Genomic DNA, 144,179 nt, shown 5'->3' with positions numbered 1-144,179 from the left:
GTTTAGAGTGCTTCCTAGGTCAGCTAAATCTCAAGAGGACTGGCAGTTTGACTGTAATGCTATCAGTAGAATATAAACAGAGACTGATCTGGGAATGGGGAAAAAAATAGAAAGCATAGTAACAAAAATCCAAGCAAATATGGAGTGGAAATGAAGACTTTTTAGTGCATTCTTTTAATGGCTTTTACTAATTTATCCCACAATTTGAGTAGCAAATGTCTGTGACATAATATTATGCCAAGATGTTTATTAAATTAAGCATAACAACAAACTGACATTTTAAAAATGCACAGTTATACTGCTTGAAGCTAGTAAAACAAAAACAAAATGTAACGATATATAATAAATGCTCAGATGAACTTGATTTGGCCTCATATACAGTATGTTTGTAATTTCTTTTTGTTTTACATTTTCTGGTTAATTTAATGCCAGTGGGGATGAAGAAATGATAAGATGCATGTAACAGAGGCAGGTGCTGTGCAAACTGCAGGGCATCATACAGCTCTTCATTGCACCTAACTGCATACCTATGAGAGCATCACAAATGCCTGAGCATCACAGGCACAGATGTGGTTATCTGTTCAATTGCCTGACATTTGGCAGAGGAACACAGGATAACAGTGGGAAGAGATCTGGTTCATACTTTCATGCTATTTAATGCAAGGTCTGTGGTTAGTTACATTTATGCCATCTATGATTTGATAAAAAGGTGATGCCTCTGGCTTTGCATGTATAACAAAACCTGGTTGGGTAATGCTGCAGGGCCATTGGTGGCTTAGTTGTCTCGGGCTTGTTACAAAGTTCAGCATGAGGCAAAAGAGGATCAAGGAAACAGTGTAGCAGCATTATTTGTATCTGACCTCAAATTTTCCCAGCACGGGATTTGATTATTTGTAATTGGTAAGCCATGCAATGAAGGTAAAGTACGGGTTGGTAATGGAGTACAAGTAGCCTTTCTATATTACAGAAACTTCAAGTAGTCTCATTGAGACACAGAACACATTAAAGTAGTCAAACACCTGCAGATTAGACTACTTTAATGTGTTCAGCATCGGGGCTAGATGTGTTGAGATGATTTGGCAACTGAAGTTAGAGCAGAATATGGAAGCCCACTTATTATTAATAGAATTATATTCTAATTAAAATCCTCCTCCAAAGGGAGTAGTACAGACATGGGCACACAATCTGATATCCACTGGAGACAAGGAAAAGTCTCTCCATGACTTAACTGGGCTTTTGCTCAAGGGTGGGGAAGAATACGAAGGCACTGAATGAGAGTTTCTGGCCTCTGTGTGTCCCAAAGTACCAAAGGATCATGTTTAGACATGAGCAACATATGCAAAGTGAGGAACCAGGCTGAATCGTCCCAAAAATCAGTTTTGTTAGGATCTGAGGTTTTGCTTTGTGATAACTTCTAATGAAGCCATTGAGACTTTACCATTTTCCCCAAGTATTCTGTGGTATGTTTAGTAGTACAATATGAAATATTGTAATAAATATTGAAAATTGAACTGAAATTGTCAAATAAATGAACAAGGCACATTTTATGATGCACTGTCTTTTTATCATCATACTGGTCCCTTCATGCATTCATTTGCAAAATTCAATCATTCTAAATGGGTCTCCCAGGCATTAGCGTGAAGTAGTGAGTTTCTACAGTATCTCACTAGGCAACATGTGACATTCCAGTAGCTTAAATAAGAATTACATCTGAAGTTCCTTTTCAAAGCATCTTAAAAAATGAAGGCATTATATGAAAAAGTATATTGCCAGATATAGCTATTATTTATTATTATTATTTACTTATTTATATTTTGGTTTTATACACACTCCACATCCGAATGGAATTTTCTTAGGGGAGTTCTATGGCCTGTGTTATACAGGTCAGACTAGATGATCACAACTGGCCCTTCTGAATCTGTGAAAGAACTCTGTGCATTTGATCATCCCTCCATTTCAAAACCCAAGAACATAGGAAATATAACTTTAGCATTGACCAAAAGGAGCATCATTTCTTCCTCCTATACCACCATACATCATTTGATCACAAATCATCTGACCAATACAGCTTAAAACCACCACTATATTTTCCAACAGAAATATCCCACCTTCTGCTTCCTCAGCTCTGCACCAATGCCTGCTCAGGTGATGTGCTTTGCAGCATTGCTACTCTTAATGACATTATTACTCTTATGTTCTTTAATTGACACATACTTATTATCCAGTTCTAAAAATGCATCTATTAGTGTTTATAATTTTCAGTCACAAACCAAATCATACAGCCAGGGTTAAGCTGCATCCTTCACTCAGAACATCAACCCACAGTCAGAACGGAATCTCATTACAATGAAGTGTAAACTGTATTTTTCAGCAACAAGATATAAGCATTAAATTTTACTTTTAATCTTATTCCATTTATTGTAAAATATGCCAATTAATTTTAAATGTTTGTTATAATGTGCTATTTAGAATGGTTTACACAGTGATGGCAATGAAGTCAAAGATATAGTAGTGGAGTGAATGTTTTAAGTCTGCAGAATTCAGCAGAAAACATGGCTCAATAGCGATTGGTCCAAAGGAAAATACGTTAAGAAATCCATAACCTTAACAATTATGTCAACAAAGTTCAGAGTAACAAAATCTGCTAAACAAATCTGAGGTAGAACTTACAGTAATCAAAGTGATTGGCACATTCACAACACATTTTTCTTAGGGGTAGCAGATTGGTTCCTTGACAATGGTTTACTAGCAGCTTTTAAGACACAAACAGCTGTGAGTGACAACAGTCTGTCTCAAAACTTGTCCAGGTTCATGGCAGAGAGATGCAAACTCTGACACCTACTGAAAGAGTTATCATATTTGCAGGCAGCCAAAACTGATTGAAAACTAGCTGAATCTGTTAGAATACACCATGCCATTGAACACTTGAGGCTTACTAAAGGTTCTTCATAATCTACAGTCCATTATCTGCTATCCCTGATGCTCTAAGGTAGCATTGTTAAGTGTTATTAATATGCAGAGACCTGTGCTGAAATAATAACTCATACTCTATCAGTCAATTAGATTCAGAGGATTGACCAACTTTTCTACAGGTGAAACATTTAGCATTTCCTCTCCTCTTTGTTATGGCATTTTGTATGCTTTCTAACAAAATGTAGAAAAAATAAACAGCAAGATTGCACCCAAGTGGCAATACACTGTCTAATCTACCAGAATTAATACTGAAGAATTATGATCTGATAACCACACTTGTAATTACTTTACATGGTCAGGCACTGTGATTGCAAACCATGATGGGCTACAAATTTAGTGGTATTGTTTCTGTTACCTAATGATTGGGGTTGGCCTGGAAGTTTTCTTCCTTAATTATACTTAGTTTAATCAAATATGACTAGAGCATTTAATCCGGCACAAACACTGCTGAAATCCTCTGAAATGACAAGACAGAAACTACTCTCTCATACTTTTAAATCGTAAGTTTGGCTGTTTCTGGAAAGACCAAGCAACCATGACAATTGCCAGGAATGCTCAAGCAATCTGTGAACTCTTCTCATGAGCAGTATCATGAGTACAGCTTGAGGGCTTGTCTAGAAGAGGGAAATTTGTGTCAATGTAATTAAGTACATAGATGTAGTTACACTGATGAACATTTCCCCTCTCTAGACAAGTCCTGTGTATGCCAACAGCTTGAAGCAATACCTCTGAGAGAGGTGAACTGCCTCTTGCATCTCCATGGGGTTGGTGTTAACATCAAACTCCACTAATCTGAGGACTCCCCAAATCCCTCCCACAACAGAGGACTGTGTGTGTAAGGTGAAGCTATGACTGTAGAGGACCTTGACATAGCCACCCACCCAAGCAACTACACTGTGGCTGCTCGAGTAAGTGCTGGCACCCCCTACTGCCACTCCTTCCTCCACTGGGGGAAGTAGAGGGGCCTCCTGCTGCTGATCCAGGGGGAGAAAAGGAGGACCCCATGCCATTGCCCCTGGCTCTTTTGGGGAGGGACTTGTGGGACCTTCTGCTAAAGTCCCAAGAGGGTGCCACTGTTGCCTCTCTGAAATGTGAAGGGTCTCCTCTTCTCCAGTGTGGAGTTGGGGCCATGGAGTACCACTCCGTCACAATGTGCCTATAGCTCCAGATGCCTTAATCCATCCCCCTCCAGAGGACTCAGCCAAAATTACAGTCCCTGCCCACTCCTTAATGCAGGAACTCCTCCATTCCAGTCACTCCTGAACACCAGATACTCTGAGGGCCTGATCCAACTCCAACTGAAGTGAATGGGAGCTAGATGGCCATAATGGTGGCATGGAGAAATTGGACAAGCAGTTCTATTGTCTCAGTACCCTACACTAGTCAACAAGGCAGATGCAGAGGAGACCATGTGCTGCATCCTGCTCAGTTGTGGCATAGAAGCAGCATTCTCTAGAAAGTCTGGAAGGGTTTTTGTCTCCCTCTAGCACAATAAATCATGGATCTGCCTCTGGACACCGTGGCTACTGATCGCCCCAAATGCAGGCCTGTTTCTCAGTGATGCAACCTGTCTTTATATACACATAAAATGTAAATAATGTATATTGTACAATATTACAGTAGCCATGCTGACAGCATCCTCTACAGTGAAGGTTATAAAACAGTTGCAATTACATGCTATCTTCACATGTTTCTAACATTCTGAAACAGTCATCTTTGGGGCTGAAATTTTCCATGCTAGGTTTCTGCTAAAAGGATAAGATTTCTTTTTTCAAAGTTTGAGACCATCAATTAAACTATTTTTGATTTACAAGAGCAATAAAAAAAATCCCCTTCCCCATTTCTCAGACTCCCTTTTTTCTGTTCACTGATTGTTCACAAATCAGTCTTGATTTCTACTAATAAAGTCATTATTCAGATGTTTTATTACTCATTATTGTTATTATTATTTGTATTATGTAGCAACTAGGAATTTCAGTTATAGTCAGGCCCCTGTTGTGCTGAGCACTGTACAAAAGAATAGGAGCCTGTCTTTTTTCAGGCTGAAAAAGACAAAAACAGATAATAAGAGATGGGGCAAAATATGTCTCACAGCCAAAATGGTCAGAATGGAAACTGGTATGCATCTTCTTAGTTCCACAAGAACTTATTCCCTCCCTCCCACCCAAATAAGCCATTTACAATAGGGCAGGGGAGACAGTTACAAACAAAATGTGTATTTGCTGAATACTTTGAACAATTTTTCAATCTATGTGTTATTTTCGGACTGTTCATGTCCTCTATTCACAATTGGTTATTATTTAGTACTGTTAGCTAAGTCATTTGGTATTGTTTCTGCTCTCTGATTCAATGATTGAAACTTTGTCGACTGGAGGATAATGAATAATGAAGAAGGCTAAAATTTGGGAATCTTTTGGAGTTTACCAACATTTTCAATAAATATTTCCGTAAATAAATCATAATACAATCCTGGTTTTATTCATATGTTGCCTGATATCCCAGGAACTTCTTTCTGGACAACTGACGTCTTCATTTTCCATATGACATCCAGTTTATTTATAATCTTAACATTTGAATTATATATAGTTGCAAAATGTTTGTTCAAGATGTATTATAATATCACATAAAATTTGCTTGGTGTTTACCAGGAACAAGCAGTCCAATGGAATGAGCGTTCAGTGAGATGAACAATGTATGGAGTAAAGACAACGAGAGTTCTGTGGCACTTTAAAGACTAACAAATTTAATATTTGTATACAGACTAACACGGCTACCCCTCTGAAAATGTATGGAGTGAAGAGAAAAGTCCAATGAGCGTAGACACAATCAGAGCTGTTCTTTGGCTCAGAGTGAATGAAAAGGTCATTTGCTCAGTGTTTCATGATAGTATTCTGAATGTGTTAGAATTGGTCCTCAACTCCAGGAAACATGTGCATCTGGCTCTTAGTCAAAACCTGGGAATAGCATTCCCAGCACAGTTTATTTTTGTTTTGTTTTTGAAGTAATTTTGCCTTTTTTATTGTATTTTGCCACCTTCATTTTCTCACCACACTCGTCCCTTTTGTATTCTGAAAATATGCTCCCTTTACCCAAATACCTGGTTGACAATCCCAATAAGCAACATTTTGAAATGGAAAACCTGATTGTATTTTAACAATTCCTACTTCCAGACTAGGTTAGCCAGGCTCTAAAGGTATTTTTCTGGCAGCACCATAGACATTTCAGAGACACTTCAATAAATAGTTCTTCTAATTATGTACGTTCTTCTTGATTTACGATCGCTTTCTGGGATATAAAATTTCAAAGCTTTGAAGAAGCTTTATTGACCACAGCCATTCTTTTGCACCTCTGAGCATCTTACTAAGTGTTGTGGTTCTATATTTCTGTGAAGAACAGCTTGCTGAAACTGTTGTCAAGACAGAAATGAGTATTCATAATAGATTAAAATTTTATCGGAGAAAACAGCTATATAAAAATTAGGCTTCTGTCTTTTGAATCTTAAGGGGTTATTAAAGTGAGGCTCCCAGCTATTTAATTTAATTTGTAGAAACAGTGGCCTGAGTTCTTTACTGCCTTTCAGCAGTTATCTGTTTCTGGGTTCCTCATCACTTCCTATCTACTTGCTCTGTCTACAGATCAAACTCAGTTTCGCTGCAGAGTGAATGCTTCAAAAGCTAAATGATTAACTCCCAAGCCCCTCATTTTTTCATAATAAAGGCTTTATTCACCAATATTTTACTTGCACACACGCATCTTCCTTTATACTGCAAGGGCACTGCATTGCTGGAAAGATTTAGTCTATGCACATTATTTATTGGCAAGAATAAGAAGTTGTGAACCCACACTGATTCAGGGATTATCCCACTTCATATTTTAAATAAGACCATAGGAATACAATATTTTTGACTACATAGGGTAACTGCAAAACGTCTTTTTATGGATTCATTATTGTACACCATGCCAATACATTTATTAATATGACATCATGGAATTAGTGAAAAGGCATTTTCATTCTCAGTCACTAACAGATTGGCTTGAGGGCTGCAATTCCTGATATTTGATTTCATCCCATGACTTTTTCTTTTTAAAGTTTGTAAAAATTCAGTTTGGTTTTATTTTTCAATTGCATTGTTATTATTTATTTATTTTAGTTATTGACAATACTGCAGTAGTACCCTGTCATCCCAGTCAAGATCAGGGCCCACTGTACTGCAGTACAAAACCTATATGAAGAGAGTTTACAGCTTAAAATGGGGTAAAAAAGCTTTTTTCAGGTAAGACAGCTTTAATATGCTTTAAAATGTATTAAATACCTTTTAGATAGCTCAAAAATGCTTTTCTTTTAAATCCTTTGCCTTAACAGCCATATAGTATTGAGTGCAGAGTGTGCACTTTGCCTTGTTTGAAGTAACTGGATTTAAATGATTAAAACTAGGGATATTGAAATCAACCAAAATCAAAACCTTGCTATAACCGACGCTGCAGTAAGAGAGGTAGAGAGTTAGAATCCATGGCACTGTTCTTAGAATCAGGTTTAGGCAGACTCATACACCTATCAGGCTCTGCATTGGCTCAGGAAGTCCACCTATCTGTTTCTGATTACAGATGTTGGGTTAAATCTGATTATAAATGTCACACGTTGTTCCTTTCTCTATAATGAGGAAAACCTAAACTCCATCCCAAAACATCCCTGATATTTTAAGTATTTTAAAATCAGTCAATGTTGCTATTTCACTGGAGATGTTTGAAAAATAATACTCTGAGTATATGCAGGACATTGATTTCCTTAATTTTGGATCTTGCATTTGTGATATTTGTGGTCTGAGGAATGAGGACCTGCAGCCCTTCTTATTTGTCATATGAGCTGATCCTCTAAATAATATAGAACTGTACTAAGCTCATGGTGAATACCGCCTAATATTCTTTTCCTGCAACAGTCATCTCCCTTTGCTTAATAAACTTGACACCTGCACAGCAGTTTATAAAATGTTTAAGCTAATGCTACAGTATAACAAACTCAAATAATGATACTGCAAATGCATAATGATAAGTGCATTTTGGTATGAATAAATTATGGGAGTCACGGTGAGCACCGAATGAAGGCCCTGTTGAAAGAAAATGGCCTATTCGTATCTGAGCGAAAAAGGTTCGTGTCTTTTTACTACTTGGATGACCATGTGAAAATACTTTGTTGATTCCCTATGATAGCAATGCTGGCCCTGAATTATACAGGGCCAGGTTGTGATGCCCTTACCTATGTTGCACATACCACAACAAATTCCACTAAAGTCAATCTGACACTCAATGTGAGTAACAGCAACACAATCTGACCCTTAATTCAGTACATGAGATACTTTCTTTCTAACCTTTGGCAGACAGGTTAAATGACTGAGAACAGCCTCTCCTTCAGTTTTACTTAGCCCAACTTTTTTTGGATGGAAAGGTCTCATTTACAATTCTTTTCCAGAATGGGCACCTCATAAATACAAATAACCCAGCATGCCTTAAAATCTATGAAACTTCTCTGCATTTTCTCTTTGTTCACCTGCCTGCTTGTATATAGCAAAGTACTCATCAGACTGCAATTTTTGTGCACGTCTGCATTTACTCTTGGCCTATAGTAATGGGTACAGCTGCACTGCCTCAGGAGCAGAAGTGACTGAGAGTCACTGGTCCCTCTCAGGTTTCATTCTTGGTGCAAGGGGGAAATAAGATGCTAATGGTCTTGGCTCCACCAGCTGGCGTGTTGGAGGGCTTTTCTCCTGCCTGCTCCTTCCCTGATCATCTTGCAAAGGACAGAAGTAGTGAGTCAGTGGAGGCTGCTTTCTCTCGCCCTGTGCTATTATCCACAGTGTAGTAATTAAAAACAGGGAGTAAGCATCACCATATTTCACATATGGGTCACCATCCTGCCCTTTAGTGAATTCTGGTGGACGGAGCTACATTCTATGCCTCTAAGAAACCCCTGGAGATCCTTTGCTCTTCTGTGATATTTTTCCTATGATGCCTTTCTTGACTGGCTGCATGGAGGATGGGGACATATGACAATCCTTCCGGACAAGCTAGAACTCCCTTTAGAGCCCATCAGTGCTCTTCTTTAATTGGCCAGAGAAGTAACGGTTTAAAAATATGATCCCTCAGGGGTTAATTGTGCTTGGACTTCAGTACCCACAGATGGGTTTTTGCTTTAATTTTTCCCCCCAAATCATTTTTAATTGTACCAGCTACAATTAAAACCTTGAAAAATCGACTATACTTTATATACTTCATAGAATATTGATATTTCATTTCTAATAATACCCCCCGCCCCCGCAAATGAATTTCCAAGCTTATGAATAAACTCAGCAAACTCTTTCACAGCTAAACACAACCAATGAACCGAGCAGTAGGAAATGAAAAAGACATCATGAAAATTACTCTGACTCCTTGGGATGAAAAGGGGCCGGCACTAATCATTGTCCAGTTAGTTTACACACGTTTCTTGCTACGTTGTTATTACTTCTGTCCCTTTTTAATGAAGCAAACATTAAAGTAATATTATTTCAGCTGAGGGTTGGTATCTATAGCTTATACCTTGTGATGTTAATTAAAAACATAATTTTTATGTACTTATCACAAAGGAAATATCATTTCATTAAAATCCAATTAGATTCAGACAATATCTGTAAAGACTACTGAATAACTGCTGTTTGAACATAGTCTGCTTTGTTCTATTTTCATCATCTGAATAAAAGCAACCACAACAAACAAACCAAAAGAAAGGGAATTTTTTTTTATTAATCTCTGAGGTTACAGATCCACTCGCATTTAGAATTGTGTTTTATGTGAAAAACATACCAAAGATTTCATGTTTCACAAACTACAGCATGAGTGACCTTATTTCAGACAGTTCTTACATTTCCCTACCATTTTTATATAATAAAAATTAAAATACATTTATTTTAGTTGGACAGAAATCTTTTGCAGACATTTTGTTTCTGCTACAACAGTTCAACACTCTTGCTAATAATATAGGGGTACTGTGAAGTTTAGTGAATTAAAACCTATAACATAGTGAAATCTGTGGTGAAAGGTGCTCTGTAGAAAGGATCACAATATCTTTAATTGTCCTCCACTTTGTCTCATTATAATAGCCTCCTTCTATTTGCCACATTGGTCAGCATCCTGCCATTTATTTGCTTGTAGAATTTCCATGGAAATCAATGTGAGTTTTGAATGTAAGTTGATGCAGGAGATGGTGTAGACTCTTGTTTCTGTGCAGATAGTATTTGATGGGTATAGCCCTGATTATAGGAGGGTTACTAATGCTCATATGGGGCCTGTCGCACATCTTGCCAATGAACCAGAATGAATGAGCAACCCATAGAGGGAAGTCACTGCAGGTCCTTGAAATTGGGGTTTGAGTGTGGAAGTCTTGGGCTCGCCTTAAGTTGGAAAAATTAAGTTCTTCAGCTCCAGCCATCTTAGTCTGTTTTATTTAACCCAGATTGTCTTCTGTATGTGTAAGATTCTTTTGCTTCTAGTATCAAAAGGAGCAGTCTTAAGGGAGGGCAGAAGCATAGTGATGAGGTCAGAACTGTCTATGTCAAAAGGCTATTTCCTCTGATTCAGCACTTAGAAATGAGTGGCACAGGAAATAAGATGCACACATAGGAATAGCAGTCACAGCATTTCCTATCAAGAGTACGTGTAATCACTCAGGCAGGAATGCTGATTCAAGAGGTTTGCAAAGAGAGACACTGATGTTGATAAGAACTAAAACAAAACGGTTTTGTTTGTGCTAAACAACTGAAATTACATCCAAATAAAAACTGGAAGAAAATCTATAGAGATCAGTACTGGTGTGTTAAGGTTTGCAGACAGCTAATAAAATACTTGTTTGATACCTACCTTATCTGCCCTCTAGAAAAATATAATAATTTTGTTAGGGAATGAATTGTATTTCTATGATCAGAGTCATTGGGGAAAAAGAAGAGACTACAGCTAACCTGTCGCAGCAGCACTGTATACTTGGACTTCCAAGTTCCAAAGGCACCAGTTGAAGTTGATGAGCAACATACTAACATAGTTGTGGACTATGTCCCAGTGGACAGTGACCATCTACTCTAGGACAGGGATTGTATGCTGAAACTGCAGATGGAGAGAGAATGGCTGGGGGAAAGGAAGTCACTAAAATAATTTAAATAAGAGTTGTTGAAAGCCCAAAGTTCATCCAGACAAATAGCAGAAAGGGGATAATTGAAGAAGAGTATATGATTTAATTCATATCGGGGTCTCTTGAGCCAAAAGAAAAAAAACAAAAAACAAATCAGCCTATAAATCTTACTATGCTATATTTGTGTGTGTGTTTATTTTGACCTCGATGATATTACAATGCATGAAGAAAAAAAGTTAGGCCTTCCACTCTGTGATAATCTGTATCCCTATGTTCACCCCTTTCAGAAGATTATGGTAAATCTTGTACAAAGTATGCCTTGTTAAGTATCATTTGAAAACTCTTGATTTGCTGGTCACCATTGTCCTGGTAAAATATGTGTGGCAATACAGATATTGTATATAAAGTTATAAGATTCTACATAGTGATATTACTGGGACATGTTCTGGAGGGCAGTCACAAACCAGTTCCCCAGAGGAAAAAGGTTAGCCAACGCCTCAGCCTGGTGTCAATGAGATCAAATGGACCATCTTCTGATTAAGTGGCCACTCTTTGGCAGGAGAGAGAGTGTGGGCAAAAAATCTACATTTTCTTTGTATTCATTTAGCTTGTTAAGGTAGGTGATAGTTGTGTTTTACCTTTTATTTTTTACCTTTTTACCTTTTATTTCCTTGTAACCAGTTCTGACTTGTATACCTCATTACTTGTAATCACTAAAAATCTATCTTTCTGTAGTTAATAATTTTTTTCATTGTTTTATTTAAACCAGTGCGTTTGGATTGAAGTGCTTGGGAAACTTCATTTGGGATAACAGGATTTGTGCATATCATTCTCTATTAATACATTGACAGACTTTATATGAGCTTGTATTGTCCAGGAGGGTGCTGGGCTGTACAAGATGCACATTTTGTGGAGGAACGTCTGGGACTGGGAGTTTGCTGAAGTTACCTTCAATGTAATTCAGTAGTCGCTGTCAATAGCACTCTTACAATATAGCAGGGAGTCATTTACATGCTGGAGGCTGTGTGTAATCAGACCAGGAGTGGCTGTTATCACAGCGAAGTGGCATAAAAGGCATCCCAGGTTGGAGAGTTGAGGGGACACAGCTGTCCATCAGTCCAGATTGTGCCCTGGGTAATGTCAAATATGCTTGCTGATGATGAGCCAGATTTAAATACCCAGATCAAAACTCCCCCAAACTTGGGAAGAATTCACATCTGAGCCTGGATTCAAAATGTGAAATTGAGCTGAAGTTGGTGAGATCCAGGGGTGATATCAAAAACAGAATGTGATGCAGCTATGGCACAACCTGCTTGTTTCTGTTCTGACATCATGTGCAAAGAGGCATCTTCAAGGAATGAACACAATAAACAGTGTTTCACAGAAAAGAAAATCTATAAAGAAATAAACTCTCTAATTTTCCAGTCCAGCTTAGGGCAAAGGTCAACCACATGTCTGATGCAACCACCACATGAGATGGGCAGTGAAAGGAAGCTGCTCACTGTATCACATATCATCATAGTAACTCTTGGTTGCTAGAAGTCAGCATGGAATTGGAAAGCCACTGCACAGTTTCTAAATAAATAAAGGTTAATAGATGGGCCTAACCAATCATGTGCGGCAAGAAAAGCCTCTTTAAGCTCCATGCATTCTTTGTTTTCATTTAGTGGAGTGTGGCTTTTGTTTCCCTTGTAAAACTACAAATTTAGACAAAAGCCAGGTTGCAATGGTTATTTAATGGGAACGTAACCTGCTAGAAATGGCTGTTGTATATTGTCTTGATGGAAACAAAGCCCGGCAATACCAACACAGAGTCTGATTATTCTCATATACCAATTTACTTTTTAAAAATTTTTAAGTCAATGGGACATCCGGTTGCACACGGAATGAAGGATATGTCCATGTTTTGAAATGTGCACCCCATTAGTAATATTCATACGAAATTCTTTGATCAGTAACACATTATACTGAGAGCTGTGTGAAAGTGATATTTTCATAAGTGCAGGAGTCAAAAATGTGATCCAGTGTGGAATGATACATTTGTGCCTTCAAAACTGTCTTATATTAAGGAGAAAGATTCAAAGAAATAACTATTTTATTCTTGGGGCCATCTTTTAAAACATCAAGTTTTGCCAGTAGGTGAGGAGATGTCACCAAGTAGGGGATTATTTTGGCCCTTCACAACTCAAGTCTTGTTCCTCTGGATGTAGGATTTAAAAGGAAGGAAAATAATGTTTCACAGAAGGACCACTTTTGCATACAAATTATGATGTTTATGCAATGGTGCTGCAAACCAAGAGGTACTGACTGTACCAAATTCTCTGTTCATGTAACTCCATTGATTTTGATGGAGTTATATCAGCAGAGAATTTCTCCCATAAAGTTTATTCCTTCTAATTTAAAAAATATAGGTTCAGGATCTCACCCTCCAAGGAGCTAAAAAGCCTCCAAGGACTGAGCTCTAAGGGTATGTCTACACTGCAATTAAATACCCTTAGCTGGCCTGTGTCAGCTGGCTTGGGCTCATGGGGCTCAGGCTATAGTGCTGTTTAACTGTGGTGTAGATGTTCTAGCTTGGACTAAAGCCTGGGCTCTGAGACTGTCCAAATTTGATGTAAGGGAGTCTTCCAGTACCCTTTGATAAGGTCAATTGTAGATATATATTCAGCTGCCCCTAACTGCTCCAGTAACTCATTTACCTTCGGCATGAGATAGGCATCAAATTTAGTTATTGCATTGACATAGCAGAAATCTATATAGAAGCGTATTATGGGGTCTGATTCAGGGGCCAGAAGAATGTGGATCTTTCACTAACTGGAGGACACTTCTACCACTCCCAGGTCTAACATTGCTTGAAGCTCCTGATGGACTACATCCCATGTTTTCTGGGGAAGGAAGAGAGGGTTTCCCCTTACGTTGTGTCCTGGCACTGTTTCAGTATGATGAGAGATCAAGTGGGTCTTTCCTAGAGAGTAGATGAAAAGACCCCATGAAAAAGTCCACTAGTGGCTGGACTTCTATCCTTTTTTCAGGTTGTTAGGTTTCCCCCATCTTTACAAACTTGCAGATTTTTTCTGTCAGAGCCTGGGCTCCTCATTCATGTTCAGAGGGCAGGGGAGAAAGGTTTATTGAAAAGCCTCTCCTTGGCAATCAAGGCCTTTAGAAGGTTTATATCACAAAATTTGTGTTTCTTTCTTTTTCCCTGGGTGTCAGATTTTGTAATCGATGGGGCCTGGTTTTCTAACCATTTTGAATGGCCCTTGCCTGTAGACTAATAGTTTAGACTCTGAGATGGGTAACATAATAGTACCTGATCACTTGGCTTAAACTCTCTCACCTGAGTTCTGCAGTTATAGAACGTCTGTTGTTTGTGATGATGCTGCAGAAGGTTTACTCTGGCAAATAATCCCAGTTCTTTAAGTTGTCTCCATAACTGGTGGATATATTGGATAAAGTCAGATCCCTGAGCGCCCTGTTCTTTCCAGGACTCTCACAACAACAGGTCAAGCTCACCGTGCAGTTTTCTTCCATATAAGCGCTCAAAAGATGAAAAGCCTGAGGAGGATCCAGGGACTTCCTGGATGGCAAATAGGAGAGGCAAGAGTAGTTGGTCCCAATGTTTGGGATCTGCAATCACAAATTTCCTTAACAATTATTTTAAATGTTTATTACAATGTTCTACCGGGCTGTCTTTTGGCAGATGATAAACTGATGTTCATAGTATCTTAACTTTCAATAGGTTGCATGGTTCCTTCATCAATCAGGATATGAAATTACAGCCTTTGTCCATAAAGATATCTTTAGGGAGTCTCACATGAGAAAATGGTTTCATGAACTTGGTTGCTATGGTGGCTGCATTGGTCAATCATAGTGGAATGGCCTCAGGGTAGTGCATGGCATAATTTAAGATGACCAAGATGTGCTGGAAGCTGGCAGCTCTCTTTTCCAGGGACCCCACAAAATCTATTTCCATCCTTTCAAAGGGTCCATCCAAAAGGGGCATTGGAATTAGAAGTGCCTTGAAGATGTCCCTGGGGCCTGCCAACTGACACTCTGGGCAGGATCCACAGTAGCCATTCACATCTTTATGGATACCGGCCAATAAAAACAGGCTGTGATTCTGTTAAGAGTTTTTTCCCTCCCCAGGTGTCCTGCATGTAGTATCATGGGCTAGCTTCATCACTTCCTTCCTATATATGACAGAGACCAGAAGTTGAAGCCTGACTTTGTTTGTCTGTTTATCTTGCTCAACGCAGTATATCCGCTCACCCAAATTCAAACCAAGACCACTGACCCATTAGCTGGGGTTCCAGTGGTTTGCCATTTACCATGGTGAGCTGATCAGAGATTCAGCTAAGTGTGGAGTCAGCTTGCTATTCCCATACAGAGTCAGTGTTTTGGGTGAGAATGTCAGTGCTGGGGTCAGCAGTCCCTATAAGGTCATTGAGACCTGGGTTGTTCACCTATCCCAACCAATTCACCTTGGCCAGCCCTTATCTCCAACTGCCAAAAATGGTTGTTCTTTTTTCAGTGCTGTCTCCCACACTTGGCTAGGGTTTCTTGGAAATAGTGTCAATTCCTTCTTAGTATAACTGGATATGCAAAGACGGGGCAACCCAACAAGAAGGTTGGCTATACAGCGCCCCACTATTAGTTGTATATTTCATGTTGGGTAGGACTTCACGTCTCCATGTATACACAGGAATGTCACTGTCTCCTCAGACTTGCCATCCTATCCAACTAATTATTCCTGTACCAGGGTCTGTCCACAGTTGTAGTCTACTAGGTTGTTTACTGTTTTTCCAATGACTCATACTGGCACCATTAGCTTGGTTAGTCTCTTCTTCTGAGATTTAGTCTTGGCTGACCAAATTTTCCCATAATTACATTCCATGTAGGGGTAATCTTGGCAGAAGTGTCTCATCTGCACACATGAAAAGCATACACCTGGGGCTGCAGAGGCACTGGGTTTTGTTTTAGAGGCTATAGTTCTCACTGGAGATGCCCTCTGGGAGTCCCAAATTGATCTTTCCACTACATTTGATGGGTGTCTGATTTCACATGAGAAAAATCCCTCTTTAGATGACCATAGCTTTCCATGGACCCCAGGAAATGCCCCTACTCCTTTGCTTGTGCTCCTTGCCATCACAAAATCTGCTTCTAAGTACTTTGTTCCCATGGCTGGTCCCAGGTTCTGTTCAGTCAGACTCTCTCAGCCCCTGAAACACCACTGGTAGGCTATCAGTAGCCATATAATTTTCCATGTGGTAGACTGCCAACATCAGCTTCTTTGGGCAATATTTCAACACGCAGGCCCTCCCCCCAGGTAGGATGTGCAAACTATTCCATAACACAATTTTAGCTACTTATACACTGTCCTGACTTCTGGCTTTAGCCTGTACCAGAAATGGCCCCTTAAATGCTGAGCTACCACTCCAGGTCATGCTCCTAGAGGAGGTACTTCACTTCTCGGAAGTTCCAGCTGTGGATGTTCTCCATAACATCTAAGTAGTCAAGGATGGGCATTTTGACTTTTTGATAGTCCTATGTGGCCATTAGCTTCAGTTGTGTGTGCTACCTGGGTTGGTAAGGAAAGGGACCAGTTCAAATGTTATGAGGAAGGACATGAGATCATTGTCTGGGCCCATTTTTGCCTAGTTCATTGGTATGGGTGAGGATTCCATTGTCAAATTTATTGGCGCCCTGGTCGGCTTGAAATAAGACAACATTTGTTGGACCAACTGTTGTTGCTGGTCTTGCTGTCATGCCATTATTTCCCTTAGCAGCTGTTGTTGCTGCGCCGTTTGTTGCTGTTGGCTTTCTGTCAGTCATTTCAGCAGGCTGTTCAAGTCCATCTTCATAGACAGCCTGAGAGTGGGAGTAACTATTCTTGTCTCTCCTCTGCGGTCCCCTACCTCGGAGGCGATCTTTTGCCTGTATTCTCCACCACTTGACACATTTCTTGGACTGCTCCCGGGCACTTGCTACTATCTGGATACTGAAAAATCCTCAGGGAACTCCATCTTCCTAAACAGGGGAGTCTGTGATACAAAATTGAGTGAACTAGCCCAACTTCATTTGAAGAGGGTGGGCCTCATGGCTCACATTCCTCTAGCCCCTTTAGTATAGGCCCAGATTCTCTAAGCCCAAAAGGGGTAGAGAGTAGTAGCAGCAACTGTCTAATAGCTTACCTTGGGGCTTGCTGAACCTATTCTACGTGGATGGTATAACAGAGTCCGTTGTATCCTTGTAGGCCTGGGAGGTTTGTGGGATGGAGGTATCGGTGGATGGCCTTCTTGAGGGCAGTTCTCCTGACGGCTTCCAGGAGTCTCTCTTGGGAGCTATAGAGTCACTGTCTGCTCCCTCCCAGAACTGCTCAGCAGTTGTCTCCAACTTCCTGCTTTTTAAGCCTTTATTCCACTCCTGACATGGTTGACAGGATCAGAGGGGCACAGCCAGCTTTTCCCACCACTGCTTTTTAACTCCATCACTGCCACAAGGTTTATACAGCCCTTCACACTGAGAGACTATAAAAATGAATGCATCATGCATGAAAACAGTATCCAAGAGACTAAAAAACAAGGTCCTTTCCCAACAGTCCATTTTTTCTCCTATAAATTATTTGTCCTCTCTGCACTGCAGAGGTACAGAATGGATCTTTAAAAAGAAGTGGGCACATTTTTTATTTATAAATATGGCTCAGTACCATGTGACCCGAGGGATCAGATCAAGGTCAGAGACACTGTACAGGTAGACAGGAATAAACTTTGTCAGTTTATTGACCACTGCATCAATCAAAATAGTGAATGTATAGTACAGCCTAACACCTGTGTGGTGTTGAACTCTGGTCTTTAAAACAATTTCTAGGGGAGCTTTTCTTTCTATTTCTGGAGGAAGAGAAGGCACCCCTCAAGGAAAATGGGGCTATTTTAAAAAGTTGACACCTGGTGTAACATTGTGTCAATAAAGGCAAAGACTAGATGACATGGAAGATTACTTAAATGCTTTGACTAGACAGCACTCATTGCGTCATAGACAAATAAACTGTTAAATAACACAGATGGCCAGGAAAGCTGATACTAGGAGAGGGATAGGATCTGATAACGCTATCCTTTTGGGGGATATCTTTAGGGAAATATAATACCATAATGAGCTACCTACCAGCTTGTAACTGAGCATGCTCACAGGACCTCAACCAGAAATTCCAAACAAGTTGCTGGACCCAGACCTTTCTTAATAAAGGCCCAAATTATGCCCCCAAGATCTGCATGTGCAGGGGACCTTCCATATAGGAAACAACACTTTGACAGGGAAAAAGGGGGTACATCAACTGGCTCTTTGGAAGTGTTCTTCCCTTCCCAACACCTTGTGGAGATCTGCAAAGAGAGAAGGATGGAAAATGGAGTGGGCAGTCCTGTACTGGGTATGGCAGAGAGACATACATCATCCTACCAACATCCTCACAAAGTTTACCTGGGAAATGTAATACAGTCCGTTGCACTGCTTCATTTCCTTTCCTGTGGAGCCTCCTCCCAGATGGGGAATCCTGCTTCTTTAAAGACAGTGCTGGGGGTCCCAATAGCCAGGGACCACGGAGTGCTGGGAGCTGAAAGCTAACATGGAAGCACATGAGAATGGTTGTTACCTCCTGCTAACTCTCTAGATCCATGTGGCTTGGAGTCAGGCCCTGCGACTAATTCTGTGAGAGGCAAACTCCACATCCAATCTGATCATTTTTACTGTAGGCAGGACAATCCCAATATTGCTTTCAAAAAGCACGACAGTACCCCCACAAAAATCATGAGACTGGCTTAAAAATCACAAGATTTCATAAAATAATATATGTTGAGTTATTTTTATTTGCCTTCTGATATGAGCCATTAGGGTTCAGGTTTTCAAGCTTTTCTCCACAGCACTCAGGGCTAGAAACTTTTGTTGGAGCGGGCGGGCGGGCGGAAAGGGGATGGGCAATGGAGATTCTAGTATAACAAAATGATTACAGAAGCTGGGTCTCTAAGAAAAACACCAAATATTGTGAGACTTGTCATAAAATCATGAGAGATGGCAACGCTGCTTTAATCTGGCACAAAATTCTTACGTGTTAAAGAAAAAAGAGTGACTCATTGAGCTTTGCCTGGAGCCTTAAAGATTGGGGGCAAGTAGAAAGGCCTACGGGTGGTAGTCTTCCATTTCAGCACTTCAGAGTAAAATCTGTGAGACCCAGATCAACTGTCTTGCCAAAATAGGAGCTGCTTTCTGTTCAAAGGATGCAGCTTTCTAATCACTTCTACTGAAAGAGCGGGACCCTCACAGCAACCACCTTTCTGAAAACACGGGCGGCAACACTGCAATCCATGATCCGAATGGTGTTGGAAAAAAGGTGGTGGTCAATTCATGGGTGAGACAGCCAGGACGCACCTTATTTTATTCAGTATTAAAAAATCCTATATAACAAATTCCTCCCTGACAACTTTTCTTTCCAGAATAAAATGGAATACAGAACTTGATGCTACCTTGTCTAAAGAGAATTGACCATATATTTGGCATAGTGTTTAATATCAGAAACTAGCCCTAGTTTATTAAGTTATACATACACAAAGTATATAAAATATTTAGACATAAAAGCAAGGAAACTCAAGATTAATGATAATACTTGCTTCTGTAGGTTTTACAGTACATTGTTGGTATGTTAAATCACCCATTTCTGCAAACTCCTAAACTACACAGGCACAATAGAATGCGATAAACTGGAGTCTCAACCTTAGCTCTGAATGTCCTGTTTTTCTAGATTTCAGTTACATTTTTTACTTTTAAAACGTCTTTTCCGGTTTTCTAACTGCAATTTGGGAATGCCTGAATCAATATGTTAGTTGGTAACAGCTCATGCTTGCAGAAATAACTGTTAAGATAATTTTTGAAATATATCGTCTCTCTGTTGTAATTGTTTCAAAGGAGCTTGAATAATTTAACTGAGTAAATAAGTTTTCGACGTTTAAAACACACACTCTCTGTGTAATGGAGCCAAATAGCATGAAATCAATATTTAGGCATCCTTTTTAATAAAATCAATGTTTTAGTCAAATGGTTTCTTTAGTATCATAACACAAAGAAGACAGTTGACACTAGCACTTTTGGAGACTTTCTGCATTAGCATATTGATATGTAGTATTGAGATGTACTGTAGAAAATGTTAGTATGGATTTGCAAATTAAGGCCTCAATTGTGCCTATTAGCTAAAACTCCTCACTGGGGAGTAGAAAGGAGCTAGCTGCACCACACTAGAGTGGACACAGGGAGGAAGAATACCTGAGAAGTTCCCAGGCACACAGAGTTTGGACACCCACTACAACATTTTGTATAGAAACTTATTATTCCCTGTATGGCAGGCCATCTCCACGGTCATGACAGAGGGTAACAGAGCCATGACCTTGCCTTTGCCCTGGCCATCCCTGCCTTGCTAAGGGGAACCATGCATTATTATTATACATTACTGATATTGCAGGAGTGCCTAGAGCTCTCCTAGAGATTTGGAAAGGAGCAATCCCTTCACTCTCACAGCACAAAGGCTTCAGTCTGTCTGGTTGCTCTTACAACCCTCCTGCACTGCAGATCTGTTTGCCTGGCCTTTGCAGTCTGGTCCTCCGACAATTAGGATGGAAAGTTTCTCTGCATGTGCAGTAACTAATGTTCATATACAACATTAAAGAATATTGACCTGATTTTGGAGGGGCTGAGCAACCACTGCATCCAATGAAGTGATCTTATGTCTGTATCAGTCTGGCTGCAAACAAACAAGGTGTTCACTCCACACTACGGACTAATGGCCTGCAAATTGTCAAGTTAAATAATGATACTATGTTTGAGTTACAGCAATCCACAAAGAAACACCTAAAAGTAAGGGTAACCGCTACTTTTTGCATTCATAAATTTAAAATGTCCAAGCCAATTTGTGTGTGTCAAGATTTATAGATCATTTGTTTACAGTCTGAGACCTTATATGTTAAAGTTTCAGCCCCGCATGATTTTTTATGACCAAGTTTTAAACCTGGAAACTAGGAAGATACAATAAAAATGCTGACAGTCCGCTTATCACGGAGGCAGTGGCAGGTGCTGCTATAATAATCCATGCTCCTATATTCATAGTCTGTTTTTTTTTATACCCTATAGAAGTGGTAAATAATATTGGGACAAAATGAGTTGGGATACTTAGGATTCACTGTAGCAAAGAGAATCAGAACAACAAAAGCACTCTCACTGATGAAATTGGAAATGTTTTTTTTTAATTAACACTTCTAATTAGAATTTAACATCTCACTAGCTTCGTATGGGATTTTTCGCTTCCTTAACCTCACGGAAACCTATCTATTGGCTCTAAATAGGCAGTCACTTACCATGCACCACTTGAGGATTTCAATTAATCCCAAATCCTCTAACTTTGGTGTGTGAACTTGCATTTTTCTTTGCATGCCATTCCTTACTGCTTCAATTTTCTTACCAAGAACCTTCTCAACATGTTTTTTTTCCCCCTTCTTCTTCTTTTCTTCCTGATTCTCTCTCATTTGTTTTTAAAGACAGTGCAATTTTTATTTGAAAACTATGGGACAATGCAACATACATGCAGTAGCTGATAAGATCTGCTTAGCGTATCTCTGGGGAGACATCTGGCTATAGACACCCAACCAGCCCTGTGTTAAACTAAAGCCCCTGGTGGAAGAGGAAAAATGCAATATGGCTGAAAGTGGCTTGATTAGATCAATAAAAAAACAATTTTAAAAATAAATTAAATGTTCTACTGTCTGTATGTTAAACCATTTAAAATGAAATGTTTGATTAAAGTCATCCTTACCAGGTGCTACTGAGACCCAGAACCACCAGAAAGAATGTAGTGTTAGATATAATTGCTTTTGTGATTCCTGTAGTGGTTTATCCACAGCCTCAATCCATTTTAACATCTAGCACAGAACAATCAAACTTTTTTCCACTGAAATGGAAACCCTAAACAGCTCCTGACTTTTTTTTTTTTTAAATAGATGTAATATTGAAAATGTAAGTTGTTCAGGATAGAATTTACTGAATATTGGCAGCTGTGCTCATGATGAAAAAAGGGTTTTGAAGTTGTGGGATAGGTTCTAGTTCTGGAGGTCCAAGGTGGAGTGGGGGGTTTTTAATCCATAAGAGTTGGAGAAATAATAATCCACTAACATTAATAATTTCTCTTCCCAACAGATTCATTGCTTGTGTTCAAATCTCTCATTAGTTTTTCCCATATCTGAGTTACTGATAGATTCTCCTCTGCTTTTCACAGCTGTAACCAAAGCAATCTCTTCCAGAGGGTTTAAACTGGAAAGCTTTGTGATACTACTACTGTATACTTAAGCTTGGAAGGATTAGATTTTTATCAGTAAATGTCAATAAACATCAATTTCATCATACACACACAAACCAACAACAAATATTTCAATTGATAATAATCAAAATGTACAGATAGGCAAAATACGAATAATACTACTTGAGAACATCTTAGAGTTTGATTTAAGGGTATTTTGTATATTTTGACAAATGATGTTGACATTTGGTGTTTTAATAGTTCTAAAGCTTTACCTTTTTGAATCTCAATGTCTCCTGTCCTTAGATAATTACTGTCTAACTCCCTCATCGTCTGATTCCCTCATAAATTGCCACAACTGGGAAAATCTAATATCAATACAATATGAAAAAAGCTTAAAACTCATAATTGTACACAACTATGAAAATATAAACCAGTAAAATAAAAAAATGCTTAAAATAAACTGCTATTATCTGTCAAAATTATTTAAAAAGTCTAGTTCTGCAAAGCCTATGTGTACTACACGTTCTACACTTCTACAAGTTCAACAATAGTTTTGAACACGGCTTTACAATGAATTCAGTTGATAAGAGTAGTGGTATTAATTAATACTATTGCTAGTTTTATTAGGCTGAGAACTGTGGTTCTTTTGCATTTATACTTTTTAGATAAAAATTTGCTGTTGTGTAATATGTTTCCTATGTCTTTATTTGCAAACAAATGTGAAAAACATCTTCAGCAAATGATAGGCATATAGATTGCCAATATACAAGTTAGAAATTATCCACAAAAATATTTACAAAGTGAATTACACATATTCTGCATGGTCTCTTGCAGAATATATTCTGAAAATTCAGAAGGGAAATAAATTGCAGATACCTTGCATATGTGCTGTAAATTACCTATATAAATGCCTTGCAAGCATGTGTTTCGGGATGAAATTTTCCCAGTGGTGTGCAGTTATTTCAGACAGCTTGCATGTGCTGTATGCAGCAAAACGATGTGGAAGAGTTTCTGCAATTAGGGCTGACTAGAAAACAAGAATTCAATTTTGTGAAAAATGTTGAGGATTCAAAATTTGGATTTGTTCTATGTCACACTGAAAATGAGACATTGTGAATGTTTTAATGAAAAAACATGAGAACATGGGTATGTCCAACAAAAAAACCAAACATGGCACCACGTCTTAGTGCTTGGGTCAATTGACTCTGGCTCAGACTTTTGGGCTCAGTCTGGAGCCCAGGCTCTGAGATTCTCCCCATTACACTGCAATTTTTAGCCCTGAAAGCCAGAATCATCTAACCCAAGCCAGCCATGGCTGTGCTGTTGGTCTTTTATGCAGAGTAGATTTATGCAGAGTCCCCAGAATAGCCAATAGCCCTAACTCATTTGGTGGTTAAGGAACTCAGCTGGAATGTAGAAGAACCAGGTGAATTCCTTACTTACTTGACTGAAGAGTTAGTCTCTTACTCAGTCTCTTTTTGGAGCTGTTCTACTTTGTATCAATAGATAAATATTAATTGGAATATCGAGTAAGATTGACTTGAGTTGTAGCCCAGTAGTTAAAGGACTCATTTTGGACATGGGAGAACCAGGTTCCCATCCCTGCTCTAAATCACACAGTGGGTCTCCCATGTGAATGCCCTAACCACTGGGCTGTTCTGGGAAATTCCATCCTGGACCTGAGAACCTTCTTGATGAATTGGTGTTTTCCAATTAGGTTTTTGTTTTGTTTTGTTTTTTACTATAAATTAACTCAAATTTGGAAATGCCAAGGCATTTTGAACTGAAAAACAGAATATTTTGTTTAAAGGATGTCAAAACAAACTGTTTTGACAATTTTTCAACTTTTTTTCCTTCCATTTTTTAAAATGTTTAATTTATCATAACAAATTTCCCAAGACCAGTTTCATTTCTGAAGACTTGGCATGTTTCACTGAAAAAACATTTTGTAAAAAAATTCCTGACCAGCTCTACCGCATACACTTTTGATACCTAGCTTTGGACTCTCTAAAAAATCATTTGGTCCTTACAACTAGTTCTGCTGTAGAAAACAAAAATAAATGTTAGAGTATAAACTCTTTAAAGTTCTGTGCCATGTTTATATTAGGTTTACTAAAGTTTTTCATTAGTACCTTGGGGGACCAGATACCATAATAAATTACACATTAAATCTCTTATAGTAGCTAATTCTGCCATTCACTTCTTGCACAGGCTTCCCAACAACTTCCTATTCATTCCAAGCCACAGAGGGAACATCTACACAGCTTGCGGCCATGAGCCTCCCAGCCTAGGTCAACAGACTTGAGCTGACGGGGCTTGCTCTACCGCTCTAAAAATAGCTATGTAGACCTTGTGGCTTGGGCTGGAGCTCCACTTCTGAAGCCTTTGAACGAGAGTGGGCTTCAGAGCCCAAGCCACAACTTAAAAGAGCTGTCCACATAGCTATTTTTAGCACGGTTGCACAAGCACTGCAAACCAGAGTCTGTCAACCAGAGCCTAGAGACTTGCTGCCAGTGACTGTGTAGTTGTACCCGGAGGTAATTTTGCCAAAGTGGTTCCTAAGGCTGTAACTATAATGGTCCTCTCCAGGTTCTTATGTAAGTACAGAAACTTGAGTACAACCAGTTGCAAGTATCACTCTAGAAGCCAGATTGAGACCTTTGGAAATTTGACCCATTCTGATACCCATCTTGCTCCTTCTACCATTGTCCTCCCATTCACACCTCCTTGATGCAGTATTGTCAACCCCAAGCCTTTACAATTTGTGAGATCAGTATAATCATTTTGATCATTATTTGGAAAAATAATAAGTGTTGGGTGCTTTTTATCTGCCCTTGGCTTCTGAGCCATCACGTCACATTGTCAAGCTTTTTTCTCACGATACTGAAGGCTAGAAACTTTTCTTTTTGACGAAAGCTGAGATTTTCATGTATTCATATAACTCCAGAAAGAGAAAAGTTCCAAATATCTGGAGACTTGGCAACACTGCTGATCAACACATCAACACTACTGATGTTTTTCAGAGTACCTCTGCTATTTTCACCCATTCACAAATTCCTTGGTGACTTCTCCCCCTCCCATGCATTTACTAACAGTTTATCTAATCCATATTTTTTCTCTTTGTTGCTTCCTTGGTTGGTCACACACTAATAGCTCCTCCTCTTCAAAGATTCCCTTATTGCTTTCCTGTCATTTTCATGGGATATATAGACTATATATTCTCTCCCTGAACAGTTCAGATTCCATTCTTTCTGCTACCTTTCCTTAATAAAGGACTCATTTCCACTTGGCCTGAAGTCCCTGTAACTATTAAGTGCTGCACTGAGGAAGTCATCTCTAGGGCACAGCAACAGCAACTTCATTGGACCTACAAACTTATGAACAATGCTAGATATTCTATGCTCAGGTGAAGCTCTTTGAATTAACCATCTACATACACACATGGATATAGAGAAACACACTGATCTTTTGCATATAACTCTTCTATCAGTAACTACTTATATTCCTAGCAGTCTGCTGGCAAGAACAGACCTTATTTTATCCTCCCAGAGGCTGGTGTCTGCACCCAAAAGCTGGGTATACAAGGAATGACTGATTGGATGAGGAGATGGCAAGTGTTAATTGACTCAAAATCACAGACTACAAAATAACAGTTCGGAACTTTTATGTTTAACCTGAAGATGCTTGTTCTGTTTTCTAGTTCAACATTTCAAGCTAAAGTCAGCCCTGCGGTGAGTGGATGCAATTCCACTGACTTTGCATGAAGGCTGAACCTGGGTTTTCTTGCTTGAACAGTGCCAATAATTACTGCTTTTTTGTGTATGTTTTAAAAGGACTTCATTTTCTTAAGAGAAGGGGAAGATCAACAGAGTGAGCAGTCAAAAGTCACCATATACAAGTAGCATTCAACATAGGAAAAAAAGACTTTGTTGCATGGTCAGATACACGGAATTAACACAAAAGGTGGACTGTGAGTGTTTCCTGCCTGGCCACACAGGAGTGGAGGGGGTGCAGAATAATCTCTCTCATGAGCAATAGTAGTCCCTATGTTCTGGGGAGAGCAAGGACTGCCATCGCTGGAAACCCCTACAGGGATCCAAAATGGGAGCAGGGAGGAGAAGGGGTCATGGGGCCAAACCCTGGCTCATAATATAGGATGGATGGTGCAGATTGCTTTCACAAGAAAGGATGAGCAGCAAACCCAGCAGAGATTTCTGCTGCTTAATCTTTTACATGTTTCCCTTGTAGAGGCTCTGCCCTGCCCCCTGCTCAGGACTGTGGTTTAAAAGCCAGAATGAATCCAGAGTGAATTACTGCACTAGAAATAGTCCAGTAGTAAACAATCCTGCATGGCAAGAAATGGGTAAATGTCCTAATTAGGTACTCTCCAGCTCTAACTACCTCTAACTTCTTCTAACTACCTAATGGATACTACTCCACTGTGGTAGCCTGTTGATGAAGGTTTCCTTTCCTCTCATCTCTTCAGAGCTGACTTAGACCATTATACTATATCCCTGAGCCCCTTCTCTATAAAAACATTGACATTGCTATTTGAAGTTCCTCCTGTCTAAATCTGAATGCTTTATAGTAAAAAGAAAATTATGGCACCGTTCCGCAATACTCTGCCTCTCTACAAATATTTTAAATTGCTATTTTTGTTCATCATCCCATGCTCTGTCATCCGCTCTCATGTCAGTCCGAGTACAGACTTGGCTTACACTCTGCACATTAAAATCACATTAACAGAAAACTCATTATATTTCAGCAGCTACATTGACTCATGAGTCATATGCTGGAAAGGCCTATACTGGATTAGCTCAGTGAATTAGTGAACTGACCCTCCTTCCCCATCTTTATCCCCTCCATACATTTCCATCCCTACCCCGACATACCCTCCCACATACATGCTGGTTTGACTTAGGTCGGTTTCATCAAGAAAACTAAATGAGGATGGAGCTGTGCATGTCTCATGAGCTTTGGTCCTCTAGTTTCCCAGAGTTCATAACTCTGGAGAACAATTTGCTGCAGCATTAGTTAGCAGGTGATTTACAGAACTGCAGTTTTCTCAGTGACTTTGCTGAAACACCCAGGGCAAAGTGCTATTTATCACAAACAGTGATGCATAATAGCAGAGACTGACCAAGCTGTAATTATGTCACAAAAAATCTCACAGATTTATCAGACCTTTAGTGAAGGGATACATTTATCTGTTGTGTATATTCTGCTGCCACCAAAGTTATATTTATAGGATTGCTCTTTAAAAGGGAACATAAAGAATGTCCAGGAAACCTGCACTTGGATGAAAAACAGCATGATTGCTTGAATTGTTGCCAGCTTCCACATAGTGGACATTACAGGTTTTCACTTACATCTTAGCTTGGAGCAAAGTCAGATTTTAAGGAAGGTTAGAGAGTGGGACACAATGTAAAATCATTCCTTTAGGAGCAAATGGTCAACACCTTTATATAGCACAGCTTTCTCAGTAGCAAGCCCAAACCCTTGTATTTGCTCCCTTGCTCATGCATGAACCTGGCTTCTATTACAAAGAGTCACAAATTGCTCCTCTTTGCTCAGGTCTTCTCAACAGATTAACTCTTACCTGTCTGGTAAAGCTGTATACATTAGGGGAGTCTCCAGTTTGGTCAGTCTTAATTAGATGTCTCAACTGCAATGTGCTCCTAGGTGCAACAGTGATTAGGCAAAATAGAATCAAAGAATCATAGAAGATTAGGGTTGGAAGGGACCTCAGAAGGTCATCTAGTCCAACCCTTTGCTCAAAGCAGGACCAACCCCAACTAAATCATCCCAGCCAGGGCTTTGTCAAGCTGTACTTTAAAAACCTCTAATGATGGAGATTCCACCACCTCCCTAGGTAAACCATTCCAGTGCTTCATCACCCTCCTAGTGAAAAACTTTTTCCTAATATCCAACCTAGACCTCCCCCACTACAACTTGAAACCATTGCTCCTAGTTCTGTCATCTGCCACCACTGAGAACAGCCTAGCTCCCTGAAATCCCGTTCAGGTAGTTGAAGGCAGCTATCGAATCCCCCCTCATTCTTCTCTTTTGCAGACTAAACAAGCCCGGTTCCCTCAGCCTCTCCTCATAAGTCATGTGCCCCAACCCCCTAATCATTTTTGTTGCCCTCTGCTGGACTCTCTCCAATTTGTCCACATCCTTTCTATAGTGTAAATAAACCTTCTAAGAATGAGCTTCTAAGAAATGTTATTGATAATTATTAATCAACCAGTATCAGAATTATAAACAAAATGTACATATTAATGTAAAAAAATGAGCAGTGGGCTGACACCTCAGCATATTGCCTCCAGCATATCACAAACATTCAGGGGCCCATTACAAAGCTACGCTTTTTCAAGTTTAGTCATGCTTAATTGACAAGGAAAAAAACATCTGCATAACAAAAATTGTTTTTTCTGAAACTGCTCTCTGGGGTTAATTGTATGTTAGATTGGATAGTCTTGATTATACTTTTCTGTATCATGGTGAAATACACTCAGGTAACACATATATTATATGACATATATAATATATAATATAATATATAATATATATATATAACATATATATATATATATATATATATATATATATATATATATATAAAACACATATATTACTCTGTCCCCTCACAAATTCCAATATGTATTTTATGAGACCAATCCAATGCATAAAATGTAACAAATACAAAATAAACACTTAGCATTGTGATATACATATGATTATCTCAATATGCAACCAGATTAGTTGGCTTGTGTTTCCTTTCTTATGTACTGGGTTGCACTATGGAATATGATCCAATAGAAAACAAAGCTATCTAATATGTACATAGGATTATAATATATTCCTACTTCTAGAGAAAGCTTTGTATATACTGTACCTGTCTATATGTGTATTATTTTGCTTTTTACAATTTCTTGTGAATGTTCCTTATACATTCCAACTTCTCTCCAGCCAGAGACATTGGAAAGCCACCCCTTCAATTATAGTCCATGGCTCTTATTTCTATTTACAGGTTTAAGAAAAAAATCAACGCCATTTTTCTAACAATGCGCTTTCAGAGAAATGGAAAGTATATTAAAGGAGAAACTTTCCATCAAGGAAGAAAGAAAGATACCTAAACAGGAGTGACCTTGATGTTAACAATGAGAGACTGAGCATAATCGGATACTGTATGAATGAATTTAGAATTCAAGTACAGTACGTTATATTTAGAAAATTAACAATTTGACTGTACAATTATTCTATATTGTACCAATCTGTTAGTGTCATTTTGAAAAGGATCTTTACAATGTTCCAAGTGATAATGACAAAATTGTATTTCCTCATCTGATATAAAATCAATTTTTCATGGAGGATAAATGATGTAACATTGAAAGAGTTTTCCAAACATGTCTCCATTAATTGCAGATTTATGAAGAAATTTTCACAGTGGCCCAGAATTGCATGACACAAAAATAAATTCTCAAAAAAGTACAAGTTTAGAAAAAAAATATGTGTTAAGAAAACAGACTATAAATTCCTAAACACTTGCAAATTCAGAGTACAAAACACAAATTCTATAACACATGCCGCAAGGTCTCATTATTACAGAAGGTTCTGCTGATCATAGGAATAAGATTGAGACAGAGATGGACTGATGTTGTTTTTGAGCTTTGACCTTCTGCTTCTCTACAGTAATGCATTAATTGCATTATTTTCTGTTTCACTGGTCAGAAGCTGCTCCACCTTCACCCCCACAGAAAATTGTAAAATTGCGTGCAGTGATTAGTTAGTTTTTTGCTTTTCCATAACGCTTGATGAAATAGCAGATGTAATCAGTTTTACTTCACATGTAGAAACTGTTTGGACTGTTTCAGTAGAGGTTTGTGACCAGATCATACAACAATTACTGATGTCATTGGGACTATTTGCATGAGTTTTACCTGTTAATATTAGCTTAAATATGTTTGCATATGTGTTATAGGGTAGCTGGCCCCTGTGAATAGACCAGACCCAGCTCCTCTGTGTCAGAGCAGGTAGGTCCAGCTGAGCCAATTAAAGGGCGCAGGGCTACATCTGGGGCTATAAAAGCCTGTCAGAGGGCAGGATGATGAGGGGTCATGGGGCAGGCTGTGCCTGTGGAAAGGATCGACAGAGGAGTTGGAGCCAACTCTGGTAGTGGGTCCCTGGAACAAAGGGGCGAGGTGCTCCAGAAGGGGAGCAGAGCTGCTTGCATGAGAGCTGTATGTGAGAAAAGAGCTGCCTGAGAAGGGAAGCTGGTTGTGACTGGGAAGCCAAAAGAAGCAGGATTACCAGAGACCCTGGAAGAGGAGGCCGTGAAACTCTAGAGCAAAGAGTGAGCTGAAGAACTGTTTTGTCTGTTATGTACTTGTTAGAACAAATAAACCTACTTAAAGGAGACTGGGCATGACAGTGAGTGCTTGCTAAGCTGGGGAGAAGCCCTGCTGAGTCACAATATACATACAAAACACATCAGACTGTGATATGATATGAGTTTTCCTGCTGCCAAAATCCCAGCATTTTCTATGTCTGAAAACAACACCTATGAAAAGTTCCAAGAAGGCCTTGCCATTTATTAAGAACACTAAAGAGATTTTCTTCAGAGTGATCCCTAAAAACATATCTAAAGACACTTGGAGGAGCAAATAAATGGTCAAATTGGAGTCACTGAACTCACCAAAAATTTAGATTTCTTCTCAAGTTCAGAAAATAGCTTCAAGTTAGATATGAGATGCAAATTAACATGGCCTAAATTGTCAAAAGTGGCAAGTGCTTTGGATGCCTCAGAGTTCTGGCACTGAAGATACTTTAAAGGGCCTTGAGAATCCAGTCTCTAAAATCACAATCCTTTAAGGTGTCTCAACTTGGGTGCTTAATTAAAAAAAAATAGGCTGATATATTTAATGATTCCACATTTATGAAAACTCCATTCTCTTACTTCAACTAGTAAATTCTATAAATTAGATATATAGTCAAGTCAAAATAAGTAAGAACAGCCATACTGCATCAGACCAATGGTCCATCTAACCCAGAATCCGGTTTTCTAACAGTGGCCAATGCCAGGTGCTTCAGAAGGAATGAACAGAACAGGCAATCACAGAGTGATCCAACTCCTGTTGCCCATTTTCAGCTTTTGGCAGTCAGAGGGCTAGAGACACCCAGACCATGGGGTTGCATCTCTGACTATCTTGGCTAATTGCCATTGATGGCACTATCCACCATGAACTTACCTAGTTCTTTATTGAACCCTGTTATAGTTTTGGTCTTCACAACATCCCCTGGCAATGAGTTCCACAGGTTGATTCTTCATTGTGTGAAGAAGTACTTCCTTTTGTTTGTTTTAAACCTGCTGCCTATTATTTCATTGGGTGACCCTGGTTCTTGTATTATGTGAAGGAGTAAATAACACTTCCTTATCCATTTTCTCCACACTAATCACGGTTTTTTAGACCTCTATCATATCCCCTCTTAGTTTTCTCTTTTTGGAGCAGAAAAGTCCCAATATTTTTAATCTCTGCTCATAAAGAAAGCTACTCCATGACCTTACTCATTTTTGTTGCCCTTCTCTGTCCCTTTTCCAATTCTAATATATTTTTTTTGAGATGGGATGACCCATGGGTGGAGTCATTGCCCCCACACCAGGCATCCCAGCCTATGGCGTACTGAGGGCGGGGGCCATGTCCGTGTCCTCAGGTGGAGCACCGGCCAGGCCCTCCTTGGAGGAGCTTCCCCACGCTGACAACCCCATGCACTGACTCAGGCTGCGGCTCCCTAGTCAACTCCAGTGCAGGACAGGAAGTGGAAGGGTCGTGTTGCATGGCCACTGGGGATGTCAGCATGGAGGCAGTTCCTCCAAGGGAGGGACTGCCCAGTGCCCCATTCAGGCTGGTACCTGGGGGCATGGCCCCCTTCCTCAGTACACCAGTGTTCCTCCGGCTGCCCAGTTGCGAGCGCCTGCTCCCCAGCCCAAGACACAGTGGTGTACCGAGGGGGGGACGATGCCCCCGGCTCTGGCCGAGGGGGGTGCCAGCCAGGCCCTCCTCAAAGGAACTGACCCCACCAGGCCGACTGATATGCCCGCCGTGCCAACATGGCCCCTCCTCCTCCAGCCCCGTGCTGGGATCAACTAGGGACAGGAGCCATGAGCCGGGAATGTCAATGGGGGGAGGTTCCTCTGAGGAGGGCCCGGCTGGCGACCCCGCCCCAGGCCAGCGCCTAAGGGCATGGACCCCTTGGTACGCCACTGCCGCCGCACTCACCAGCCCCATGGGAGAGCAGGAGAAAGCAGGAAATGGGCCCGTAGACCTCCCCCCACAGGGTGCTGCCACCAATGGTGGGGTGGTCATGCTCCCAACATAGGATGCCCTAACCTCCCTACTGCTTCCCCCCCAAATTAAATATTCAAATTCCGTCTACGGGATGACCAGAACTGCATGCAGTATTCAAGGTGTGGTCACATCATGGATTTATATAGTGGCATTATGATATTTTCTGTGTTATTATCTATCCCTTTCCTAACCATTCCTAGCATTCTGTTAGCTTTTTTTTTTTTTTTTTTTTTTGACTGCCACTGCACATTGAGTGGGTGTTTTCAGAGAACTATCCACAATGACTCCAAGATCTTTCTTGATTGTTAACAGCTAATTTTGACCCCATTTTGTATGTATAGTGGGATTATATTTTCCAATATGCAACATTGAATTTCATCAGCCACTTTGTTGCCCAGTCACCCAGTTTTCTGAGATCCCTTTGAAACTGTCTGCTTTGGATTTAACTATTTTGCGTAATTTTGTGTTGTCTGCAAAATTTGCCACTGCCATTGTTTACTCCTCTTTCCAGATCATTATGAATACGATGAACAGAACGGGCCCCAGTACAGATCTCTGGGGGACACCACTATTTACCTCTCTCCATTATGAAAACTGATAACTTATTCCTATGGTTTGTTTTCTGCCTTTTGAACCAGTTCCTGGTACATGAGGGGACCTTGCCTCTTCTCCATTACTAATGTGGCTAGAGATATGGAATGAGTCTTTACAGATATGTGATCTTTTAAAAAGCATTCTGCAAATATTCTCTGTCTTTAGGAGGAGATAACAATTCACTCTGTTCTTGGCCAGACTCTCTGAAGCAGAGGCCCCTGTCATCAGTTCTGGGCAGTTTATATGGAGTTACAGCTCCTCCTTGGACCATTTCTCCCTATATGAAAAATTGCCACAGTGAGCTCCCCAACCTGCCAAGTTGGCAGGCTCTATTCTGAAATCTGTAGAGGAGCCAAAAACCACTACAGCATTCTGAACCTCCACTCTCTGTCAGTCATCAACTTGGATCAGCACTCTTGCTTATATTGACAGAGGAACTTCCTGATCATAATTTGGACTCAGTCAAAATCTCTCTGCCTTGATGTCTAGAAACTGCTGAGCAGGGTCCTATTAAAATATTTGGATTGATCCGTAAAGTAGATCTAGCCTCTTGATCGATTTCTTAGAGAACTGGAAAGGCTTCATAAAAATTCTGCAGTTTTCTTTCTCACATCTGCCCAGCGCAGAGATACAGTCTTAATGGTAATAGAGAAAGGACTGAGAAATTGCCTGTCACATAGACTATAATCTGTTTGTTTACAATAAAGTTAATTGGTGATTCTGTTAATTCCAGCAGGTGAAAGCTTGTCTGAAGCTTCCCTCAGGGAGTGTTTCCTAATTGTTTATATAGAATGGTTCATGGAGAGCTATTGGGAACTCCAAGCAATATAGGGTCACAGGCAGGAACTGACAATCTCTCTCTTCTCTCAGACAAAGAAACTCGGAGATGAGAACAGACAAAAATTCAAGAAAAAGGAGAATATGGGAATGATGGGGATATCCAGAAAATGTAAAATTGTCTGCTCTGTACCGAGAGTTATAAGATTATTTAGTTTCCCTACTGTTTCTCCACCTGATTCTGATGTTGGCCCTGGAACTACATTAATAAAGCCTGGGGAAGGAAATTTATGACGGAAGATACTCTTCCCCTTTCCCAGGGTCTCTGACAAACTTTTCGTGTCTGCTTGTCAAGGTAGGGTGATATGTAGGGCAGAGGTTGCTTCAGGAGTTCTAAATGTGTCAGACTAAGCTAGTTCCAAATCAGGGGTGAAATCCTGTTCTTGCTAAAGTCAATGGCAAAATTCCTATTGACGTCAATTGAGGTGGGGCTTCACCTCAGATATGTAACTTAAAGCAGCTTCTACTGGTGAGCAATGTTATACTAGCCAGAATATTGTGTCCTGGAAAACGATTATTATTAAAGAGTATTTGTTTGGTGGTTTTTGTCTGAGGGGACATTCAACTTCTTTTGTCGTATATTCATAGCATACATACAGAGCAGTTAGATAAAACCATAAAATATTCTTGATGGAGGGGCAACATAACACATCTTAAAACCCAGAACCTTAACACAACAATAAAAGAGAGAAAACAAGCTGCTCCCTAATGCAGAGAGGCACAACTAATTCCACTTTGCTGTGGGCTGACTCATTACAGACTGGACACATTATATATTTCCCTACAGAGCCCCATACTCTGCAAGCCAGACCAGGAAACCCTTTAAGATTTAAGTTGCATCCTGTAATTTTTTACACAGTTTCCAGTACTCCATACTTTGCTTATGGAATACCAGAGGAACTGTAAAGGGCAGCTGAATGCCCTGAGAGAAACACTTCTAAATTGTACATGCTTTTGAAGAATTGCTTAACTTCTTATAAACTTTTCAGAAATAATATACCACTACTCTAAAGCATAAACAGTTTGAGACACTGACTCTCTTATGATCTACTCCTTTTACACAGGTCCACTGGTGTAAAGGGAGCAAGTAGCTGGTGGAGACAACCACAGACCTACCATAAAGTCTGTACATCAGTAAGCAATGCCTCGTTTGGCACTGGGGCACTTTGGAAGCATTGCCTTGCGTTGGAGGTGTTCTTCTGGGTGTGGACGGGAGTAGGGCTAGAGCACAATACATTCTGGCTGCTCTGTATAGGGGCTTATAGACTAGCTGATAAAAATGCATGTAAGTTTTGCCATGGGCTTAGCTGGCCCCAACCCAAGCCAATCTTAGAAATGGAGATATAAGGGGACTTAAACTAAACTTTGCCCCTCCTTCGGCCATGGGCACAGCCCAGGAGCTGACTCTCATTAACTTCTTTTCTGAGCTACCTGTGTACAAGTGCCATGTTTTGATATCCAACATAAGTCTTTCCCTATAATAAAAAAGGAAGCTGCTAAGGACAAGCTTGGGGAATAAAATGTAATGCAAAACAGTCAGGGCCTGTTAGGGTCCGTAAACATAGTTGTCTGTCATCGCAGTTAGAGCAAGGAGTAAAGTCGGGGTTGTGGTCATGCCAAGGGTCAAAGCTGGAGTCAGAGGCAGAAGTTACGCCAAGGGTCAAAGCAGAGGTCAGGGCAAGGAAGCGGGGACAAGGAACCAGGCATGGGAGGAAGAAAGAACTTGGTCTCAGAGTTCTGGGAAACAACAGGCCTAGCAACTAGTTGCTCAGACGAGGGAGGGGACATGAACAGGAAGCTTTATAGCTGGTGGTGTTCAATCAGCAGTCTGCTTTAGGTCACCTGACCCTGTTGAATCAGTGGGTGTGGCTTCTGGTGGTGTCATATTAGCAGAAGTTCCCTTATCAGCCTTTGAAGGTTGGTGGTGCTGAAGAAAAGGCTCCTGATTAGCATGCCCGGGTTTGTGATCTCTGTGGCATCTGATAGGGCCATACTTTCAGCAGCTGGAATATAAAGACAATATGTAAAAAATCTGTGCATTTGGCAATCTGTCATTTGTGCACCCACCCGTGCCCTTGTATGTCTGAGGGATGGTGCACATATGTGTGCTTTTTTTCACTCCAGCTACAGCCTCTACATGTAAAATTTTGTTCCTAAAAGTAATGGAAAATTTACTTGCTGATAAGCACTTTGTCCTTCACAAGTCTGTCTTTCAAATCACCTGGACACCAATTATCTTTTTTTCTGTTTTTTACCAACCTAAATAAAAAATATAACCTCAATTTATTGTGTGTTTTTATACCTCGTTACTTGCCATTTTCAATAGAAGACAAGTATTCTGCTTTTAATCTCACACTGGTGTAAAATCGGTATATTTCCATTGATTGACATTGGCGTTCATCAGCAATTTTAGCAGGATGAGAATCAGACCCAAGGTTGCAATGTTCACCAGAGCATCTCACTTACTTAGATTCAGGGAATGTATAGCCCTGATTCCACATTTGAGCTATTGAGATGTATAGAAGCATGGTTTTTATTTGCATTGCATTGGCCTCTGAGATTTTCTTAATCAGGCACAGAGAATTTTTTTTTGTCAGACAGCATGACAATTTTCACAGTAGTTTCAACGGAAATGAAATATCTATTCCCTCCCTCTGGAACTCTTTCATTTCAGTTAACTACCATCCCCTACCCTTTGTCTTCAGGCTCAGGACAGGGCAGTTTAGAATTGTGCCACCTTTAAATTTCTAGCATGACTACCCCTCTGGAACTTTAAATTTCTGTTACTCAAACCACAATCATGATCTCATATTATATGATAGTTACTTAAAATGTCATCTCCAAGTCTGATGCATTAGTAACTGCACTCCTAGAAGATAGGCTTGCTTTCATATTTATCATAGTTTTGTAGTTACCAAAACTGTTCTGCATATTTGATAAGGTCATATGGCATTTTCTCTGCTAAAATCGTATTTGTGTATACTTTGCACACATAGAGGACATTCCATCTGATGCTCTGAAAGAACCTTACAAAAATTAGTAAGTTAAAACCCGCAGTTGTGATGTATCATACAAAGTTATAGATGGGGAAAGAGATGTGAGAAGAGCTGGAGTGTCTTCTCCAAAAACACATAGGAAGTCTATTGCAGAATCCATGATAGAACCAAGAAGTCTTGCTACTGGTTTTGCTCACATGCTCAGGGTCTAACTGATCACCGTATATAGCGTCAGGAAGGAATTTTCACCAGGTAAGATTGGTAGTCATTTTGGGGAATTTTCACTTTTCTCTGCAGCATGGAATGTGGGTCACTTGCCCGGATTAACTGATATCATTGTCACTCATCTGGTTTTCAGGCTGTTTCAGTCTTCTTTCTATTAATTGTATTAACTACTTCAATAGTTTTAAAGAATAACTGCTGATTTTCCCCCCCATCCTTACCTCTTTTTTCCAATTGACTCTAGCCATTTATGTCTATGACCTACCGATGTGATTTTTTTTTTTTTTAAATTTAACCCAAGAGAGATTCATGTTTTGTCTTCTAAGGCAGACATTATGTTTTGGAATTGTTCACTTAATGACAAGGTTTCCTTTATCATTTCTCTGACATTTCCATCTGCATTTGGGAGACATCCAAGTTCATGCCAGTTGTGTTTATTGCACATGGATCTTGGCATCAGGACCACTGATGACACAGATTGAACTTTGGGAGAAAAATATCCTAACTTCTCAATATGCTTTTTTTCTTATTTTCCGTTTTGGCTGTCATCCCATAATATCATCAAAGTAGCAAGGTCTGTTGAGGTCAAGAAAAGAGAGAGTGGAAATCAGGAGAAAGAAGCATTGGGGGAAGGAAAAAAATAGGACAGATGAGTAGGAGAATAGCAATCCAAGAGTCTCAGCTAAAGGTCAGAAGAACCAAAAGCTCATTTTATTCAAAGGGAGAAGACAGTACAGGGCTGTGCTGTAGGAGATGGGGTAATTAACAAATGATACCAGGGAAGGATTGGCTAAAAGATCTAGCTGTCTCAATTTATCTATAATGCATCTAAACCATAGAGCTTATCTATGCCAAATCTTCAAATAATGTTGGTTGAACTATTTGCTATGAATAATTCATGCATCAGAATTTGCCTTTTGTGTCTGGGAACTATACACCAACTGATCATATTTTTATAAATTCCATTTTTGTGCAAATAATTTGAGAAATAATTTTTATCAACATATTTGGGTCCATGGGTTTCTGTGTTTTGCTCCACATGACTGCTCCTTGGAGTAGTCATTATATGTCTGTGCAGTGCCTGACCCACATTGGAGTCTCAATAAATAAGAACACTAATAGGAGTGAGAACACAAAACAGTCACAAACACCCAGCTTCCAGTCGAAGAGCCAGATTCTCAGCTGGTGTAAATTGATATAGTGCATGGACTTCAAGATGCATTCATTTACACCAACTGAGGGTCTGGCCTAAAGAGAGCAGGTATTTGCATAGATCTGAGTTCTCTCTCTGGTTAGATAGTAGGCTGCCCCGATGAGGAGAGAGTGGAGCTGACATCAAGTTCTGCTCTTGGCAGTAATTAGAGTAGTGAAATGTCCAACTGTATTCCAAAGTCCCACAGAATCAATCTCTCCTCTAGGCCCTGAGCTCAGCCCCTTCCTGAAGTTTTATTTCCTTGCACTGGCTCTGGTATTGAGTAATATTCTGCCCACCCTAAATTTTCCTGAGGCTTTTCGCCTCCTATAGTCTTTGGTGGGTGGGCATGTGTGCCTGCCTGTCTATCTACATACCTGAATTCTCTCAACCTATCTATAGGGCCCAGATATTTGAGTTATTACCTGATCTTTCTTTAGTCCCATCTTCTCTGCCTAACAAGTAACTACCTAATTACTGCTCAGGTGAAGTGAATGTGACTAACTGGGCCTTTAACAACATCACAGTCACCTTGACCCAGGTCATATTACTGGGGCCAGGAAACAGACTGCTGATAAGAAACCAGATTTGTACTTGTTGGACCCATATTATGGACGTAATACAACCTGGGTCCCAGACAAAAACCAGCTAATAATGAAGAAAAAGGCTTGTTTAAACATCTACACATAGCAATCAATACTTTTTCTAAAGGGAAAAGGAAGAGGCAAAGAGAAGTCCATATTGCACTGTTATCAAGTTGTCATAAAAGATAAGCAACTTTGTTGTGCTTAGCTCAAAGGGAGGGCAGCAGTAGAATGTACTGTTTGTGTAAAAATAAAGTCAGTAGAAAAAAGGGGGGGCACACATCTGAGAACATTTGCTTAAGCAAGCAATTCAATGGTGTAGGAGAGATAACTTTGAGGCACACAGTAACTTACCAGGAATGCACTAGAGAAGAGGACAAAGGACAGAGAAGACATATATGGATTAACAGGTGTCTGTTTGGGGTGTCATGTCACCATTGCTCATTGCTACTCCCACATTTGGGTATTAGAGATAGATAGAGTGTAACAAGCAGGGTAGCATGCATTCAAACGACCCCTGAAATAGTGGAAAGTAGTTTAGAATAGCATTTACAAGGGAATCAAATTAAAGCAGAAACCATCTGTACACTAAATGCAAAATTGCCATCATTGTGGCCAATGTGTTTGCAGGTAATTTTGTTGTAAAAAGGGTTTGAAATTCATAAATATACCAATGCAAAACTACTCAGGTGAAAACCTATCCACCTTTATATAACAATGGGAGTCCAAGGATTTACCAAACTCTTTGGACAGATGTGTCCAAAGATCTGAGGACGCCAATGATTAACAAAATAGATTCTTATGAGTACTAGTTTGAAGGCCATTTGACAGATCACAGAGTATAGGTGCTCATTGATCCAATTTCTTAAAAAAGCAGCACCTATTCTACACTCTATGCACATATAGAAGCACTTATAAAATCACATCAGTCAGTGTAATGTCAAATAATAATAATTCAAAGTATTTCCCACTTTGCCACAAAAAACCTCAAGGTCCTCCCCCAAAACTACCTTCTAACGAAAAGCCTGAATAAACAAAGACATTTAGGATATAATGCAAGGATTATAAAATTGGGATCTGTCTCACTGAGTGAGTCGCAGAGTAAAAGGCCCTCAACTGAGAAGGCCCAGCCCCTGGACCCAGGTGTACCAAGTCTAGAATTCCGTATCCCAGCTGATCTCAAATGCTGAGCTGGAGAATGACAAGAAAGACAGGTTAGCATTTTCAAAAGCAGCTAAGCAACTTAGGAACCTACGTCCCACTGAAAGTTATTTTTTAAGTATACAAGACCCAAACCATAAGTGAATTTATGAATGAAAACCAAGACTTTGAATTACAGCCAGAAATCTAATGAAAGCCGGTCCAGTCTATGGATCATTGAGGTAATAAGCTCCAAGCTGAATATTACTAAGTGAGTGAATAGTAACGTTCTGCACTTATTTATTATTTTATTGTTTTTGCACCTGTGGGCTTCAGTCAGAGATCAGGGGTCCTTTGTGATAGCCACTGTACACACACACAACAAAAAGCAGGACCCTGCCTAAGGAGCTTACCCTCCAAGTATAAGAAAAGAGACACTGGGTGGATGCAACAGACAGAGCGATCACAAGATAACAACGAGACACTTGAGAACAGCATAAAGAGAGGTCATAGTACACCAACTGTCTGACCATTGCTGAGTTTTTTGTGTTAACTATAGCAAAAGGTCCTAAGTAGTCTTCAAGAGTAACCCAGACTGTGTAAAGTGTTTTTTAGTAATACAGTGGAGCGAGAACTGTGCTGAGGACCATGTGTGAAAGAAAAGGTCTCATATTCCTTGTCTAGGAGGAAAAGTGCCTATTGGATACTGCTGCTACTTTGGACATCTGGAAGCAGCTATGGATACAAAAGGACCCTCAGATTGTGAAATGTTTTCACAAATGGCAGGCATACTTTTTCAGTCAAAGCAGCAGGCATCTCCTCCAGTTACTTCTCCAAATCAACCAGCATTACCACTGTATTATTACTACTGTTACCCTTCTGACAGATAGCTAGCTCTGAGCTAAGTCCCAGTCTCAAACAGATACGAAGAGATTGCACTATCCAGATCTATGAAAAACGAGACATAAAACTGAGTGTTACTAATATACTGGTGGCTCAGCAAGCCACACCGTGGGTAGCTTGCTCTTTTCAATCCAGCTTAATGAGAGGCAGACAGCTTTTCCACCTGCTGCCCCGGTGTCTGTTGAAGGCAACACTCAACATGTGCAGATCTGAAAATGAATGTGTTGCAGCTGTGTCATAATTTGAATCTATCACATAATAGGGCAAAAGTGATACGTGCCATCAAGAATGGGAATTTGCACACTGCATTAATTCAACTAATTGAATGTTCAGAGTTTTCCTAAGCTAGCAGAAGAATATGGAAACCACATTGCCTAATGAACAGAAAGATTGCACACATTTTAGCAACTCATTTACTTTTACAATTCATATCAAATTTATTGCAAATGTTAAACAAAAAGTTATTTTAAGTTGTTATAATTTTTATTAAAGCAATTTTAACTATGGAAGCAAAGTTAATAAGAATTTCTAAGTTTGGCTTCTTATATTTTGTATAACAGAAAACAAGAAGATGAATGACCTAGATTAGTTAGCCATTTCTGAGGAAGTAAAAAAGGAATGGAGAGTGGGAGGAATAGGGAGAATGAAAAAAGAAAAGGAAAGAGAGGATAAAACAAATGAAGGAATGAATGGAGGACCAGCACATTATGTTCTATATATCAGCTCTGCTCTCTTTTTTTACATAACATCTTATATTTTTTATCTAGTTTACCACCATCTGAGGCACTATAGTCTAAAAATTGTTTTCAGATGTCATTAACTTTGTCTGTTTATTATCTTAAAATCTGAATGCTAGCATGTCACATGAAGTGGATTCTGTCTGTGTGACAGTCTAATCTTTGGCTGTGGGCAGGTTTTGTCTTCCTAATTCAAAAGTATGATTTCTTTTTCCCATATCATGAAACATTCCACCATAACCTGTTCTTATGGTTAAAGTTGTCATTCCCCTTCAAATCAGATAAGTGAGAAAACAAAGCACTTCCTGCTTTGACATCAGGGCTAGACAGAAGAGAGGATGATAATAAAGAAAGGGTAACCAAATTATAATTGATAGGTAACATTCATGCAAGGAGCTGTCATGAAATATATAACTGAAAAAAAGAGAAAGCAGGACCTGCAATAGAGTTGGCTGAATAATTCATTGTGAATAAATTATCCAACAAATATACCTTCCCACACACACACTTTTTTTAGTGAAAAGAGCCTTATTTCTACTAATGTATCCCTTCTTTATAAGTGCATGTCAAAAAGTTTGTGTACACTGTGGATAGCCTGTGGACATGGGTTTATTCACTTAAATTACCAGGTATTGTTCACATGACACGGCTGTGTAATCTGTTGTTGGCCTTGGTCATGATGATGTCTCCCTCTAGGGGCTAACCTCAGCTGCAGCCCAACACTGTTGCACAGTTTAAGGAGTTCTCCTTTGGCTCAAGTAGTAGAGACATGCATTTTTGGTGGGAAGACCCGAGATTCCCACAGGTATGCATATGTTGTCATAGTCTGTTACAATTGAATTAATGAAACTTATTAAAAAGGAGAATAGTTAATGACAAATGGGTACCAGCTACTAATGAATATGTTTGCCTATAAATATAGGTCTTCATATGAAGAAAAGATTCTCCAAATATTTATTGTTCAGGACAGTCAGGAATGGGACATTCTAGGGGATGTGCACATGGTCAAACTAAATGCCTGCTTGGAAATTGAATAAATATTTGTGGATTCTGTTTTTTATAGCATTAGCCAGTTCTGACCTGCAAGTTCTGTATATATGTAGGCACATGTATGGGAAAGGAGGTCAAGGTGTGTCCATAAATAAATGTAACGTACATATGGTAAAAGATTTCAGCTATTCAACATACTTTAAAACTTAATATTGATAGAACACAGAAAGTATTTTATATATACCATATAAAATAATATTCTCTCTATGTAACCATAGAGAGAATATTCATGAAGTAAAAATAAGACAAATTGTAAAGGTTGGCTGACAGAAAAACTGCATTATTGTTCAACAGCTGGGGCTGAGTTGCAATATTGAGGGCAGTCTGGTACATATAGCTAAATTATGGACAGCAGAGAATGTGCTAAATTTACAAGTATTAAATTAACGTGGGAATGATCATGGCATGGAGTTTACTGTAGGTAATTAAGAAGAATAGCACGGACACTTAGCCTGATGTGGAATAGAGTAAAATGTCTGAGTGTGTACAACTTTTCCAAATTTTCTGTACGTGTTTGGAAAAGTTATTGTACATTTTTCCAAATGTATATAGTATCTAAGGTTCTTTACTATACAGCTTATCAAAGCAAGAGATAAAGATACAACACATTTTTGTATCTTTATCTCTTGCTCTTGTAAGTTGCAGAGTAAAGAAACTTAGAAACTTCTCTCCAGCTTGAGTGAGTGGGTGTATAACTTATTTTACAGCTAATAGCAAGTTTAAAATTAGAGACACAGGGTAAAAATGTTTTGTTCAATCAACAAGCTGTTAGAAGAGGAAAAAAAGGCTTCCTATCTTCTTTTTTTCAATGCCTCCCTCTCTTCCTTGACAACTTTTTATATATTGTATGTGGGGAAATCAATACACCCCATTTATTGCCAAAACAGTGAGTTCACTTTTACCCCCAAATAAATGTTAGAAAAGTGTGTTGTGTGACCCACAGCTTGTCTCTCTCACCAACAGAAGTAGGTCCGTTGAAAGATATTACCACACCCACGTTCTCTCTCAGAGCCAGTATGCCATTTCTCTACTTTGCTGTTTTTCTGTTTCTCAGATTCCATGTTCAACAATTCTTGCTTCTCCAGGAAGGACCTCTTGGTGGTGTGTCCTGAAAGGAACTGTCAGTATTGTGGAACTCCCACTGTCAGTATCAAACAATGTACCAGGTATCTCAAAGGTCTTCATTCGCATTGATACCTTGCAATATAATGGCTAAAGTTTTGGCCTCTTCTGTAAATATGATTTTGCCACTCCTTATAGAGTGTGATGCAGCTCTTTTCTGTTCTATGATCTCTCTCTCTCTCTGTCTCTCTTTGTTGACTGTGAGGATTAACACGTTAGGAATGCACTATGATATGCTCAGATGAAAAATGCAAAGCATATTATACAGTGATAGTATAAAGTTCACTATTCTGCTTGCATTCCTAATTGCTGCCAAATATGGAGTCAGTGGATTTAATTTCCTATCTATGATCACTCTTAGATCCTTTTTATGATCAATAACTTGTAGCATAAGGCCATTGATCTACTCCACATTATTTTACATTTGTCCATGTTAAATTGTAGAATATGGTGTTTACCTTTGTCTGTGTTTTCTTCCAGTTCCTGTGGATCTACCTTTCCTGTACAGTTTTGACTGGTCATCTCACTTTCACATCTACAAATAAAAGGCCAGATTCTGCCATCCACACATTCATTAATGCTTTGGTCCTCAGTTCAGGAATGCATCCCTATTGAGAATAACACTTAGCCAAATGCTTACCTTTGAGCATATGATTACATTCCATTGAAATCAATGTTTAGATTACATGCTTTAAAGTTAAGCGTGTACTCAAGTGTTGTCCTGAACTGGAACCTTGCTCTGTAAGTAGTCATCAGTGGGTCTACTTACCAAATAAGGTATTATGAAGCCTGAGCAAATCTGACATGAACATGTGTGACATTAGCAGTGGGATGCAACTGAAGCAATCATCATATCCAGAGTGAAAATCCAGTTTCTCATGAGAACAGGGTGTACAAATCTTGGTTTTTAATCAGAAAAATAGCAGAAGTGAAATTATAATATCAGAAATTGTGTACTGAATATCATTAGATTTTAAAAACTGACTGCAAAGTGTAAACATCAGCAAAAAGAATCTAATGATCAAAAATGTCTTGATGTGAAACACAGATAATCTTAAAGTTGGTCTCATTTCAAACTAAATTATACCAGCACACCTTTATTGATTTACAAAGGAGAGTTTATTAGGTGTAGAAGATGTTATATCAGGGTTTAGCCACGTTTATTACTTTTAGGTTGACTAATTTCATTTTAGAAAATAAATGTAATGATTGTACTCTGCCTTATTTGTATATACCTTATTTGTAATGATTTCTATGTCATGTGACTCCATATATTTCATTAAAGTGTTTGCTTGTGCCTAATAATCCACAGAAGTCCCCAAACAATAAGTGGCTTTAATTTAAATGTGATCTTATTAAAATCATAATTGTTATTGCCTTTAAAAGAAAGTGTAAATGTAAAAACTGGAAGACTGCTTATTGAGCTCTAACAGTAGCATAGTGCATTCACATTAAGAACTTCCACCACACAGCTACCTCCCATACAAGGCTATTGTACAACATCTTCTCACTTCATTGACGTTGGTTATAAATGCCCTCTGTATAAGAAACAGAATAACATTTTTGAAATAACATTTTTAATCAGTACATTTCAAGAATTATTGACTACAACTGCACCTGGTGATGAAGTTCTAGGTAACTGTTTGCCAGAATTTCCATTACAAAAGATTACTTTCAAGGATTCATAACTTGGCTATACACATTTGAAAATAATTTGGCCAATTTTAGCAAAGAAAATCAAAATCAGTTAGAATTTAGTGGTTGTTGATGCTTTCTGTACTCCTGTGATTCAAGATCATTCATGGATCTCCCTCCTGCCCTAGATTCTGCTTTGAGCTAGTCCCATTATGGGACTAATTACAGATTGAGATATTGTTCAGTGTGAATAAGGGCAGCATAAGAGAGACCTAATTTTGCAGGCCATTATCCAAGATGTAAACTAGCTAAACTGGAAAAAATTAAAAGCACAGATTTTTGTACTAAATTTATTTTCAAGAAAAGCATATGTACCAAGGGTCTGATTCAATTCTAATTGAAAGAAATGGGAGTCTTAACACTGAGTTTAATAGGAGTAGGATCAGATTCCATTTTTTTAATTAAAACATCCAAAGCCATTAACAGTTATCATGCTAATAGTCATCTGTGCAGAGTCCTTCCTGTATGTATGGTGTTGATAGATTTGACAGAACCTAAAAGCTCCAAGGTTCTTATCATCTTCCCAACCTACAGTGGAACTATTACATTCTATTAAGACAAAGAACTACATTTGAAAATGCTCCTAAATACATGCGTACATAAAACATTGACAGTACCTATCTTGGTTGATTTTCAAAAATTCCAAAACATTGTGAATTTTTAGAAGCTCATGCTCCAAAGGAGCCTTACATGTCTATCATCAGGTAAAAGACTTTAACTTCCAAATAAAAATAAGGAAATGTAATGTACAAGAAACTTTGTTCGAGTATATGTAGGAGATTGACTTTAGATTTCACATCAAAGATACTCTACATTTGTCATCCTATCCTTAGCAACTGCTTCCTTGCTTCCCCACATCAGGCAAAATTTCAAAACATTCCACTGTGATTTTAAGAAAAAGTCAGAACATCAGAACAATTCTCCCCAAGCACAGATGCTGAAAAAGAGGACCTTCCGTGAAGTGGTTAAATCACACTTTCATAACTATGTAGTTCAGGGATTTCACAATTGCTTGAAATCTTAGACATGTCATATAGGGGCAGATTTTTAAAGTATTTAGATGTCTACAGGTGCAGATAGATGCTTAGTGAAGTTTTCAAAAGTTCCTAGGCTCCTAACACCTGCTGATAGCATGCCTATCTACATCTGTACGTATCTAAATACCTTTAAAAATCCGGTGCCTTGTATTCATGCTTCTATGTCTAGGCATAATGACATAATCCAATGATAGAATGACAGCTTTCATTTTTAATTTCCAGGCCTTTACTGGTTATAAAGCTACTCATAGTTTCTTTGTGCTAGCTATCTATATCTTCATTTATATAAATAGATATGAATACAGCTCTTAAAGTACAGATCCCTATGGTGTGAAGTGGGGACTGTATATTAGTGAATCAAACAAAAGCTTTTTAATCAGACTTCTCCTCTTGCCATGGAAGTGATTGTGATGTCATCAGCAATGAATTGGGACATCAATGAAGGAGTCAAGCAGACAAGGAGGTTATTTAAAAACATCTGTTTTCACAAAAACACCCAAGTAATCAGCCATGATGGGAAATCAATTATAAAGTTTTTAGTTTATCTGCATGTGACAGGGAGTACTTTAAATTTTAAAAATCTAGCTCAAGAAACAATAGAGAAATAAATCAAATCCACATTGGTCTACTTTAAAACATAATATGCTTACTTATTCTATGATGTGCTCCTATGAACTACAAATAATATACGTTGACACAACAAGTAATCTCAGTGGTAACATGTTTATTTACTATTCCCTTTTAGTAGAAAATCCCCAGATGCAAACAAATTTGTGACATTATCCAGTTGATGCAGATGAAAAATCTTCCTATGGTGTCATATTCCATAAGGCTCTGGTATTAAATCCAGTCTGTTGTCTGCAGTTTTATGGAAATGCAGCATAACTGGTTTTCAGAGCATAACTAAACTATATTTTACTTTGAATCTTAAATATCATTGTGTAAATATATTAACAGGAATGTTTTGTAGTTGATAATTGAGCAATCACAAAATTGAATAAATGGTGTGTCCAGCTAGGCACATTATTTCTTTGTTTTCTAATCCTTTTGTTGTGCTTCGTTTTGTGAGTCCCCTGTACAGCTGAATAGAAAATGTTATCAATAAAGGAAAGCCATTAATCCACCCATGACAAAAATTAAGATATATTTGTCCTTTAAGGCTGACTGCCTCAGTTCTGTTCAGCTATAGAGGTCAATAACCTGTAAGTGTTTAATGAATATTGCTATAATGTTGCTTTCATTATTGAATTAGAGAAGACTTTGAAGAAGACATAATGGTTTGATGTATTTTGTTTTATATTTATTAAACATCACAAAATGTATATAAATTATATTACCACCAATTAATATTTTGAAAGAAGATGCACATTTATATAAGATTTACTTAAGAAAAAGTCATTTGAAATTAGTAATAAATAATAGGCATATAGTTTACTAATGAAGACATTTTCCAGTTTTGTGAATTCTTAGCGAATCTGAAATACATTTATTACTGTAGGCTATTTCACAATTCCTAGGGCTATTTTATTATAGTGTAATTTTGTATGAAAATTATATCTATACGTTATTTAATGTTTATTATTCTTTTTATCAGCTGTAATTCAGAAAATGGCAGGGCCAGTTAAATACACCAGGGTAGGAACTTGGTACCAAGATCAGAAAAAAGGGAAGCTTCATGTTTAAGGTGCCAATTCAGCTAAGCACTTAAGCACGTGCTTAAATCCATTCCTATTCGAAGTGCTGACATCTGTGGAATTTAAGTAAATATTTAAAGTTAAACACATACTTAAGTGTATGGCTGAATTAGGGTCCAAGTCATATTGAAAAAGTCATATTGAAGAACCTCAGTGAGTTACTAAACAGAAGAACAAATGAGAGTTAGAGAGATCAACCACTTACTAGTATTGATGCCACAGGAAATCTGTCTTTTTTCCACTCAGTAAAGATGGACCAGTAGCCAAATTTCTTAAGAACAGCTGCTATACAATTCAACCCCCTCAAAAGCCTTCTCATCTACTGAAAGAGCTAAGTGGTCTGAGAACAATTCAGTGGTCAATACTTAAACTCATAAACAGAGGTGGTTGGAAATTTTTGATGAAACAGGATGGTTTTTTTTTTTTTTTTGGTTGGAATGTATCAATTGTACAAATAATTAAATATTTATTGAAGCAGGCAACTGAACCTAGGTCATCCATCTCTCAGCTAAGTAGCCTAACCACCAGGCTATTGTGGGGTGGATTGCTCGCTGGAACAGGAATATCATTTGCTACCCAGCTCTATTCCCAACTGAGACAAATGGAAATGTTTTGTAAAAAATTACCTGTGCCTTAATTATTATTTGTATTGTGATAGTGCCTACAGGCGAAGGCTTCATTGTGCTAGGCACTGTACTATATATATATACATAAAGATGCTCTGAAGAACTTATATCTCTCTTTTTGACTGCTGGATGTTGCCCCTTGTATTTTGTTGTTCTAGGCCTTGACCCATGTGCCCCATAGGTAAATAAATTGATCCACACCCTCCTCTGTGTTCCTGAGATCCATCCTCTTCACATTTTTTCTCACTGTACCCCCAATTGTGTTTGTGCTACACCATGGAAATGGACAAACATATCTTCCAGAGATCCACCATTGTTTTCTACGCTTGTGCGTTCACATTTTTAATTTGGCTACATCTGAGTTTCATTGTCATTTCTATTTTTTTAAATTTTTCTTTGAATTAAGCAGTTAAGCACAGATAGAAGCAGATGCACGTGTCCATGTACCAGCACACAATCAGCCTATCCGAAGTTACGCATACACTAAAACAATAAGCATTACATATTTTAATTAATGTTAAATTATGAAATAAGGTTGGTTGAATCCAGGTCACCATGTGGCCTGCAATTCCACAGCTATGGAATTTGCCTAACAATCCAACCCTTTTTGCAGAATTGTCTTCCAGAATTTAAGATTGTATTTAGCAAAATGTTTCCTAGCCCTTACGGTTGTGAATAAAACCTTGAAAATGTGAACATAGTATAAACTGATGTAGCTTCCAAGTCCAAGATGGCTTGAAACAATAGCTCTCAGTAGGGTTAACTGCCCCATTAATCTAAGTAGGGTATTAACTTTTAAACCTAAATGTGGCTATAAGGGTATATCTACAAGGCAAGCGAAGGTGTGATTGTAGCTAGCTTTAATCTACCTAACAGGGATAACAATAACAGCATAGCTGTGACAGCACAGCCTAGCAAACTGGGCATATACTTAGGCTCCAATAGAGGGCTTGTACTCGAGTGGCTAGCTCATTCTGAACCCTATGCAACCATGTCTTCACTACTATAGTTAACCATTACAATTAGCATGGGTATACCTATCTGTCCATGCTACAATCACAGCTTCACTTGCAGTCTAGCTATACCCTAAATGGCAGTCCTATTTCCTGACTCACTGCGGATTATTTTAGTGGAGACATGCAGCTGATGTGTTTTTCACACAATCCCAGACTGCCACCCACATCTCCCCAGGTGCCAAAACTTCTTGTTCCCCCTGACACTGTCGATGATTTTGATATGTGTTGTAAATACCAAAATCTTAGCTATGTGAAAACGTGAAACCCTACAATAAATTGAATTTGATATCAAGACAAAAAACATAGCATTGACTTTTGTTCTTACATAGACGTTGATATTATTTCCTTTCATATTTGACTAATCAAAATCTTCTATTTTTCATTTCATAAATGTTGCCGAAGAATTTCCAGTCTGTCACTTCAGAATGCCATAGGATACAGGAACCTTCTAGCATGTAGACTGAGCTCACTACTGTATATATGGGATCCGGATATATATAACCATGTGATAGATTTCCATTTTATGAGACTAAATCTAGCTCTGTCTTAACTTATCCAGTTGCTTGTATCTTTAGCTGCTATGTTTCTCTGCTGCCTTGGCTTGTGTTACCTTCAGGTACATTTCTCAACAATGCCAGTCTGTTTCTCATTTACTCCTTCCATACTATCAGCTCCTTGTCTTTCCCCTCCTCACGTTGTCTAATTAATTATTTCTACTTTGGTCTGATTCAGTATCATTACTTTCCTCTGACCCTTTTTATAAAAGCCTATCCCCTCCCCTTAAATGCTACCTTTTAATCACATAGGGATTATTTCCCACCCTCATATGTCTTTATCCAGGACTATTGCTTCTCTTTCACTTCCACCTAACATTTTCACTCCCTACCAACTTTCCACCCGAGTCATTTATTTCTTCACTAAGAGGTCATTAGCCTCATTCTGTGAATCTCTTCCAATACCATTTTTCTTCCTCCCTCCCCCCACCCATTCATTCATCTGTTTGATTGTATCAGGTTTGTCTTCTCTCTCAGCCCTTTCTTTCAGTTTAGATTAATTTTATCACCACTACTTCTCCTTGACCATGTGCAAACATTTTGTATGCTATGAACAGATGTAGGTTACCACCCACGTTTATTGTTTCTAACATCGTTCAAGCGATTTGGGCCTAAAGATTTTTTTAAAAAACAGAACAGTTCTTGTAAATGATTTATTTAGAATTTTGGATGCTTATAAAGAGGTGGTGGTTACTACTATTGAATACCACATAGGAATGTTTGCACAATTTATTCAGTTGAGCATGAAACTGAACTGAAAAATACCAGAGTATAGGCAAATAGTCCTCTCTTATTAGATATTCCAAAACAATTATATTAAATATATTTATATGCAATATATTGTTTATGTGCAATATGCAATATATTCCTAATTTATTCTACTGTTATGCTAATCAACCGATAATATTTCCACCAATAGTTTACTTCTATGCACAGAACTACTAGCATTGATTTAGTACAATATTCTCTCTGTACCCACATGAATAGTAATATAATGTTTTATTTTAAAGTATGATTTTTTTTTAAAGTCACTTGCATGTAATGTGTGTGTGGTTTGTTGTTTGTTTTCACATTCTGAAGATCAGAGGAGCCTGGGGAAAGCTCACTCATCCTCTGCAAACTTGCCACTTTGCTGCCAATATTTGATCTCCAATCTTACATCTTGTTTATTTTGTTTGTGGCAAATTATCATTGTGGCAATGTGCCTTTGAAACAGACTACATTGATATGAAAATGTGCTCTGATCTGGCCAAGCGAAAAAATGTATAATCCCTTTTAACAATGATTCCAGGGAGCGTCCTGTAAAGATCCTGGGTTAAAATAATGAGATAGTCAAAACTCCCAAACCAATGCATATGCAAGTTTTAAAATATTTTTAGTGCAAAATATTTTAACAGTTAATAAGGATGAAAGTCAGACTTCAATCAGGTTCTGAGAAGAGATTGTAGAGAGGTGCAAGTGAGCCATGACTTACCGTTTGCATACTGGACCAAAAGAGACCATAGGTCTCTTGTGACCAGCCCCAAGTAATCTAATGATTAGCATTGTTAATGGCCTTAGAAAACATCAGATGTCACAGAAATTGTGTGTAGCGATAGGAGTTGAGGGAAAATTGGGTAAAAAGAACATGGTAAAATCATTTAGGTTTAGTGCTGAGGTGCATCATTAATTGCTCTGTACCCATCTATAGTGTATAGCGGGGACTTCAATAGGTTAAAAAAAGTAGCTCTGGTTTGATTAAAATATAACTTGTAATTTATAATGATAAATTATTTTATTTCAATAATACACCAGTGTATTAGTATAACCAATAATTTAATCTCTTTTAAGAATAGAACAATCCAACAGTCCTTCAGGTTTCAGTTAGGCCATGGTGATGCCCTGAACACGATAAAGAGAAAAAACCCCGATGTTCTGTGGTGATGCCTTGAACAGGAAGCTAAGGATAAAAACAATGCTTTAGAGTGACTATATATTGATTCAAAGCCCACTGAAGCCAATGGAGAGATTCAGATTAACTTCAATGAGACTTGGATCAGGCAGTATTGATTCAGAGGGGAATTGGATATGTATATGGATGGCAAGATGGTCCAGTTATAATAGCTAATGAAATATAAAGTCTTATTCTTTTGGGCTTTACCTAATCATCAAAAGTTAGAACAAACCTTTCATGGGGTGTGGATGAGAGGGGGGGAGATTAGCCCACATCTACATGCTACAGGGGGTTTCTTGTGATTTCGTCTGAAGCATGTTATGTTGGCCACTTTCAGAGGGATGGATACTGGACCAGATGGACCCTGGGTCTGATCCAGTCTGACATTCTCTGTTTCTACGAAATGGTTAGCTAGTGACAACCAAGATGCCAAATCACTGTATCTCATGAACAGGCTGGCAAACATTAAGTAGGTTGAACTTTCAAATTGTCTGCAAGATGTAAAAGGCTGTTGAACTGATAGAATGTAAGACTTCTTTACTTGGCTGGATTAGACATAGCTAGTGACACTTAATAGTGATATATAGAGGGTTTTGACAAATCTCTTTTATTATTCACCCTGACACATTAAGTACAGGATATTAATAAAATTCTCTACTATCCACAAAGAGAAAAGGAGATTATCCCAGTAGTTGGCTCATCCTCTGCCTGGTCTCGGCCATGGTCTCTTTCAGTCTCTTGCCCCTGGGTCCCCCTACAGGGGCTCACCCCACTTTTGGGGCAATCTCACTGTTCTCTGCAGGAGTTCATTTCACTCCTGTAGTCCTTTCCAAGCCCAATTACCTCTAGTTGCTGTCAGTGTTCTCCAAAATTTGCCATCAGTTGTTGGCTGGGAGCAGCCTTCCAGGCCCTTTGCCTATATCAGGCCTGCAGGGTCAGTCTGCCTAGATGGGGGGTGGGAAGGAAAGACCAGCCACTATGCTGGGTGGGGCTGGGCTTGGCTGGGCTGAGCTCCTCTTGCTACTGGAGTTCATTGTCTGTCCTCTCCTGGGCAAATTCCGCTCCCCTTGTGGTAGCGAGCTTCACCTTTTCAAACTCCCCTTCTCCTGGTGGAGCATGTTCTGCAGATGCACCTAACTAGTGCTCCCTGAGTGCAGGAAAGCTCTACTTTTCTATCAGTGAGATAGGGTTATGTCCCATCACAGTCCATCCCATCATAAAAACGGACAACCACATATTTAAGTTAAAGCAAAAAGACTCGGTCCTGTAATTTTTACACTGGCAAAACTCCCAGTGATTCTGATGGGAGTTCAGCCTTGAAATTTTGCCTAAGTAAGGATTGCAGCATTGATCCCTATATCATTTAGACCAAATACAAATCTAACTTTCAGTTGGTATAAAATAGGTACAGAGGAGTCACAAAGCTAAATATGACTAATGTAAGCATTTGTTATCATTTGAAATAATGTTATGTGAAGCAGAAAAAGAAATATATGAAATGAAATATATTTCAGGCTTAAATATATGGAGTCCTTAATTTTACAGCTGCTGGGATATGATTAGTGATACAAATGGCCTTCCATTATCTAGATTATTTAGATATTGTTCACAGAAATGCTGCAGCTTCTGAATTGTGTTATTTGGACTTCTTATGACCGTGTTTTATTTAATAGACTACACACAACCTAAAAGTGGCAGTTTTGAAAAATTGCTGTTCAGATTACTTTTTTGTTCAGGTCCTAGAGACGACAGAGCCATGAATACAGTCATGGTGACTATGGCTTGAGGAAAGTGATGGAAGATAGACAATTCTGCTTATATTGGCACCTATGTGACTCACAAGGAAACAGTCAACGTAATTAGATAGGGCAGGAAATTTGCTTCTTATTACAAGGTTTTTTTAAAATTATTATTATTTTTTAAAATTTCCTATCATGCAACTCTGTTGTTGTCCACCTCAATAATAGAGCAGCATCTGTCAGCTGACTCATAAGAAATGCATGCTACTGCCAAAAGATTTTCTCTTATGTGCAGGAGATCTCAATGATGCGGCCATGAACCTTTCACCCTCAGCCACACAATAAGCGACTTAGGCTGCGGGTGCTAACTTACACTTGCAGACATTTGTGTGTGGTATATACCAGATAAATTCTGACTTTGAATAACAGATTTCATACTTTATATCTATGAATGAAATGCTTGAAACATATACACTCCATATTTTCAATTAAAAAACCCCTGAGAATATTTTTGCAATGAGTATGATTTTTATCCATAATACACAATAGTCCAGATGCACGTGCAAAATAATCTATTTTATGAAAAGCTGGAATTGACTATTAATGTCAAGTTGCCAACTTGCCAGGCACACATTAGAAATAAAGACAGATGCCCAGATTTTCAGACTTGACTATCAATTATTGGTATTTTAGTTTTTGGTGCCCACCTGAGACTCCTTCATGCCTGTGCTGTTCCTTGACCCAAGATGCTGAAAAATTGATCAATTGTTTTTATTCTTCCCAAGGGCACAGAATAAATGGACACAGGTGCTAACACCTCTCTGCCAGGCTTGGAGACTTAGAATCCTGAGTTTCTCCTTAGATTTTTCTTGATACATTGTTATGTTTCAGATAAATCAAATAACCTGTTAGGATCTAGGAAACACACTGAATTCAGTCACAGGAATTGATATTATGCTTACACCAATGTTGAACAATGTGTGTGCTTCTAGGTGTGGGATGGCTAATGAACACCAAACGTTTTCTTATGTTCCTCTGACTATGGCTCTGATCCTGCAAGCTGCTATGTGCTTACAAACCCTTTTGCCCTCACAGAGTTCTATTGAAGTCACTGGATTGCCTTATGAGTGGAGGACTCTGCCCAGGAGGATAAGCTTGTAGGATCAGAGCTTGTGACACAAATTCCAACTTGCAAAGATATGTATTATTTTCTAGTGATGCTTAATAACACAGCACTTAAGCAGAAATTGATTTTGCTTAGTAAATGTGAATGACTTTCATTCATGCTGACTAACATCACATGAGTAAGCAGAGCTAATGAATAGTTTGCAGAGAGTAATTTATCTGACAAATTTAGAATTTCTGCTTGTAAATTTTCTATGGGCAGCTTATGCTTTTTTATTAAATATGTTATTTAAAATTATTCACCAAATAATTTCTACAAATGGTTATTTGCCTGAAGGTTGGGCATGAGTTGTTTGTGACACTGAGTGTACTCACGCTCCAAGATTTGAACTGTGTTGCTTGACTTTAACTGAATGCACAGGTCATCTGGTATTGTGTGAAATGCCTAGAATCAGGTTTCAGAAGTGAATACTCCCATTTTCAAATTCAATATGGTCTCTCTATGTTTGTCTAATATTTGTTTAAATTTAATTGTTTCTGTGAATATTCCTGCCAATCAACTCATCCAGTAGAACACATACAAAAAGCCAATATAAAAAAAGGGGAAAAACAACCAAAGTGAATTTAATTCTTTTTATTCAACTGGATAGTCACAGGAACATCTTTAAGATACTCACCGAGCTCTACGTTAAGAATGAAAAATTCAGCACCAGGCACTTTTTCTTGGCAAACTGCTAAGTTTTATGTTTAGCTCTTATGTTCATTCATAGTGTGCTTCCCTCATTGCTAGTGCTGAAATAGTTTTGAACAAGTAAAATAAACCTCTAAAAAGTTTCTACCAGATTTTCTTGATTTAAAAATGATGATTTATGATTATGCGAACTAGGTTTAATATGCATTAGGAATTCAAATACTGTTGCAATAATTTTTTAGTAAAAGCTGCTTTTTAAAACTACCTTTGCACATTCTCTCCACAAGCAATAATTCTTCATCTATAGAGTAATTTATTTCTTCTGGTTTTAATATGTTACAGATGAATGGTTGTATGTCTTTCCTGTTAGAGCATTACAAGACAGGCCACTTTTGCATTAGGCTGGTACTACAACAGATACCTGTGGTGCTCTTCATGGTTCATGTGGTACTAATTTAAATGGGAAGTTGCACATATTTCATTGAAACACTTGGTAAAGCCAGCTTTCACAGAAGGGTGCAAATGATGGACTGTTCTCTGTGTGCAGCTGAACTGCTCTAAATGTGTCAGTGAGGGTTATGGATCATTTCATTCACCCATCAGCTCTGGTCCGCTGTGTGTACAAATCACAGTATAGTGTCATCCAACAGAACATTCCTGACAATACTAGAACATTTATAGTACTGCCATTTTTAATAGGAGTTCTGCAACCCTGTTTAAACAGTATTACTTCTTTAACTCTTTAAATTCTATATTTGAAGTGATTTTGCTTTTGCTCTCTGTTAGTTGTAGTGCCACTGTTTTGGCGCTTTGGTTTTTCCTAATAGCACAGCCACAGGAAGAGTAAACCAGAAAAATCCAAGGTTAAAAATAACAAGTTGCAACTTGGAACCTAATTCATGAAACATTTACACTCCATTTATATTATGTTCCCTTCTGTTTTCTCTTAGAAAGTATGAGCATGGAACTTGGTACAGTACAATATGCCCTGGGCACATATTCCCTTTAAATATCAAACCTTCACTCTCTGTCAGGCATTGATTGAATTGGAGATAAATGTTGTGTGATTACTGAACCCTTTGTCTTCCCTTTTGCTTTCCTCCACAGCTAGGAGAACCAAGCATTTGCCAGTTGTACTGCAATATTTTCCCGTTACTCTGATTTTACTGCTGTGAAAGAAGCTTTAGTGAAGTTGAAAAAGACTCTGTGGTGGCTCCAAGACACATTTGGGATGAATTCCTGCATTTATTTTTATGATTGTTATTTATGTGTTTATTGATATTGTAGTTGTGTTCTTCCCTGATCAAGCTTGGGACTCCATTGTGGTAGGCTATGTACAAACACAGAAGTAGAGATGGCCCCTGCCTGTCCTGTAGAAAGTATTATCAGAATTTCCAACCATGGGTACCTAAAGTCAGGCACATAAATCCATACTGGGCACCTAAATAAGTGGCTTGCTTTTCTGAGGACTGAGCATCTATGGCTTCCATCAAAATAAATGTGATTTTTCGGCACGTCAAACACAAACCACTTATCTAGGTTTAGGAACTTAATTTTGAAAACTGTGACCTGCATCCTTATAGTACCGATGAGCCCAAACCCAGAATACCTAATCTCTCCCCCATCAGGGTTTAGAACATGAGGATGTTTAGCTTTGGATTTGAACTTCATCACATAGGTCCATCTCTGCTTTTGAATATGTATTAAGATATTGTTATCCTAACATAGCAGGTCATCTCCATGATGAATAGGAAAGGTTCCAAGTATAATATTCAATAAGAGGTGGAGTCAGATTCAGAAGGAATCCCATAATGCTCAACTCGAAAAGTACACTTTTTTTCAAATGAACAATTAATATGCAAATTAACCCTGTGCAAAGTTTTTGCACTTTTTCATGAGCTGAATGCAAAAATCTGAGATAATTGCTAATAATTGAGGTGTATGTACTAACGTTAGCCACTGAACACGTGTTACATAGCCCAGTCTAACTCTGTATGAGGGAGTACCTCTCTGTAGACAACAATAATAGCTAATTTAACATTTGTGTTTCTTCAGTGTTTGAAAAAATACCCCAATGTTTATGTTAAGCACACATATTTCCACCGGGCTCATTTTTAACAAGACAATTTGGCTTCACATGTATTTTTTGTTATGATTATTTTTAATTTACTGTGAAGAGCCTCTTCATAGTCTAGTTTACAGTCAATTTTCATGATTATTCTAAATTCCTCATTCCACTGAGTTTAAAATTTTCTGTGGCTTGAATATTGCCACTTTTAGCTGCCCAGCAAAAAAAATTACATCAAAACTACAAAATTTAACACATGGGTAGATTTTGTCATTTATTCTTACAAGAAAGAATGATTAAAGTAAAGTAACAATGTGGATGAGGTAATATATTTTATTGGACCAACGTCTGTTGGTGAGAGAGACAGGTTTTCAAGAAATTGCCATTAGTTAAAAACAAGACATGATTTTCTGTCAATAAATCTGACAGAGAAAAAATATGGTGATGGAAAATATTCTTTTAACCTGCTTCTGAATGGGACTGGGTTATTTTTAAGAAATAAAAGGTAACTCCAGGTCCTGGTAAAATAACCGTGCCTCCTGAATTTCCTAGCTAAAAGCCCACCTCAGCTAAGGCAAAGGTACACAGGTCCATTATCCAAACCGAGTAACTGATTGAGAAGAGCGTTTAAATGACTTATTGAAAGCTACATAGGGATTTTATTCTAGTTCCCCATCTCTGAGAAGGAAGACCCGTGTCTTAACCACTAGATTTCACTGGATTAGGTCATGCTTTGATGGCAAAGCTCAAAGTCAGAGGGGCAGTTCAGGGATGTACCAGGTGAGGAGGCAGGGAAATTTCAGAGCTGCTCTTTGCGGGAGGGCAGGCTACACTCTGATGTGTTCCACTGAGACCCCCCTTTAGGGCATTATGCTCCCTGGGCGACATAGGAATGGAGCAGAGGACTGTAATTATGCCAGTCCCTTTCGCAGGGGGTTCCCTTCTCCCATTGTGCACCCATATAAGAGTCAAGCATGGTCTGATCTTTGATAATCTATAAAGAAATATGACTACCACTTCTGCATAAGCCTATAGAGTATCACATTTCCATCAATGTGTTTCAGTCATCTCTGGCATTATCAGTAATGCGTCTTCTTAACAAGTTATTGTATTTGAAAAACTATAGGGATTAAAAGCTTGATAAAATTTTAGGGGCCAGAACCAATTTCATAAATTCTTGTTGCTTAACTCTTGCTTACTCACTGATGTGTGTTAAAAAGACAAAGATTTTTTCTTAAATGAACATTATATGTTCCAAACTGATTTGTAAATCATTAAATGAGTTTGACGTTTTAAAAGAAATGTTCATTTTGAGTTCCAGTACATTGTAGGCATATATTCCACACAGTTACGCAATGTGCAGGTTAGAATTAGTGGAATTCCTAAGCAATGAGAAAATCACAGACTCTTTTCCCATTGATATCCCACAAAGGAACTAAACTGGGAAACCAATGTGGTTTTTAGGGGAAACCTGAATAGGACCCTTAGTGGTGTTCAGTTTTCAGGAGCTGGCATGTTGTTCCATTTTGTCCAATTATCAATAAATAAGAGGGATTAGCTGTTGGTAATGGTGTAGTGGACAAAAGGTGCAGGTCGCATGCAGTGAATGCAGAAAAGTGAGAGTGTACTTAGGAAAAAAAGCTTTTCTAAATTAGCAATGAAAAGAGATGATTAGGTTAACTGTTTAGTTTCTAAAGTAGATTAGTCCTGATGATATGAATTCACTATTGAGTGATATGTCAAGGTTCATCTAACTTTCATCTTCGTACTGCAAAATAATCATTTAGCCCTTCGTCTAACTTGCTGCAGAAAAACCTAGGTATAAATAGCAAAGACTTTGGAAATAGTTGAAAATGACCTTGAGATCTTAAACCTAAAGAGAAGACAAACAAGGGACAAAAGTGAAACTTCAACTTGTTAAAATTTAGATTCAGACTAATCATTTTATTCCTTTAAATGTCACTTTGGCCATTCACCTGAAATCAGTCCTGAAAAGAACAATAACAATGCATCTGTCTTTAAGCATGGGATGCTAGATATAAATGAAGGTGTACTGTACGGAAGATAGGTTGATTTATACTATGAACAGATTCCCAGCCTTTATATCATCTCTCTTTAAATACCAATTTAAGCAATGTGCTATTCTCAGTCAATTAGGAAAAGTTTGGTATGCAGAGTTTAGAGATTCAGATAGGAACTATGAGCCTGGTTATTTGCACCATCCAGGAATCTGAGAAACAATAGATAAGAACTTATTTATATTCAAAGATTAATTTGGAGGCTCCTAGCTGGGGATGGAAAAGCACCTCCCACTGTGTACACAGAAACTAGATATCTAATAAATCTTTGCCACTCTAGTCCTCTAAGCGTATAGCAGAAAAGGACACAGTAAGACACATAACTGCTTAGCAACAGAAATTTCAGCCAGTGGAACATTATCTGAAATCTGACATCACACATTATACAATTAACTGATAAAGCCCTCCAGACAACCTGTTCTTTATAGTATGTTGGATGTAACAGTAGCTGCAATCTAATTCACTATATGTCTGAATGAATAATTTGTGGGAGGAGTGAGAAGAGAGATGATAGTATTGTAATATATTTTCATTTAAAAAATGCCAAGTTTTCTGCAAGCTGGCCTCTTGGACATCCACAGTTTCACATCAGGACATGGAAATTGATATTTCAAGTTAGTTTCAAGCACTAGATAACACAACAGGCACAGAAATGTCCAACTGTAGTCCGGCTATTAAAAATAACTGTCTTAGTCAGCGGTGCCTTAAACATCTTTTCATTGTGGTTGTGCTGAGGAGGCCAGAAATGGAGCTACCTCAGTCTGCTTTGTCTATTAGTTTGTGTCAACAAGCAAAAAAAGATGTGGCTATGGCAGCTTGGAAATATTGTTCTGTGCAAAAAATAAGCCCACAGCATCTTATATATATTCTTTATACACTTTTTTGCTATCCCAGCATGAACATTCGGAGTTTGAAATCGAAGGATAGATGAAGGGTTGGGAGAACCACAGTACATCAGACACATTCCTTCCTAATGAAACTGACCAAAACCTCTTCCATTTAGAGACCATTCTGCTGAAGTTACCTGAGTTTGCCACTTTATGGTCAGCTGCAACATGATAATAAACCTTGTTCATATAGCAAGCAAGGGGTGTTTTTAATTTTTTATTAGGGGAGATTGGAGACACATATTCCATTTTATGAACTAAAATACCTGCTGCAATTGGCTTGTAGATTGTACTTTTCTCAGAGATATGGCCTAGAAAATGGCTGATCTGTGCCAAGTAAGTGATGTTTATCAACTCGCAGCCCTTTATGAACACAGGGGAGAAAGATGTGTGTAACAGGATTATAAAGACTTGAATCGAATCCAGACAAACTGCTCTTATTTTGCTTCCTGCTCTGCAAACATTTAAATACAGTTCTAATGACAAAAATAGAAAATAAAAAAGCCTAATTTTCCCCAAAAAGCTCTATTAGTCTCTGCAGAAGGAATAATTAGGTTTGTTCAACACCTTCTAATTTTTCTTCCTTGGTATGACAGTACTGTAAGGCCTTTAACTATACATGCCACTCTCACTTCAATATTGTCATCCAAAGCCAAGTGTTTGAACATTACAGAGCAGCGTATAGTAAACAAAGATGATTATATTTGTATCTGATAAAATTAGGAGCTAAGATTTTCTATTTCAGCTTTGTAGTAGTAAATAGTATAACATCCTTATTAGGAGGCTCTAATTGTTTGAAATGGCATTTCATGTTTGTTTTATGAGAGGCTAGTATTGTTTGATAAATGTGGTAATCGAGTATATGATTAACTGACCTAAATTAACAACACACACAGCTGAGAACTGAATGTTCTACAAACCTGGTTAAGCCATGTCTTGTAAGCACACCTAATCTTATTATGCTGTTGTGATACCCTTTGGTCTTCTCCAGCTGACTCATTGATCCACTAACTCTGAGAATTTAGATACTAACTATCTCATACTACTGGCTTTGCCATTAAGTTAAATCTTCTGCATGTTTTTGCAAGAAAAGCTCTTGAAATTAAACTTTCCAATTTCTAATTGTTCCAAGTAATTCACAGAGCAATTCCCATCCATTTCCTGATATCAGTTAGCTGAACTATTTTTTGTCAGGTTTCAGACTGTAACTGGCCAGGAGAACAGCCAGATCAATATTTTTGCTTTCCTTTTTGATCTACAGGTGAATAGCTTGTTATATTTATTTGGAATTAATGTTATAATCACTACAGTCACTTCCAAACATTATGGTCCAAATTCTGATATCCTCATTCACACTGAGTAATGCCATTCTCCTCAAAGCCAATGAGACCTATTGTACAGTAAGATGATGTTCAGTATGAGTAAGGTTATCAGACTCGGGTCCTATGATAGCTGCCCAATGCCAAAGAAACTGAATTTCTCTCTCATTGGTTGGGCTAACTCACAGTTCACAAACATAAGTAGATATTGGGAGGGAGGAGGGTCATGAAGGTCTGCAAGCCCCACACACCAGGAATGCTCAGGAGTTTGGTTACTGGTAGAAACCAAAGCGTGCTAAAGTCTTCTATTGATATTGTTTAGCGTTTCAATTTTGAGCCCATCAGCTTCTGATATCCACCAACAAGGGCTCTGGACAACTTTTGTCTGTTTGAAAAGAATTTTTGGGGTTTGGGAGTGGAGAAACCATGCTTCATATCCACAACAATCTTTAACTGTCTTTCCTTTCTGAATACAATACACATCAAGACCAACATTTGTTTCCAGAAAGTTATCTAAAGTTTCACAAAAAGAGCCTGGCTTGTGTTCTGAGCTAGTTCCTCTCCCCAAATCCTAGAGACTGTCCATAGCAACATGATGCCCTTTGTGTAATAATTTTCAGCTTCCTATTAGTCACACATTCAAGAAGATGTTTTAGTTGTCTCATGCTTTTAAAAACTCAACGTTCCTAGACTTCATAAAAGTGACTATGTATTTGCTGATGTGATTAATGTGTTTTCAGTTATACCTCAATGAATAAAATGAAAATGTAATTCAATATTAATTAACTAAGACATCTATTACTTTTGAAACATTTTTGTTAGCCACAAGATAGCCATTTCAAAAAATCCATGACTAAATTAAAACTGATTCTTGGTAGAGAGTGTTGTAAAATCCTCTCGGTTGGAACGAAGGCATTGTATTGTTTGGCTTCAGTTATCTGCCCCCATTCAATTTAAAAAAGGAAAGGAACAGGAACAGAATCTTTTCTTTTGTATTCATATGATTGCCTTTGAGAGGGTTTTCTAGATATTTATTCTGTTTTTATGGTATTGGTTTGCATCCCAAGATTTTGCTGGGGAAAATAACATTAGTAACTGTTGTTGTGTGAGGACCTGAAGTTATAGGAGGACTGGACATTGGCAGTCCATAAATCCTGCAGTGGCTCAGTAAGGTGATCAAAGAGAAAATCTAGTAGGGAGCTCTAAAAAACATTCCAGCAGTATGGAACAAAGAGCTTGTGAGACTGTTTAAGTGTGGAAGGAAATTCAGCAGTGTTGCAGTTTGTGGTAGATAGAGTTAACTTAGAGCTCTGGGGTAGCTAGAATGTAATTTTTTTATGTTTTATATTTTTACTCTTCGCTTTTATATATTGCTCATTATTCTTTTGACTGTATTGCTATTGTGTGTGGGTGTGGGTGTATAAAAATTACTTGGAGTTCAGTTTTTGTTTTACAGTGCAGTGTTATATAAAGACTAAAGGGTCAGGCTTAGCTATGGTGTAAGTAGGAGCAACTCTGATATAGTCAACAGCCACAGGGCCTCATTCAGAGATGAAGTGTGGAGGTGGCCTGATATATTTTTTTCCGTTAGTAATTTTTTAACAAAAAAAGAAAAAAAAAAGCTTTTTGTTTTGTAAAAGTTCAGCAGAAAACTTGAAAACTGAAAGATATCAGTCAAAACCAAAAGAAAAAATTTTCTGTGGAAAGTAGATACTTTTCTTGGGGGAAAAATTGTTTAGTCAAAACCCCAATTGTTTGCCAAAAAATAACTCTGACAAATTTTTGACCAACCCTAATAATTGTGTAAGGTTACATAAATAACATGTCAGTGAGTGGCCTATGCAGAGTATAAGTCTCAGAAAGCATCTGAGTTGAGCCATGAGTCTAAGTTAATATAATGTACACCTTCCTGACAATCTGGCCCCTAGTGTGTAAATTACATCAGTTGAGACTTCCTCATTTAATCACCTTTGTATCCATAACCAGTGTATAACTTACACCACTTTACACCCACTCTGAATTTGCCTCAAAGATTATGAAAAGGGGAATAATTCGCCAAATTGATTTGTCTAAGAAACCTCACTCTAAACGCTAAACAAAAAGTGGGATCACGATGCTATATTGAAACCTGAACAGTTTAAGCTGAAGAAAAGTGATGAGAATCTAAATGTTACAAAAACCATTCAGAAAAGGCTCACTGTTATGAATGGATCTGCACCTGTGGGAAACATCAAAGACAGCATGTCCTCCTCTTTGAACTATAACCTCTTTTATCCTCAATCTTCCCCCCAATCCCATACATATTATTAACTTCCTGGTGCCTTCCCATCAACATCTGCCTTTAGTCTCACCTATGAAGCTAGATGTTGTGAGAATATTCATAGATCCACAGATTTTGAGGCCAGAAGACACCATTGTGATCATCCGGTATCATATCCTGTATAGTACAGGCCATAGAACTTCCACAAAATAATTCATAGAGCATATATTTTAGAAAAACATCCATTCTTGATTTAAAAATTCTCAGTGATAGAAAATTCACCACAACCTTTGGTAAGTTGTTCCAATGGTTAATTACGCTGACTGTTAAAATTTATGCCTTATTTCCAGTCTGAATTTGTCTGTCTTCAGCTTCCATCTGTTAGACCTTTCTCTACAAAATTGTAGAGCCCATTACTAAATATTTGTTCCCCATGCAGATAAAGACTGTAATTAAGCCATCCATTAACCTTCTTTTGTTAAGCTAAATGGACTCAAAGAGCTCAGTCACTATAAGGCATGTTTTCTAATCCTTTAATCATTGTCAGGGCTCTTCTCTGAAACTTCTCCAATTTATCAACATCATTCTTGAATTGTGGGCATCAGAAATGGACAAACTATTGCAGTAGCCATCACACCACTGCCAAATATAGAGGTAAAGTAACCTCTTTATTGCGATTCAAGATTATTCTGTTTATACAAAATCACATTATCTCGTTTGGCTGCAGAATCACACTGGGAGCTCATGTTCAAGTTATTATCCACCACAATTCCCAAATATTTTCAGAGTCCCCCATCCTCTAAGTGTGGACTAGATTCTTTGTTCCTAGATGAATATATATAGGTTATGTCTACACTGTACACCTCTTCTGGCAGCATGTAGGGTACACATGGAAGTGAAAAGCAGGCTGCGACCACAACACAGTGTGTAGCTACATGTGTCGGTCAAAGGCTCTGGCAGTGGAGAGGCAGAAGGGAAAAACTTGGCAGTGAGTCTTCTGCAGGGCAGAGTAAAGCTCTGGCAATCCCCTGCTGTTGAAGACTGCTACAAAGACATTGCTGGAGTCTTTCTCTGCGGTGGGTAGAGATTCCAGCAGTGCCCTGGTCATGGGAAACTACACAGCCAAAAATAGCAGTGTAGATGAGAGAGTCATTGCTTGAGTGAATATCGAGCCTTGTAGGGTACATACCTGGAAACATACCCACAGGGCTCAGGAGTGTCTTTATTCTACTCACTTAAGCTGTGCCTGACTATCTACATTGCTATTTATACCTGTGCTGCTGGGGTTAGCTGTGTATGCACTCTACACATTGCCAAAAGCAGTGTGTACTGTAGAGATACTCTTAGTTTTAGCTGTATTCAAAATACATAATATTTGATACCAGAGACTAAATGTACTAATTTGTTCTGTTCCAAAAAAGGTACAGTGAGATTTTCAAAGGAGCTCAGTATTTGACAAACTCTGCTCCCATTTAAATTAATAGGAGTTTTACCATTGGCTTCAGCAGAGATAGACCCCTGGAATAGGTTATGAAGGGAGATTGTGGAATCCCTGTCACTGGAGGATTTTAAGAATAGGTTAGACAAACCCCTGTTAGAGATGGTCTAGATATATTTTGCTGTACCTCAGTGCAAAGGACTTGAGGCAACTTCCAGCCCTACATTGCTATGATTTTATGATCATTTTGGAAAATCCACTCAACATTTCCAAATACTGACAGTAGAGCAGGATCTCATGCATCACTAGAGCTGAGTAATTAGGTCACAGTATAAAAAACAAATAGAAAAAGGAGCATTTTGGTTTCTTTTTCTGCTTGAGAAACATAGATTCATAGAATTTAAGGCTAGAAGGGACCATTGTGATCATCTAGTCTGACCTTCTGCAAATCACAAACCTCATCCATCCTCTCCTGTAAGAGACCTATAACCTCTTGCTGAGATAATGAAGTCCTCAAATTATGATTTATAGCCTTTAAATTGCAGAGAATCCATTATTTACTCTAGTTTAAACCTGCAAGTGATCCGTGCCTCATGCTACAGAGGATGGCAAACAATCACTAGCATCACTGTCAATTTGACCTGGGGGAAATTCCTTCCCTGACCCCAAATATGGAGATCACTTGAACTTTGAGCATGTTGACAAGATCCACCAGCCAGTAGCCTGGGAAAGAATTTTCTGTAGTAACTCAGAGCCCTCCCCATCTAATGTCCCATCTCCACTCACTGGTGATTTTCACTACTAGCAATCGCAGATGGGCCACATATCATTGTAAGCAGTCCCATCATACCATCCCCTCCATAGATTTATCAAGCTCAGTCTTGAAGCCACTTAGGTTTTTTGCCCCCCGTGCTCTCCTTGGAAGACTCTAAATTTGTTGATGGCCAATTTATATCTGTTTGGTCTTGTGTCAATAATGGCTCTTAACTTAAATGTATGTGCAGATTAAGGCTTGCTCATATGTATTTGTTATTCTATTTTAGTCAGCTAAGACAATTTCCTACTGTTTGAACTGTGGATTTCTCACAAACTTTAGTATTTTGTTTAGATGTTCTGCACATGCAAGTGGCATCATTGTTGTGAATGTGCACAAAACTAAAGAACACATTTTGACAATCTAGTCAGTGATTGCCAAGAAATTCAGATATTGACATTCTTTTAACTACGCTAAGTTTATGCCCAGTATCCAAGATTCCATTGTTAATTATTCCCCATTGTTAAAATGATACTCTAGTGGGAATCTGACTGGGGTGAATTTGCATCAGCCTGAAGCCCAGCTCTTCATATGAGGGTTGTTATATATAATTAAGTGTGGCCATTGTTGTCAAAAGAATCATTATCAAGTTCATTTGGATTCTCTCCCTAAAAACAAAATTGAGTGTGTGCAAATTGAACAAATATGTAAGATATTAAAAAATTAAATTCAGGCAACAATTGCCAGGCTTAAATTAAATGAATCCAATCTACAGGATCAATAATATCAGGGAGCAGCTGGGGATAATACTAACCATTCTAATATATGAATTTTGCACAGAAAGAGGGATCTACACTGCCCCCCACCCTTCACAGCCCACAGTATTAGAAGTCTGTTGCAGGCAGCTGTAAATGAGAACAGCCATGAAGTTTCTCTAACTAATTCTGTGGGTTGAACTAGCTTCTGAAGTGGAAATTAGAGGAGTGTGAAGTTGGTATAAAACCACCTTCTCCTTGCTCCCATCTAGTCTTGGATATCTATCTCTTGTAACCAACCATTTGAATGGAATATTCTGGACAAGCCTTTATGGAGCAGTCCAAAAGTCTTGTCCTGTAGCCTTTATGTGGAGGTCTGTTAGGACATTATTCTCACCCAAACATTTAACAAAAACCAACCTACTAACCTGAATAAAATGTAAAGTTATCATCTGGAAGACATGGACACGCTTGAAAACGCCGTCACCATTTAGTGCTCTGATCATTAGGAACATATCAGATTTAGTTGCTGATTTCATCTTGCTGGAGGGCGATAGGTAGTGGGGACACATTCAACCTGTTGCTGGAGAACCAGGTTAGGCAGGTGAAAAGTTAAAAAAAACCTTCTTTGGGGTTTGCAGAGTTTGCTGTTGTTTTTTGTTTTGTCTTTTACAGGGTTCTTGTGCAACAACAATAAAAACACAACAATGATCACAGTTTCTGGAAATATCCCATTAATGCTTGGAGGTCACGGTGCTGTAAAACATCAACCTCTTATCTACGCTAGCATACCCTAGTGGTTAAAGTACATTAAAACAGGAGAGAAAGCGCTCACCATGCCAGCCCAGTAGGAGAGTCACTACCTACCCAAACGAGATGTGCGGGGGGTGGAGGCGAACTCCTTGTTCCTCCCTCCCTCACTCTTATCCTCCACTACTATCACAGGTGGGAAATTTTAGAGGAAATTTCTGGTGCAGACACACTGCATAAGGCTAAAACCTTTAAATACCCAAACTCCTCAGAACCCCCTATAAATACAAAACAGTAGAAACATGGGAACCCCTTTGTCCCTAGAATTCCCTATACCAACCATACCTTTCTCCCAATGAGACTTAGCTCAGTCTCTATTGAGTCTATGTAGGTCAAGCTGCCCCTGATTACCTCTCACTTGGGAATAATTACCTGAGCAGGTTCTGAAATCCCCTAATACTACTAACTCATACCACTGGCTGCTCAGCCAGGACTATTCTTAGGAGTGCTCCAGGAGTGGGGATATCATCCAGAGATTACTGTACATACCATCAGAGGATGATAGTGTATGTGTTTTATTTTATGTAGAATTATATGTGAGTGCAATATTTTTGTATTCCAGTGGCATCATGTTGTTTCATTGCTAGATTATTTAATAAAGTCTCTAGCACTCCTCTTTACTGCAGAGCTTTTTGATATAAATCAATTGCATTTTTCTTTCAACTCTATTGAGTTGTATTGCTTTATATCTATACCTATAAAATATATTAATCCTTTAACCCTATTAAAATCATGCACTTATTCAAAATTAGTTGACAAGAAACTATATGTAGAATTCCATACAAAACACATTCTTTGCAAGGAAAAAGACCACTAAGATCACTATTGGAGTAATAAATTAAAAGAGGATATTCCTTAGCAAGGACAATAATTACAAGACAGAAAAATGCAATATATAGGATAGGTGACATATAAAGAATGAAACCATTAGAAATCTCTTTATACCTCTTTATGAAGTCTTTTTTTAAAAGGTTGGACAGTTCTCCTGAGTGTGAATTAGATTCAGAGAATTTTCATCAGGATCTGAATCTTCTACGGTTAACTTGATTTCCTTTAGGTCTAAGGAGATTATTTAGGCATCATTGAAATAAAAGAAAACCTCTGAATTTTGTTAATAGGTTAACCTTAATTTCACCAGAATTAGTACTGAAGGTAGGAAATAATTTTGAATAAGCTTTTTTGCTTATTTTTAATGGATCTAGAAAAATCAGGAAAAATAGTAATAGCATTTATTAATTGTCCAGTACCACTAAATTTTCACATAATATCTCCTGCTTATGCCTAACAGAACATTTATATTTACTTAAGGGAAGAAGAACAAACTTAACCAGTTAGAAGGCAATACGGAATATTAAGAGGTACATAACCTATTTTCCAAATTTTAAATGGATGTCTAAAATCAGCTGTCGACTTCATGAAAGGTTTGTCTTCAAGGAGTTTGTTTCCATCTTCAGTAACAGACCCCATATAGGTTTTTCTCACAAATTCAGAGTCTGCTTGGGTGTCAGTAGTGGAGTTAGGCTGGACCAGAGGGAGGAGTTAGAGTACACAGTGATTTCTCTGGCCCTTTAGAGAATCCCCTTAAAATACAGTGTACAGTATATTTTAATGAAATCTTCCTCAAAGGTCTTGGGCAAGCCATGGCAGGTAGAGCTGGATGGGAAATGGTTTTCCAGACCATGAGAGTTTTCAAAAATATTTTCCTCCCACCCTTTATTTTTTTTACTATATATTAAATAAAATTTGTAAATGAAAAGTCATTTCAAACCGAAAAGAAAAAAAAAAAAAAAAGCTTTTTGTTTTGAAACATTTTTGAAAAAATGTTTCCAATTGGGTGTCTTATTGAAACTGACCCTTCCCCGCCATCAGTTTTGGTTTAGACAAATGGGCACTTTCAGATGAAAAAAGTGTGGTCGGAAAATTTCTGACCAGCTCTAATGGCAGGGAGCGTTCCATTAAAGCTGCCATAAAGCTGGGAGATGAGGCTGCTGGAGATCCTCTAGGTTTAGGGTCTATCCCATTGTACATGGTAATCATGTATGGATCATATAGGGAGATATCTACAAAGGAATCCTTGCAGAGATGTCCTCTCCCGGAGCTGCTGGAGGGGTTTACATGGGCCTTTTTTTTTTTTTTTTTTTTTGTTAATACCAGCGGGCCTTTTTAATGATTTTTAAGCAGAACTTACCTTTGAAGTTAATAAGGAATTCTGCTTAGGAATCAATGGCATGATATAGTCCTCAGATGGGTCCAGATTCCATTACTCACACTGTGTATAACTTTACTCTGTGAGTAATCCCACTAACTAGAGAATGTGTATAATGCACTAATAATTTATCATGATATAGGGACAGAGCTAAAATTTGATGCATATTTATTCAAATATTCTTAAGGTTTATTATTTACTTGCTAGATCCTATCATTCTCATTTACTGCTCTGTACACAAAATTAGACTAAAGTGGAATATAAAACTAATATTTATCTGGAATTTGCCCCTCCAATCCTGATATCATCCCTCCTCCCTTCCAGGACACCTCCTTCTCTAATATCCAACCACTGGGAATTTATTTCTAGTGCAGAATCTGTCCAATTGACTGCCATCTCCCACTATCCTCACTATCATTTTCCACACAAGACACATACAGCCCTGCTCATGCACACAGAGGGACTCAGCATTTTCTGCAATCTACCAAATAGCCTGAAGTGAAAGACAAACATGAAGCCTCAAGCAATATTGCTTGATTAACACGGAACAGTTCTTTAAAGTGATCACATGAACTTTAATCTGAAAGATTGCTTTGAATTGTTAAGAATGGAATCTGTTGCTATGAGAGTTGTCAGACAAGTGTGGTAAATTTAATGTGTGATAGATGATAACCTTTGTCGGTTTTAATATTGAATTCCCTCTTACTGATCCTAGTAAATAATCCTTACCTTCCCCTAGTGAATACCTGCTATATCCCAAAGCCCTACACTATGTGTAAAGACATTTTAGTGGAGGCTTTTTCATGTAAAGCACACATACTGTATAGATCTGACCTCATCACTGATTGCCTTGGGCTATCTCCTGTATACCGTCTGTTTTCTAGACTTTCTCTTGAGGTTGTCATTATCTAACATTTGTAAATATTTCAGAAATGTGGGCTCTGTGTAATCAATTGCAAATTCCACATACCTATTATGCCCAAGGTGCAGTGGAGTTTAGACACCACTGTTCCCCCTGTTACAGTTGTTGGTGATAAATTTCTATAATGCATGATTTACTGTCATTCAAATTACAGTCTATTTACAGTCATTTTAACAAATAAAACCCCCTGGAAATATATATTTTGGATCCCGGTAAACAAATAACCAATATGTGACAATGTTTTAAATTGTGTTATTTTCTACTTTGTCAAATAACTATACGGATTTTATTGATATTTTATACAAGTCTGTGCATGAAACTATTTCCTCTCCTGTTTGTATAAACTACAAGAGCCTCCACTACAGAACAGCCTCTTATCCTTTTAAAAATGGAAGGAAAATATTATAAATGATAAAGGTCACATATATGTGAATTAAACTAAAAAAAATACAGTATTGTGTGTTTTCCCAGAACCTTAGTGTATATATTTCCTTTTATCAAATCAATGGCCATTTACATATATTCAGCAAAGTATCCTGCATACAGTACAAGGCCACACAATCTTACAAAATCTACTTTGGAAGTCCTGCATTGCAGGATTTCGGAATGTTATTATTATTGTATACCTACCATTGCATTCTTTTTTAAGGAAGTACACACCTCTTTTCATATAAAAGCCTCAATTTTAACGTCCTTTATTCAAGGATTTAAGGCCGTTGTGCACATCTGATTACATTAATCCTCCCTTATAAGTACCCTCAGTACAACTCTATTTTCTACCATTCATAACATAAAAACTCCAGAAGATGCATCTCTAATCAGGATACAGTTAAGCAGTGAGAAATGAAGGAATGTACATAATGATGTAAGAATGATGTGTCTTGGTGGTGGAGAGGCATGAGGTCGACAGATTTTTTAATCTTGTTTTATACTATTGTTATTATTTAATTAACTCATTTCTATTAGCACAAATAATATATTTACTTTATGCTAGTAACAGCCAGAGAGATTAGAGGGAGAGTTCCTTAAAATTCTGCTTAGCAAGTTTTTATGTTCAGCAATGTGGATTTATATGTACATTTTATATGAAACATTCAGAAGTGGAGGCAATAATTTGTAAATGACAAGAAAAAAGAAATCACAGTATTTTTTCTTTTCAAAATATTTAGTGTCTACAATTCATCTGTGAACCGAGTAAATCATGGCTTCTTCAAGTGCAAGGATCGAAACCAATTACCATTAGTGACCATCGGGTGCAGCCGATCCTTTCTGTCCTGTTGCCTGAATCTCAATGATCTCCCAAGTGTGCCCAGGCAATTTAACAGAAAGATCAATACACCACAGCAGTTAGCAGCAGCCTCTTGAAGTGCTTCACAAAACATGCTACATTTCTCTACCGAATAAATGTCAAAACATTCCAACCGCTACAATTCTTGGGAGAAATTGTTCTTGTGAAACATTATTGACATACTTTAACCCACATTTCCCGCTGCTCTCCAGCTTCCTACAGGCCAGTCAATTCTGATTTGGCAAGAGTCACATCGACACGTGTCCCCTGCTGACTTACTCTGTAGGCATGAAAGATATCACGATCTGATGCAGAAGTTCTGGGTGTCAGGGGTCAGTGGTCTAGCTCTGACCCAAGGTCAAGGTGACAACAACCTCTCTCCTGAGACGTCTCTTCATCTCTAATATGGCCTTGGAGCCGATCAATATCATTACAGAGCCTGCCTTTCTAACAGACGCCTGATCTAAGTACTCCTAGACTACTACTTGTAAGCTCTCTGCTTAAAAATGTCTTCATTTTCCCATTGTACTGTAAAAGAGCTGCATTAAATCTGGCACTGGCTTTGTTTCATTTGTTTAAAGTGGTAAATTAAATGGATTCTTTTCACTTTTTAATGGCTTTCTGCATCTAGGGTGAGTTTCCTGACCTCCCACATTTTCATTCCATTTGGTTTGTGTAGGAGCTTCGTGTTGCTTACTACTTTCTCACAGAATGTGTCCTTTGTGTTAAAGGCAGCATTCCTCGTTTTTAGGGGTTGTTTTTCCTTCATCTATCTTCCCCATTTGCTTTCTGTAATTATTTGCTCTTTATTTCTTTCTAGCCTTTGAGAGAGAGAACACCGCTGATGGACCTATGAGACAGATTTTTTGGCGGGGGAAGATCCTTTAAAGTGCAACATTCCTCCCAATTTTGTTATGCCAGGGAGGGTTAGAGCATTGTATGAAGTAATTACACACATGAACAAGCTGATAATCACTGAGATAAAAGCTTTGACTATCATCTGTTTGCAAGGACTGAGCAAATTTCCAGTGCAACATCCTACACAGCACACTGCTTTCTTACTGAAATCTCAATCATGATGCCCTGTGCAGACCCACTGCAAAATGTTGTACACTGAAATTTACTTTTGTATTTGAAAATGCCAAGATGAGAGCAATTCATGCATGAGCTATGTATCAGTGGGAAGAGCATATGTTTCTATTAATTGTACAATATAACTAAGAAACAAAAATAATATAGGACCAAGAACTCTATTGGAAGATAAGGGCATCCCATATCCCTCCACCCAGATGACCTGATCAAGTTATCTTCAAACCATCTGAGGATCAGGCCCAGGTCTCTCCAGAGGATAGGTGGAGTGTGTGTGTGTGTGGGGAGATTAGTAGGGGCGAAAGGGAAATGGGGGTGGGAAAGAAAATAAACATGGACCAAACCAAACAGATGTTGAACATATCATTCCCATTGTTTGTCTATAGGTCCCTTTCCCACGACAAATCCTTTGGTTATTGTTTTTTGTTAATTATTTAGATTTAAACTGTTAAGGGGTAGACTTAGATGCTTGTAAAGCATCTAGCACACCTTCAAAATAATAACAAATAACATCGTAGAGATAGAAATTTCCCACTGAAGGAGTTAGATTCTGCTCTTCCAATACCTTGTTATCTGACAGTAGTAACATGTACCATAAGGCACCTTATGCTGAAGCACAATTCTGAGTCTCAGTCGTATGTATACTAAGTGAGCCCTGCAGCTCTGCAATTCTGTGGGTAATTCAAAGTTATAAAATACTGATTCTCCAGTGGCTTTTACATCAAAAATTCACAACTGCATACAGGAATCCTAGAGTCCTGAGAGAAGTTAAAGGTGTGAGCCTTACGACAATATCCCTATTTCTCTCTATTCATTCCTTTGTACCTGATTCTCCTCTCATTTACATTAGAATTCACTTGAATACCATTCTCTTGAATGACGATAATCCCACTTTACACCAGTGTAAATGAGAGGAAAGTCAGACTCTTCATCTTTTCAGCAGCAGCCCAGGAGATTGTAATCCCTGGTCTTCTCATTGCTTCTTGGGGAGTTTAGAGAGTAGCACCAGGGTAGAAAGGAGCTCCAGTGACTGTATATGAAAATAGGCACAAGCAATTTCTAAAGCAAATGCTGAATATATTCACAGAGGAAAACTGCCTCCCTGGAAAAATTCTCAGTCCCAGGCCACAGACACTAAAATTATCTCAAATCGATTCTAGTGCAGCACACATGTATTAGCCTACATAGACCAGACCTGACAAAGAATTCTTGGATGTTGACGGGCCCTAGTTAATAGTTGGCTCAGCTGTCACTATTTCCTCTTTCTCACCTCTCCTGCCTGAACAAGTTCTCATTGATTTTCATATTCTGTACCCTGGCCAACATGTTGAGTGCGGGCAATTCTCAACCACACACAATGACACAAGGAATGTAATGTCAAGAGTATTGTCCATAGGCCAGACAACATTGTAACATTGTACATAAGAGGCAACACAGAGAGGCAAGTAGGAAAAGACAACACGCTTCACCAGGGATATCTACAGAGTGGCAGACATGGAGCATGGAATTGTTAAAGTTTCTCAGTGAGTGGAGTCTCTACAGCAACTTTCTTCTTCAGATTGGAGCAGCAGTATGCCAGGTGTACTCAGGCAAACAGCTGGAGAATAAGCGCAGTGTAGGTATTTGCTTACTGTGCATTTTTTTGGCTCAACCACTGCCATTTGGAGTTTACACTTCAATTAACATAGCCAGACAAAATAAACGCAACTACTCTGACTTTGTACAAAGGGGCAATTACATCCAAAGTGAAGACTGGTGCAGAGGTGTAGAAAGTCTTAACACATACTTTACACCAACTTTACCCAGACTCAGCTGCCTTCACAAAGTGCAGCACAGTCAAAAATGGAGCCCACTATACTTTGAAAACGTTAAAGGTATCTAGAATAATCTGGAATGGAATTTTTTGTTTGTCTGTTTGTTTTTCCCCCCTTGCACAGTGTTGTCAAACAAACTTGCATTGCAAAATTGGCCAGTTGCATTATAGATGTTTTTCCTGACTCTGAAACAAAGACTCCTGTTTTCTATACCTATAGTTTCTGTGTTTCTATAGCTAGGATGAGAAAATTTACCTCTGCTCTGTTAAGATACAGGATCTAGTCAAGTCTAGGGAAACAATTTTATGAAAGTGAGTGGAAAGATATTTTTTGAATATCAAATCAGGTAGAAGATTTGAGATCCTTGCTGTGGAAGAAAGTTAAAAGATATTCCCCTTGAAAAACAAAGACTAGTTAATTTAATTGTGAGCCTATATGTATTGGGGAATCTAAGAGCAGTTGTAATACATGTAAAAAGGAACTTCAATATGCAGTAAAATCAGCCAAAAGTGACAGATTTATGTTGGCAAAGAAATCTGGATCATTGAATAGATTGGTCTGTAATGTCAATTCTAAGTTATGAGAGGAACTTTTTAGAGAAACAGTTGAAGCCATCAGTGGAGAGACTGAAAAAGGAAACCAATTAATAGACATCTCTTTTTTTCCCCCAAGTGACATTTGTTACTCACATAAGAGAAAGATGTTTTATATCACATCCTGCAATGCAATACAAGAAGGAGGGAACTTCCATTTTGTATTCTCCTAATGAAGTGTTTGGCACACAATACAAAAGATAGCATATATGGGGTTTGTTTATTTGTTTTTTTTTCTTTTAGACGCGTTCACATTTTCTTTTCTTTTTAAAAAATGACATTTTTAAAAAACAGAGGCTAACTCAAATGTGACAAGCTCTTTGAACATGTCTCTCTTCCTCCTCTTCTGCCATGGTGAATTGCTGTAAACAGAGAATCCAGCTGTAGTAAGAAATGAAGCTGCTCTCATAGAACTAGTTGGGAAAGCGATATAGACTATTTTAGCATTCTAATGGTATATTTCTCCCTCAAGTCTCTTTGGAAATGTGTGTCCTCATCAGGACCATCATCATTTGTATTTTAAAACTAAAGTAGTTTAGTTTGAGAATCTTAGAAGTTACTGAGACATCCAGAGCTAAGCTCCATTAAACTCTTTGACCTAAACCCCTATGAACAGCCATTAGTTCAGCGGGAAGAACATTATTGTGCCAGCACACAGTGTGAGTACAAATTCTTTTCTCTTTTCTGCCTCCCCCTTCCCTCAAAAGTATTATGTTTTATATGAAAAACCAGAAACTATATGAGGCCCTAATGGATTATCAGATGAAATATGATCACCAATGGTTATGTATTATTGTTAATGTTTCATTAGTTGCAGCAAGTTGAGACAGAGCGGTTGGCTTTGCTCTGTGGTTTCCTGACTTTTGCTAGGGTTTTTTTTTAATCCATTATTTAATTATTTCCATTCTTAGTTTTAAATGTAAAGTTTTTTTTTTCAACTTCTCCTTTGTTGATTTAAAACAAAACAAAACAAAACAAAGCAAAACAAAAACAAAAAAAACCCCGTCTTTACCTCTTGACGTAAGCAGAGATTTCAGTGTAGATAGGTGGAAGGGAAGGGGAGAATGACATTGGTCAATGTAAAGGCTCAGGACAGGGAGACCACTCCTCATTCTTTGATAAGGACACAGAGGCAAAATGAGGACAGAAACATGCATGGAATTAAGCGTCAAGCCTCAACTTTTATTAAACTTTATGAGAGGGAAGAGGCACTGCCCTCCCATCACCCGCCCGTGCTCTTCTATACCAGACATTTAATTAGGTCCAGTGCAGGCGTTGCCGGACTCCTTACTATATAACCCATAACATGGGTTAGGCTCTCCTCAGCCTGCCCTCCAGGACTCTCCTCAGCCTGCCCTCCTCAGCCTGCCCTCCAGGATTCAGCTCTCTCTCTCATACAGTGAAGTAGGGTGAGGACTCGGCCCACGAAGACCACCAGGTCTCACCCTATCACACGAGCCCAAGACCTAACACCAAAATTCCAGGGATTTTACCTCTAGGAACTGTTCTTTTTGTTCTCTAACCTAACTGGAAACCAGCCACTACGGGTGCCAGCCACTAGCTTGGTCACTCTCCACCCAACCTCACATCCTGGTACCACAACACCTGCTCAACCCATGCCTGCACATGCTATAGCTGTACATCATCACCCCCAACTGACAGATACATGCCATCATCCCTGAAAACTTCTGGCCAATTATCATGGATGTCCCAATGCTCTATCACTGAACCCCCTTTCTCCAGGATTATCTTGGTGACCCCCCTTATTTACTTTCTTTGTAGCCTTGGCCACATGGGCTGGATCTGCTCCCAGCCCTAGCCTATCAGGGAGTGCAGACGTGGCATCAGCTGATCCCACTGCAGGCCTCTTCTGGATGTGAATAGCTTTGGACCTAAAACCCAGCTGAGATCCGGCTGCCATCCTGGCTGCCCTCTTGTGGGTCCAATGCACTAAAGACAGGTCTCAAATCCAAACACTGTGTACGCTTTGGGTAGCTTCTGAAATGAACAAGCACATTGGGTTAGATATGTTTTGCCAGTCCTGGCCATCTTTTCTTTAGTGAGGATGTAAGTCAAGTAACACCTTGATTTCCAGTGCCCTACTGCATGAACCTGCCACAGGCCAAAATCCTGTGCAGCTGCTGATGTCACTGCCTGGTTCCTGAAAGAATGAGTACCAAACTTACCCAGGTCAAGACCACAGTAGCGCAAGTACTGCACTGAACTGGTATCTTGTCAGGAAGCTGCCATCACCATGTGTGAACAGCTGGTCTGACTGCAGGCCCCATATTTTTAGTGAGGCTCTTATCACCTTTGTGGGCATATGCACTCGTCTTCACATTCCTTTAACACCACAAAAGCCCTCGCCCCACCGCCCCTTCTGGTCTGTTTTTGCGTACCTTTAGCACAGGAACCCCACTCCTGCAGATAGTTGCACAGCTCACTCCCTCTCAAAGCGCCAGAGAAGGGAATAATAAATGCCACCCTAAATAAAATGGCCTTCCTCCCACAGCTAGAATCCCAGGCAGAGCCTTTGATGACTCAAGGTAATGGGTAAACTGTCATTCCTCCAGTGCCCAGCCTGCCTGGACCACCTTTCTAAGAGTTTCCTTATGAAAGGCCCACATGGATGTGGGAAACCCACCAAATTGACCCAAGGAGGACAGGCCTGCTAGCTGGCCAAAGATAGTGGAGGGAGCCTACTCGTGTGCGTCAAAAGTACCACACATTATGCCACTCAGTGTGTGGGTATGGGCCACCCACAATGAAGCCCTTCCTGTCCCCTAATTCTAAGCACTCTGAACATCTGGCCTCATAGGCCCTCAGAGTCTGTGGGCCAACCGAGTCCTCAACTAGTCCCACTGCTGTCATGAGCCAAGGTCCCAGATGTCCTGTTGGGGCATCCCCTGAGGATCCCTGCTAGCCAGCAGGACAAGTACCCAGAATCTGTTGTCCTGAAAGCAAAAGAGACTCTTCAACCCCATTATCCACTCCTGGGATGTGCACTACATGAAAGAGTATATTAAATTGCAGGCAGTGTAAAACAAAGGCACTCACCAGCTTTGGTACCTGAGCAGTCTTACCTGACTCTCTCTATATAGTAAGGACCATGAGTTGGTTGCCACACACCAGAAATGGACTTTCTTGTTATGGAAGTTTTCTCTCCAACTAATGACTGCCAGCAGTATAGGAAAGAACTGAAGGAAGGTGATGTCACCTGTAATAAGCCGAGCCACTCAGCTTTCTGACCATTTTTCTACACACCACTCACTTTGAAATAAACACAAAATCTATGCCTCCTGAAGTGTCACGTTGTACCTGCAGATCAGTCTTGAGCAACCAGTCTGGACCCATATTGGAACCCCCATTTAACTCATCCAGGTATCTTTCTCACACTTCTAAGTCTTCCTTCATTTCCCTTGTGTCATTCTGATAAAGTAGTGGGGTTTTTGCATTCCAGAGGAGGCCAACACCAGATGAGCAGCTGGCATGCAAAATTTAGGTGCCCCATGGCCTCCTCTTCCATCAGAGTCATTTTCTTTGCCCCTTTGAGAGACTGTATCAGTGCCCTGACAAATTCCAGTTTCTCTGTAGGTAACCTAGAAACCCCAAACTGAGTCCAGTTCATACCAGCCATGGTATGTTATACTTTGGGCAAAGCCTTCTGTTTTTTCTGTAGCAGGAGGATCCTGAGACACTCAGCTAGGTTATGAAATGCCTGGAGTGGAGCTGAAAGAGGCTGCACATGGCACCTTTTCTGGACTAAATCCTGGGAGCTGTTGAATGCTGTCCAATCAGCATCTTGTTCCCCCCATAGGCCAATGGGTGCCAGAGAATCCCAGAGGAGGAGTTACCTATTGTCCCTTGGCATGCATCTCCCTCCCATGCTATTGGGACTGTCCCCCTTTCATTGAGGGCCCCATCAAATTCCCCCACCTTTTGGTGCAGGTGGGTGGCATTTCTGATGGTGGATTCCAAGAAGAGGAATGAATCTGCCATAAGTCTTCTATTCAGTGAGCCAATGAAGGGGGAAGTTGTTCATCTCTGATTTGTACCTAGTGATGAAAAAAGAGGTCCACTCAGGCCCCGTGTTTGCCAGTAATTGCTTACCTGTGGAAGTGTGTGTTCGTGGAGTTGATCTCTTTTCAGAGTACATTCAACTATTTCCTTACACCAGCTCTGTTCAAAGCCTGGAGGAAACAATCCTTGTTTGTTCTACATCTGTAGTCAACACTACAATGTTTTGTCTTGTTGGATATTTTAAGTACACTGCAAGTAGCACCAGCCCCATCTTTTCAACTCATGTTCTTTACTGATCTAAAAAACAGAGAGGTTCCCCCTCCTATCACTGTGCTATTTGGGCTGCTTACAGTATCTACAAGTCAGAATATATCTCATTTCTAGTGTTAAAACTTTAATACCTCATATGGCATGAATGCCTCAGAATCCATTGTTTTTGTTAGTTTCATAACGTGAAGAAACATTGACTAGAAACCAGAATTAAAATTATTGTTATAGGTTTTTTCATTGAGGTTTTCCATGGACATCCTTAAATTCTGATTGGCAGCTTACATATCCAATGTCTTTGAAAATTAATTTGGAAGTAAACAATGTGAGCACAGGAACTGATCATGTAGAAGGAGGACTTGAGCTGTACAGAAGGTATTGAGAGATGACTGAAGGAATCTACAGTAAAGGGAAATCCAGCAATATTCACTGGGCCAAACTGTGTGTTGACCTAATGGTATGTATGTGAATGAAAATCTAAACAGTTTAAGCTGGTGTAATTTGCATGTTAAAAAATGCAATCTTCTACTCAGAAAAATAATTAACAAGGGAATGTAAACTAATTACAATAGAGTCTGGTTTAGTTTACTGTATACTTTCAAACAAAATTGTGTTAGTGGCTTTCCTGTTACAGCTCCACCCACAGCCACCTTATCTTGTAAGTTATCATTCACCTACACAGACTAACGCATAAATAACATTGTATGCAGTCATTTACAACACCTCTGAATTTGTCCCATTGGGAAAGGACTGAAGGTCAGAGTGGCCCACATGTTTAAGGGCTGATAGACCTGGTCTACAGTGATTTAATTAGATATGCTGGCAAAAGCCCTGGTGTTGTTGTAGTTGTACCAGCAATAAAGTCCTTTTGTCAATATAATTTATTTCATTTGGGGAACTGGTATAAACTATACTGGCAAAAGAATTCTTCTGATACTCCTAGCAACTCCACTAGGAGGATATTTCTGGTTTAGCTCTACTGGTATAGATATACCAACAAATCCTTTCTATTACAGACAAGGACTAAAACAAAAAGGGGCACTGATTTAGGGAGAGCAAAGCTGAACTGATGATGGTAGAGATAGAGTGAAGATGATGAAAAAAATAATTTGAAGTGATTAGTTAAATGGATTAGGTAGTTCATAAACTGTGTGGTTAGATCTTCAAACTTCTATCAGCATATCTATGTCAGTCAGAGGTGTGATGAGGTGTGATTTGTGATTGACAGCTGTGCTGACAAAAGCCTCTAGTGTAAATGCAGTTATGCCAGCAAAACTGCACTTTTACCAATATAGCTTATTTCTCTTGAGCGAGGGCAGTGGCTGGAATAAACTAGTTTGGCAAAAGTGAAGTTTTGCTAGCATAAACTCATACTGGTAGAGCTATACTGTAAAGGGCTCCAAGCATAGACATGACTCAAGAGACCACAAGACCCTGATTTTGATTCCATTTACATTATATTTACTGAAGCATAACTCCATCAATTTCAGTAGTGTTCTGATTTACACTTGTGTGAGATAAGAATCAGGCCCCAAGATTGTCCTGTTCAGAAGAAAAATTATAGATAATGTGACCAAAGGAGAAGCCACAACATGGATATTGATATTTCCGAGGAATGATGAGACTAGAAGAGGAAAGGTCAATAGTATCAACAGTGCTGGAGAAGTCTAGCAAAAGTGTTATTTGGGCACCTTGATGTGGCCTATATTTTACAAATTGTTTCAAGACTGTCTATAACAGGAGACACAAAAATATTTCAGAAAGAAAGTAGCAAGGCACAGTTTCATCAGAGAGCAATAGTGAAATAAGAATCCTTTTTTTTTAATGTAGAGTCTAATTAACATCATGGGACAGAACTCAGACCCCAGTGGTAAATAGTTCCCAGAGACGTGGGTCACTGAGTTGCAAGTACCAAATGCTCACTCTGCTAGGAATCCACAAGCTGTCTAGCATAGCCTGCAAATTCAGCAAGTCTATCAAGAGTTGGGGTAGTGCTAGGGAACCCAGAACATGTGCTGATTTAGTGTATCTTCCAGCAGAGATCTAATAATAATACCTAGCTCTAATATAGTGCTTTTCATCCATAGCTCTGAAAGAGTTCCCACGTGAGTTTAAAGCTACCCTTCCCTAGCACTGCCACTGAGGAGGGTGTGGTACGGTGTGTGTTGGTCACCGATGTTTATCAGTGTAGGCTGCATGTGTGTGTCCTCGTGGAGATGCTGTACCAGCTCTGCGCAGGTACCCAAGATGGCTCTCACGATCAAATGAATCGACATGACCACAGATTAGCTGAGCAACAAAGGCACTCAGGCCAGGTTTATTGCATGCAGCCCAATGACCTACAGAGTATCTCTGGGTCAGTTTCGTATAGGCGGCATTACAATGGCCACGGCCCAACTGCGGGACTTTCCGTTATCCCCTAGACCGGACAATATTATTCCCTCTGACACCCTCTTTTATACATTGTTTCATACAATTTCATTCTGCCCCCTTTGACATAGGTAGTTGCCACCCTCTTGACGTAGTCTAATACCACCTTTTTCCGTTAATTGACTGATTTGGGCAAAACAACTCCATTTATCACTTTTTAGTCATTTCTATTCATCAAAGTGTCATTTTAAGGAGTTAGAATCTTGGTACCTCCTATGCCTACTACATAATTTTCATTTTAATAATATTTTGGCAATATATATGTTTTGCAGCATCAGCACTTTTCTTAGCTTGTTTTTTTCCACTTATACTCCTGTTCACTTGGCTTTTTTCACTTAGGCCTTAGCCTGTTTTACAGGTCTTAAGCTCTTACTTCTTACTACAGAGGGTGACAGCTGTCTCCCCTGGGTGTGAATCTTCCCCTTCAGGTATAGAGAAATGAAAACTGCATTCTCCCCCTTAATCCAGAATATAAATCAAACCCATAATACTTAGAACTTGGTTTATTTGTACTTTGCAGTTTTTTATAATCCTATTTTTGAAGTCAGCAGTTGTGCTTCTCTATAAAATGCAGAATTTCAGAATTTGAGACTTGTGTGATCACACAAGAGCTCAATAATGGTCTGCCCTTTGAAATATCACCTTGTTCTGGATACTAAAATTTAATACTTTATTTCAATCAGAAGGGACATTGGCCTACGATGTTGTCAAGCCACATGATACAAGAAATGCAAAAAAGCTGACAACAAAACAGTATGTTGCTTGTGGAATCAAGCAAAGCACTTTTCCCTTTAAAAAACCCCACCAAGACAGCAAGTTTTTTCTTTCTTTTTGACAGTTTACAAAGCATGCTTGCATATTCTCTGACTGATGAAATAACATACTGAATATCTGGTTTTCTTATCATCGTGGAACACTTTTTTCATGCTATTGTTGCCATTAAAACCTTCTTTGCACATATATAATAACTTTTCAGATGATCTAACTGATGAACCCAGCTACAATCTCTACAGCACATTTACACAAAATAATTTAGCAAATGACTATTTGAAGCAACTGTCATGTAGGGGGGCCTTTTCCTTGTTTCTTTTCATATCATGGCTGACTTGCTTACCAAACAGCATGTAAGTTTAAGCACTGTTTTTGATGAGCAGCGTGGTCTTCTTACCATTTGAGTTAGTTATACACTCCAGCATTGGCAGCAAAGCAATGATTGCTTTAAACGGTGATGTCACTTACGTTTGATACTGACATCACCAAATTAAACAGACAAGTGGAGAAAAAACAGTTCTAAAAAGAGGCAACACTGGAAACAGAAATATTGTAAATATATGCATATTTTAATGCAGTTTAATTTTACACCTTTTAAAGATGGCTATAGCATAATTCATCTAATACCCCATAGAATATAATTATCATGTACAAACATGAGAATCATATCAATAATACAGCCAAAAAGACTAAAGATTTCTCAGCTCCCTGTTGTATATTTTATCATGAAAAAGCTTAATTCTTGATTTTTGTTTCCAAGAAGTCAATGCTAATTGTTCTGCAGTGCTTTTCTAGTGGGTAGCCTACTCAAAGATGTGGTTCTTTTGCATTGTGTCCTATTGAGACTTAGGCTCATCCTGATCTCTGATGATAAGGAGTTCCACAGATTTCAGACAATTTTCAGCCTTCAGCTCCTGCAAATTTCACCCAGGGGATCATAGAATCATAGAGTTGGAAGGGACCTCAGGAGGTCATCCAGTCCAACCCCCTGCTCAAAGCAGGACTAACCTCAGCTAAATAATCCCATCTTAAAAACTTCTAAAGATGGAGATTCCACCACTTCCCTAGGTAACCCATTCCAGTGCTTCACCACCCTCCTAGTGAAAAACTTTTTCCTAATGTCCAACCTAGATCTCCCCCACTGCAACTTGAGACCATTGCTCTTTGTTCTGTCATCTGGCACCACTGAGAACAGCCTAGCTCCATCCTCCCTGGAACCCCCTTTCAGGTAGTTAAAGGCTGCTATCAAATCCCCCCTCATTCTTCTCTTCTGCAGACTAAACAAGCCTAGTTCCCTCAGCCTCTCCTCTTAAGTCTTGTTCTCCTGCCCCCTAATCATTTTTGTTGCCCTCCGCTGGACTCTCTTCAACTTTTCCACATCCTTTTTGTAGTGGGGGCCCAAAACTGGACACAATACTACAAATGCGGCCTCATCAATGCCGAATAGAGGGGAATAATCACTTCCCATGATCTGCTGGCAATTCTCCTACTAATGCAGCCCAATATGCTATTAGCCTTCTTGGCAACCAGGGCACATTGCTGAATTATATCCTGCTTCTTATCCACTGTTACCCCGAGGTCCTTTTCTGCAGAACTGCTGCCTAGCTCGTCGGTCTCCAATATTTAGCTGTGCATGGGATTCTTCCGTTCTAAGTGCAGGACTCTGCACTTGTCCTTGTTGAACCTCATCAGATTTCTTTTGGCCCAATCCTCCAGTTTGTTTAGGTCCTTCTGTATCTTATCTCTACCTTCCAGGGTATCTCATCATAACCTCATCAGATTTCTTTTGGCCCAATCCTCCAGTTTGTTTAGGTCCTCCATATCCTATCCCTACCTTCCAGGGTATCTACCACTCCACATCAGATGCAATGTCCTCATGTACCACTGCTTCCATGGAGAATGGGAGAAGAGGAAGTAACTGGAACAGCTTTTTCTTAGACCCTTAAGAGATATTGGTAAAGAACTATGCCAGATGAAAAGAATTATTAACTGTTATTTATTGGTATTACAGCAATACCTAGAAGCTAGGGTTTCATGTGCTAGACACTGTAAAAACAAATAACAAAGAGATAGTCCCCTGTCTGAAGAGCCTAAAATCTAAATATAAAACTATAGACAACAAGTGAATACAACAGACAGACGGGGGAGCACAAGGAAACAACGAAATGAGAGTGGTCAGGATGATAAACATTGGTCACTCCACTTCAGCTGCCTACCCATTCTTCTTTCTCTCTTACTGAAAGAAGTTGATCCAATAAAAGATATTACTTCATCCACCTTGTCCCTCTAACATCCTGAGGCCACCATGACTACAACTACACTGCTTTCTTTTGGATGTCAGATAAAAAGATATATCTGGCATGCTGGATTTTCTGGAGACATGAGTTTCTCGTTACCACACACAGCAACATTTAATAATTTCTATAACTGAAAGTTATTTCAAAAGGCTCAATCCAACTGCTAGTGAAGTCAATAGGAATCTTTCCATTGACTGCAATGGGAATTGGATAAATCTCAAGAAGAGTACACACAATCTAAAATAATCCTTCAACAAATCCCTCTTCTTTTATCCCACCCTCCAAGAGGTGTCACCATTCCAGGAAGACAATGAGGTGTGTTGCAGTTTCTAGTTTGTGATTCTTACCATCTTGTCCTTTCCTACAAGGGAACCGTTCTGCCTGAAGTATACTTGTCCTTGTCTTTTCTGTATCCTGCAACCAAGGAAGGCAATGTTGTGATAACTTAAATATGTGTTCTTTCTTTCCATCTGACAGTAACATCTCATATTATGTACACAGCACAACACAAAGCTCTGGTAACAATAGTATGCAATCTTATTATAGTAAACCTTAATAAATATACTTAAAACATAACACACAATTTATAGTTGTTTTATCTTCTTTAATGATGCTAGAACTTTGAAAGGTGTCTAATTGTGGACAAGCATTTTCTGTTGTTTTATGATTATTTGTATGCTTTCCCTTTGCTTCATCTAGCTTAGTTTTTTTGTAAAGACAATGAATGTTTTTTCCAGAAGTGTAATTCTACAGAACTGCTCATCTCATACACAGCTTCTAGATTTTACTGAGCTCCCTTCTATATTCGATATTGCAGCTGGCAAGGAAGAGTAAAAAGCAGGTCAAGAGACTTGCCTCAGGTCACACATCAAAAGAATGGCTCAGCCTCTATCTGATGGTGATTAAACAACCATTAGAAATCCAGGAAGTCCAGAGTTAAAGGTTAAACTTAAAAGTAACCCAAACATTTAAAAGTATTAAAATGGACAGTTAAGAAACCCAAACAATCTTAACTCTGCCCCTGCAGCAGCATCAATCTCCCATCTTCTGTTCTTTCAGATCTGCTTTGCAGTGTGTATTATTTTGAGATCAAGGACGTTTCCTTATACTTTTAAGAAGTCTGCAGTCCATGGCTGTGGCAAACTTATACTGTTCTTATACAGACTCTGGGTGGAATACTGAAAATGTACACAGGATTTTGGTATTATAATAGTTTAATACATACTGTTCCCATTACTATGTGTGATGCTAACCTTTGCTGTTTTCTTCTAAATGCTATAATTTAATGGTCTGGATTTAGAGGTAAGAAAGTTTGGCTCAGATTCACAAAGGTACTTAAGTGCCTAAGTCCCAGATTTATGCTGCACTGTGATCCATAAAACTTTCTGCTTGGCTGCTGCCTTCCTCTGGGCATACAGACTTCTAACCCCCAGAACAGGTCAGATAGGTGTCTGTCTGACTAGCTATGGGGTCCAATCCAGTAGGGGCCCTCTGAGCACACATACCAGCTTGGTTCTGATTTTAACTCTGGCTGCAGGAGGAGGTGATGGGGGTACCCACCTCATAACTTTTAGCCCAGTGGTTAGAGCACTCCCCTGCAATGTGGGAGACCCACATTCAATTCTCCCCTCTGCCTGAGTAGGAGAAAGGACTTGAACAGGGGTCTCCCACCCCTCCTCCACACCACTGGGATATCCCAATATAGGATATGCTGATGTGGGTCCCCCTCAGTCCTTCTTGTTGAAGTTGTTCAACTGTGTATAAATAATTAAAGAACCAATGGAGTACGGGGACTGGACTATGGGTCTTGCATCTCCCAGATGGGAGACTGAGACACCAGGCTACAGAATCACTCTTGCTCTCTCTGGTCCACTGACGCTTTAACTTTAGGTTTAATGACAGTTGTATAACTGTTGGCAACTGGAATCTTAGGCTCAGATCCAGTAAGGTAATTAAGCACGTGACTAGCTTAAAGCATGTGAGCAATCCCACTGAAATAAATTAGACTACCCACTTGCTTAAAATTAGTCATGTGCTTAAGTACCTTACAGCATTAAGATCTTAATGAAGTTGGGAAATAATTGCCTTCATTGTAGTACATACAGTGCAGAGTCAGGATGATTGTAAAGAAGGGAAGAGTCAGTGCAACCACTGCATGGATTAGATATGAAGCTTCCTAGATGCTGTGGTCACTGATTAGATCCAACTGTTTATTTTGGATAAGGTTGTCTTAGAGCAAGCTTGGTCCCCCCTACACCGTTACACCCTTTTTTTCTGTTGTCTTGTAACCGTGTTACTTTTTCAGTCAAATGGATTTGTTGCCTTTTAAATCTTAAATGTATTTTTTAATTTACCTCAGAATTTATTTAGCACTCCCCACATGAGTGTTAACATTCTTTTCTTAAAGAACTTGATCCAAAGCAAAGTCAATGAGATTGACTTCAATGGGCTTTGGATCAGGTCCATAGAAAGTATTATAATTTCTTCATGGACCAGGCTTTACATCTCATCTGAAAGTCAGCACTTCCAGAAGATACCTGTTACACCAGATTTACTACAAATGTTGCCACCTCTTAAATCACCAGTACTAACTTCTGAAGCACCACCCAAAAAGTGGTTGCTTTAGAGATTCCCCACTGAAGAACTGACCCCTAACCAAACCTGTTTAGCTTCTGAGATCTGGCTGGATCACAGCATGAGTTGATATGGCTGCAGGCCATCTGAACCTCAAAAACTCCTTGTTCTTTGTCCTCTGCTGTAAACAGGGAGACACACTTGCTCCTGCATTTTGTTATAAGAAAAAAAGGAATAAAGATTTATAAAGAATAAAATTGTAGGAATGATGGAGGAAAAGAGAAACGGAGTAAATATGAGGTTAGTTTATTTTTCTGATACACCTTTTCATTTCTGGGATCAGAATGCATGGTAATTTCCAATTTCCATGAATGGTAATTTCCAACACTTTGATAAATAAAATTCTCTGGACAAATTCTAGCTACAGATACTAGTTAGTGAAATGCTATAGGTGCTTTCTATATTTCCAATGCGGTCTCCATCCTATTGTGCAGAGATGGAAAGCAATAGTGTTTCTTTTAAAGTGAACCTAGCAAACAAATTCTGACACCAGTATAAAAATATTCTGTAAGAAAATTGTCCAACATCCACACAGCCAGTTTTCATTGGATGCATCTGACTGGGGCTTTCAGATGTGTTTATTAAGGAGTAAGCTATAGCACTTTGGAAACAAAGCAACACTAATATTTGCTCCAGCTTGTTTTAATTAATTTTGATTTCAGGGATGGTAAGACTTGAGAAGGGCAGAAGAGAATAATATGTCCAGGCCTTAAACCTCAACATCTGAAAAAAAAAGGAAAAGCAGCAGAATTTAGGCAGCAAAGGATACATAAAGCAGCATATATTAGACTTCATCAGACAGAACCTTTAAGATCCTGAATTTATCAAATGACAACATTCATTTTGTACTATGTAGAAGACAACAAGAAAGTCAGCAACTTAGTGTGCTGACACTGCAGTAAAACATGATTTTAATTAGCTCACACAGAGGACACATTGAGGAAAAAGTGACATTTCATTGAGGAATATACTATTAAATACAACCCTCCTTGACCTGCCATTTATCAGGGTGAAAACCAAAAATCACATGACTCGTTGTATCTTTCTCATTGTCCTTTGAACCATGGAAACGCATAGCTCATTTGTAGAAACATGGGACCCTCCCAGTTGCTTGACAGACACTTCTATACAGTAGCTATGCATTGCTACAGAGCAGGAAGCACAAATCTTTATAGCTGGCGCTGATTTGAATGCTGATATAACTGCAGGACTGACAGTTTAATTATTGAAATGACTCACTGAGGGGGCTCAGGAAAAAAAAAAGAAGTACCTTATTTCAAGACAGAGCCAGGGTGTCCTCCTCAAATTAAAATATTTTACTGCACAGAAATGTAGGAAATAAACATAGAGTGATGAATTTAGGGTTAGCGGGATGCCAGATCAATGTTAGGCACAGGCTACCTACAAATCCAGTGGTCTTGGAATGGCTTTGTGCTTTTAACAAATCTATAGATGGGCTTTATGATAAATAACTATTTAACATGATCAATCAGTAGATTTACTAAAAACCAGTAAACAAAGCCATTCCGGGACCCCGGAATGGCAGTCTGCGCCTTTCATTAGTTTGGCATCCTGGGACACAGGGGGGGCTTGTATTCGTGTTTTATCTCTGCTGAAGTCTTCCCATGTGTCTTTGGGCTTTCACTTAATTTCTCTGGGACTTAGTTCCCCAGCTATAAAATGGGGATTAAAACCCTTCCAACCTCAAAGAGGTGATGTGAGGATAAGTCCATTAATGCATGTGAGATCCTCAGATTCTGTGGTGATGAGTGCAATGGAAAATCCTATGAATAAATAAAATAAACTGAGAGTGCCTGCGGCTCTAGAAACTGCTGCCAAGGCTGTGCATCTCTATGTTTCCCTTACTGCAGGAGATGTGGCTTACAGCCAATATCCAGTCTGAGATCAGCTCCTTCAGTACTGTAGCTTTTTTTCTATGGGGACCCACAGAATAATTTAGGTAATCAGCGTCTGAATAAAATCTTTATTACAGTAAAACTCTGATCCAGAGAGGGGTGGGAAAAATCTGTTATGCCAGGTTTTTTTTAAAAAACATACTTGTAAAACTCTTCAGTATTCTCACTTTTTATTCTCTTGGGTCATTTTTCTTGGTTGGGTCTTTATTCGGTTGTTCTTACAGTCTAATTTCTATGTATTTGGCGACAGAGTTTCCCTGGGCTTTTTCCTTAGTTTGTCTGCCACAGACGTGAAATTTGATGCAGTCATCATAATTGTTTTGTGCGTTGCTTTGGCACAGCTTGGACTGAGAGCTCTGGCAATGATGTGACAGCATAGACATGGGGAAGGGTGTTCCCGCAGAAGAGCTGGTGTTTGCTGTAGTGTTTAGTAAGCTAGCCATCTAAATCCTTTGCCGCTTGGCAGCTATACCTTACTGAATGGGCCTGACTAATTGGTGAATGGGCACCAGACCATCCAAACTGAAGGCAGCCAAGAGACTATGTATGTGCATGGTGTCTGATTTTACTGGTGGCAGGAGTCCCAACTGAGAAAGCCCAAATTACTTTGCTGAATTTGTAACCCTATGGTAAAGGGAGTGTTCTATTGCTAATGTAGTTCTGAGTGGATTAACCCGCATGAATAACTAAAACAACTCCAATAGCTATTTGGCAAATTTGATGACCTGTGAAAAGGGATGGGGAAGGGGAAATAGAGTGAGATCCAGTGTTTTAGTGAGGTTCCTGTGGAAAGATGGGTTCAGCACAAGGTTCCGTTCCCCCATTAAGGGTTGTTTGCATAATGAAGAAGAGGCTGTGGATTTGGAACCATGTTCTGTGACCTTCTGCATGCACAAAAGAGTGTGGGACATCTGGGTTGTTCAACAAAAATTAGTGCAGTAACTAATATGAGTCACGAGACCAAAAGAATTAAAAGTATGTTAATGTAGGGTCATATTGTATGCCATGGCCCATGTCCTGTCCTAGGGAAAGCACCAGGTTGTGAAGGTACTGGGGGAAAGTGTATAGATTGAACTCTCTTCTGGAATGGTGCCTGCTGGCATGGGCCTGCTTCCTCACATTCCCCTTTGCACTGATTTTGACACTGTTGGAAAAGTTCCTGCTCTTTCCTGAGTGCAGGAACTGCAGTCGTCCCTGGCTTTGTGTACTATACAAAAGGGAATTGAATTGAGGGAAGGTATTTCTTTGCTCACCTGCACAGAGGCCATACATAGTCTTGTCCACATTGTGTTGTCTAAACCAAACAAATAACTGTATTCTACAGCATGTATGACATCTTTCAAACAAAATATATCTCAGAATACTTTACGGAGCTAATAGATCTTCACACAGAGTCACTGTAGATTAATAAAAGCCAAGGGAGAGCGCAATCAATAAGCAAAAGTGGAAAGGAAAAGATACGAAGAAGAAAAACACTAGAGTTTTCAAAATAATGTCCTTAAACGCAGATGAAGCTATCCCTTGCAGCAGCAGCAGTGTAGGCCTGGGGCAATGGGGGGCCAAGGACTCCCAGTATGAGTGAGAAAAAGCACACTGTGGGTACTCCAGTAAATAAATAATCCATAATTAAGTTGCTGCCTGCATGCAGGGGCACCAGCTGGTACTCTGTGGGCATTTTTCTTCTTCTAGACTCATCTCCAGAGATCTCACTGCCCCCAGCTCTGCCTCCCCTCTCTTGCCAGCCAATACAAGGGGGGCCGGTACCAGGCAGAACTTGCAAACTCCATCTTCTATCTTCTCTTCTATATTCTTCTATCATTTCCAGGGATAGTAATTCCATGCTTAAATAATAAGAATATATCAGTAGGGGTATACTACCAACCTCCTGGAGATTAGAGAACCTATAAAAATAAAAAACTCAATAATAATGGGGGATTTCAACTATCCCCATATTGACTGGTACATGTCACCTCGGGACGGGGTGCAGAGATAAAGTTTCTTGACACCTTAAACAGTAGCTTCTTGGAGCAACTAGTCCTGGAACCCACAAGCAGAGAGGCAATTCTTGATTTAGTCCTACATGGAACACAGGATCTGGTCCTAGAGGTGAATATAGCTGAACTGCTTGGTAATACTGACCATAACATAATAAAATTTAACATCCCTGGGGTGGGGAGGAAACACCAAAGCAGTCCACCAAGGTAGCATCTAATTTCAGAAAGGGGAACTACACAAAAATGAGGAAGTTAGTTAAACAGAAATTAAAAAATACAGTGCCACAAGTGAAATCCCTGCAAGCTGCATGGAAACTTTTTAAAGATACCATAATAGAGACTCCATTTAAATGTATACCACAAATTAAAAAACATAGTCAGAGGACCAAAAAAGTTCCACCATGGCTAAACAACAAAGTAAAAGAAATAGTTAGAGGCAAAAAGGCATCCTTTAAAAAGTGGAAGTTAAATCCTATTGAGGAAAATAGAGAGGAGCATAAACTCTAGCAAGTGAAGTGTAAAAAATATAATTAGGAAGGCCAAAAAATAATTTGAAGAACAGCTAACCAAAGACTCAAAGACCAACAGCAAAGTACATTAGAGGTAGGAAACCTGCTAAACAACCAGTGGGGTCACTGGATGATCAAGAAGTTAAAGGAGCACTCCAGGAAGAGAAGGCCATTGCAGAGAAACTAAATGAATTATTTGCAACAATCTTCATGGCTGAGGATGTGAGGAAGACTCCCAAACCTGAGCCATTCTTTTTAGGTGACAAATCTGAGGAACTGTCCTAGACTGAAGTGTCATCAGAGGAGGTTTTGGAACAAATTGCTAAATTAAACAGCAATAAGTCACCAGGACTAGATGGTATTCACCCAAGAGTTGAGAAGGAATTGAAATGTGAAATTGCAGCACTACTAACTGTGGTATGTAACCTATCTTTAAATCAGCTTCTGTAGCAGAAGACTAGATGATAACTAATGTGATGCCAATTTTTTTTAAAAGGCTACAGAGGCAATCCTGGCAATTACAGGCTGGTAAGCACAACTTCAGTACCAGGCAAATTGGTTGAAACTATAATAGAGAACAGAATTATCAGACACATAGATGAACACAATTATTGGGGGAGAGTCAACATGGTTTTTGTAAAGGAAAATCATGCCTCACCAATCTATTAGAATTCTTTGAGGGAGTCAACAAGCATGTGGACAAGGGTGATCCAGTGCATATAGTGTACTTAGATTTTCAGAAAGCCTTTGAAAAGGTCCATCACCAAAGGCTTTTCAGCAAAGTAAGCGGCCATGGGCTAAGAGGAAAGGTCGTCTCCTGGATCAGAAACTGGTTAAAAGATAGGAAACAAAGGGCAGGAAAAAATGTTCAGTTTTCAGAATGGAGAGAGGTAAAAAGTGGTGTCTCCCAGGGATCTGTACTGGGACCAGTACTGTTCAACATATTTATAAATTATCTGGAAAAAGGGGTAAACAGTGAGGTGGCAAAATTTGCAGACAACACAAAATTACTCAAGATAGTTAACTCCAAAGCAGACAGTGAAGAGTTACAAGTAAACCTAATGAAAATGGGTTACTGGGCAACAAAATGGTAGATGAAATTCAATGTTGATAAATGCGAAGTAATGCACATTGGAAAACAACCCCAACTATACATATAAAATGATGGGGCTCTAAATTAGCTGTTACCACTCAAAAAAGAGATCTTGGAGTCGTTGTGGTTAGTTCTCTGAAAACATCCACTCGTGCAGCAGCAGTCAAAAAATCTAATAGAATGTTGGAAATCAATAGGAAAGGGATAGATAATAATAGAGAACATATCATATTGCCTCTTTATAAATCCATGGTATGCCCACATCTTGAATACTGCATGCAGATCTGGTAGCCCAAAAAAGATATATTGGTATAGGAAAACGTACAGAAAAGGACAACAAAAAAGAACAGCGTCTATATGAGGAGAGATTAATAAGACTGAGACTTTTCAACTGGAAAAGGGACGATTAAGGAGGGATATGACTGAGGTCTATAAAATCATGACTGGTATGGAGAAAATAATAAGGAAATGTTATTTACACCTTCTCTTAACACAAGAACTAGAGGTTACCAAGTGAAATTAATAGGCAGCAGGTTTAAAACAAACAAAAGGAAGTATTTCTTCACACAACTCACAGTCAACTCGTGGGACTCTTTGCCAGAGGATGTTGTGAAGGCCAACACTATAACATGGTTCAAAAAAGAACTAGATAAGTTCATGGAGGATAGGTCCATCGTTGGTTATTAGCCAGGGTGGGCAGAGATGCAAAACCATGCTCTGAAGTGTCCCTAGCCTCTGTTGCCAAAAGATAGGAATGAGCAACAGGGGATGGATCACTTGATAAATCACCCTGTTCTGTTTATTCCCTCTGAAGCACCTGGCACTGGCCACTGTTGGAAGACAGGATACTGGGCTAAAAGGACCATTGGTCTGACCTAGTATGGCTGTTCTTATATCCTACCCAGAGAAAGAATTCCGAGGGAGGAATTTTTACCTGCTACAATTTCCATCTTTGGCCTTTCCTTTTTCCCCTGAAGGGAGAGAGAGAGAAGGAGGGGAGAAAGCATGGATCAGAAGGGAGACAGAGGAAGTATGCATGAAAGGGGAGAAGGAGAGAGAGAAGGGAAGCAAATGATTGTGAAAGACAAAAGGAGACAATGCGAAGGATCAGAGAGAGAACAGGAGGAAGGAAAAGAAATGATAATAAAGATAGCATTTGAATGTGAAGAGAGACATGTATGTGATAGGAGAGGAGAGGGTGCAAATTGAGAGAGATGGGGAGAAAGGAGATACAGAGATTGTGCAACAGAAGGAGTGAGAAAAAGTATGTGTGTGAAAAGAAAGGAAAAGTGAGGGGTGGAAAGTGTGAAGATGGGTGTGTATTTCAGAGATGACAGAAAGCTGTTCTAGGACTAAATGACTATGGTGCTTTGCACCATTTTTCTGCAGCAGCTATAATACCATATAAATGAAGAGACATTCCTTGATCCGATTGGACTATACTGCTGGCCTCAACTGCCTCTGACATCTCACTTCAGGACAACTAGGTATTCTGACAGGAATACAGGATAAAGAACAATATATATCTATTGGTTACAGAACTTGTTCAACATGTAAATAATTAAAAAGTAATTAAAGTAAGATCCAGTTAAAGACATTCATACAATTAAAAGTTGACAACTTGAAGACACTCTCCCCCAACTTTACATGCAACTGTCCATAATTTCTGACTGCTGCCCGATGATACATTTATGGAACACCACGTTTAAAAATTATATTGAGTTTTGATTCTGTACTGACTTGAGACCTGAAAATGAAAGCACTGAGGCCTTTTTCTGGCTGTATTTCAGCGCAGGCTTTTTAATATATTTCTCTGTTTAACAGTTGGACTACACAGAAGCACTGGAGCTTAACAACAACAAAAACTCTGGTCTCAGACAAAAACTGTAATTATTACAGTGGAACAAATTAACAGAAAACCCCACTGGAATGAGATTTCCACAGGTTTAGACTGTGTTAATATCAATAATGTGACACATACTAACAATAGAATCTTTTTGCAATTTTTGTGGCATCAGATCTGAATGAAAATATGTATGATTGCACTGCGTCAAAAAAACCCCAAGATGCTTGAATGCTTTTGTGACTTTTTTTGGTTACATTTAGGAAGTGGGGCAATTAATTTCCAAAATTTTACTGAATTTTATTTATTGTCATTTTCAGTTTAATTGCTGCAGTATCCTAAAAGAATGAGTTTTGGTATAGGTCATAAAGGAGATATATTTCAAATATATATTATTTACATGTTTTTTCTGTAGCGGTATGATCATCTATCTATTCATCACACTGCTCAGGTTTGCCATCACTTTCTAAAATCAGAATCAGATGGGGTAAATTTAATCCATTTTTATGTTCTGTATTTCTTCTGGGGTATATTGTGCATGCAAAGGAAACATACTGATAGTATTCACCCTTTGATTGCTGGCGTTTTCCAGGCAGTCAACCGAATGAATAAGTGGAAACAAAGATCTCTGCAGCTTCCAAAGGGCTAATAAAAATAATTAAATGAGTTTTAAAAGATTGATTTGTGTCATATATGTTAAATTAAAATGATAGGTGTCTAATATTATAATATTTTAACTCCATGTTGTCCATTTTTATCTAAAACATGTATATTCCCAAAATGTAGCTTTCCCTCAAAACATGATGGCCTCCTCTGTAATAATACATGAAATACATAATATTTGAAAGTTGAGGCCAGCTTGCATACACAAAAGCATACCTACAGGTGTGTACTCTCATTTGTGTGCTAAAATATCTTTTTCATGCACAAATGTGGGTGCATATATGCATGTGCAATTTTTACACCAACCTCTGCATTCACTTTCTAAAAATGTTGCCCAAGCTCTAGAATTTTTTAAAAATAGAATGTCGTATAATGCCATTCAAATTTTAATAATCATCTTGGTTTTGATTTAATAATGATTTGATTTAATAATGATCTTGATAATGAAATAATTTCTTTTCTTTCTTTCTTAAAGGGACTTCTCTTGACTTAGATGTAATTGTATTTTTGTATTGAAAGAAATTAAGCACGAAACCCTATAAATGAAAACGATTTTCATGATTAAAGTATCCAGTTTGAATCTACAAGAACAACATCCGTGCCATTTTCTGTCTCAAGGACTCACCTCCAAAGCATTATTGACACTTTCAAATCAATACATTTAAAGTTGTTGGGAGTGGATTTTTTTTTCTTTTTTAAACAAATGCAGGAGTGATTTGTATGTTTATCTTGATAATATACACTTGTCTCTTTAAAGTGACAGCAGATGGTCCAATAAGAAGTGGCAGGACTAAGTGCTGAAATACAGCATCCCATCTCAGGCTTCCTTAACCGTAAAATCTATGAATTTATGCTCAACTGAGCGATAAGAAATAGTCATGAAATGTCCAAGGGTGAATCAGGGTTGTTGAGAGTATACCTATTTCGTCTACTCTATGAGAAACCCTTCATCACTTTGTCTAAGTGCATAGTAAATATTTAGTAGTTTTTATTTATCAATTAACCATTTTAGTCATATTCAGACTGTACTTTTTGTGCTGCAGTGAACTGCTTTGCTATCTTCCATTTATGTGCTTCGGTGAACTAACTTGTCAATGCTTATTCGGTAACTCTTCATGCCCTGCAAAAGGTATAATTTTTAACATTGTTATTTCAGCTTGCATAGTTTTATAGTTCTTGGCCAAGATTCTTAGCTGGTGTAAATCAGTGTAACATCAATGAACTCACCAGGGCATCCAGCCTACTACTTATAAGTCTTTTCAGATAATTTCCAGTGCATGTTTTTATTCTGCTGTTTTCCTCCACTTTGTATATTTTTGTTTTGTTAACCTTCTACTTACTGCATTCTTACTGTAGTTTATACTGTCTACTCTATATATGACTCATGAATCCAGATATAGAAACTGATGCATTGGTATTTGAGGCAGGGGAAAGAGGTACCAAATATATATATATATATATATATAGTCATCCCAAATTTTGGCTCATCTTCTGAACTGAACTGAACCCAAATAGAACCTTTCCTTACTCCTGCAAACCTCAATCACCTTCTATATCATCCGAGGACTGGTACTAGTTGTGTGTGTACTTTAGATGGACAGATGATATGGTACACCATTACCACCTTCCTCTGGCAAATCAGCTTTATTCTCTGCCTCCTTGTCTTTGACTTTGAGATAGACCTATTGGAATTACCTGCCAGAAGTCCCAGTTTGGCTACATCAATGTTGTTTGAATTTGTTATCTTGCAGAGGAGAGGAAGTGATTTGAAAGTAAACATGCCATTTGATGTAGTTTTTTTTTAAATAATGAGCCAAACAAACATTTGCCCAGATAACCATAGTATAACAGTATCAGAACCAAGGAAATATTCCAGATAACTCGTCTTCTGGTGTATTGTGGACACTTTCTGTCGCAATGGTGCCATTAAGTCAACTTAACCAGCCCAGGAATGACCACTGCAGTGCAATGTTAATCCTCCAGTAGCTCCTTATCCTCCCTGCTGCCAGTGTAGTTGGGGAAAAGGGCATCGCCCAAGGAAAGGTGCTATGGTTGAGATTCTTGTATACTCCACCAATCTTATCCAACACCTTTTTTGCTGAGGTTTTTAAAGTGATTTACAAACACTAATTACCTTCAGGGCAAGTAGTATAACATTTATTTTACAGGAAGGTAAGCAGAGATACAGAAAAGTTCAATGACATGACCGTGGTCATACACTAAGTCAATAACTTCAAAAATATTGGTTCTCAATTCTCTTCTCTATTTCTATTTCTCTCTGTAAGAGAGACAACATAATGCATTTTATAGGCATAGATAGTACAGTACAAAACCAAAAATCATTCACAGTCATGCAATGTATATTTTCTGAGAATAACATTACCAGAAATTATGCATAAAAAAAGGCAGCGATTACACAATACAACACTTGGCACGACAGAGATATAGTGCGAGCGATTCTCCACTGAAGAATTATAGATTAACATGTGTAGCTGTTTTGATAACTGTCATTCCAGTAAAATTAAAATTCTTTATGTTATACTTTCATTAAACTACTGACCACGAGATGTATGTATGGCTCCCTTACTGTCTGTCAACTAAATGTTTCTAGAATGTTTCAGAATATTGCCACTTCCTGTCCTCTCAATTTATGTTTATAGTCTGTATTGCTTAATTGGCTGTACATCCACTTATGAGAAGATGCTCTGGTTTTGAGTCTCATTTCATGATTGAGACTTATGTTTAGTGTTGGCACAGTCTTACTGAATGAGAGAGGTGATACACTGTTACCAGTCATGATCTTTGGATAACATATCAAACCAATGTCATTTCTTCCTGTGTCTGGTGGCTGTCAAGCTGAAAGTTATAGATCTCCTAGGGCTTTTCAAAGAGAGTATTAGATACTGTCTACCTTCCTCTCTTTGAGGCACAATGCACCCTGATTCTTGTATTGCAGGGGATGGGGTAGAAGGTGGGGGTGTCTACACACTGCTCCTTAGTAATGACTGCACATTAAAGGGGCCATCTAATCCTACAAAAACAGCTGTGTTCACAGAAGAAGTCATCTTAATTCTCAAAGGTGCTGATGAGTTTGCAGTACATACATTAGAATCACTGAAGTTGTGGTGCTCTTCTGCACCTCTAGAAAGTGGAGTCAGACTCATGATTAATAGCATCTTCATTCTATGCAACAACAGCCAGCAGTGACTGCTAGAATAGTTAACGGCTGCTGCCTGGTTTATTACAATGCTGCTTTTTCAAACCTGATTAGCAAGTGAGTAACTGGAAACTGATTGATGGATCTTACTTCAGTATCTTCACAGTGCCAGTGAAAAGTATTTTGAAACTTGCTGCATTTTTAAGTACTGTAGTTAAAAAAAAAAGTCTTTGATGCATTGGAAAAAGTTAGGGGAAAGTCATTTAAATGTGATTTGCAAGTTACGCAATGTGTGAGTGGTGAAAAATAAGACTACATGACAGACACTTTAATTGAATCACACAGCATTTAAAAATCAAAATAATTTAATATGTTAATAAATATTATTATTGCATTTCTTCAAATATTGCTGGATTATAACAATGAAGTAGTTTATATATATGTCTAGGGAGAGAAGAACATTCACAATTTCTAAGGCTTCAACCAAAAAAATGTTCAGAAAGGATACCAGTGCTGAAAGAGTCTTGTACAAACGTTATTAAAGCCTTGGTTAATGAAACAGATGAATATCATTGTTTTTACTGAAGCAAAGTGATGTTATTTACAATATCATAGCTAGGTTGGAGGCAGGTCTTCGGATTGTTCTTTCCTGGCATACGGTAACTAGACTTAGTAGATGGAGTGAGGATTAGAGACCCTCTAGGGCCTTTAATTACAATCTTGTAGTAATGTGATGTTTACCCAACAACTGCATGCCATCTATAATTGTGATGATGGATCCACAACAGCATGCTGACTTGGTAAAATCTTGACAGAATTAGAAAAAAAGGTTATGTTCTTTTGTATGGTTATCTTTTCTAACTGCTTTAGATCCATTTTTAGATATGTACAACTTAATGTAGATGACGTCGCTCAAGCTGCTTCAGATCATGAGCCAATACATGTATTTTCATGACTTCAAATACACTAGAGATTCAGATGAAGAATTCCTGCACAGCATGTGGATGTGTGACAGACTTTGGAAGACCTGGAGTCCATAAACCAATGCATTGATTATACTGGTCCGTACATTTGGGCCTATATTTTCACATGCCCAATAATTCTGAATGCTTTGTGGTTTTGGTGTCCATTTGGAACACCTTGGGATTATATTTCAAAGGTGTTGCACATCCACAACTCCTACTATATTCAACTCTCATTTGGGTGCTCCATGGGGGAAAGTAGTTTTTGCCACCCCTATGTCAACTCAGCTGCACTTGTCTCTTGTTGCCCTCCTGAATGAGATGGGCATTACTGGTACTACACCCTCTGACATGCCCTACAAGTAGACCTCAAGTTTACAGGCCCTTTACTCCTTTGTTTGTGGGCAAATACAGCAGGCATAGCCTCCCAGTTTCTCAAGGACCATAGCTGAGTTCATTTGGCAACCAATCCCTCTATTCTTCTTATTGGGTACTTCTTTTTCCTCCTTGTTATATGTGTGTTTTAGCCTTCCCTTCCTCTGCTTAAGATTGCACTGCACTGGGTTTTCCCACCATTTGAAACATCATAGCTGTCCCATAGCTGGGTGCTATCTAACTATGAGACATGGTAAGAATTAAAGATACATAGGCCAAATGTATCTGTACTGGGCCTTCACTCTAATCAATAGAGTTAATTCCATGGAGTTATGTAAGAAGGTGCAGTGGCCTTCCTCCGAGCTGGGGCCCAAAGAAGGGCCGCAATTGCGGGGCTGAACAGAGAAAGGGCCGGCAGTCCAGTCTGCCTGGCAACTGGGAGGCTGGCTCGTGATAGGGCCTGCTGGCCGACCAATCCAGCACCAGAGGGGCGGAGTCTCAACCAGGGCTGAGAATACAAAAAGCAGGCCCCACAGCTCAGAGGGAAGGAAGCTGCCGCTGGAGGTAGATGTGCGGCCCCGCCGGCTACAGCTGAAGCCTGAACCGGGCCGGGCCACTGACACGAGCGAGCACCCCCTGGGGTGGAGACCCCGGGAGCAGGTCAAGCGACCAACCACTAAGGGTTGGGTAGGGCCTCTGGGCCCCCTAGACTGGCCAAGGCCTACAGGCCTCCTGGACTGGGCCAAGCCCGTAGGCCCTAGTGATTGGACTGAGTCCCCTGAACTGGAGGGCTGGGAGACCCTCCCCGAGGCCGGACCTGACCTAGAGGAGCTGACTGAGGCCGAGCCATCCCCTGAGCCCTGGGACCTGGAGGAACTGCCCGTGGCCGAGGAGCTTCCCGCCTTGCCACCTGTGGACGCCGAGGGACTGGTGAGCCTGCCGCGGGCAGTCTACCCCAGTGACTCAGAGGAACCCACAGATGCAGGTACCTGGGGATACGGGGAGGAAGTAGCCCAGAGGCAGCCACAACCGTGGCTGAGACAGGGGCAAGCCCCAGTCGGCGTGTTGCGGCAGGAGCCCCGCCAACTTAGTGGCACGCCTTTGCCACTGCTAGGGCCCTGGCTGGGACACAGTGGAGTTGGGGGGGCCTGCGTCCTCCTTCCCTCCCCCTTACCCTTGCCACCCAGAGAGTGAGTACTGCCCCTGCACTCCTGACTCGAAAAACCTGCTTGCTCGCCCGCCCTGCCTGAGGGTCCGGGGCACCAGACTCACATGCGCAGCGAACATTCCCTTTCTAGGAAGGTGCAGTGGCCTTCCTCCGAGCCAGGGCCCGAAGAAGGGCCACAACCATGGGGCCAGACAGGACCCCGTGCCACAAGTTAATAATATATTTCTACATGACTATTGCTTGGGAAGAATTTTGTGAAGAGATTTGAGATTGATTCATTTTATGGAGGTTTGTTCATATCTTAAGTCCTTAAAGTGAAGCGCATACTTAGGTCCCATCCAAGTCAAGTGATTAAGTGGTCTCCTAAATATAGATGAACTTAAATATATGTTTAAATCTTCCCTCATTGGGGCCCAAGAGCATAATGCTCCTTTCTTTCTGCTCTAAACGAGCTTATCTTTGTCTCATAACCATCTGTGTCCCTCTCTCTGTGATCTGCCTTTTTGTCTGCTTCTATCTTGAGTAATTTGCACATTTTATTAATATTTCCTATCACTTTATTATATGCAGTACTTAGAAATAAATATAAGTAGATACTGAATTAATTTGATACCCATTCCATAGTAGGTTATCAGACACTATAACACTATGTATAGATTCAGGTGTGCCTTCAATACAAGATAAAGTTTTCTTACATCTACCAATCCAATAAAATTAATGTAGCCCCTACTTGCCTCCTCCACCTTGGAATTCCTGATTAAATTTTGGGTGATCACATCTGAACATTTTTAGTATGACAAACATGAGTGAGCATTTGAGGTTAATGTCAATTACTAGGTAGTGGCAGTCATGGAATAATGACAATTTCACTGAGAAAATAAAAGAAACGAGAAGAAACAATAAAGGAAAGAATAATATCAGTTAGAAATCAAAGATAAAGGAGCAATAAATAATAATCAAGAATACAGCCATATATATAAAGTTTGGGGTGACTGCTGTTCTTTATATATATACATAAAGAACAATAATCATCCCAAATTAAATGCCATAGCATCAATCTATATTTTCATACCATGCTGATCATCAGTGTTTGAATGATAATATACCTGTAGCCTGTGTATTGTCAAGGGGCTCCATTGGACATATGGGACAATCAGTGCCTGGTAAAGTGATTAATCTGAAACCTTATATTATATTGAGCATTTGATATTGTTTTAGTGAGGTGTGGGGTGCTTGTTTGTGTGTTGAATGTGCAAGTTATTTCTATACATTATATGGTTAATTTATATTATTTCTTGGTATCTGCTTATGCTTATCGTAGGTCTTTAGTAGATGGGAATTGCTGGAGCTCCTTTTCCTCCATTAGGGCTATGCTGATTTTCACTAGGTGAGGATCTGATTATGTAGTTTTTACATGCATTAGGTGCTGTATATTCTGGAGAAGTTGTTGTGACAGATATTATGGTTTTATGGAAATGTCTAGTTTATTTTTATGGAAAAATAGGTATGACTCAGTTTCCATTCTCATCCTGTATTTTTACCCACCTGGAGGAAAGGGGTTAATTAATTCCTTAAAACAAGAAAAGCAATGCAGTGACTAGGGGGTAGTCAATATAAATGACCTGTCAGGAACTTAAAATGTGTGAAATGAGGTATAGGATCTTGGGATATTCAAATATCATTGTATCAACTTTAAGTGCTATATGTATCTCTCTGGGTTGGGTGGGGAGTTACCTGAATTGCTTCAGCAGGAACTAGTTTTTTGGGGGGTAATTAATGCAAATTTGCAGGCCAGTAAACAAGACTGGAGACACCTCCACTCCCTGGGTGAAATTGCATGTCCTGATTTGAATTACTTGAAGAAAGCTACCAAATAAAGAGCTGAGAATTGTATAAAGTGAGCAGCCTGTCATTAGGGAGGAGTCACTCCTACCAGATCCAAGAACGGACATGAAACTGTAATCAAGAGGGTCAGACAGTGCTGAAAGAGTTTGAAGAACTTTGAACATACCAGAGTCTCCATATATAAGATGTGTGACACCTGGTAAGACAGGCATGCATATAAACTGCTTATTGCTTTCAAGAAATGTTTGATGGAAGCACTCTTCCATCAGCCTCATTGCATCTACACTGGAAGTTAGTTAGGCATAGCTACAGAGATTTTTGGTACCTATGGCAACCTCACTGTTAAGTGTGGACTAGGCCTGAGATAGAAATTCATGCCTACTATGAACTAAATTCATACTTGTTGGGATAACCATAGTGAATTATAGGAGGAATTGCAGCATGAATCCTCAGTTTGGAAGGAGAGGAACACGGGTTCCCACTCTGAAAATGGCCATGCCTAGAAGTCTGAGACCTAAGTGGGCTGCCCTCAGGAAGCCATAAAGAGGGCAGAGGAGTAATAACCTCAGGAACTGTGACACATGACAGGATCAGGATAATGTGAAAGATTGTTTTCTAATCATATAGACTATTTTAGGTCAGAAAAGAGTTACAGGAAACTAGACTGCATATTTTCCCCATACAGTACTCTCCAAATCAGATATTATGGCCAGTATTTAGTTCATCAGTGAATCAATTGTTAAACAAAACTATTCAATTTGTATACATGTGAGTGTGTTCTTATACATATGTGTTTATATATAAAGAGAGTATATATGCTAGACCTATTTTAAAATTAGGCATATGTAATTATACACTCAAAAATCAGTGTGAAATTGCATGCCTCATTTATATGCATTTGCTATGATTTCACAGGTAAACTAGGTAACTGCACTGCAAATCGCTAGTCAAATAATATCATGGCACCTTATCTATGTGTGCAATCTTAATAACTGTGTGAGCAAATTAGGCACATGATTCCACATGCAGTCTCAGATGCTAATTGTAAACACTTTCTTTAAATGGTTCAAAATGCTGCTGTTCATTCGCTATTTGATCATTCACATATGACCTATGTCTAGTCATCAGGGCCACTCATATGAGCTCCCATGTTAAGAGGCTATGCACAATTATTTTCACCTTCTACATATAGTACATATATGAGCTCACACACATTTGTGTGCACAAAATTTGAGGTCACGAGTAATCTTTTAAAAACATACTCCAAAATTCTGAAGACTAAAGTAGCACCAAACCTCTCTTGAATTTCACCACTTCTTTTCCAACAAGTACTTTCTCTCTCTTCTTCGAAATCCTCCTTCAAAACCAATTTCTTTCAGAAATCATTCTGACATTGTACTCCACTCTCCCTCACCTGAGCTGTTGTCCGATGTCTTATATTTTTCTTGTTTGTCTTGCATTTTAAAATATTTAGGGCTAGATATATATCTTAACCCATGTTTATAAAACAGTTTAAACTATCATATTTAATATAAATGACTACTACCAATAATAATGCTGAGTTCTTACATAGCATCTTTCATCTGTAGCTCTCAAAGCAAAATTAATTAATTTACTATCTGGTATAGCTAGCATCAGAGAAAGACATGAACCAATCCTCCTATATCTGATGATATGGAATATTGTCATCTTTAGTTAGACTCTGGGATCAGATTGCACTTAAATGGCCATATAGTACTGATATCAGCAGATAACAGTGTTTTTAAAATATATCTTAGTTATAAAAACATGATTACACTGTGACATGCAGTGAATACAGATCTATACACTCACAAGTGCTTCTGTAGCTTGAGTTTTAATGTATTTTTTCTATTTCTTTTGGCTGGAAGTGTTATTCTAAAACAGTAGATAAATAGTAGATCTTAAAACATAAATTGTGAGAGAACAGCAATACTCCACTTCATCTTACCCACTGGGCAGCAATTATTAATGGCAACCTGGCAGTAAAAGGCATGGACACAGCATATGGATTATTTTAAATTATTATATGTCCCTTTGCTTACAATATAAGTAATTAAATTAGTACAGTTGACTACAAAAACAAGTAATAAATATAAATTAGTTTGTTGAATCTGTGTTAGCAGTTATCCTTGGTGTATAGCTCAGATTAATATTTATAGCGCTGCATGAATATCTTGTACTTGGCTCTCTAAATGTAGCTTGGAGGACACTAACAGCTGTGCTTGGCTTTGTGATGCCATCAAAAAGTTGATGTTGATCAAAGTCCAAAATTATTTTCAAATGTAAATGTATATTTTTGTATCTCTCTCTCCAAATTGTTGGGCAAGAAAATATTACCAGTGGTTATTTTTAAAGAGACTACAAGCTTCATGAAATATTTTCAGATAAGAATGTAAAAGATGAAGTTCAGTGAGTATATCTAAGTTTTTTTTTTAGTGTAAGAAAAGCTCTTCAAACTTTTGTCTCATACATGAGAAAAGACTTTGTCTCTGTTACATTGAACTGTGCATGGTATTACTCATGAACAGAGAGCAGAACATTTAGATAATAATCCCAAAGTCTATAACATTAAATTATCTCTCTAAATCATTCTAATTTCTGCAAAGAATAGATAAAAAGTACCTCTAGGTTTTTTTCCAGGGTTATTTCAAGGAACTATTTCAAATCTCCTGCTTTCTCCTAGCATTTGTGGATTCTTTAGCAAGAGATGCGAACCTTCTTCCCACTTACTGTGCAGCAGTCATATGGCTTAATCATTTCCCATCAAAGTCAATGAGACTCTGTCTATTGACTTTAACAGACTGGATTGCACTCATAGACAGGCTACATGAACCAGGATTGAGCATAGATGAAAGAGGAACCAGTGACTATTCTAATTCTAGAAGAGTCTAGGGACAACCTCACACATACAAAAAGCTGAAGGAAGAAAAAGGAAATTCCATACCAAATGAAATGGGCTCTTAGGCTACTAGCAGATTATCTTCCAGTCCACTGGAAGATTTGTATTGCAGTTGTTATTTCTGGACAGCTGGAGGATAAGGACACAGAAAGACCCTTATTAAAGGGATCTATAGACATATCCTCTCCAGGGAATTATTTTTGTAAAATAATAGTCATATTGATGCCAGAGTAATACATTAAAATAGTAACAAAAATAATTGCAATTCATTATCATAAAAAGTATATTTATTTAATTTTTCCTTTATTCTATATTTAATTCCCCTTTTCTCATCCTGATTCCCTTTTTCTAGCTCTATACCATTTTCTGTATTTTACTGCTAGTGTTTTCCTTTTTCTTTATTTCCTTTGCCTTTGTCTATCTCTCTCTTTGAAAAAATAACACCATCTCTTCTCTTATTCTGTGTTGCCCTTTCATGTTTGCCCATTTCTCTAGTATCAGCCTCATTACTGTCCTGTTCTTTCTTACTCCACGTGCCTCCCAATTCCCCCACCTCCCCCCATGTTATTCCATCCTTTCTCTCCCATACTGTCTTTACCCCTAATGGAGAGACAGCAAAACTGCATTGTAAGCATCTGATCCAAAGCCCTCTGAAGTCTGTTGAAATATTCCCATTGACTCCAATAGGGCTTAAAAACCTAGTTTCTGCAAGCTTCCTGGATTTGAGATGGAAAATAGATCTGCATCACTGCAGCATATGTAGGGGGATTCTTGATGGAGACATTACCCAGTCAGAAAAACTTGGAGAAGTCCCATCTTATCCTCAACCCTGTGGTTGTTCCTATGGATTTTGCCACTGAGTCAATGGTGGTGAAGATAATGACTCCACAATGACCGTACCATTGGGAAAAGACTCACAGGTTGACTGAAGAGAATGAAAATAAATTGTAGTGTAAAGTCTTAATTTTCGAGTGGCAAAAGAAGTTGATAGGTAAAACCAATTCATTTTACTGCAATGAGTATGACAAAGCCTCCCAAACTCTGGAGTGAGAAAGACAATCTCCGTAAAGAAAAAAAAGAAGTTTCCTATCATAAAAGGAAAAAAATGTAGCTGAGCTGTTAAGGAGAAGAAGAAGAAGAAGAAAGAGTTGCACATTGCTGCTGATAGTTCTACCTTCTTCAGCCAATGTGCAAGGAAGGAGTTGTTGCTGGCAGTGGATAGGTGCTCCTGCAGCACCACCACAGATACTAATTTAATTATTTTAACATCACCATAATTTCATCTTTTAACAAGACCTCTGAGTCAGTTTGATAAGAAACATAGAGCACCTCCAATAAATGTTTTGACTATTTTGTAATGGCAAATGTCATGCGGAAGTACTGGATAATATGCATTCTCCTGGGTGTGATGGAAAGTAAAACATTCCCCTTAATATATTTTCTGAGTCAACCAGACAGACTAGGAACAAAAATAAATGAATAGATTGAACTAGTACTAGTTCAGGTACATTTTATTCCAAAGCTGTTGCTGATCACGGCAGCCTGGATCCACAAAGAAACTTAAACATTGTGACACTGACTGTCACAAAGCCTCACTTTTAAGCACCTAGAAAATCACAGAAACAACATGGAGATCAACAAAACCTGAGTTGTGTATAGGCTCCCTATACAATGAATAGGAATGGGATCTGCAAAAACCAAGATTCGGCAGGGAGTCACCTAAGCTAGACATGGAAGATGCCAACAAGAGAGGTGTGTCCTAAGCCCCACTCCCTCACAGACTTTGGTGCCTAGATCCAGGCTGCAAGGAGGTACCTATCTCTGCTAGTGATCCACAGCCAGGAATCCCTTTTCTGGAGTCAGGTGGCTTAAACACCCAAGTCATCTCTTGTAAGAATGAGTTAGGCACCTGCCTCTTTCTGCACAAAATAGATGGTGGTGGGGAAGGCAGTGACCTTATAACTTTTAGCCCAATAGTTTGAGCACTCAACTGGCAGGTGAGAAACCCAAGTTCAAGTCCCCCCTCTGCTTGATGGATAGAAAGGGTTTAAAGTAGGATTTCTCAGACGCATTCTCTAGCCACTGAGCTGTGGCATATTCTGATGTGAGGGGGTGCTCTCAGCCTCTCCTGTTGAAACTATTTCGCTGTGTATACATGAGTGTGTGTTCTAACCACTGGACTAAAAGTTCCAAGGTGGGCAGCAGTGGCACGGGCATCACCGCCCCCATCACCTACTCCAATGGCCAGATTTTGAAAGGGACCACTCCAGTAGGTATGCTTAGAAGCCACCTACCAGATCAGGTCCCACAGACAAGACAGGTAGTTGAGTACCTATCTTACCCTGATGCAGGGGTTGTTCTCGGGCTTAGGCAGGAGATAGGTGCCCAGACACCTAGAGTGGGGCAGCAGCACGTGCCCAGAAATAGAAATTTAGGCACTTATGAAACTTCTAATGCAAAAAGGTGAGTGTCAAGTGAGTTTAGACACCTGCAGAGTTCAGCGGCAGCTGTCTGGGAGTTTGTGGAGGACTGAGACTTAGGCATCCTAAGTACCTTTTATGGAGTTGGGCCTGAAAGCCCATCAAGGTCAAAGGAAAGACTCCTATTGACTTTGAGCTGTGAATCAGGCCTTGGGCAATTCAATCTGCAGAGAAGAAATCATGAAGATATGAAAACAGTTTGACAGTCTGTTTCATTCTTGATGCTCAGGAGCCATAGTGGATTTGATGCTGAGTTAAATGACACTTATTGAAATAGGTTGTGGTCTATACTGGGAAGCAATGCGGAAGCATCATTTTGAGGCTTAACTCCAAAATCAGAAGTCAGTGGAAAACCCAGTTTCTATGAAAATATCTACAAGCACAGTTTTGTCCTAAAATTAAAAAAGAAATTAAATAATTTGAAATAAGTGAAAAGTAACACAAATAAAGTCCCCAAAGAATTTTTCACTAAAGTCTTCCTACCTCATCACTAATCATTTCCTGATCCACAATCCATGCTTTAACCAACACTAACCCCTTCTAGAATGGTAACATTTATAACATTTCAATGGCAGAAACCTGTAGTTTGTTCTAAGCATTTTCAGGTAGTGCATCTGTATTAGTTCAAAATTTATAAAAATCATATAAAACTCCTGAATAGTTTGCATAATATAAATTCCAAATAATGTTAGTAATTAATTTCTCTCTCTTCTTTCAAATTCATTTCATTCCCCACTTCCTATTGCTTATTTTCAAATAACCAGTTCTAACCCAAGGTCTTATTCATATTAGCACATAGTTAATAGTCAATCATTTGACTTTAGTTTATGGAGAATGTAATATGATATGCATCATGTAAAATCATGTAATCCTATTTTGGCTTGGATTTTTGTAAATACTATAACAACAAACAAACAACTATAACAAAGAAAAAGGACAAAGTAAATAAAATCTGCTGTATTGTTGTTTCCATCTTGGTCCCAACACAGGAGAGGGACAAAATGGGTGAGAATATCTTTTATTGAACCAACTTCTGTTGGTGAGGGATCTTCACAGAGCTCTTCTTTAGATCCAGGCAAGGTAAGCAGACTGTCACAGCTAAATACAAGGTGGAACAGATTGTTAAGGATAGGAGTTAACACCTGTTGTAAAAAACCAACAGTGTTAACCAGTGTTACATCATGTGTTTATTCCTTATTCCTAACAATCTGTTCCACCTTGTATTTAGCTGTGACAGTCTACTTACCTTTCCTGGACCTAAAGAAGAGCTCTGTGAAGATCAGAAGCTTGTCTCTTTCACCAACAGAAGTTGGTTCAATAAAAAAATATTACCTTACCCACCTTGTCTCTCTTACAGTAAATAAAAAATAGCTCATTGAAATCACCTGCATGGGATGAACAGGAGGAACTGAACAAAGTGAAATAGATGCATTAAAATATCCAGACTGCACAGTAAAGATTTTGTTTTTTTGTAATACTGATATTCAAGATGTTATACCCACTCCTGGGAAGACACTGAGATCAGCAAGGGAGTGGTCTGGAGTGTTGAAATATTGAAGTATGGGATTTAACAGCTTCTTAGCAACAGTAGCAGACTTTTGATTTCTGAAGTGTGTGTGTAGATTGCTGCTGGCTGTACTGCAGTTACATTATGTTTTATATATGGGTTGTTAATCTGAGATGACATAGATAACAGAAATAGCTCCACTCAGACCATGCTGTAAATTCTGCTTGTAAGTATGCCTTAAAATAAATAAATAAATAAATAAAGACCGTACTTTCTTCTGTGTTTGCAGGTAATGCGTGTGTGTTAGCTCAAATAATGAAAGCCAGGATTGATGACTGGCTGGTTCAGTGTAGCTCTTGCCAACAATTTGCAGAGATTAGGAGGTTGTTGGAAAGATATCAATGGAGGTTTAGGGATCACTGTCTGAAGTATTCTAAATTAACAGCTAATGGATGTTTTTAATCGCTCTTTTATAGATGAGTGCAGCTGAATGAAAATCAACAACAAAAGAGTTCAGCCCTGCTTAACATGAGCTTTAACTTTGTTTCACAGATGACAAATTGTTATTGCAGCAGCTTTTTCATTTCATGTCTGCATAAGGTAAACCAGATTTATTTTAAAGTTCACAAACATATCTGTACACTCTTTAATTCTTTCCAGTTGTTTTTTTATTACTGGAGATAATCTGGTTCCTCAAGTATTGTATGTTCAGGAAGATAAACTATTCTCTTTCAAAGAGTTGTACATACAACCTGAGGTTTGCTACAAAGTTAAGTCATTGCAGTGTCATGCAAGATGGTGAGCTGAGATGAGCAGATCTTGAACAACCCAACCTGCTTTGATATTCATGGTGGAATCAAGTAATCTGATCTGCCTGCCTGCCTGATACACACAGAGATCTGACTTGAGTAATGAACATTCAGTTTCAGTACCCCAGTGTGATGAATAAAATCCACTGAAACAAAGAGTGCATATGAAAAAATGCCAGTGAGACAGAAATAAATGCGGCTTGAGGGAGTGTTTTGCAATGGATCACATACATTCTTACCTCCATCTCTGTTGATGTCAACTGACTGCCCTATGAGGGATTCTTTTGCCAGCAGGATAAGTGGAGGTCTGACAATTGTTTCTGCCTAGCTCACATATGTTTGAACTATCTAGCTATCGTAGTAGCCAAAATTTTGCAAAGTGAGAATCAGCCACTATGTTTCACAGAAGAAGTAAGTCTATTCACTGTTTATAAATGATGGCCTCTTCCCCTTTGGAGTTAGCATAGATTAGAGGAAGAAAAGGATGTACATTCCATTTTCAGATTTATTCTTAAATAATTAAAAAGTCAACAGTGGCTGCACAGTTCAGGGTTATATTTCAATATTTGTGTAACATTTACTTCCCCGTTCTCAGGCATTTCTCTCACAACACACACAAAGCTAGAGCTTTCTGGAAAACAGCCATTGTACATATATACACTCCTTCACAGGAGCCTGAACGTGAGCGCACAGCAGTATAAATCAGGAATAACTCCACTAAAGTCAGTGGAGTTAAACCAGTGTGAGATCACAATTAGGCACATTGTCTGTATTATGAAAGAGTCTTTCTCCACTCATGCGCAATCCAGTCTCTGTTCTAACCTTCCCTCCACCCACTCCTTTGCTGTAGCGCTATACATAACCCATTGGTCAGTGTATGTGCTATGTGTCCCCATCTATACCTGATCCAAAGAGAATGCAAGATTGTTATAGCTCTCACCTAAAAAAGCTGCATCTTTAGTTCAAACTGTAGAGACTCACATTTTCACCTCAGGAGGTCCCTGGTTCTCTCGCTGGTGTATTACAGCCAATATAATGGCTGTCACATAGACTCTTAATATTTAGAAACACTGCTTCTCTCATACAGTCAGAGACTGTTTATTATTGGTTGAACACAGGCAGTGGGTTTCGTCATGTACAGAACATAGAGTAAGACATGGGCTTTGATCCAAGGAGAGATTACAGTCTTGAGAACACAAAACTAGACACCAAATACATATCATTTGCTCATAACTTACCAGCCACTACCTGGCCCCTGAGTGCATCAGGAAATAGAGACTCCTACGGAGTATGTTAACCTACTTCCTTTGGCAGGACCCTTACACACAGCAGACACACACAGTGGTACAGTAGTAAGTTAAGTTTTTTGCATTTTACATTTAGCAAATTCTCTCCCTTCAAATGTTTGCTATCAGGAAATCATAGAGAAGCACATAACACAAGAAGAGGCTTTTGATCCAGTGGAAGAAATATGGACTCTCTGTTATAAAGTTGTACTAGAGCTGTCTTGGGTAGATAACAGTGCTTGAGTCCTAAGAAAAGACATGCCAGAACACATGATTTTGCCGTGGAGGAACTGGTCATGTATACCAGGAGGTAAAAAATTAAACCAAGAACCAATAATAATTGGTTTATTGTACTATTATCAGAAGTACTGGAAGACCAGCCCAACTCCCCCAAAAACACACTGGAACAGTGTGCTACAGTGCTCCATCACAACTTGAGCACTGGGAGATAATCCAAGTAACCCATCAATGGTGAGTCATTTAACACTCAGAAAAATATTGCAGGAATACATTCCTCTGTGGATATCACTGTGTAATTTTCACCCACAGAGGATATCACTGTATAGTTCATATCACTGTATAATAAAGTAGAGATTTGTGGAATAATTTTTATTTTATTTTATTCTATTTTCTCTCTCATTACTGATCCAGGAAGAGGGTATTCTTACTAGTGTTATTCCATGAACTTGCCAGTTGTGTGTGGCTCTCCTTTCTGTACAATAGAAAGCTAGTGTATTTATTTATAAAGTTAGCCATGCAAAGAAAGAGTTTCTGTGGCAGTTCCTTCTTTATGCTTCTCATGTTAGGTTGATCAATTCAAATTTCTGTATCATATTCAGGAAGTATGTAGGTACAGTATATAGGAAAGATTTACAAAGGATGGCATTCTTTATTATCAGACCTGTTCAATCTATTATTCACTTTTGCATAAGAAATCATTAACTTCTTTAATGTACTCTGTGCTAGAAGATTCTTACCAACAGTTTGTTTAATAATTTTAATTCAAAATGGAAAGAAGTTATATCCAGTGACCTAATAATAAAGCTTTATTGTTTATGAATTTCTTTTCGATTTTATTTTTTTAGGATCAGAGCTCTTCATTCATTTTAAGAGGCAAATTACCACATTCTTATGATTTAAATTGTAGTAGTTGCTTATGAATTTCTGAAAGATTTGTATCAGAATCTCTCTCTTAAGCACTTCTTTTGAATGGTCTGGTCCTATAGTTTCATTTGGCAACCACTCCTTCTTATGTCACCAGAATTGTGGTAAGGGCTTACAGATATTTAAGAAGACAATCTCTTGCCCCAAAGAGCTTACAACCTACAAACAAAGGAAAGGAAGCAACTCAAGTTTGTATTTTGCTCAATTTTTTCTTATTTTTATTTTCCCTCTTTTTTGAGGCTTTTTTGAGGCTTTAATATTGAATGTATTTCCATTGCTGCAGAAGGTTGAATTTCATGAACCTGCACTCTTTTCTAAAACAAAACTATGAATTTTTTGGTAGTGTTCTCTGGCCCAAAATGCCAGTGAGTCTTTGAAAAATGTACCCCAAATAATGAATGATAATCTAGTTACCAATTATTTACAGCTCGGCAGAACGGACCTCCAGTCAACATTTATATTCTTAACTTGACATCAACTATTTTAGGAGAAGAAATTCTTTAAATCAGTGCCGCATCAATGGTTTTAGTAGGTTCAAGATTCCCATCACTGCAAATATTTACTAGATTTCCCCTTTCAGAATTGAGCAGAAAAAAAACAAAACAACCCTGCAGTGAGGAATAATTTTAAGGCATAACTAAGTAAATTATGCATGAATTCCCATCTTAAGCTCTATGACTGAATTGCATCTTTGGAAGTATCTCGGGATGGATGTGGTATCCTAGCAGTTATGGTTACTGTATTTGAAACCAAACTTGCTTACCTATAGCCCTAAACTCTGCCTCTTGTGTTCTACCTCTTGCTTTTTACTGTAAATTTTTCTACTGCTGTAATTTAGTGTTTTGAAAATATGTTTAGATGAGAAGTACTATGCAGATGTTAAGTATCACTACTCTACTTGTATGTGACAATTCAAGTGAATTATTGGCTAAAGAGATCTAGAGCTAACTAAGGGCTTCACCTGAGCTTCTGGGGCTCTTCCCAGATTTAGGAGTTTAAATGAAGAGCACAAAGGAATTTCCTTGACTCTGGCTTCTAAAGACTTTAACTAAAAATAAATAATTGGCAATGGCCTTTTATGAAGTGCAAATTTATATCCTGGAGAGAGAGAGAGCTTTTTTTTCCTCATTCCTTCAAAGAGAATGTGGAACCAGCTCCAGTGCTTCATAGCACAGCTCTTATAAAGTGTGGGAGGGGATTACTTAATTCATTATAACTGGACCCGCCCTGCTCAGATGCCTGTATTTAGGGTATGCACCTGCAATCTTCACATTACTCAGACAGAGAGTATTAATCTTTTCCCTTCAAGCAATGCAGTCAGAGAGAATTTGGGCTTTTGTAAACACTTGTGTTGCTAGAGCCCAATCATTCAGTCATTGAGTAAATATTTGGCTAGATTCACCTTGCAGGTGGAGGAAAATGCACTTTGCATCTCCTTGCAGGATCAGACCCAGTGTTCATTCTGTTCTCACAAACCCTCAAGAATCTTGCCATCTAGTTGAACTGTAGCAGTTACAGCTTAAGCCCTCAGATCTCATGCACAACTCAAACTGTTATTGAGATCAATAGGAGTTGTAAACATGGATCATGTAAACATAGTGTGGTCTCTAATTTGTATGATCAAATTAAAATGCTGCAGTACATAGAACTAGAAGGGAAACCAGTATCTGGTGGTCAATAACAAATAGCTGGATCAAAGTAAAGCAGGGTTATCACCTTTCTGTCAAAGTGAGAGAGACACTTTTCTTAATGAATGGCACTAATCACTTTGGGGCAATAAATATAAAAGCATACAAACTGCAAGGCTCTGCAGACAATGGGAAAATATATAGAAATTACTAGTTGGTTTCTCAGAGCTGGACAAAGTGAATTATTAAGGAAGATTCTTTTTCACATAAGAACTACAGAGTAGTTCAGAGTACAAAGAGATTGTATTGGCTGACCTTGGTAGTTCAAAATGCAAAGGTTTTGCCCCACAACGTCATCAGTGGTTTAGAATGAAGAACTTTTCATTAACATTTTTAGAGTTTCTGGGTATATTCCCTTTAAGACATGCCTCTCTAAAATCTGCATTCTAAATTATTCTGCTGCCCTGCAAGGTCACATAAGTTCCATTGAAGCAGAACCCTCTTTTGCTTAAGTTATGCAGAAGAACAAATTCTCATTTTTAGCCTTGAACTGGGCTCTGTTAAAATGACAAAAAATATTTTTTTCCTGTGGAGTGTAATTCAAAATATAAGCCTTCATCCTGAAATAGCAAAAAAACCCAGAAGAGATAGAGTAGTAGTTTACTTTTCCAAATAAGCACTTCATACATTGGATTTGTAAATCAAACCATATTCGTTCCATAAACACGCACACAAACCTATTTATTTTCAAAAAGTTCTTAAGAGATTATGGCTATCTCTTAAAAACTCAGCAAGCCCTTTTATGTAACAAAATCATTAAACGTAAGAACCTTCAAGAGTTCAAAAAGTAGCATTATATTAGCTGGCTACAGAAAGTTTATTCTTCCATCTGAATCAGTACTGTACCAAAGGCCCAGCATGTTGTTAATAAGCACTATACCGGTAGAAAGATCATCGTTGAGGTGAGATATTAAGTCAAGATGCTGACTGTCTGTTGTCTTTAAAGATCTAATTGCACTGTTTATAAACATAGCAGTGTTAACCCCAGTATCCTGGCCAAGATTCAACTTGAGTGACTAGGTTCTGCCTACCTTAAATATTCCGCCTGCAATTTTAATTGGCTACAGTTTCTTCACTTTCTGCCAGAGGGATCAGGGTCTTTTGATTTCTCTGTTTTTATTCCTGATTATCTGTTTAATCTCTTCCTTCCACAAAACATGGATTTCATGAAAACAGAGGGTGAAATCATGGCCTCATTGAAGTCAATGGTTATCACCCATAGTTTTTTAAGCATCTTTGTCCTCTTCTGGAAAGAGGAATGAACTTTGTGCTCCCTGATTCCAGCAAATGCCATATATTTTAACATATGGTTTTGAAATGAATAAATAATAAAAACAGTTTTTTGAAAATGACTGAATATGATAGCTTGTGCTATTTTAGTAGAAAAAATTCACTCCAATCATGATGTTATCAGTAGGTGTTAGGAAAGGGCAGAAGTTTTAAGTGCTGTATCCTATGTGTTGGTTGAAGGAGAGAATAAAAAAGGTGTTGTTTGACTAAGAAGGGATGATGCCCAAAAGATAACCAATGGCTAGTATCATCCTCTGCAGAAAGCATAAACCATCCCAAAAATCAAGGGTGAACATTAGGACTTGATTTGGCACAGTTGAAGTTAATGGGAAAGTTGTCTTATAGCCACGAAGGCCACAAGGGACCACTGTAATCATCTACACTGACCCATTGAATAATGCAGGCCATAGGACTTCCCCATTGATTTCAATAGTAGCATAATTGGGCCCCCAGTGACTAAAAACCTAGAAAAATCTGCATGAATGAACATTCACATGTGTGGATGAGACAATTTAACTCAACTGGAATATCTGAATAAGCTATTGAATGTGTGGGTGTCTTCATTTGATGACTTCCTATGATTTTTTGTGTAACTGAACACCTCTGTTTTTAATCTTGAATCATTGGCTTGCTTGATCTGTTTGCTGGACTTGATGGGCCTACAAAGATAGGTACAACTTGTATTTAGTAGACAGAATTCTTCTGGAGTGGTTATTTGCCCCAATAACCCATCATTCTCAAACCCTGATGACTGTTTCTGTCACTTTTGCTACCTAATATTTGACTATATGTAAGCTGTTGTTGCAGTAGATTTGTAAACAGGCTCAGATTTTGCTTTGTATAATCAATTCATGCAAACAGTTTGGCAGCAATTAGAGAAAATATCTCTGAAAACTAAATGGGAGAATTAAAATAAATTTAAGTACTTGTTAGATTATCGATGCTATAAATTGGCATTCTTTAGGATTTAGGATTCTTTAGGATAGTCCATTTTAAGCCCCTGATTTTAAGGATAGCTTATATTGTCATGGCTATGACTTTACACCCACAAATAATTGTGCTAGCATTTTTGTAGCTTTATTTCATTGAAAGTGCAAATATCTGTTACATATCTTGTTTAAAAAAATAACAGCCTGGTTTATGAAGTATCTTTTAAGAATATCAATTTTATTAAAATTAAAAGATTATTTTATGTATAAGACAAATATAAAATAACATATGACTTCTGCTATCCATCTGTTGTTACACCTCTGATAAAATATCTCATAAAACGTTCTCAAAAAGCTAATGCTTGCATTTTATCATAGCGTCAACAGTACAAATATTAGTCTCCTTTTCTAATTGGGAAATTTTGTTAGCTAATTAGAACATTTCCGTTATTGCTATATCACTTCTTAAAGTCTAACATGTTTGTCGGAACTGATCATGAAGTTTTTGAAAAAAGAAACTAAACGTTTTCTGAAAGAGCAGTCCTTGAATCCCTGACATTGACAACTACTCCACAGTAAACGCAAACCTGATTATGGTATCAGTGTCAGAAAGGTAAGTTTTTGTGTGTGGAGGGTTGTACTTCATAAGGATTTTAAGAACAAATTATTGACTTACTCTCAAAATGTATTAAACCTTCAATGTAAAGATCTTATGACAGAGGTTAGAGGCAATTTGTCTCTAGGAAAAAGCAAAGAGATCAAAATGTCTTTCAGGAAGATATAGACTTTCTGGCTGAGAAGGTCTCAAAAGGTTTCATCTCATCCACTATTAAATCTGAGGCATCTATTTTAGTTTTAAGTTTTTCCTTCTCTGAAGAAATCCACAAAGAAGCAGATGTCTCTGTCTAGAGGAAATTCCTGAGTAGCACTATATGGAATGTAGACTTGGTCCTTTGTGGCCTTATCATACGCGGTCTTCCGAGACATGGAACATACTCAGTAGGCTTGTATGCCATCAATTCAGTGAGATTGCCTATCCCGAGGCAAGTTCAGCTGGCTGTGCAAAGCCAACATGGGAGGAAATAAACATGTTCAGCATCAGAGAGTTACAGAGCTGCTCAGGGTGTGAGAAGTTCATTAAAACTCATCTATGGCATTTGGGCTGGGCCATATAAACCCTAGTTTGTGCTATGTTGTTCACAATAAGATCAAGTCCCTAATGGCTAAACAAGCTTTCTTCATAATTTATTACAAAGTGCTGTTCCTGATGTGGCTGCAAAGGTCAGCTTCCAGTCTTGGGTGCATTTTTGTGGGAAATCCATGGACCCTGGAAAATAGGGTTCAATAATGGAAGAGCTGACATACTTAGGCCTGGATACACAAAGGGACTTAGGTGTTGCACCTCTAAGAGTTATAACAATTAACTTCTATGAGCTTCAGAAATAATTTGGATCCCCAGACCCTGATTTAGATGCCTACACTCCCTAGACAATACACGGGGAAAGATAGGCAGCCAAGAATGGGATCCTCAAAAGCACGCATACTAGGTACAGAGCCTAAGCTAGCCTCTGGGTGACAAAAGGGATGTGTCCTATGTCCTGCCCCTCTCACTGAGTTTGGTGCCTAAATCTGGACTGCAAGGAGTTTCCTATCTCTGCTTGTGATCCATGGCTGGGGCACCCTTCTGGCATCAGGTGTCCTAGGGACCTAAGTTGTCTCTTGTGAGAATGGGTTAACCACCTGTCTCACTCCACACAAAACAGAGGAAGAGGTGACTTTTTAACACTTAGCCCAGCTAGTAGTTAGACCACCCACCCAACATGTTAGAGGCCCAGCTTCAATTCCCTTTGTTGCGTGAGGGATAGATACGATTTGAATAGAGTCTCTGGCACCTCTTCTGGAGAGTGCTCTAACCACTGGGATATGAGATATTCTGATATAAGCTCCCTCAGTCTCTTTCGTTGAAGCTATTCCACTGTGTATAAATAATTAAAGAGTCATTGGAGCCAGGTAACTAGATCCTGGGTCTTCTGCCTCATAGGTAGGCACTCAAACCACTGGATATAGAGTCATTCTCACTCCCTGGCCCAATTATTCTTAAATTATTTATCCAAAGTGGAAGAGCTTCACCTGGAGCAAGGGAGTCCCACATCAGACTATCCGCTAGCCAAATAGCTACAGCACTCTCATCAGAGGTGGGAGATGCCTGTTCAAATCCTTTTCACCCCTCAGGCATGGGGGGGAATTGAATCTAGATCCTCCCACATCCAGGGTGGGCACGCTAATGCCTGGACTAAAATTTGTACAATGGGATGCACTACCACCACCACTTTCTTCTCCAGCTGCCTGATTTTGATTGGGGCACGATCTGATAGGTTGCCTCTGTGCATGTCTGCCAGGTCGGGCCCCACAGGCAATCTGCCTGTCTTCCCCAGTTTGCGGATCATGCTGGTGCTTAGGCTGGAGATCAGTCTCCAAATGCCTAGAATAAGTCAGCAGTGTGCATGCCCAGAGGCAGAAATGTAGGTGCCTAGGGAACTTTTGCAGTGGCAATTTAGGCACTAAGTGACTTGAGATACCTAAAGTGTTCAGTGGCTACTGAATGGAGTTTTGTGGATCTCAAGCAGAGTCTACATCTGGAACTTAGGCACCTAAATTTGTGCCTAAGTATCCTTTGTTGATATGGCCCTTACACTGTAACTATGAACTAGATTCTACATTGGCATTGCAGTAGAGCTATAGAATTAGTATCGCAATCTATTAAAAAAAATCCGAAAGAATTGGTGCTATAAGAGTTTCAGTTTAATGACTAACTGTCCTGTCTCTTCCTCCATTCCAGAGTCCTGTTTCCAGAAATTGTCACCAGATCTATTGGCAGGCTTTAAATGAGAATCATTTCAGTAATATTATGTTAAATTACATGAGAGTTCCTTTGGAATCATGTATTATGTGCACCTGAATACCAAAAGAATTCATCATGATTAAAGTTATTGCAAGAAATACCAAAGGAAGTAAGAATGATTTGCCACTTATTATAAAGTGTTGCCCATTTTGCAATAAGTGGTCAGTCATTATTAATTCATTTGGTATCCCTTATAACATTAATCACAACTAATTCATTTTGTATTATTAATGTAGATGTAACATGGAATTCCATTGCAGTTTAGCTATTTATTTAATGTATCATTAATTTAAAGCATTATCAATCCAACATGTCAGGAGTTTTATTCAGATGGTCTAATGTGTTATTCCTGCATTTGAAACTATAAGATTTGTTCTCATGCCAATAAATACAAATACATTTGTGTTTATAAACAGGTAATTTTGTTTCTTTTAATGAAAAGAAGTAAACTTACTTTTTTTTTGGTACCCTCCTTTACATGTATCTGGGAAGAGAAACAGGGCAACTTACTACAAACTTAGGCACCAATGCAGCACTAACCTAAAGCGCATGGTTAACCTTATGCATTTAAATAGTCCCACTTTCAATAGTACTACACCTGTGCTTAAAGTTATGCACCTTTTTAAAGTCTCTATTGGTTCAGGTTCTAATTTAATCTGCATCTGGCCTTGATTCAGCAAAGTGGAAATAGAAAAGAGGTCCTCCTGACTGCTTGAGGTTATTAAACATCCCCTGGAGCCTTTCACAAGCTTTTGGCACAAGCAATGTCCTTGCCAAATTCCAGTTTGGAGAACTACATTCTGTCTACCTAAAACTCATCATGGAGTTTTGATTAGGTAAAGTATTCACTTCCTATACTGTTATGCAGTGTTGCTCTACACTGTTAAACAGATGCCAGGTTTTACCCAGAGATGGCAGCATTTTTGCATTAGGTAAAGGTATTTCCATATATATATTTAAGAGAATGAAATCCAGTGGTTCTGGAGAAATCATGGAATGTCCATAACTACAACAGTTAGTAGTTAGCTGGGATCAGAGGGATTCAGGAGGCTGTGAAATTCCACGTTGGCTTACAAGAATACACATGGGCAAGCATAACCCGTGACCACAGGTCCTGTCCATAGGAAGGAAGAAAGAGTGTATGTGAGAAGGTGGCAATTAAAAAAGGAAAAGAGAAAACAAAACAAACAGATAAACAAAAAGGGAATCAAAAGCTTCCCGAAAAGCTTTAAGGGAAGTCGTGAGGCAACTACTCTATTACACCTTTATGGCTTTGTTCTCTTTGGTGAGGTGCTCTGATATAATGATTGGCACTACACAAACAAGCAGACAGACAATCCGAAAAGCATTGAATAAATGCAAGCCATTTAATATTGTCCATTTGGATACCAAAGACCAGCTCCTTTGCACTACAAAGTGTTATTTGAAAGGGGACTTTGAATTTCCCAAATTGGCAAATGTCAATTCCTTCGGCATGGGGGAACCCTTTTATAGTTTCAGAGTCAAGATGGTATAATTGGCAACACCCCATGGTCCCCTCACATTCCCAAAACCAGTATAGGGAGTATATTGGGCAGACAGTGGAAAGCACGTCATCTTCTCCTAATCCCTGCCAGCATAAGAGTTCCCAGGGGATCATTACAAGAAGATGCACTTTGAAGCAATGAAGCTGTTCTAAGATACAACCAGGGCTGAACCAGCCTCTAATGCCACCCTGGAAAGTCCCCAACTCCAGGTGCATGAAGCACTGCTCTGGAGCACCTGATAATATGGCTCCAAGTTTCCAGGTATACACGGAATCTTAATAAACGCTACTTAACATTGCAAATGACATTCTTAATAAATATTGTTGGTTGTTTATTTTTGCAAACAAAATACCTAAGTTTTAGCCACTTGTTTTCAGAGACATCACAAAAATGGCTAAAATAGTAAACTTATACATTGGCATGTAATTAATAGCCAGTGAAGTGCAGATCTCTGACCAAGTGTGGAAACAATAGATTGGATAGCGATAAAGTTGTTACTAACTGAAAAAAATCCAAAGGGAAAATAAACTTTTCATGGTGGCCTGCCCATCACAATTGGCATGCAAAATAAAAAACACAACAACTTCAACTTTACTATAAAATATTTAACACCTTCCATTTCCATTTTAACAATATATATGTAATAATAACATTTAGAGTTACTATGGTCACTCTAAAGAACGTTAATTACAATGCAACTGAACAGCATTTATACAACATAATTATACATTATTCATATTTACAATATCTTTGGGGTCGTATGTATATATTGGAGAGCAGAATTTTATGACGAAGGCTTTGCTGCTATTTCTTGTTATTAATTCTCTTTATCATTTCACATGCATCATCTTTTGTGTGTTCCCTTAATTCAGAATAGGTTTTATTTTTTTGTACATAATGAACTTCATTCTTATAGGCCTAATGGCCAGACTCAGATTTACATACTGTAAATTTAATTGCTTCACATTTCACTTTTTGATAAGGTTCTCAGCTATTAGGCTATATTAAAAGGGTATGGAGAACAATACGGGAATTATTATAATATCATTCTATAGATGGAGGTTACAGCCTCATGTTGAATGGCATTCAGTTTTAGCTACATTTCAGAAAGGGATAGCAGAAGTAGAAAGGTCCAAAGAAGTACAACAGAAGATACTACCAGGATAGGAAGGGAGTATACAAATGAAAAAGAAACTAAAAAGACTAAGATTATTTAGTGTGAGGAAGAAGAAGAAGAGATAACATATGTAATAATGTAAATAACTCCAAAAATTTGAACATATACAATGTACAGAGAAGGCCAGACAGGCACTCCTACTTAGCCTGTTTTGCAATAAGACTAAGAGGGCATTCAATGACAGGCACAGACAATGAGAGGAAAAGTGATAAAATGAAAAGCTTTTTATTTCAATGTATCATATAATTAGCCTGTTGAACTAATTGCTGCATTTTATTATTGAATAATAATTAAGAACTGCCTATTAAGTTTCAAAAAAGGTTTAGTCAATTATATGAATAACGAGAGCATCTGCAGTGACAGTGGGCAGGATAAAACTGTAAGAGATATCAATCCTCATCCTTCACAACATAAAATGATCATGAGCTGGGGTTATTATTCGGTACCAGCAGTGTGCTTGGTACTGTACACATGTTGAAACAATTGTAGGATCAGGAGCTTGGGCCCAGATTCTCAGAGATAGTTAGGCACCTAACACCCATTGCTTTCAATGGGAGTTAGGTGCCTAAAATCTTTTGAGGTTCTGGGCCTTGATGAATAAGCAACACCAATTGCTCTACATGATCAAATGAAGGTTATTATAGAATGTTACAATATGTGCTTAATAGATGTGTGACAGGTAACAGCACTTGCTGATTTTGATGGGTTAACGTGAGTAGCATGGGCTGAAGTGTGCTTAAAAATTGCTAACTTTGCATTTCAGGGACAACCGCGCAACTGTAGGGAACAAAGACCAATATCCATGTCATGCAACAAATGCCCCTGCCAATAGTAGAGACAAGGTGAATTGCTGGCCACACTGAAACCAATGGGAATTTTGCCACTAACTTCAGCGGGTACAGGATTTTATTTACAGTCTTCAGACCAGATCCTCTGCTCATGTAAATCAACATAACTCTATTGTCTTAGAACCTTTACCATCTGCTGAGGATTTGGCCCTTTGTCTGCATTAAATGAAAGATGTATTGTGTGTGGCTATGCAGCTTTCCTTGTCTGCTGTTATCTGCCTAATGAAACCCTTCATTCAATTGGACAGGGTATTCAGTAGTCAATACTATTGATACAAATCTTCTAATTTGCGTAATGCCTACATTGTTTAGTAATTTGATTTTAGGTGGGTTTCCTTTAATATTAATTATAACAATAGCTACAATATTTTCTCTTACATAGCACATTTCAGCCAGAGTGATCACAAAACTATAAACACTTGAGAAAATATTATTAAGCAGTCTTCTTTCATTGGAAAAATGTGTGTGAACTTGTGTGTGTATGTGTGCATATGTATAAACTGAGCTATTATGATTATTTAATTTTAGTCTATGTCTTTAAGATATATTCTTCATTATTAGTAACAAATGTGGAGTTAGATAAAGAACTGGTATTTTTCCTTTAAACTGTAACAACAACTTTTAGCTCTGACAGGGCACTTGTCTATGGTGAGGAAGCTGATCTGTCCAGTTGCATATTCTGACCCTTTGAATTCATACACCATGAACACACATTTTAGTTTCAACATACATTTTCTGCAGTACAGGGTCTGTACTCTTCCATTTCAATATGAAAGAGGCAGGGCCTGATTTATATCTTATGTGCCCTTAGGCACAGCATCTTCAGCACCTTCCACCCTACAGATCACCCTTCATGTTTTCTGTGTTGTGAGGGAGGTGACAGGGGAGAACAGAGCTGGCTGGGCCAGCTCCGTGCAGGGAGCTGGGGAAAACGGAGTGGGGAGACTGGCTCGGACAGCTCCGGGCAGTGGGAATACACTCATCCCTGGGATCCAGCTTCTGGCCTGGCCAGGGGGGCAGGGCCTCAGTTGGAAGAGGAGGAGCAGGGGGCGGCGTCAGAGTTCTGGCATTCATGTGGTGCCCCCAAATTGGCCATGGGCATGGGTCCCGTTGGCCCATGTAGTAATCTGCCACTGTTTAGGTGCCCCTAGAACGCTGGTGCCTCTTGGCACGTGCCTACTGTGCCTAATTGGAAATCTGGGCTATAACAGCAAAAAAGTAAGGCGTGAGATTAGTTACGTTTTAGCACTGGAGCCATTTTCCCCACTTCTCTTTCTTGTTCCCTTAAATAGACAGCACATTGTGAAATAAAGAAGCTAGTGGTCAATGAACATCTAAATGCTCTGAAGTTTGGTTCCACAGGGATAAACACTAAACATCTGAATGCAGAATGTTTCTCTGAACCTTTGTGATGTTCCTCCTCCTTCACTCCTCGCAAGTTCCCTGTGGCATGAAGAATGCTTCCTTCCCTTCATAAGTTTCCACCAACCCACGCCCAACAGGCTTACTAGTCCTTACCACCTGCCCTCCACTCCTGCAACACTTCTTTCATTTACCACTGTCCACGCTCCTGTTTCCGTGCAATCTGTTTTCAGTCAGGTGAATGTCATTATTTTGCATAGCCATAATATATTAACTTCCACAATCATTCATTCATATTTATAGGATGAATAAAAGGAAATGTCCTGTAGACGGTATTCAAGCACTACTCCTACACAGGGGTTTCTTTGTAGACATTTGTACAGACAATCTCCCCATCTTCCCTTTGTCGTATGTGTAGATTTTGATATATGGCATCTTACCTTCGATGTGTACTGTAATGGTGACAAAACAAAACATGTTTCCTATACACTTACAGAAATAAACTAAACTGGCATCTTTACTTTAATTTAATTGTGCCTGGTTTTATAATGGATATGGTTTGATGGGGGCCTTGATTCAACATGTAGTGTTAATTTTAATTTATATTTATTTACTGTGTTTGTTCATTTGCTGGCACTAGAAAAAATATGTACTTATCCAGTTGGTCCCAAACTGCAAATATTGCCTGTTCCCCTGTAGAATATGCACATTAGGCTCACTCAGTGAAAGGCCATGAAGGGCACTCAGCCTCCGAGAGGCTCTGTGCACCCTACTAATGTGGGCCATGATTGCCCAACTCCGTACTAAAGAATGTTCTGTCATTTTCATGTAATTACTGCTTTAAAAGTTGGCAAATGCCTTTAAATTTCCACAAATGATTACTGTTTGTTTACACAGGACCATGAAGTGCATTTTGCAATATGGGTAGAGATAGATTAATTGCCCAAAGACCTTAAAATCTAAGGGCCTGGTCCTGAAACATGGTGAGTGCCTACTTTAAAGTCAAAGGTACATGCAGCATAAAGAGGAGGAAATAATAAAAGAGGAAATATTATGTCTTAAGCATATTAGAACACATTTCCTACTCTAGTGATAGGAAACGTAAATTGCAGAATTACACAGGATGTATGCTGACTTTTTACTGGTGACCTCTGTGCATGAGAGCTTATAACATCTCTCTGCAACTGAGAGCAATCTGATTCCCTTTCTCCTCCTGAGTAGCACCTTACCCCATCAGTGGCCATGTTGACTTCATCAGGAACAGTCAAAGAGCTAGGAATGTCAGGGAGGGAATTAAACAAGAATGAGATTGCCATGGAAGAGATTGGAAAATACCCCTCTTTGTGTAATGTTTTGCAGAGATCATCTTTGAAAAGTCAGGGTGATTTTTTTTTATTCCCGTCCATGTGTATTGTATGACTGAGAAAAGGACAGCCTCAGATTCGGTTGCAGCATTGATAAAAAAGTATTTTGAAGTGGGTATGCATTATGCTAGCATGAAGAAAAGAAAAATCACTGGATGTCCTTGAAATGAGGTCATTTTCAGATTCACTAATCAACAATAAAAGAATGCCCACATTATTTCATTGATCTAGGTGAATGTACATCTCCTACATCTAAGTTATTAACTGAGGAATTAAAAGGAGCTTCCCTACATATTTATTCCTCTTTCTATATTTTATGGATGCAATATTATGTTGGTTATATTTTTTTAAAAATATATTAGCTTCACTGCAATAATAACTGTGTTCTTTCATTTCTTTTCTTATTATTTAGTATATATTGCTGAGGAGATTTTGTGGGTTCCTTTAGAGTCTAAATGTGCTGCATTAAGTGGGTTTTGAAAAAAAAAAAAAAAAAAAAGATGGTCTCTACCATGCTGAGTAAATATAAATTTCACAGTTAAATACATAAAATAATGATTACATCCAATGGTCATGAGGGACGTGTTTTTAGGAGTATACTAATTAAACTACATCCTTCAGACAACATGTTTCTATACTTACTAGCAATGAACCATATCTGATTTGTCATTAAGTAATTATGAATGCTAATGCAAATAAAGCACCTTTCAAACAAAGCTTCAGAACAGAAATTAATCATATATTATTCTTTCTGATCCTAGCACATAAGGGTCACTTAAACAAAAATAACCAAGGAAGTGAGGAATTAGAAAACAGAGAAGCTACTGTTTTGTTTAGGATTGAATTGATGCCCCTTTCCTTGCTGTGATTTTATAGGTATGTGTCCTGAATGCAGTGAACAGAAAAAGACAACAAATATTTTGGGAAAATACAATGGCCTAATCCAAACCTATCAGTTGGAATCTTTCCATTTACTTCAATGAATTTTGGATCACTCCTATAGTAATAATAACAATTACTAGCTCATACTGCTTTTCATCTGTAGATCTCAAAGCACCTTATAAGAGTTAAACATTATTTCCCTCATTTTACAGACCCGCAAACTGAGGCACAAAGCAGTGAAGAGACTGGCCCATAGTCACACAGCTGGTGACAGAGCTCAGAATTGATTGCTGACTTCCTGAGCCCCAGTCCAGAGTCCTACCCATTGGGACACATTGCCTCTCTATTTGGTAATCAAATAAGATGAAGTGGTGGATGAATTGTTCTAATTTAATCCATTCTGTACCCTATTTCCCTGATCCTCTATCCTCAGACTAAAACTCAAAGATAAGGGCTAATCTTGGACCTTCTGGCTTCTTTCATTCCTAATAAGAGATTGAATATAATACTGCATCACAATTGAAAAAAAAAATTGTAGAGGTGGCTCATCTTCAGAGTTAAAAGGGAACATTAGTGATATTTTCCATCAACATATTTGCAGTAAATGTAGTTGATTTACCTTCTCATTATGTTGTAAATGTTTTCCTTCCTCCTGACTTGTCTTTGTCCTCTTCTTCGTACAGGCACTGAAGTCATAAGTCCTCTGAAGCAGCTATCTGCAAATTATAATGCTTCATTGCAGAAGCAAGTAACAGGAGATTAGTTACGAAGAACAAAGTTCTTCTTGCACAAGCTTCAATAATTCCTAATTCTGGGAAAGAAAATAGCCAATAACTTGTGAAAGGTACTGTGAATAAATGTGTTTGAGGCAGTATAGTATGCCTTTGAATTGTGATTGGCTGTTCAGGATCCTCTTCAAGGCAAGGGCCCATGAATAACTGATAGTCTATGTTAGGTCAATTATTGTGTAAGGTACACTGAAAAAACATGCAACACAGCTCATTCATATAACTTATAATAAAAGGTGCTATTCAAAATCACAGGTGTCAACCAGTAAATGAGAAACTTCTCTGTTCCATGGAAGAAAAAGAATGCAAACCAGAATGGGGGAGAATGAAAAAATGGAATGTGCAAATGGTACAAATGAGGAAAGGATGAAAATTCACAGTCTAAAAAACCGGCTCTTTGGGTCTTTTTGAAAACTGGAGCTGCCCAGGTGAGACTAACCTTTCCTTGAAATATATAATAGTGCAAAATTTTTAAAAAATTGAAATGAAAAGCCATTTCAAAATGAAAAATTGAAAATGTCGTTCTGAAAATGAACACTGAATTTTCTTTTCCCCTGTTTTCTCCTAAAATGAATTTCCAGCTAAATCAACCCAACTTTGCAAAATGTTTCAATTTCCATGGAACCACATATTCCGATGGAAAAAGATTCAATCCAAATTTTTCCGACCACATCTACTCATCACACCAAGGTGCAGGAGCATTAATGGGAAACTATACGAGGGCAACAGCCTGCAGAGTGTCACCATGAGTGGCACTTTTCTCACCTGCTCCTGATCATAGTACAGTAAGGTAGTGATCCTGCAAATTCTAATGCATGTGAATAGTCCTACGAAAGTCAGTCCAATTGCATGAAGTTGCTCATTTGTGTACTTTTAGGACTCAGGCTTAAAAGAGGTTATGGGACAGGTTGCACCAGCTGAGTATCTGGCCCATAGTTCTTCATTAATAATTAAGGTTGAAAGTCCAACTTCCTCTCCTCTTTATACATACGCATAACACTCATTGATTTCCATAAAAGTGATTTATGTGAAAGGAGAAGAAAATTGGCATCTCATTCTTGAATAGTTATCTCAAATAAGCACAAGAAAGAGTATTTGCCAGTATTAGAAATTCATATTTAAGTACTGAGGTCACCATTAAATAGTCAGCAGTTTGCAAGAATGACATCTGAGGTACCCCAGATCTATCCTAACCTACGTATAGGGAAAAATGAAAGCCTCAGATATTATTGTGGTGGTAGTGTACAGCTTCAGGGTAAATATAACTGTGTCCCTCTTTGTGCTCCCTCAAGGGCACCCACTTAAAGGTTTCTGGGTCCCAGCCATCTCCTCTCTTGGACAAACTCCTGAGGTGAAGAAGTGGGAATTTTTAAATATTTTTATGAAGTCAATGCATGCCTCAGTTTTCCCCATACTTTGTACTGCTACCCAATGGGGGGAAAGGGTTAAGTTTGCTCTCCGGGCAGATATAGGTGTAGGTGGAATGAATACAGTTGTTAAAGAACTGACTGAAACTGACCCAGATCAACAACGGCTCCAGAGAGACAATGAAAGCTCCAATGGCTCATGAATTGATGCTCTCAGCAGGGAATATTGTGCCAGGCAGATTGTGAACGAAGGACGCACATGTCCAGCAGGGAATAGAGTGTTGGTTCTGGAAGAAGCTGGGGAATTCTCAGCTGGGTGTGACTAAAGGAAGTCAGAGAGAGAAAGACAAAGCCTGAAAAAGAAGTTCACTCCAGCTTGGCCGGTGAACTGTGACTTGACCGGAATGGACTGTGCTTTAATCTTTAATTCTCTATGATAACCTAACCAATGCTGTGTTCCACTTGACTAATAAACCCTACTTTGGTTGGAAAACGCTGCTTAGGATGTCACTAGAGCCACCAGGAGTCTGTCTCAGCTAGACAGCTTGAGCAGAGCTCACAGTGTGACACAGGGGTGCGGGAACCTCATAGCTCAGTCTAGGAGGTGGTGAGGCACACTTAAAGACACCAAGACATTGTTCAAAAGCTGGGGGGCAGAACACCAATCTAATGGGTCAGAGGCACTGCATCTCACACCCTCCTGACTGTGGGTTTCAAGTCTCCACAGCTCCCTGGATTACACTAGATGTCCTCAGGTAGTTCTTAGGGAATGCAAACTTTTTAATATTGACCACTGGATACTATGAGATTGTTAAAAACTTGACAAGATAAAAGCAGATCCTTGTCTTCTCATAAATCCCCAGCACTAGACACCCTGTTGGCTCTTTTTGGCACAGGGAATGTCCCTGGGTGAGTGGTTGTGTTAGGGTGGAGCAGGCAGGACCTGACTCCTGGTAGAGACTTGTACACTGTTTAGGGACTAACGCAACCCAGCCAGTATTTGCAGCAACACCCCAAACATCCTAGTTGGAAAGGCAGCTCCTTGGAAACTGCCATCTGTCATGCAAGTCAGAGCTGCTATAAGGCTGCTCTAATCATGCTGGGGCCAGTTTGGGACTTCCAGATTGGAATACACATACCTATGTTACCCACAGTCAGGTGCCCTGAGCACTGCTCTGGCACAGCTGGAGATCTGGCCTATAGCTCATAAGTTATTTTATTTGAATAGCATACACCCTTTAAACCTATCCTGTCATGTAGAGGAGTAATGTGGAGCTTAAGGTACATTACCTGTATCTTCTGTGTAAATCAAACATTTATAAATATAGAGGAAGAGTTACCTACAGTTTAATACCCTTTAAAAGGTTTTCTCTTTGAAAATCAATCAAAAAAAATGTGTTCTAGCTAATCAAGAAAACTTTTCAATCAATATTCAGAGCCTTAGCAGCCTACCTTTCTGGAATATTTTTTAAACATCCATAACTTAACTATAGTTTGACAAACAGCCTGCACACTTGCCAAAAACTCTTTTTTCCCCTGCACCCTGAAAGTAATCACAAAATTGTTTTCCTGTGCAAAGTCATAAGGAGACTGAATATAAGCCTTATAATAGAACCTCACTGGTAACATTTATTTTGGAGTGATTATTGAGTGGCTGCATATTCCAGCTAATTTTATAACTACCTTTAATTCAAAAACACTTTATCATTTGCAGAATGAATACATTGAGACAGACAAGCAAGGGATACAATTACCGAACAGAATATACAAATCTGGAGCCTGAATTCTGTTCCCTTAGCTCCATGATCACAGGCCTCTACCCAGACCCTGGGGGAGCTATAAATAAATATATATTTTCTACCATTTTCCCCAAGTGGAACCAAGTTCTGTCAACTATGATCAGCTGTGGACATAGTATCTTGGGGGAAATGGCTGTAATGAAAGGACACAAACATAACTGAATCATTTTACATAAAAACTATGCATTTTGTGAGTGTGTATGTGTAGGTTGGAGATGGAATCAGTGGGTGGGAAGGTGTGGGTGAGTAGCATCTTTAGAAAGTGGGATCCAGCTGCTTGTGATGGCATCTGTGCATAGTTCCCAACTTTTCAAAAATATTTGGAAGAGACAGTTCTCCAAATACATTAAGCTATGATCAGTGTGAGGTGTATGTGCATTCTGGTGAATTTCCACGCCCATAAAGCATTTTATGAACTCTAGCTAGTTAATTGTCACAATCCCCATGAGGTAGGTAAGTATTATTATTCTCATTTTATACGTGGAGAAACTAATGCCCAGAATGTTTAAATGGCTTGACTGCAACCACAGTGGGAGATAGTGTCAGGGTCAATATTAGAACACAAGAATCAGTTTCTGTCGTAACCATGCATGAGCCCCAAACCATAATGCCATTCAGGCCAGCTGGGGGAGAGGTTGTGATGGCCTTAGTGCTACTGATGATAGCTTGGTAGTACTGCTACTCACAGCTGTGAAACCGCTGTGGAGCTTTCCAAAAAAATCCAGAGTCATCAGGCAGCTCTGTGATCCTCCTTTTGTGGGTCCTGGGTCCATAAACAAATGACAAAGCTCCCTGTATCCATATATCAGTATTTTCCATATGTGGCAGCTATACTATGGACAATATTTAATAAATTATCCAAGTACAGTACACTTCCTTCGCTGATTGGAGCACTGTGGGTAAGAGAATTACTTACACAAATCATGTGGGAAGGGTGCTGCAATTCCCAGTGAAGTGAAAAACCTGTCATAGACCACCTTTTTGGATGTGGTATGCCTTTCACACCACTGACAGGCATGCTATTCGCAACAAAACCTAACAACTCTTACTTTCTTGTACAACTCATCCCCTTGGTGACAGTAATCATGGCTTGATGGGTGGTGGGACCCGCACAGGATTTACTGTAGATATTTGGCCTTGCTGTGATTTGTGACAATGTTGGCAGATCATATCTGGAATGATCCAATATGGAATACGTCAGATTATCCAGAGGGATATTAGTCTTTCTGTAGAAACATAATTGTGCTTCAGATTATGCTCTTTCTGCTATTGAGATGAACAAGATTCGTGCAGCAGCGGGAAAGAAGGCAGTTTAAGGGGACTACATGAAGGGAGAGTTGGGGGAACAAGTCATGTAGTATGTAGAAGGCATAGCCTTGTGAACTGGATTGACTCAAAGGACTGGTTATCAGATAAAGAGATCTGACTGGAGGGCTGGTTTGAAAACAGCCAGAATGTTGATACCATCTGATGGCTGTTCAGCTGCTTACATGGATTGTGCATGATGGTCTTACTCGAGTTAACAGATGCCTAGTGGACAGGTGTTCACCTTAAATATAACCATTAACACAGCCAGCATGAACTGGCAATCTCTTGGTCAGTCTCAACAGACAGACTAAGGAGTGGTTTTGCATGTGAAATGGAGCAGCCTCTCACCTTAGAGTTGGTCCTTCCAGTAAGATTTGAGTGTGGAGAAGATACCAAAGATTGTGCTGCACTTCTTTCTATAGCTAATTAGAGGAGTTCAGTGCCAGTGCTGTCAACAAAAGGCAAGAAGAGAAAATATTATGAACTGACCTTCAGCATAACATCACCCTCTGTTGACATGTCTGTTGTCAGAATGTCATCTTAGTTTGCAGCCCTGGGATCCTTTCAAAGTCCTTATTCAACTTGGACACTCAAGAAGGTATGGCTGGTAAAAATACCTCTTTCTATTTATTACTGGGCAAGAGACTTCCTTGGTCATGGTGACTTGGCCATTTGACTTCTCAGATGCTGGTTGAAGCATCTGAACTATATTTTTGTGATCTCTAGGCTTTATTGTTGTAGCTCATTTTACCTAGAAATGAAAATGCCAACCATAAAAAAGGTCCATTTGGTCCTACATTGCAGCTTGACATCTAAGTAACAGTGGTTGCCTTGAGTATATTACCTTCATGCTCTGCTCTTCACTGCTCACTATACCAGCATCTCATAGAATATATGAAGAATATGTAACTATTCCTGATTAGCTCCATGTGAGGACACTTTTACTCTGAAATAAGAGTGTCCACAAATGGAGTTAATCAGAAACTACCCAGTGTGTAGACAAACCCTAAGAAAAAGATCCATACTCAAGATACTACAATAACTGGCTTTTGCCTTGTTGTTCTTTAGAGGCAGATTTGCTTCCCGCAACAAATTTTTGGTGGCCTTAGTGTATGGCCACCAACTCTGGCTGATGGCCACTCTGACAAAACCATCTTTGTCCCTGCCTTCCACAACCCTTCAACAAGAGCCCACCCCAGGGAAGCTGGGTTGGGAACTCACCAGCCACCTGCAGAATCCCAGGCTCCCCGTGCCCTGGCTGGGTGGGAGCAGAGGAACGGCTTTGGGGAGCGCCCCAGAGACCGAATGATGCAGCTACCTCCACTGACAAGAGCCGAGTCCAGCGTCAGGCACACTGGCCCCTTGTGTCTTCACAGGCACTGTCCAGAGCCCTCGAGGAGGCTGTGCTGTGCAGGGTGCCAATCTCTGGCTGGCGGCACCAGCACAAACACCATGGCAGCACATCTTGTTCCCGTTGGTAACAGCTATACAGGAGAAACAGCTGGGCATTGCAAGGAGGGACCATTGCTTTGTCTCATCCCCACCAATATCTGCCTATGCTCTGGAGGCTCTTGGCCGCAAAAAATCCGCTAGTGGCCGTGTACAGGCACATTTTAGCAACCAGCCAGGTGCCCAAGCCTCTGCCAATTATTGAGATGGACTTTCAGTTATTCTGCTTGCTGCTTTTAGCCATTTTCAGGCCTTTTGCAGGAACCTAGCATAACTAGGCAAACCAGGAGGCGGTGGGTAGACAGTGAACATATGAAGTGAGCCTGTCTCTATGCATTCTCTCTCTCTGAATATGCGGGGACAAATGTCTGTGAGAAACAGGAAGTCTGGATATATTTTAGAATTGTCAGTATGGGGAAATTTAGCTATCAGACTAACTGCTTAAGACTGTTGCTTAACAATATATATATATATATATATATTTATTGACATATCACTGTAACTCCTGCTTTTGCCCAGTGATTGATTTGTTTGGTCAGCTATCTAACATTCTTTTGATTGACATGTCTCTGTAACTTTTGGGGTATAAGAGGGAGGTATCAAGTCTGAGTCAGGTGGATCGCTTCCTGGACACATTTGGAAAGATCTCCAGGCACAGACAGAAGGACTGACCATCTGGAAATCTGTGAATGATTCACCAGAAGACTGCCTCAGACTTGTGAGGTAACTATCAAGTTTTGGAGTACTCTAAACACCTATTGTGTTTGTATGTGTTTAAGACTAATAAGTGGAGACTTCTGGTAAAAGTGCTTCTGATGGGAATTGCTGGAGACCAATGAAGTAAATCTTTAAGTTAAAAGCACTTGGTTTTGACTTGTCCATGTCAGCTATATAGCAGGCGGAGGTACTATGTTTCCTTTAGTTTTTTTCCTGATACTGACTCATGGTGACTGAAAGTTACTGGGTCAAGGAACCCTGGGTAACAGCTGCATGTGGCCACATTTGAGAAATGCTGCATCTAGCCTATTCTCAGACTAGTGCTGCTATAGACTTTCCTCTCTCTATTTCCTGCCAGCCCTTAGGAACCTGACAAATGGCTGTATATATGAGGAGTAGCCTCTCTTTTTTCCAAATAACTGTACTGTATTTTAGCATCAAACCTTACTCCTGCCTATTTATGATAGATATTGTCTGATCTATGTCACCAGCCTGTTCTCCAGCCCCTGTCCCAGTCAGTTCCCCAAATCATTAACAGTCTATTTACATAAAGACATCTCAAAGAGTAGGTAGAAGGTCTTAGCTCATATTAGCTTGAAATTAGCAAGACTTGTTTGTTCACTTCCTTATGTCAGCAAATTCATCCATTGTATCAATTCAGCTCTTAGGTTCATGTTTATTAATTGACTATTATTGCAGATCCTACCAAAAGACGATACACTGATTTTTTTTCCCCTGTAGTGTCTTCAAAAATGTTGTCTATCATTTATTTAGTTTGCCTTTTTCAGCAATATATTTTAAAGGTGAGAGGCCAGATTCTCTGCTGGTGTAAATCAGGGTATCTCCACTGACATCAGTTGCCCTGTGCTAATTTCTACCAACTGCGCAAAGATATTTCTAATTTGGAAGGCTATTATAATAATTTTAATGATGGTCAATTTTGAAGCCTAAAATTATTTGGTAGTAGCCTTTTAAACGCCTGATCAAAAACTGGTTGAAATTATTACAAAGTCTCCCATGAACGTAAATGGGCTTTGGATATAGCTCTCAACATGTATTTTAGGTAAGAGAAATGAAGAAGAGAAAGATCATTATATGCATTGCAACTCTGCACACTGTGTGTGAAGCATTATGACATCTGATGTTCTAAAGTGGTTTTTAACTCCTTCAGTGTAGTTTTGCCTCAGGATAAAACTATCCTTTTAACAGTATGTGTGAGGAAAGCTACAATGGCCTATAAAAGTGCCCCTGGGCTATGTGCTCTCTGTCACCTCCTGTATTGCCCTGACTTTGAGAATCCCTTACTTCCTTTCTCTTTAAGGATCTGAACATTTTCCTCTCACTTTGTCCACTAAGGAAAGCTGACTAGCCTTATTCTGATGTTCCAGCTTTAAAAGAGACTCTTTTTTTGACAGTTTTCCTTGTTCTTACCTTAGTATGTGTAGCTACAATATAAAAGACTACATCAATAAAAACATTGCAATTTGGGTTGCTTTTCTAGGATTAAATTGAAACAAGTAGTGCTTCAGCAGTGCCTTAGGTTTGAAATCAACACTAATAAAACTATTCTTCCCCATGGACCCACTATGACGGCATTACGATGTATCCCTGCCTATCTTTCTAAATATCAACTGACGTAAATATGAAATCATTGATGTTTATTACTGCTAGAAGATGTGATTTATTTCTCAGATGCTTGGAACTTCTAAAAGTTTTCAGATGTTTATAACCTCTAGCAGAACTGATTAATTAAAGTTAGCAGATCTCATTTATGAAGGTTTCCTATATATATATTCTAAAAGTAATGGCATTCTGCCTACTGTTCTTTCAGTTTTTAATTTATTAAAGGTGTGATTTTCAAAAGTGCTGAGTGTTGGCCCAATTTTGCTGCTATTTAAGTTAATGAAAGCTTTGCAAATGCTTCTGAAAGCTCCATCTTAAAAGTAGAGCTTGGATTTAACATTAACATTAACATTTAACATTGTGCTAATAACTTGAGGCCTCAGCGAACATGTTGCTCCATTGTGCTAGGTGTTGTACAACGTATAGTAAATGACAGGGGGAATTTTATAATCTTATAACATGTTATTTTACTTTTCTTACATATATAATTGGCCTGCCTTTACTCCTGTTAAGGTCAATGACAATTTTACTATTAAATTCACTAGGAGCAGGGTTGGGCCCACTAATGTGTTTTGTTGTATACAGAGTTGGAAGGATTCGATTCTTATTGATAAATGTTGATAAAAATTGATTTAACCGTACACACACAAACCAAGAAAAATACTTCCATCAATAATAATCAGAATTTGAAGATAGGCAAAGTAAGAAAAATAAGATTGAGAACTTATTAGAGTTTGATATTCACTTTGTCTATTTTGCCATGTTTTGCCATTTGTTTTAATGGCTATCAACCATTAACGATACGAGTCTCAATGTTTATTTACAATACATAATTATTGTCTGACACCTCCTACTGTCTGACTTACCTCCCACTTCTTGCAACTATGAACGTTTAAATAGATAAAATTAAAAAAGCTTAAAACCTGTATTTTCACACAACTGTGAAAATTTAAATTGATAAAAAACTGTTTAACAATAAACATTGATATTATCCATCAAAATTATAAAAATAAAGATAAAATTCTGCCAAGCCTCATTATGTATATCAGATGTAAAAGAAATACTGCATATGCCCATGTCTTTGGAGATTATCCAAACTATTTGTAATTAATTACAAAATGAAAAGGACAGTATAGCAGAAGGCCCCACACCTTTCCAGGTGGGTCAGCCCCATCATCAGAGGAGGAAGAAAGGAATAGATGAAGAGGTACTTCTAGTGACATGATTTTATCATCCAGGAACTTTTCATTAGTACATTATTATTTAACACCCTCCTCATCATAGTGCCACACCTACAAAATTTACTTAGAACTATCACTGAACTTTATATATAAATGATTGATACTATATTGTAAACTGAGTTTTTTGACTGGTGGAATGATGCACTCACATGAATTGATAGTGGATGAAAAATATAGAGGAGGTTAAATGCTCAGCAGAGATGGGTCCAAATTGTGAAGTTCAGATCCAAGTTTGGGCCTATTCAGGGCAGGTGGAATTTTCAACAGCACCTAAGTAACTTAGAGCTCATGTGCCTTTGACTTCCAATGGGATCTGAGCTTCTAAATCACTTAGGTGCTTATGAAAATCAGACCTGACAGCACTTAAGAACAAGTTTAACTTTAATCATGCACTTAAATCCCATCGAAGTCAATAGGATTTAAATGTGCTTAAATGTTCTGAATTGGGCCGGGGTTCTGGATTTGAACTTTCCCAAAATTCAGAAATGTTCAGATTCAGTTTTCCCATCATCTCATTATAGAAATAGGCACAAGATATTAAATTTGGATGTAGACCTGAACGTCCCCAGAGTTTAAGCGGGTTAACTTTAAATCTTACACTGAAATGCCAGTTTCCCTTTTTTCCTGCAGAATTAATAAATCCTGCTCTTCAAGGATTTCCCTCTTCAGTGGTTTCCATTCAATTGCTGCATTCATTGTAGTAATGTACATAATGTTTCACATATTGAAAGCACTGTACAAATATTAACTAATCATCACAATCTGAGTCAGGTAAGTATTACCTTCCCTGCTTCAGAGGCAGAGGTGAAATGACTCACACAAGGCCACACAGCAATTCAGCAGTCAGACCTGGGATTAGAACTCAGACTAAACTGCCTCACACCATTCTGTCTCTCAGAGGTAGAAACCTAGGAGGATTTGCTAATGGACTTCTCATACATTTCACAGTGTGGCAGTGTTTAAGTTGAGGTTTCAAAACTCGAGAGCTAGTCCACTCTGTGGGCATTGCAGACCCCAGAGCATTTTCCAAAAGGGTTTGATCCTTAGTCAAAATTTGCTCCTTCCCACAGATGAGTATGGTTGCTACTTCCTGCCCCAGACATGGGTTCATTTCAGTGGTGCTGATATATTTTGGGATCTTTTTGGATGCTATGTAACTATGAAATGTTATTATTACTTCAAATGATTCCCTTTAATTTTGGCCTAGTCCTTATTTGTATTGCCAGAACATTTCCCGTTCTTGGAAATTCTGTTCTTTTTCAAATAAATTGCTTTTGAAATAAACCTATTTGCATGTTAGAGCCAAATCAGTCCCACTCTGCTGTTAATATATCATTAAAAGATCTGTTTGAAATAATGTTACCTGTTTGCTGCAAATCTCCATGAGGAAACAAAGAATAAAAGTATGTTTGCAGAATACCATCTAGGCACCTAGTGCCAGAAATGTACACAGTCAAATTGCTTATCAATAAACAGGTTTCTGTAACATACCTTTTAAAAAATGTTTTTGAACAAATACATTTTAATTACGTCTGAATTTCACTGAGTATATTTTTGTACAATAGAGGTTTGCTGTGCATGTTTCCAGAAAGAACAAGAGCTCCATCTGCAATCCCATTTGATCGTAAGAGTTCACCTTCGTACACATGTAATAAACAAACAAATGAGTATGATCTACTATGCTGATAACATTTATATGTAAAATACATTTGTGAAACAAAAATGTTTTTTCTGTACGGAAGTTCCCCTTGTAGAATGCACAGAGAATTTATGTGAACTGTACACAGCACTGAGACCCTTTTATGTCGCATGTTTCCCTGGCTGATAGCTAAAAGAGGTTAGACTGAATCTCAGTGGATCAATTAACAGAGGGACCTGTCCTTCAACAGAAGAAGATCTATTTCAGGATTTGCATATCACTGAAAAAAATTACAAAGCTGAGATAAATACAAGCCCGATAATAACTCACTGCAGACTTGGCTTCATTCCTAGATTTCCTTGGCTGTTTGTCCTAATAAAGTGTCTCCATGGCACTTAGGGCAGGAAGGTTATTAGTAGCTGTCAATCAAAGGAAAGAATATGCATCGGAAGGAGGAGGAAAGGAAGAGAGGTGACATTCATCCTCTTCTCTCACTTATATTGGATATAAAAGTCATTCAGAGCAAGTGGTTAAAAAGAGATGGGTTCCTCTTCATCCCCCATGGAAAAAAGGAAACTGCCTTGGTTATCAACAATTTAATAATAAAACAGAATACATCAATCATTTTTACCTTATGCCTGAATGTTTATTAATATTAAGGAATATGAAAGACATATATATCTATATAAATGAGCATCAAGTCACCTGACAAATTTTGTTTGCATTATATTTTGATAAGAACAAATGATGGCTTTAAACTATTTCAGCTTGAAATAAAACTTTTGCTGCGTAGAGAATTGACTTTTGTTACTTTTATACTAATGTTGTGCTAATAGTGAATACCTTTAAAAATCCAGTGACAACCCAGAGCATGTATTTCCTTCTCTCATTTTGATCAGATACAGTGATTTAAACTTTACTAAGCTGATACTCAAAACTGATCTATATAGCAATTAATTAATACTTTAAAGGTCTTTAATTTACTGTACCACTTTCTTAATTAAAGTATATCTACTACTAGAGCACATCATCTTTATATACGCATATTTTCATAAGTAACGGAGTCCATAGAGTGCTAATTGATATCCTGGTCTCCAGACAATACTTTACTAAATGAAATGACAATTATAACCAATTAAAATTCACTTTACATACTACTTCACCTATTTTGTATGTATTATGCATGAAGACAGAGAGTACATTGACTCACTGCTCAGGATTTGTGTGTGTCTGTGCAATTGATGGGCAGCTCCAAGGTATTCTTTTTAGCAAGATTTTTACCAGGGGTCATTTTCTGGGCTTATCTAAAACCTATATTTTGGTGTTACATAGACACAGTAGTTAATAAGTGCTGTTATTCATGCTTTGTAAAGATTTTTTTTTATATATTTAACAAATGTACATCATTCACAGCTATACCCTTATTCTTATTATAAAAGGCTTTAAAAAAAGCATAGTGCCTAATTAAACAGGCAGTACTTCAGCTCCCAGCTGCACTGTATCCAACACATAATGCTATTGTATCACATACCTAGTGATGATAATAAGGTATTAACATATAACAATGAAGTCAATGGGAGATGAGAGCACTCAGCACCCTGGAGAAGGTACCTACAAGATCAGGTCCTATATATTTGGGCTAAAAAAAGAAGTCATCTAGAAATTTATTACCAGATTCTAGATTTTTTAGGGGGAAAGCTACCTTCCCTTCTAAATACCTTGGCTCCGTGATGTGGAAAGGGAAGGAAATCTTCTGCTGCAGATTCACTCCATGGTTGTTTCAAGGTGTGTTGTCCTAAAACCTGATTCAATGCCCATTGGAGTTAATTTCACTGACTCTACTGGGAGAAGAATTAACACCCCCCCCCCCCCCAAAGTGCACCCTTTGTAGGAGGAGAGGATGAAAGGATCATGTAGGCCCCTAACATATATGTAACATGATGCACTGGAAGACACTGCAAATCTGAGATCCAGGGCATGCACACATATCTAGTGCAGCACTCCACAAATCCTGCTCCTCACTTCTGCACAGGTTCCCCTGCCAAGACACCCTGTGAAAGCAAGGAGTGGACTTACCCCTTAGGGCTTACTTGACTAAAATACCAGGCTACTAGTTATAGAATTTGCATAAAAAAGTGAAGAACAATATAAAACCGTGTAAACACCACTGTTTCTCTCTGCGTTCCCTTTATTCCATTGCTTCCCTTGAATGACACTCAGCACGAGAGTGGGCAAAGCAGTAGAAACGAAGGTGCTAGCCTTAAAGAAATGATTTACGCTAATAGTTATAGTTGTACACATTTATTATTTATAGCTTTTTAAGAAGGTATCTTTTTAAACTATGAAGGTAATTAACTTAAATCTGCTGGGAGCTGCTGGTTTGATTTGTGTTTGGCCCCCTGTCTCACTGTCTAACCTGCTGTGAGAGAACTTTTGACTTTTTACAAAAAGGGAAGTAAAAAGGGCATCACATGCTGCATAAAGCAAAAAGCCTTTGTCTGCCTTGCAAAATCCTATTCACCCATTTGCCTAGGATATATCGTTTTTCTATGAATTAAAAATTACAGGCCCATATTTTCTTCTGACTCTGTGGTAGCCACCAGAGGCAAAGTGCCCAGGGAGAGAGCAGGGAAAGTCTCCTCAACAATCTCCTCGGGGAGATTTCCCTCTCCTGACCTATAGCCTGAGGGGAAAAATATGCAGAATGCCAAAATCCTCTTGGAGTCACAGGAGTTCAGAGCCACCTACACAGTGGTTCTGTGCCTTTGTACCAGCTGTAGCCAAAAATTCCTTAGCAGCCTGGCTTCAGAAGCAGGAGATACACCTTTTGTACTATCTTGTTCATGTAAGCTCCACAGGGCCAGAAGAGGAATAACATGCTCCGCCATCTCTCCCCCTTCCCAAATCTACCCACTCTTTCAACTGAGCCACCAAGATGCCACTCACTTGTTCTGCACAGACTCAGTAACCACGTCTTCTGGAAGGTCTGGAACGGAGCAGAGGTGGTGCGGCAAAGATGGGTGGGTCCCTGTTCCATGCACATGTAGGAGGCCTCTTTCATATGCAAACCCAGAATGGGAAAATCAAGTCAATATTCTGGGAAGCAAATGTTGTGCCTAGGTTGGTGAATTGTTTTGCAGTTTTGCAAGGCTGCCTTAACGTTATGTGAAATGGCATTGGATGGGATTTTTTTTTTTTTTTTTTTTTGCCATTGCTGTCTTCTACGTACTTATCTGCATATCATTTTTATTTATAGGTCCTGCACTATGCAGGTTAATTGCCCCCCAAAAAGTGTGTAAATGTTTTTCACAAGAACCATTTGGTGAAATTATAAGGCATGCAAAAATAAAGCAGTTGCAGTTTAGTTAAGGAAACATTTTCTTAACACTGAACATTTAATTGTATTCGCTGCCATTTTAGGGTTTTGTTCTCTTAAGATAAGCAACTGCACAACATTTTGATAGTTGGCATCAACTTGCAATGAGAAAATGCACTTTTACATTGAATAATTTGATATTTCCACCAATTTTTTTTGGGGGGGGGTGGTCTTCATTGAAATTTCCTTATAGCTTTTCAGATCAGCAAAAGCTTAATTG

Source organism: Emydura macquarii, unplaced genomic scaffold, assembly GCF_026122565.2.
Source record: "Emydura macquarii macquarii isolate MOO-44397 ecotype Brisbane River unplaced genomic scaffold, CSIRO-AGI_Emac_v2 contig_2531, whole genome shotgun sequence".
Lineage (NCBI taxonomy): Eukaryota > Metazoa > Chordata > Testudines > Chelidae > Emydura > Emydura macquarii.
This window is presented reverse-complemented; position numbering follows the sequence as displayed.